Source organism: Agelaius phoeniceus, chromosome 17 (assembly GCF_051311805.1).
Source record: "Agelaius phoeniceus isolate bAgePho1 chromosome 17, bAgePho1.hap1, whole genome shotgun sequence".
Lineage (NCBI taxonomy): Eukaryota > Metazoa > Chordata > Aves > Passeriformes > Icteridae > Agelaius > Agelaius phoeniceus.
Genome location: NC_135281.1, coordinates 14,185,769 through 14,328,462, shown reverse-complemented (window position 1 = coordinate 14,328,462; position 142,694 = coordinate 14,185,769). Strand labels below are relative to the sequence as shown.

Sequence of the window (142,694 nt, the reverse complement as noted above, 5' to 3'; positions counted from 1 at the left end):
GAAGGTTACATGCCAATTATCCAGGGTTCAATCAGCCTGTTAGGATACAATAGCTGCAGTGTTCACACACTTGATGTGCCACATTCCTCACAGACATTATAAGCAGCTGGTCCAGATAAGACCACTGGGGCTTTAATATTTAGGAATCACTCCTGCACCCAACCTGGATTGCGATTTTTTCCCCTGTTACTGTGGTTCTTTTGTTACCTCTAATATCTGTGTGTGAATTATTTTTAGGTTCAGCTGTGTTGAAGTCCACTGACATTTTGGGAGGGAAAGCAGAGCGTTGGAAATGGCCGGAGCAAAGCTGGGACACAATGGGCTCAGGAGTTCCCCAGATTCCCCCAGAGCAGCAGCATTTTCGTGTCCTGAGGATGGATCACAACACAGCCCCATCACCCAGACCTGGAAAAGGCAGCCGGAAAGGGCTGGCCGTGCTGAATGCTTCATCTCATTGCATATTTTGCCTGCTTTGCTTAAAAAGAACCCCCAAAATAAAATTTAAAAACCAACAACAGGACAAAGCGGCCGCATTCATTCGGGCTGTTGCTGGTTCCGTATTTTTTATCTCATTTGGGAGAGAGAACTTCGGGAGAAGTATTCGGGTTTAGTTTAGCCAAAGGTAGGAAGCAGCGTGCAAAGAGCCAATTTAGAGTGGCACGATAGCGAAGGCACCGCGAGCTCGATTGGGGATTTCAGCACATGAAAACCAGACATTCATCTGTTCCCATGGAGATATTCCCGCTCCCAGTCAATCAGGGAGCTGCTCAGGTCAGACAATAGGCAGTGCTTCCTTTTCTCATCTTACAAACAGATACCCCCTCCCTCCTCCTCCTCCTATTTATGGGCGTTCGTGATAGCGTTTAAACACCTACAGACAGGCAACAATATTTCCAATGATCAACAAAAAATGTTGGCTGAGGTTTTTTGGTTTTTTTTTTTTTTTTTTTTTTTTTTTTGAAGCTTGCAGAAAAAATGAATTAAATAAAAACGAGGCTGTCCTGGGCTCTCGCACTCCACACGTACCCCGAACTTTTTTCACGCGATATTTACAATATTTAGATGGAGATAAAGTTGTTTTCAAAGGATGCTTGAGCATCCTTTGTTGCCAGGCCACTCTAAAAGTGCGTGGGATAATTACGTGCAACTTTTTAATTGCCAGAGCAGAGCTAACAGAAAAGCACCAACAGGACGATGCTGGGGAAGATGCAAAGTGGGATTTCTTACAGAGCCAGTAACTAAATCCTAAAAATAAAGCAGCACGTGGAAAGCAGTTGTACAGCACAGAACAGGAGATGGAAATGATGGTTTTTAACACTGCTCCTCTCAGGTGCTCGGAGCAGGCTGAGGGACCCCACGCCAGGGCTTGTGGGGAGGATATTTTAGAACCATATTTATGACAATTTAGAATCATTTCTGCCTCACTGGCCCGAAAATCTGTGTATTTAAGCATATTGTTATGTAACTGTGTTTGTAAAATTTGATCTTTTTATATGTGTAACTTAGGAAACTAAAGGTGCCTTTTCTACTCCCAAAAAATTCTTACAGTGATCAATGCTGCCTTTTCCTCTCCCCAAGTGTCTCTGTGTTGTTAAGCTCTGCAATGCCCCAGCACTTGAGGGGCAAACTCCTCCAGCCCATTAAATCAAACTGTTTATTAACACCCTCCTATCCCTCACTGACAGCTTCAGAACCCCCAGATCGTTTTTGGCAGAGCTGCTGAGATTTCTTCATTAATTTTGATTCATTCACCACAGTGATGATTAATCCTTCGGGGGTTTTATGTAAAATGGGTGATTTGGAAGAGGGGAGATTGCACCCAAACCACGGGAAAGGTGAGGGAAATTCCATTTTTATTTAATTATTAATCAGCACTTTCCTGCCCACAGCCTCCTCCAGGTGCCCCTGCCCAGGTGGCAAAAGGGCAGACCCCAAACAGGGATTGCAGTGGATTTATTCCAGAGCAGGAACCGGAGTCCTGCCTGCTGTTAAATTGGCAGAATAGAGGGATAAAAGTGGGGTTTTTATGTAAAACCGAGGTTCTAAAATTCTCCTCGGAAAATAAATTCCTTAAATAAGGGTTTGCACTGAAGCTTGTGCCTGAAAAGCAGGGTCAGAGCTTGGCATGTCCCTGTGTAAAAATCAAAGATCAGCCAGCAGCGCCCTGATTCCTGCCTGTGCCCATGCCCGGGTGATGGCAGGACCGGCCCTTACTCACTAAATAAACACTGATGCATTCGTGAACTCCCAGGTTAAAAAGGAACAAAGAAAGAGCCGAGGTGCTCCCAGCTCCTTCTCGAGTGCCACCTCTGCTGGGAGGGCACAGCATCCCGTCCCAGGCACCAGCAGCGCCCTGAAACTCTCCCTGCTGCTCCTCCCCTGCTTTCAGCCACCAAATGTCCCCTCCAGCAGGAGGAGGAACACAACGGGAGGAATCCCTAAACAGCAGGAATTCCTAAACAGGAGGAATTCCTAAACAGGAGGAGTTCCTAAATGGAATGGCAGCGGTGCCCAGCGCCGGCCAAGGCTGTGCCTGACAGAGGATGCGGGGAGATCCCAAAGCGGCATCGGGCACACCAAAACTCCATTCACACCGAAACACAAAGCATCTTTTCCCCACAAAACACCTTTTTTTTTCCCTCTGGAGAAAAGGATAGGAAGGAGATCTCGCAGTAGCAGAAGGAGATTTTGGTCCAGATGAAAACTCCAGAAGTTGAGAGGAGAATTGGCGCTCAGCTGGCTGAGTAAGAATAGAACAGGAAACTGCAAATGACACCAGCGGGGTGGATTGTACGATTAAGTAACTGCCCTCCTTTTTAATGAAGTCACTCAAGTACAGGCGAACAGCACAGCAAAGCAGGAAAGTCAATAGAGTTAAAGTCTCTCCGCTTTAAACAAGCCTGGCCAGTTTTACGGCTTCTCCGAAAATCGCATTTCCAGCCCCGCACGGGAGATTTCGTTCCTCTGAACGATTGGAACAAAGAAATGCGAGCTCAGAACGGGCTCGGTAAACAACCGGGGGGCTGTAAATGATCCCGTCTGGGATGGTTAATAAACAAACGAAATAAACGGAGTTTCTCTGCAAGAGGAGCCCGGCACTGAGCCCCCTGTGCGCCGCTCGGGCCGGGCCAGGGGCACCTATTCTAGTCAGGGATTTCTCACCTATTGAAAGCAGCATTTGCAAGTGACTTACCCTGTGAAACCCTCAGCTGCTGAGAGGGGCTGGCACCTGTCCTCAAACCGCTTTTATCTATTCACCGAGGCCTGACTGAATTAGCCGTTTTAAAGGCGAGTTTTGGCATACTGGGTTAACCCATTTGTCGCTTTGATTTTTTAAGATTTTCTAAACCTTCTGATGTTGGCATTCTCGTAGCAAACTTTCTCACACACTTTCTGTAAATAACTCATTGTTTTGCATTCTTTTACATAAGAAGATAAATTTGATGGACTGTTGGTTTGTCCAGTGCCATTGGAGAGGTGGCACTGTCACCCTCCAATCCACTGTCACTTTTAGAAAATATTGGAGTCAGAAAATAAACTTCCCTTTTTCTTCACCTTGAGAGCAGCAGCGTGTGCGCTCGTGTTGTTTCGTGGGTGTCACGAAATTGAAATATTGCTCCTTTAGTGGGTGTCACTATAGGGCCTTCCACTGTCCTGTAGTGACGCCCACTAAAGGAGCAACATCCCCACTCATCGCCCTCCCTGAGCCTCTGCTGTATTTTTAATTTTCTGCCTCTCTGCAAGAGCCGATGCTGTGCAAACCCTGGGTGCTCTGTGCAACACCCCGGACCCCTTTATTCAAAGGAATTCTCACTCACATATTCCTCCTGTGCCCTGATGCAAAGAAATAAAGAAATTAGATGGTGACTTTTGTCTGGGCAGCGTGGTGAGCAGATCCTGTCTGCAGCGAGAGGGACGGCGGGGAAAACTGATAAAAACATTATTTATGTATGTTCAAGGAGATGCCCTGATAAGGCCAACGGAAAAATACAGCTGTAGATTTTATTTAGCCTCTGATTCTAGTTCTTCCATGGAGGATTTCAAATACCCCAATGGTTTTACCGACAGCAGAAAGTCTTTAAGTTGTTCTGGCAAAGCAGGAGGAGCTGGCAGCCATAAAAAGGAAGTTGCATGTCATATTAAAAGTGAGCTAGAACTGTCTGGGGTATTAATAGGCAAACAGAACGAGGGAAAACAGCAAACAAAACATTACCCGGAAAAGAGAAAAAAGGAAAAGAGTTCTCAAAGCAAAAGCAGAACTTTTGAAGGGTTAGATCCTCAATTTGTGGCCGTGGCTAAGAAAAGGCAAAGCAAATCAGTGAAGTGATTGATCCTAGAAGCAAACTGAGCCTTGTTGGTGCTTGCAAAAGAGGGTGGAGGGAAGGCAGGCAAGAAAAAGCAGTAGGAAGAAACCCTTCCCTTCTCAGAAAATCTGTCGTCGGGTCTGAGGTGGAAATCATAAAAGAAACCCTGCTTCCACTTCAGGAAATAGAAACATGATTTCTTTCACTAAGATTAAGATCTGGACTCATTTCTGTAGGTACTGAGGCTTTACTGCCCTTAGCATAAGGGAAAAAAATAGAATTATTAGTGTGCTACAAGTTGAACTGCTGTAATTCTTAACATTCAACAGCAAAACTTCTGTTTGCTGGAAGGAAACAGGAGAGACACCAAGCTGGGCTTTACAGGTGCAGCACCTCAGATTATCAACGATGTCCTGATCTAAAGGCACAACTGCACAGAAGTGCAAATTCCCAGCCTGGGAATGGGCTCAGGGCACCCAGACCCCACCAGGAATGAGCCACGAGGGAGCCACAGCCAGCAGAACACATGGATCACTCTAAAATAAAATTGGCATTTTCGTTTTGCCCCTGCAGCAGCAGAAAAGCAGCAGCAGAAATGAGGGATTCAAACTGGGGGAAAACGGGGTGTGAACTGCAGAGGCCCCAAACCACACAGCAGGGGTTCACACGGGTTAATTCCTGATTTCACATCTCCTGATTTTTACTATTTCATACAGGAAATTCTGGGGAAATCCTGACTCCTGTGGCATCAGTAGCAAAACCCATTCATTTCAAGAGGACAGGGAGAAAATTCACACCAAAGACTGATCCCCACAGTTGCCAGGTTCCATCCTCAGGGCTGTATTTCCAGCATGATGAAATTTCAGCTGAATTCAGACATGTGTGATATTTATTCAAACCAGATGCATCAAATTCCTTACAAATGCTTACAGTAACTATTAATCAAGTATTCATACTGTACTCTGTAATCAAGTGCTCAGAGCTGCACAGTTCTTCATAGATCAAGAAACAGGCATTTTTTTTTCAAACTTCTTTCACCAGAAAGGGATCAAAGAAAATGATGGTAAATGAAATGGAGCTGCCATGAGCCACCCCACAGAATCAGCCTGGAAAACGCCTACTTGAAATAAAATAATAGTAATAAAATAATAGTGCTGATATCTTACACGGTTTGGGCAGTACAGAGGAATCCCAGAGGTGAATTAGAGATGGGTTTGGGTTAGAAGGGATTTTAAAATAATCCTGTTCCAGCCCTGCCATGGCAGGGACACCTCCCACTGTCCCAGGGGGCTCCAGCCTGGCCTTGGGCACTGCCAGGGACCCTGGGGCTGCTCTGGGCACCTGTGCCAGGGCCTGCCCGCCCTCCCAGGGAAGGATTTCTTCCTGAAATCCAACCTAAATTTCCCTTTTCCAGTTTGACAATGCTTGTGAGAATCCTAACACAGATTAAACAGCTCCTGGCCAAGAGGCACCGCAGTTTGCAAGGCTCTAAATATGAAACTGCTTATTGGGGTGTGCTTTCTTCAGGAGGCAGATAAGAAAACAGCTCCTACGAGACAAACACGTGTTCTTTCTACCCCACAGATCACAGCTCCATGCTGGAGGAAGCTGTGATGTTGAGGAGCTCAGCTGAGCAGTGTAAATACAGCCTGCAAGGCCAATCAGGGCTAACACATCCCTTACTCACACCCTGGCGCACTGCTTGTGCAATGCTGGACTTTACAAACAGTGCAGAGCATGACAGCAGGCACAGGCACAGGGGAGAGCCCTGCCAGGGGTGCAGACCATGGCAAACACCTGAGCTGGTTTGGAGGAACATCTCAACAAAATGGCCACAAACCCTGAGTTCATGTGTGCTGTGTATTTACCTGAGCACCTCTGCTCTGGAACAGCCAAAGCCCAGAGCATGCAGGAAATAAAAGGGTTTTTATAAACAGGATGTTATCAGAAGGAAATAAAAGAACTCATTTTGTAGCCATACAGACTGGTAGCTGCTCTTGATTTTCATGAATACACCCCGGGAAGGTTTCAACATCACCCCTCAACAGGATGCTCTGACACACTCCTGATTTACTTTCAGGCCAAACAGGTAGTAAGTCTATTATGGGGCTAATTAGTGAGCTTAATTGTCAAGCAAGCTGTTTACATAAGGACACTTCACCCCAAAGTATAATGAATAATAGTCAATGATATCCACCAATTCTTTAAAGTCAGATAAAAGCCAGAGAAACTGAGGATTCTGAAAAAACTCCTTATTTCCTCTCAGCCTTGGCCTTCTGTTTGGAAATGTGGAAAAACAAGTTTCTAAATGAATGTCTGTTACTGCAGCTGATTGCATGATTTTAGTGGTACACAAGGCCAGGAGCAGAAAGAGGAGGTGCCAGTGTGGGCTGGCTTTCATCACATGCATGAAAATAGTTCTTGGAATATAGCTTTGCATGAAGAAATTCAGATGTTTCAGATATGCCATTGATCATTTCATATCTGAATCCCAGTGCTTACACCAAGGGACTTCTTTATTCTAATTAATTTGTTGCCTCATTGTTGCTCCTAGTTTTTGTACTAAAAACAGAATAAAAAAGTATTTTTGTTCTGCTGACTTTTCTCTAGGTGACTCTTTGCCCTCTGGGAGATGATTTGGTGACTTCTATTCAGTGGATTTGTTCGGTTTTTTGTTTGTTTTTTTTTGTTTTTTTACTTTAAATTTTCACAGCTGAAACGGAGTGCCTGGGCTGGTGCAGCCTGACTCAGCTGCCAGGCATGCCAGTGCACCTTGGGTGTGACTGCTCTGCACTCAGTCTGGCAGAAAATATAAAATTACCCCAGAAGGGAGCGTGAAGGGCGCTCTGGGCAGAAGGAGCCATTGCCAAGGCTCTCATCCCTCATTTCCCAGCAGTGCCCCTCAGCCTGGCAGGACAACCCAGGGTGCTGTGAGCAGCCAGGCTCAGACAGAGGATTTTAATAAATTTCTAATAAATAACCACCAAGAGAAAGTGTGGCAATTTTGGGGTTTCCCAGCGAAGGGAGGAGTTGATGAATCTGACTTCATGCTCTTAGAAGGCCAATTTATGATTTTATGATCTATATTGTATTCAAGAATGCTATACTAAACTATACCAAAGAATACAGAAAGGGTACAGTCAGAAGGCTAAAAGATAATAAAAAATAAAATGAAAACCTGTGACTCCTTCCAGAGTGCCAGCACAGCCTGACCATGATTGGTCATTAAGTTAAAACAATTCACAGAAACCAATCAAACAATGACCAGTTGGTAAACAATTCCACAAAACCACATTCCAAAGCAGCAAAACACAGGAGAAGCAAATCAGATAATGTTTGTTTTCCTTTTTTTTTTTCCTCTGAGTTTTCACAGCTTCCCAGGAGAAGAAATCCCGGACAAAGAGATTTTTTACAGAAAATATGACAGTACCAGAAAGGAGCAGAGAGAGCAAACCCTGCTAAGGTAAAGAGGGGTAACCTGCAGGAGGCCAGGGCTGGAGCAGCAGCACCAGGTGCTGCCCACTCTGGGTTTTGGGGTCATTTTCAGCCCCTCCCAGCAATGTCCCACTGCCTGGGGTCCCCCTCACTCCCACCCAAAGGTGGGCCCAGCCTTCCCAGAACAGCCTGGGGGAGGCACTGACACCCTGCAGCTCTTGCTAAATCATTAGGGAAGCTGCTCTTCCTACGAGGATCACTCCTGGCTGTCAGAAGAGAATTTAAAAGTTCATTTAACGGCACAAAAAAGTGAACGGAGCAAAATCACTCTGAGGTGATTTTAACCTGCTTTGGAAGGCACACAACCCAAATGGCGTCACAACTTTTCACTGAATTTGTTGCTGAAATTGCTCCTGATTTCTGGGCTGTCGTTGCTTGGGCCCCTGAACATTTGGCAGCAGGAAGAAGTCTCCAGGATATAAATTTCCACTTGCAGCAGGGCCGTGTGTGCTCCCCACAGAGAGCCCAGCCCAGAGCTGGGAGCACGCTCTGCATTGTCATTAGACTGTCATCAGGCCTTGCACTGGGAGCTGAGTGGGGAGGCTGTGCCAATTATCCTTTTTTTATTATTTTATTTAATAAAAGCCAGGGAACCATGTGCTTGAGGTTAAGCACGTGTTTCAAGTGCTCAGGGAAACGGGACTGGCTCAGTGCACGTCTTTGGAGGGGCAGGGTTGATAAGACAGATTGCAGTGTTACCACAGACCTGACACAGAAATGGACGGAACACTTCAAAAACGTTTTTAAATCAAACCAGCTACAATACAATCTTTGTCTACACCAAAGACTCCTGGCTTTGTAACAAGCAAACTGGATTTTTATGACATAAATTTCCTCCAGAATGTTAACCATGCCTTTATACCATTTTTCTTTGCTGTTCTGAAAACAAATCGTAACATTTAATTTATATGGTTGTGGCATTCTTGGTATGGAGCAAGTGGTGACTTTAAACCACTCCAGTTGCATCAATATTGAGGAGTCATTGATGACTCCTCCCTTTGGAAAGCAGTCAGCTCAGGACAGTTGTGTAATAGAATTCAGGAAAGCAGAAAAATTGCCTGTGTAGGCAAATCCAAGTGGTTTCCATGCTGGCATATCACCCCAGAGTGCTGGCAAACAGCTTCCTGGGGAAAGGACTTGGCCCTTCCTCTGAGCATTCTGCACTGTCTAACTCAAAAGCTCCTGATCTGGGATGCATGGATTAATTGATATTAATCATTCCATCATTAGGAACATTATTAATTGGGAAGCTGCAGCCTGTCCAAGGTTATTTTCTCCCCTGCAGCCTGTGGGGCACATTCCTGAGGGACAGCACAATGGGGAGGATACCCAAAAAGGGGGAACAGGATCACAGGATCATGAAAGTTGGGAAAGACTCCAAGACCATGGAATCCAACCTTCAAAAGAGGTTCCCCCAAAGGAGCAGTCAAAGGAGAAGCCACTGGCCCAGCCCAGGCTGTGCTGTCTCCTGATTGTCCTTCCAAAGCAGGATGAGATCTCACAGCACATCCCCTGTATCAGCAGGGCATTTGGGGGGGAGTCTTCAAACTCCCTGCCCCAGCATCCCAAACTGCCCCCACCCGAGGAAAGAACCATGCTGGGAGTGGCCACAGGAGCTTTTAGGGGCCAGAAGAGAGGGAGAGGGGGAATAGCAGCCCCTGGCAAGGAACCCAGCAGCTCAGCCCCAGCCAGAGCAGCACATTTGTTCTCAGCCCGAGTCCTCCTCTCCTGCCAGCCCAAAGAGAAGCCAGTAACAAAACTGGAGGCTGTTAGGCAACTTAGCTGAATTGCTTTCCCTCCCCAGCCCTGTGCTGCTTCCTTGAGGGAACAGTTTCCTATCAGAGGGCTGTTGGTTTCCATCCATCACTGCCTCCCTCCCTCCCTCCCTCCTGCAGCCCCACAATGGCAAACACCTGTTCCTGTAGCAGCTGATGGGGACCCGAGGGCTGAGCCTCTGTAAACAGTCAGCAGCTGGAAATGGTGATGCAAATCGTACCTAAGTGACTGAAAGAGCTGACAGAGCCTGCCATGAATCCTCTGCTCTCGTGGCATTTCACTCCTCACAAGCCTGGCTTTGCTCAGGCTCGGGGCTGGAAGCACATTCTTCATCAGATCTAAGAATCTCTAACACCTTATTGCTGTGGTTAAACTGGAGAGTGATCCTCTGATAAGAATTACTGCAGCCTGGCTGCTGTCCCAGCCCTGCCAGGGGCTGGAAGGCAGATTTGGAGGTGCAGTGGTAGAGGATCAGTGGCGGGTGGAGCTGCCTGTTCTACCTGAGCACGGGGTCAAAAATATCTGTGGCAACACCAGGTACCAAAATCAGCTTGAGAACAGATCAGTGCAGGCAAAGGGCCTCCCCCAGCAGGGATTTGGCTCAGTGCTTGCTGTGCCAAAAGAGGGAACAGCTTCAAGTGAGCACACAGGGGCACATCCCTGCCTGGCACAGCAGGAGGAGGGAGCTGCTTTTCCAGGGAAATCCCTGGGCTTCTCTGGGACCTGCACCAGGGCTGCAACCCCAGCTGTGTGCCCCAGTCCCAGCTGTGTGTGTGCCCCAATCCCAGCTGTGTGCCACAGTTCCAGCTGTGTGCCCTAACCCCAGCTGTGTGCCACAGCCCCAGCTGTGTGTGCCACAGTTCCAGCTGTGTGCCACAGTTCCAGCTGTGTGCCCTAACCCCAGCTGTGTGCCACAGCCCCAGCTGTGTGTGCCCCAATCCCAGCTGTGTGCCACAGTTCCAGCTGTGTGTGTGTGCCCCAATCCCAGCTGTGTGTGTGCCCCAGTCCCAATCCCAGCTGTGTTTGTGCCCCAATCCCAGCTGTGTGTGTGCCCCAATCTCAATCCCAGCTGTGTGTGTGCCCCAACCCCAGCTGTGTGTGTGCCACAGTCCCAGCTGTGTGTGTGCCCCAATCCCAGCTGTGTGTGTGCCCCAATCCCAATCCCAGCTGTGTTTGTGCCCCAATCCCAGCTCTGTGTGTGCCCCAATCTCAACCCCAGCTGTGTGTGTGCCACAGTCCCAGCTGTGTGTGTGCCACAGTCCCAGGGAATTTGAAATTGCCCCTCTGGAGGGTGGGGACGGGGCATTTCCCTGGACTGACCCTGCCTGCAGCCCTGGCACAGGTTTGTCAGAGCTGCTGAGGCTCCCAGGAGTTTCCCTGGCAGTTCCTGAGGTGGCAGCACCTGGGTAGGGCAAGGCTCACCCGGAGGGATCCCTGCTCCAGGGGCTGGGAATGGGGCATCCCCTCCCTGCCCTCCTGGCACGGGGGCCAGCAGGGATCTGGGGGTGAACCCAGCTTTGTGCCAGGCTAAACCACAGCCCAGAGGCTCCCCTGTGCATTGGCAGTGCCACCCAGAAATGTCACACTGCACTAACAAATGTCCCTCCTGAAGTCCTGCCCCAGCCCTTGTAAACACCAAATGTGAATTAACTAAATTAATCTAAATCTGGAGATTGTGTGTCTGCATCATTCACTGCCCAGATCAAGTATTTATGAGCATGGATTTTATTATTGCATTATCTGTTTTTATAAAGCCTAATTTGAAGAAAGCAACCCATAAAATAGGAAATTACATTTTTAAGCACACTCCTTTAGCAAGGACTGTTAAAACCTGGAGAATTTTACCTTTTAACCAATGATCCATTATCTCTGACAAAACAAAGCCGTGTAAAACATAATTACTGGCACGGCATTTCTTGCCATCATTTTTACACTAAATATTGTTAATTTAAATACTGGTTAATTAATTTAACATCATAAAATTCATGCTCTAAATAACTGTGTTGTCTAACATCTTTAAGCTGCATGTCTTCTTCCTTTCTGGCTCCCTCTTGCTCCTACTCCAGCAGTGTCAAATTGCATTGAAGTCAATTAAGAACTGCTCATTTATTATACACACCTTGTTAAAGCAAGCAGCATAATTGAATGCTGAGCCTCCCTTTCCTTCATGTCCATGACTCAAAGTAACACGATAGGTAATAAGGATTTTTGAGATTAGGTGGTTTATAAATAGATGCAAGGAGGTTTTTTTAAAAGGCCCCATTGTCACAAGGCCCCGTTTCTTTGATTTGAACTATTGGAGTGTGCCTTAACCTGTGGGGCTGATGCTGCAGGGACAGGGGGATTAGGGACTTTTTTTTTTTCCCCTGAATTTCTCTAAGTGCAAGGGGGAGAACAGGGAGGGTGGCAGAGGCAAAAAGGCAGCTGGGGGATGAATGATGAGCAGAGCCCTTTGTGCCACCATTTGGTTTCTGCACGGGGCTGCTGTGAAATGGTGGCTGTGGCAGCAGGAAAATCTCCCAGCTGGGATCCCTCCTGCCTGGAGGGGTGGGGAAAGGACGGGGGAATGGAATCCCTACCACAGCTTTCGGATCATTGAGGTTTTTACTATCAGAATACAGAATTGAAAATAAACTTCTCTCTTTTCTCTCAGCCCACCTGTGCTGTGCCAACCCGGAGCACCAGGGATGAACCATGAAAAAGTCACAATTCCACCTCAATAATTCCATTGCTATTATTATTATTCAATAATAACATTTCAGGGATTCTGGAGCGGTACCTTGGGCCCAGGCAGCCAAATTCATGGAAACAATTTTGTTTTAGTGGGGAGCAAAGACGTGGCCCTGGTGGGATAGGGGGGGAGAGCTGCTCATGGGTGGGCATGAGGAATGATGAAATTTCTATTAAAATCTCCTGTTATCAAAATCCATTTCACAAGTGCCTTTTTCCAGAAAAGGGGAAGGAATTTAAAATACAAACTATATAAACAGGCAATTTCCCCCTGCCAGGGCCCATTTTCACTCTGCTCTTTCAGAGCACTTTCCTGGGATGCAGAAATCACCCGGTCCCTTTCCCCTGGCCAGGAGCACCCACCCCAGTCACACCAGGGGTTGCAGGGCTGAAATCTGCAGCATCAATCGCCCTGCGGCCACGGCAGCCCAGCCCCTCTGGAAACATCTCCTCCAAAGTTCCTCCCTCCCAGCTCCGCTCAGGGGGACTCCCTGAAACACAAACTTAAGGCAAAATGTCATTGCTCTGCTATTTAGGAGCTGAACACAAAGTCCCAACCAGAACTGGAAAGCCACAACTCACAAACTAGAGGAGTTTGTGATGCACTCACTACAGATTTGTTGTGCTGTTGCTGAGAGTAGAAATGTGCTCCAGAAGTTTTCAAATATTCATTCTCAGGTGTGGTAAAAATTAAATAATAAGTGGAATATAATAATAAATGGAATAAAATAATAAAATTTAAGAATTTAAATAATGAAATAAAAGAAATTAAATAATAAAAAATAAATTAAATAATGAAATAATAAATGAAATTAAATGAAACAAAACAAAACAAAATAAAGAAATAAAAAATAAAATAAATAAAATAAAATAAAATAAAATAAAATAAAATAAAATAAAATAAAATAAAATAAAATAAACCCCAACCCTCCTGAAGAGCGTTTGCCAGTTCCACATATCAGCTCTCTGGTAAAGTTAAATAAGTTGGATTTTTTCCAACCAATGTGAAGCAATTAGGCTCGATTGTGGTTTAATGATTCTCCAAATGCCTTTTTTTGTTCTGCCCATTTGTCCTGAGGGTTCTTCCTCTCACTTCAGACCCAGCCGAGGGCGGATGATAAAGTGCCCAGGTTTGATTGGGAGATTTGAATAAAAACTCCTTCCTAGCAGCTTCTCCTCCTCAAGGAAAGAATGGTATGGAACAAATAAATAAACAAACAAGCAGAGTTTAAGAAACTGCTTCTAATTTCCTTGAAGCCAGTAGAGCTGATTGTTGCTGTTTGGAAAAACAAATAAAATAATAAATAAATAAATAAATAAATAAATAAATAAATAAATAAATAAATAATAAAAATAAGTAAAAATAAAATGAAATAAAATTATTATTATTATTATTATTATTATTATTATTATTATTATTATTATTATTATTATTATTATTATTATTATTATTATTATTATTATTATTATTTCCCCTATGGCACTCATCCCAGCCAGCCCCTCCTGGGCAGCAGGACAGTGTTAAAGGTTTCCAGCGCTGCTGTTTGAATGTTTAAATGTTTCCCTGAAAATGTGAATTGCGGTGGCCAAAGCTCCCGCGCTCTGCCGAAGCAGCAGCCTGAGCACGGTGCATTCAGCAGATCCTGTAAGGTGATGACAGCTCACAAGGAGCTGATAAACGCCATTCCTCAGGAAGATAAATGTAAACCGAACCCCCAAACCTCTGGCAATTTATTCGCAAATCCAATTATTTTACTATAATATAAAAAAGCGTTTTAAATTTAAAAGTCAGGGGGATTTTTAAAGAGCAGCGATGACTTGGGCTGGGCTTTTATTTATAAGCGCTGAGAAAGGCGAGATGTAAAAGGCAAAAGTGAAACAAAAGGAGGTGGGGAGGAAGGCATTAATATTCCCTCCTTGTGCGGGGCCTGGCTCCTGCTGCGAGCGCTTCCCTGCTCGGGGCTGGAACGCTCAGACCCCAGAAAACCCCAATTTTTCCAGCGGAGCATTTAAAGATGTGCAGGACAGAGGGGGTTTCAGAGCCGCTCCAGGGCACCCACACAAACTCCTGCTCCCAAATTCCCGCATCTGGGCGTCCAGGGCTCCCACTTTGCTGGGATATTATTTTGTCACGAGTTTGGAAAGAACAAACGCTTCTTTTCAGGAATACTTTCCCTAGAGAAAAGGCCCACTCCATAAATAAAGTGATCTTGAGAACAGTGTTCTTAATTTTAAGAAGGATAACTGTGGTTTGGGATGTACAACTTTGGATCCGGGATATCAGGAATGGAACTGGGAATAATTGAGACATGCAAATAAAGGATCAGGATATCCAGGAGTGTGTCTCGAGCCACGGCAGCACATTTGATGAAACCAAAGAAATTCCAGCACAGATAAATCTGGCACTGGGAGCATCCATGCCAACTCTCCCACTGAAATGCTGGGAAGTTCCACTTGCATACACAATACACCACCCCAACATCCTCAAGTTTGTCCAGGGCTGTTTTTTACTATTTAAAAAAAAAAAAAATTAAATACTATTTTACTATTTTAAAAAAGTCCCCGGAGCTACAGCTGTCCGTCAGAGCCCGCTGGTGCCACCCCAGCACAGAACACTCCCACAGGCATGGAATCCCCCAGCATCCTTGCTCCTGCACTGCTGTCCCCAGCAGCTCTTTCTGAATCAAAATACACTTTTTATTGATCCCCTCTCATTTAAAACACACTTTTTACTGATTCCCTCTCATTAAAACACACTTTTTACTGATTCCCCACACGGGCAGTTGTACATAAGTGCCTCTATCTGCTCCCAGAAGCGCAGCAGCGCTCACGCAGCCACCACGTGAGGCTCAGGCAGTGCAAACTGTGGAAATTGATAAAGTCCATGGTGAGATGCCTTGCCCGGGCACAACCACATCTAAGGCAGAAGCGTCTCCCTGGGAGGAGCATGTGACACAGAGCCCTGGCTCCGCATACTTTGAAATTCCCTCACTCCAAAGTCTGCACTTGTCGGGCTCCCGAGGAGCCCCAAACAGGTGAGTGCTCCTGCCTTTGACTCATGCAGATTTCAGCCAGCGCTGTCTGAAACCTTTTAGACATTCAAAATTTCTTCTTTTTTTTTTTTTTCTTTAAATTCCTCCCCCCGTCCATCAGCATCCTAATGACTCATCCGGAGCGCTCGCACACAAAGCACACAAAGCCCCCGGAGCCACGACTTACAGTAAAAATGTTTGCAGCATGTGTCAACGACTGCAGAATGGGCGCATTATCATCTCTGAGGACAGTCTGGGCAGGATTTCTGACCGAGACATACTCGCTACCAGCTGAAGTATTTTGGGGTGTTTTCACTGGGAAAATTTGCAGCGTGTTATCATCCCCTGCATCTTCCCAGGGAAGGGGAATCTCGTCATTCCCACCGATGTTCAATTCGTTCAGCTGGCAGTTTTGTATGGCCGTAGCTCCGCTGAATCTCAGCGTTTTTATTCTACTGAACAGAATTCTACTGAATTCTGAAATCCAGTCTTTATTCTGAATTCTTTATTCTGTGGCCCCAGCAGTTCCCCTAAAGGTGCTGAGCTCTTTGCTCGGGAAGCATTGGTGTCCTGGGAGGCACCACTGCCCTGCAAACGCCACAGAAAATGAGATTTTTCTCAACCTCACGGCTTAATTCAGTGTCTCAGAGTGAGATAAAGACTTCCTGACTCTAATTACGAGCTCTGTGGAGCAGCGTATTTCTAATTATCTTTTATTTGGTGTGTTCCAAGTGCAGTTTTTATAGTCTGAATAGGGTGTTCTCCCAAATTCCAGATGAATATTTTGTCACACTCAGGGCACATTTTCCTAAAATCCACATTTCTGCTCAGATCTGCTCCTTTTCTCAATATCCACCCTATTTCTTTATGATAACACACAAATTCTCTGCAGTTTTAACCACCCTATTTTCTGACTAATTATTTCCCCCCTACACATATTAACACTTCAAACTAATGGGACTTCTAGCAAAAATTAACATTTATGCCCTGATTTAAATTTATATTTATATATAAAATTATATCTATTTTATTGCAATTTTGGTAAGAATAGCCACATGCCAGCTGTAAATTTTACATTTCTTTGCATAAAAACGTTATTTATGATTGCCCAAAAACTCCCACACATGAAAATGTTTCTTAGCCCAACTGTGCCTCCAGAGAATATTTATGGAAAAAGTTCATTTTCCGAGCTAGGAGGGATCCATGACTTTTGTTTCCTGCCAGTACTGTATGGAATACTGTGGCTGTTTAGATCTTGGGTGATGGAAAGGAGAGAAAAGGAGATATTTCCATATCAATGGCACACTCTCCTCAGGAGTCAGGCAACGGGAACAATATTTGCATCTACAGTTTGTTAACAGCACGGGCAAAACCGCCAGTGAAAATTCTTAAATTAGGGTTTAATGCGATGGTCCGTGTTCGCAAAGGAGAAACAAAAAGGCACCACAAACCCCATGTGCTCAGGAGTGGCTGGCTCTGTGTAAATATCACCGTAAATCACCAGAGCTGAACCCCTCCTGGCTGGGCACAGAGCAAACTCCTGGGATTAAAAACTTGTCCAGAGCTGTCCCTTGCAATCCTCCCGGGGTTCCAGAGGGAAACGGGGCGGATAAACGGGAGCAGATTGCTCGAAATGCGCTAAATTCGTTGTATTATTGAAGAAATTCCCATTCCATGGAGGGCCAGGAGTCCTGAATAAACCTCAGCTGATAAAATCTCCCTCATGCTGGCCCCTTCAGAGTCCGGGAGCCCGAGGATCTTGTAAAGAAAGATCCCATCTATGGCAGAGCTGTTTCCTAACCCACATCTGTTCGCGGCTCCTGAGAAGCTGTAATTCCTTTTCTTGCCCCATGGCTATTTCTGATACACATCTAACTTTTTCTCTTTGGCTTCCAGAACATCTTGTGATAATGAGTCCCGTGGAATATTTGTGTTGCACTACAAAACCAAATTCTTTTTATCCCTTTTACACACGCCACTCATCTCCTAGCCACCCTTATTTATGGAGTATTTCTTGCTGAAATGGGACTGAACCCAGTATTCCAGCTGACATCACAGCATCAGAATTTTATGTTTTATTTTCTAGCACAGCCCTTATGCTAATATTCAAAAGAAGAAACTGAAGTCTAACATTTTAAAGAATAAATTGAAATCCTGACTGCTGAGCACAGATCCCATTAAACTGCCCTCGATAATGGTAACATTTTTTCACACTTAAGAGCTCACTGGAAAAAAAAATAAAGAGACCTTTTCTGTGGAACCACATGTCAGTGGAATTGTTAACATACTTGCTATCACTAGTTATATTTAAAGATGTTGTGAGAAGGAAAACAAAATTCAGAGTTTTTCACAAAAGGGAACTGATTTCTGTAGGGCCTTTGTCTTCCAAATCATGATCCCCTCCTCAGGACCAAAAAGCAACAGCAGCTAAAGGAAATCCACTATTTCTAAAGTTATGGCCACAAATTCAGGAAAATAAATATAGAATTAAGGGACTGTGCAGTGCCAGTGGTTTCTGAAATCCTTTAATTGGGTGATTTTATGTAGTGCCAAGAGCACAGCTAAAATTTTAACTTTCAAAGCATGAGTTCAGGGCCCAGTTCTCAGAGTGATGAGCACACTTAGCTTCTACAAAAGCCACTGTGGACTATAGCACTTTATAAAAATCAGGCCCCATGTTGTTTATTTAATTTATTTTTAAAAGATTCTCTTTGCTTTAGTCCACTAACAACTAATTAAGCTGCCTCCAGATTAAGAGGCCGAGCCAAGAATTACAGGATATACCACATGCTTTCTCAAGGCAAATATTTACAGTTGTTTGTTGGGTTGATGTCTTTGACATCCATCTTCTACACATAGGCCATGAAAAAAAAAAAATGCAACATCACAAAAATCACCACATGACATGATGTGAAAGATTTGCTTTTTGAAAAGCAAGATGTATTCAACGCCAGCTTTGCAAATTGTTTTGCAGATGCTATTTCTATAATGCTGGCATGGCTCCTCTGAGTGAGGGGGGCCAGGGGGAGAGCAACATAAAAGGCTGAGATCAAAGATTCTCTTTTGGTAGGCAAAGGCTTCTGGCTTCTTTTTCCTAATAGGAAAAGTTTGTGATATCAGAGGAGACCGCCCATCAAGCGGGGTTGTGCAGCCCAGCTTTCCCAGTCCTTTATCCCTGCCCGCCTCTGCCTCGCTGCTGGGGCCTCGGTGGGATCTAACACAGGCAGAAAACCCTGCAGAAACACAGCCCGGCTGATTTGTTTGTCATTTCTGCATCACAAACCCGGCACCGGTCTGCTGGGAGGCTCCCAGGCCTCCTGATGCTCTCAGGAATCACAAATTCCTGCCCGAGGGTCGCCGAGGGAGGGAGGCAGCCCTGAGGGCCAAAGCCTCTGCCCGAGCCTTCCAAAATCCTGCTGGTGCCTGGATCCAGCAGAGCTCAGCAAGGAGGGGCTGTGGGGGAGAGTCAGGCACGTCTGGGGGTCACCGAGGGGGACCAGGTACAGAGAGACCTGCCCAGAGCATCCCTCTGTGCTGGGGCTGGGATATATCTCCTGTTTGGGATGAATCCACTTTGGGATGAACCTCCCATCTGGGATAAATCCACTTTGGGATGACTCTCCCATTGGGGATAAATCCAGACTGGGATGACTCTCCCATTTGGGATGAATCTCCCATTGGGGATAAATCCACTTTGGGATGAATCTCCCATTTGGGATAAATTCGCTTTGGGATGAATCTCCTATCTGGGATAATTCCAGTATGGGGTGAATCTCCCATTTAGGATGACTCTCCCATTTGGGATAAATCCTCTTTGGGATAACTCTCCTTTTGGGATAACTCTCCTTTTGGGATAACTCTCCCTTTTGGGATGAATCCAGTTTGGGATGATTCTCCCATTTGGGATAAATTCACTTTGGGATGAATCTCCCATTTGAGATATATCCAGTTTGGGATGACTCTCCCATTTGGGATGGCTGTCCCATTTGGGATAAATGCACTTTGGGATAACTCTCCTTTTGGGATAACTCTTCCTTTTGGGATGAATCCAGTTTGGGATGATTCTCCCATTTGGGATAAATGCACTTTGGGGTGACTCTCCCATTTGGGATGGCTGTCCCATTTGGGATGACTCTCCCATTTGGGATAAACGCACTTTGGGATGGCTCTCCCAGTTTCCCGGTGCTGCCTGGGGCAGGGCTGGGAGCTCTCCCAGCAGGATGCAGACCTGCAGCACGGCTGGGAGGGGCAGTTCCCAATCCCAGTCCCCTGGAGCTGCCCTCGCAGCCAGCCCAGCACATGGAACCTGCCACATCAGTGACTGTATTCAACAAAGGACACCAAGAAAACACAAGCTGACACTGCAGACCTGTTTAGGAGCTGGAAGAAGCATAGAGAAGATTTTTCTCTCGCTCAGCCCCAGGATTTTCATGTGAAGGTCTTTTAACTTCTTTATCTGAGCACTTATATTTTTATTACAGGAAATTAAAAGGCTGAATGATATGTGATTCAACTGTGGATCCCTGGACATGAAATGAAGCCATAATAAAACATTTTCATATGAAATCAAAACCAGAAACTTGACTCTCTCCTACTTCTGACCTCTGCTCTATGGCCATGGTAGGAACCAACAACTGCTCCTTGTAGCGTTGCATTAATAAGTCTTTAGATGGGTTAAATGTTACTTTAAATTGTATTCTTGGCCATGGGATCTCTAAGAACAGACCCCTGAAGGCCTCCCAGGGATCCCTGGACATGACAGGGCAGGACAGGGTTCTCCTTTAGCACCTCTATGCCTGGCTGAATTCAAACCCCAGGCTGTGAGTCCCACTCTGTTTATTGGCTTTGCCTTCTCCTACCACACTGAGATACAGATTTGGGTTTATCATTTAGAAGGATAAAGCCAAGAAATGAGGCTAGGCCAGAGAAGGTCGCTTCAAAGATGGTTTTTGCTTTGAAAATTGCTGTTTAGGAAGAACAAATGCAGCCACTCAGTGTCCTGCTGCTGCTGGCTGAGCTGGCAGAGAAAAACATGTGAGGGCTGGAAGCACCAGGCAAAGAAATCAAACTGATGCCCTAATCAAGTACAGCTCAAATCTGTGATGTCCAATAAGAGACAATCAGCACAGCTGGAGCTGTGCCAAACAACCCCACAATGCAAGTTTAGTTTTCCAGGGAGGGCCTCTCATATGAAACTACAAAAATGAGCAAACCCTGCAGTTACAGCTGCACCAGGGCAGGGGATCACCCCTCTGCTGCCAGCCCTGCCCTGTGCCAGCCCCTCCAGCCACAGAACCCCAGGGATCTGGGGCAGGGAGCTGCACCAGCCAAAGCCAAACCATTTTCTTTGACACTCAGGCTCCATGAAATGACCAATTGTCAGGGATGAGTCTGGGGGGAAGGAAAATGCAATGATTTCCTTCAGATCCCCCACGGCAGTTAAACAGGACACATCTCCTGCTCCCCACTCTTGTGGCATCCCTCATGCTGCCTTTCAGGGCACATTTCTGCTCTGAGCTGCTCCACACCCAGTACCAGGTCTTTAGGGCAGCCCTCTCCTCACTTTGTTATTAAAATGGAAATAACAGCAGTGTTGGACCAGCTTGATGCCACCTACAATGGTTCCCAGAGAGCCAGGAGAGCAGCACTGGCTGTGGCTGTGACACGGAGCTGTCAATGCAGGGGATGTGGTGACACCCGAGGGACAATGCCACCTCCCACAGAGCTCCCTGCCGAGGGCAGGGGACACTGCCAGCCCTGCCTGGGCAGCTCAGAGAGGCCACAACACCTGGGTGTCACACCTGGGTGACAAAGGTCCCTCCCTGTGCACGAGGGCTCGGCACTGGAGAGCGGTACCCAGACAAGGCAGAGCCAGCACTGGAGAAGTGGAACAGAGACAAGGAAAGCAAAAACAAAATAAAAACCCCTGAGGGTGCTCTGTCTGCTACTCAGATCTGAAGTGAACCTGATCTGGTTCTGCGTGGCCATCACAGTGTCTGCAGCACCCAGGTTTACAAGGTGAGAGGTGACAAGGACAGGGGGACAGGGGCTGCTCAGCACCTCCAGCAGGGTTTTGCAGGTTTGTGACCATGGATTTAAGCAGAAGACTGAAGGAGCTGATGTTCCAGCACCTCTGAACTGCTGCAGAGCCAGCTCCTCACCTGCCATCCTTGGCTTTCCATTCACATTGAGAAGGATGAGAAATACACAGGGGCAAAATGGTATCGGAGCAAGTGAGCCCAAGGAGGGAAAGAGGAAGTGAAAGGCTTAAAAAAATAAAAATCAGACACAGCACTGGTCTCTGCCAGTATTTGCTGAGACATTCACATGGAAATGGTGCAGTTTCAGTGGAGGCCACCCACATCTCCCCTGGGGTGAGACAGCAGCACCCAGAAATCCCTGGGAGCAGCACCTGGAAAAGGCTGGGGCATCACCAGCACACCTGGCCTGGGCTTAGGAACTCACGGCCCCAAGGAACCCTGAACTTGGCTGAACACAGTCTAAGGCATCCCAAATCTTCCACAAAAAGGACTTGGAGGGAAAATTCAGGTACCAAATGTTTGGGGAGTTCTTCTCAGTTCATCAGCAAAACATCTCCTCAGCCCAGCCCGGGTTATTTGGGTTACCCTGATCTTTTCTGAGCACCTCCAAATCAAACCTCAAGAGCTAAACAATGAGGATTATGACAATGGAAATAAGCAAGTAATTTTTCCTGAATTTTCACGGATACATGCAAAATACATGGACTTTTTATCAAAAAGATACATTCCTATAAATATTTATATTTATACCAAGGGGTCCTCTAATTTTAGTTACAAATGCAACTCCCAAACACAAACACTGATAGACTCAGCCCTAGTGAAATAACAGTGCCACAATAACCAAACGTTGAAGTCATGAAAGGATTTTCCCTAAGCAGCAAACAACAAATGGTGCTTTTTTGTTAAACATTAAAAAAAAAAATACATCATCGACTTACATGTTAATGGTGGGACATTCTGGCACCGTCCAAACTTTCCTCCCTCTTCGAGTGATGCAAGAAATTACAGGAAAAGTTTTCACACTTCTTCAGAGAGGATAAAATTCCTGTTGCTGTTCAAAAGAAAATCAAAACAAAAACACAGAAGAGGAACAATTAAAGGCAAAATGCTTTGTAGAAGAGCCTGTTTCTCAAAAGAGACACAAACTAAAGTTCAACAACCCTCCTTTTGCCACGTTTAAAAAAGGATTCTAATTATAAAATTGCAGCCTTTGCTGATCTTTTCAGGGTATTTTCAGTTATACTGTATAAATCTCCTGAACAAATCTCCTGCATTACCCAACATCTTTACTTAGGAAGCATTTCTGAGGTTACTTCTAGGAAAAAGAAACTAGGAAATCACAATATTTGCTGTTGTTTCAGTACTGGTTTGGTTTTTTTTTTTGTTTCCTCCTTCTCCTCATGTGGTCATCCTGAGATGACTGGAATGTACAGGAACACCCCAACACCCAGAAGAATAAAGTTCAAAAACAATTTTATTACAGAACTCGGGGGAAAAAAAAATGCAAGGCTGGTAATTTTTCCTAATTCCTCCTGCCACGAAATAGAAAATGCTTTCTGGTTCATTGAGCAAATTGGTGGGTCTGAATTCCAGAAATTCAGATATCCTCACAAAGGCAGCATTATGGCCAAACAGGTTCTGTGCTGGGAATTCTGGCCGGGTGCCACTTTGTTAATAAATACAAGTGTTGAATTCAGCTGCATTTAAAGATTGTGTTCTTTGCTCGAGCAAGTCTGAAAGTGCCAGAGTTGTAAAATTATCGTTGGGCTGGGAGCTTTGAAACTCAGAGACAGCAGAGCAGATAAAAAGGGTCAGATCCTGCAGGGAGAGGGAGATGGGCAGGGCCAGCAGTGACCAAACACTCTGCAAACACAGAGGCTGAACAAATCAATCGCTCAGATCACTACAAAACATATTTAATTCGGATTTTCATGGCTCTAGTTCGAATTTTAGTGATTGAAGACAAAGCAGCAAAGAGCAGGATTAGAGATCAGAGATGAAATTGCTCCTTTTTGGGTCTTCTGTGCTCTTCTTCATTAAAAAGAATTAATTTTTTTTTTCAATAAAATGGGTAATATTCCATTATCAACAACAACAACCAACTAGAATAACAACAAAAAATGGCCCAGCATTTGGGGGGTTTGGGGTTTGTTTTGTCACTTTTTGTTTTAGTTACAGTTGATTGATTGCTTAAAATAAATTATATCTTAATCACACAGGATAACATTTACATTTTATAGATACAAAGGCAAGAACAGAACAATTCCAGGCACATGGTTTATCTTCCTACTTGCTCCAGTTCATCACAAAAAAATAGGAATTACTGAAGATATCTTTGTTATTCTGAATTAACCAGTGAGCACAATTTTCAAGCAGTGGTTCATGACTAGAAAGTTCTGCTTTTTCCCGTGTTTACAGATTGAAACCTGGGGCACAGGGGGGCATCAGGGGCAGCCCAGACCCAGCAGCATTTCCCACCTTCCTGGGGAGCACGGGTGAGGATGGGCAGGGGCCCTGCAGGTGCCACCTGAGCACTGCACACCTGGACTGAGTGCAGGGACAGACATCCACCCGTGCCTGTGCCAGCACTCAGGGTTTGTCAAACTCTCCATGTGCAAAGCTGCTCACAGCTCAATTTTGGGTTCATTTCTTGTTTTCCTACAAGTGAGACCCCAGGACCTGTCTGCACTTAAGCAATTCCCCTTCGGTGTTCAGGTGAGTTGGTCCAGCTGCTTTATTCTCCTTTTCCTGAGCATTTGAGACTGAGCTGGTGTTAGCAAGAAAGAGAAACTTTGCCCTTTCTCTCCAGTTCTGGTTTTAGATTTAAAAGTTTGACATTTAGACCTGAGTGAAAGCCTTGTTTCGTGAGAAAAACAATGATTTGATTTGAAATTACTCAGCTAACGAGCCAGTTCTGAGTGACTGCAGGGACAGCTCTTCATAAAATCTTCTTGTTATTAGCAAGGAGAGTTTGTAATTAAAAAAAAAAAAATCCAACAAGAAACATCAGGACTGTGACCTCTGCCAGAGGTGTTGGGCACTTCTCTCTCTGAGCACTGAAGGAGTTGGGATGGTGAAAGGTGTCCCTGCAGGGGTGGGGTGGGGTGAGCTCCATCCCTTCCATCCCAAACCATTCTGGGGCCCATTTGGGGCCCATTTCCCTCCGTGCTCTGACCTCCCTCAGGCCTGGGGGGTGCTGAATGCAATCCTTACAACCTGCACTGCAAATGCAAACAGGCCCTGAGCGGGATATTTACACATTCCCTATTTTTCCATACCCTTGAAAGGGGAGATGCTGAGCATCTCCTAGAAGGATAAAGTGAAACCTCCAGTGTGGAGTGGGCCCAGAAATAAGGATCCTGCTTTAATTAATTAATTAATCAATTATAAAAATATAATTTATACACATTTATATAGAAATATAAATATACAATTAATTAATTATATAAAGTAAAATAAATGCATATAATATTATATATATAAATTTTATAATATTAAAAATTATATATAATATAAAATAATTATATATCATTTTATATTATATATAAAATAAACTAAATATAGATTTTATATATTTATATTATATAATATAATTATATTATATATAATTATATTATATTATAATTCTATATTATTATTATAATTATATTATGATTACATTATATATTATATATTATATATTATATATTATATATTATATATATTATTTTTATGTATTTTAATTTTATATAAAATAAAATTTATATATATTTTTGTATTTAGATTTATTTTTATTTTATATTTATTTTTATTTATGCACATATACACATTTATACATATATACATATGTATATGCACATAGACACATCCATATACACACATACATATGTATGCATATACTTTTTTTTAAAATTATTTTTATTTTTTTCCTCTCTAAAAGAGTTGCAAGGGTTTAATTGCAGCAGCCTGGTGAAGCTCTGCCATGCCCCCTTGCTGGGACACACAGAGCCAGAGGAGGAGGAGGAGGAGGAGGGAAAAGCAGGAAAACAACACTTGGCTAGGTGCTGCTCATGTGCGAGCTAATCCAGTCAAAATAATCCAAAACATCCCGTGAAAGGGATGAGTGACTGCACAATGGAACCTCACAAGACACTGACTCTCCTTGCAGACGCTGATTCTCCTTTCAGACACCACCCACGGCCCCGACTGAAGGTTTCCACTCTTTTCCCCCAACGCAGCATATTTAAATCACAGCTCCTGCAGCTCCATGAGATCCACACGTGCAGAAACTCAATAAAGTGCATCAAACACCCCTGTGCACATATTTCCACACTCCCCGAGCTGCAGCGTTTGCAGAAGTGCAGGCACGTGTTTCCCAAGCTGTTCTTTTACTTCTGTATTTGTACAGCTCAGAAATGAAGGAACAGGGGGCGGTGTTTATAATTTGGATTTAAATCCTCGGGAGATGTGTGTGTTACAGCATCTCATGGCACACACGTTGTACTAGCATTTTTGGCCATTAAAACCTCACTCTGCAGAGCTGCCTCACCGAAATGTTCTGTGCTCCTCGAGTGGGATCAGCCACAAATAATAACTGCTTTGATATTTAATCAATACAGAGAGAGCGCTGGATGTTAATGCCTGTCCACATCGGGGCTGTAATGGATCTATTCCCACATTAAAAATACATGGGGAAACTTCCTCGCTCTGAGCTACAACAAAAAGCTTTTAATTGCTTCACAGATGAGTTGACAGTGCACACCACACGTGTGGGCAGACAAAGCCCGGCTGCACCCACAGCTCTGTGCTCCTTTCTGCTCTCACAGACACCTGAAGTGCTCAGCTCTCGTTTTTCACCCCCAAATTCGCCTTCTGCTGCTCGGTCCTCGCAGAACTGAGCAGGGAATCACATATTCCAGACAGGCTGGGCAGAAGAATTTTGCTGCTGTTGTGCCTTTAGATAGAGCTTTTATGGTTAACCTTGAAAATATCTCTCACTTTCTCCCCAGTTCTTATCCTAAATAACATTTTCAGTCTGAGCACCGCTGTATTCAACTGCTGTAGTCAAAACAGAACCACAAAGATCTTAACACAGAGCCAAAAGAATGGCTGTTGTTCCTCCTCTTACCTCAGCATCCTAACCATAAAATGGCCTTAAACTAATCAGAGAGTGTTTATAGGGATGCAAAAATGTCCTGAGACAAAAAAACCCTTTTGAATTTAGAAGGTTTGGATCAAATTATTTCAATTCACTGTGAAAAAAAAAGAAGTTTTGCAATGATTACACAGACCTGCAGCTCTTCCCCAAAGAACTTCTCACATCAGAGCAATCTCCAGCTCAAGCTGCTGCATGACAATTTCTTATATTCTCTTTTTTGCTCTCTCCCTCCACCTGCTGAAGTTTTGCCCACTAAAGCCACACAAAAGGAAGGAAATTATTTAAGTTTTGAGAGTTTTACCAAATAGAATGTGAGATTAACCCGTCAAACATTCAACCCCTTGCCCAGCTGAGCACTGAGCTCAATTTCTGCTACTTTTTCTTCAGGAAGTGCAGATTTTAAGCTCTGGCAGATAATAATACCCAGACCCAGGGTTGTTTTTTTTACCCAGTGATACAAAGGAAGTGGTTTTGTTGCTAGCAGGTACCTTGCTTGGGATATTAAGATAATGAAAGTTCATCACTACAGACAAATTGTAACTGCAGCCCATCCAATCTGACCTCAGGCCCGAGTGACTGAATGAGAGAACTGCATTTGTAACAGCCCTAAACCTCCAATAAATCAACTTCACCTCCCCTGAGCTGTTAGAACTTCGATAGACACAGATTTAGAGCAGGAAACAAACAAAAAAATCTGTAAGAAAGAGGGGTTTCAATGGTGCTATCTGCATGCAAATCAAAGGCCAGTTCAAACTTTAATCTCATTTGGCTTTTCTTTCCTCCAGCATTGCTCCCTGATTTTAACAATCACACTCTGGAAAAGAATGCACGGGGAGGGATATCAGGAGGCAAATTCACTCCAAGAGCTACCAAAGATCACACATTGACCCCTAATTCTGCAAGACCAACGTTTCACCCCCAGAAATGCAGGTTTTAAACTGCTGTAGGGAAATACAGAAATATGAGCATGTGTTTTAATCATAGAAACTGAATAGCAGGGCTGAATAAACACCAATAAAGGCACTCCTAGCTCTTGCAGGCACATCTATAAATGCTCTTCTCTAGTGTTTTTGGAGTTATTTCCAGTGTTCAGCGGGGTGAAACACTCACCCTGCAGCACACCCGGGTCACCTTGCTAAAGACACTTTCCCTCCGAGCTGAAATAGTCACTTTTTCTGATTAAAACAGGTACAAAAAATAATTTATGTTGGTGGTTAGAGCTTAAATAGTCTGCAATACTTCAAAAGGCTGTTTACCTGTGATTTAAAACCAGTATCTTCTGATCAAAGAGATAAACTGTCTCCACGCTGTCTGCTGATCACTTTCCTAAGGCCTTTCCCCCTCGAGTTAACTTTTAGTTTTCCTGAAGTATGAAAGGATGCGAGTTTCAGATTTGTCCCTGTGCGTTTGCAGATGATTTTGCCTGGCTCTATCATCCTGCACGGGAGATAATGTTTCAGCAATTTTAGATTCAACAGCTGCTGCCAGGAACTGCAATTGGATAATTCGGGGCTGCTGCTGCTGCTTTGAAGTCGCCAAGTCCCAATAAACCCCACAGCTCTGAGTGCTGCATTTGGGATTATTGCCACTTAATTGGGAGATCTTTTGAAAATACTGAAAACACTGAGAGATGAGCTGGGATAGATTTCTGCTGGAATCAGCTGGAAATAGCAAAGCAAAACTTTGTTCTTAACGCCAGCGTGGGGCAGAAAGGGAGAGAGGAGAGTTTGACATCCTTTGGTGTTTGTTGCCACTGCTGGAGCAGAAAGGAGCTCAGGGCCTGGCAGGCACTTAGAGCAGAGGAATAACCTACATTTTCTGCAGGTTGTGGAGCTCTGATGTCCCCACTCACTCATCTGCTCAAGGGCCAGCAAAGAGACCCAAGCCCTCCCCTGCTGGACAAAGCCCAGCAGAGGGGACAAGAAACCCAGAGCTGGGAAGGATGCAGCGACAAATTTCCTCCTTGAGAGAAACCCTGATCGCTGAGAGCAGCCAAGAGTTTGTTAAACACAAAATGCTGAAGCTGAGCTACACCAACACTGAGAAATATTTACTTGAAAATATCGTCAGAGTGGAAAGTTAATTGAAATGCTGCAGCTTTGTTTGCTTCCCCCTTCAGCACAGCTGAAACAACAAAACCAGTCAGGCAACTTTTCTTTTCTTTTTTTTTTTTTGGTCAGGTATGTGCTGAATTACTGACAAAAAGCTTTGGGGTTCTCAGAGCTGCAACACCCCAGAGATTTCTCCAGCTCCAGAGCAACTTCATTAAATATCCTGGGTGCTCTTGGTGTGCCTCTGCTTTGTGGTCAGAGCCAGGAGTCAGTGTGAAAACACTGCTGGGACACCCTTCCCAACACGTTCAGGAATACAGAATAAATAGAAATATCTATAATTAATATAGAATAAATAGAAATCTATCTAATTAATATAGAATAAATAGAAATATCTATAATTAATATAGAATAAATAGAAATCTATCTAATTAATATAGAATAAATAGAAATATCTATAATTAATATAGAATAAATAGAAATATCTATAATTAATATAGAATAAATAGAAATACCTATAATTAATATAGAATAAATAGAAATATATAGAATTAATATAGAATAAATAGAAATATCTATAATTATACAAAGGAGAGTTGAAGGTTCTCAGTTGTGAGGGTGAAGGGCCTGGCTGTGTTTTTGCTGCACACCTCCCCCCTGCAGAAACGAGGAGCATGGAGATAAAAATTGTGTGCTTTTTGCTCCACTCCCTCCTCTGTTTGTCTTCTGGAGAAAACGAAATTTCTGAAATTCCATGGTGGGTTGTAACGTTCTGTAGAATGCTCGTGTTTAGTAACTTCGGGTTTTTTACATATTTAATTTCTTTTTTTTTAATGCTTTTTTTACAGAGTAGCTGTAATTACAGAAGTGGAACTCCATGAAGTGGTTTCACAGCTCTTCTGCATAAGGGTCAGTGCTAAATAAGTGCCACAGCCTTCATTTTACAGCAGGAAAGTTCAGCACGGACCCTGCAAGGCACCTGAACATTTATCTTGCCACTGCTGGAGGGGCCAGGAAAGCCTCCCTGGGCTCAGCCCATCCTCCTGAGCTCCCCTGGCTCTGGAAGCAGAACTGCAGGGCCACAGGTGGAGGAAGAGGTGTGAGGACGAAGGGACAATGCCTCAGAATATCCTGAACACCCAGGATACTCTTCCTGCTGGCTCTTCACTTTAATATCATTTAATTAATATCGTTTTACCTGTGTTACCTGAGCTGAACACAGCTGCAGCTGCCACATCCCACAATACTATTCCCTCATTCTGATGTAAATGCAGGTTAATTTCATAGTTAAAATCCTGATTATCTGGGCCCAAAGTAATCCAAACAGGACAGAGCCCAGAGATGAATGAAGAAACCTAAAGAAATGAACTGTTCCTGTTTCCAGTGGGTTGGGTGGCAGGGAAAGGGGGAATGGTCTCAGACTAAAAGAAAGGAGCTTAGGTGGGATTTGGGGAGAGAATTCCTGGCTGGGCTGGGATTCCCAGAGCAGCTGGGGCTGCCCTGGATCCCTGGCAGTGCCCGAGGCCAGGCTGGACACTGGGACAGGGGGAGGTGTCCCTGCCATGGCAGGGCTGGCACTGGCTGGGATCTGGGGTCCCTCCAACCCAAACCATTCCATAATTCCCAAAATCATCCAGCCGAGAGAACACCAACCCTGCTGAGAAAGGCAGATTCTAAAGAAGAATTTGATCTGAAAATCCCCCCACGCTAAAAGGGCTGAGGAACATCCCGTGTGCCACAGAGAGTTCTTGTTCAGAGAAATTTTCTGCAGGACTTTTCTAGGACCAGGTCTCTCACCCCTCCCTTTTCAGTGGAAATAAATGAAGCAAAGAGAAATGATTGTCCTGTGCGTTCCTGATAATAATAAAGATTCTCTTGTGTTTCACACACAAAACGTGGTGATGCATACCAGGATGTGGTGACACAAAGGTTAGTGTTAATAGTCAGAAAATACCTGTGAGCCATGGGGAAATAAAACGGACAGAAAAGACACAAAAAAAAAAAAAAAAATTTCCTGGAACTTTCATTAGAAATCCTCACCCACACAAAACCAGACAAACATTCCTGGTTTTTTGCCTATTTTTCAATAAGCCTTTTTTTTTTTTTTTCTCTCTGTAAGGAGTTTTTAAATGGCTGAAATAAGAACAATCAGCAGCAGCACCCAAGAGTGTCTCTGATTGCTGCTCCATGAGGTCCCAGGTAAGGTTTTCCCAGTGCAGCACAAAGGGCCCATTCAGGGCCCCACACTCAGCACAGACCCAGGCAGGAAACTTTGACCCCACAGCATGAAATCATAAATTGATATCATTTAGGGACAAATGTAGCATCTTATCCCACATTTATTGCCACCCAGTGCAATAAAATAAAGATAAATGGGAGGGATGAAAGGCTCCTGGTGGAGCTGATCATATCAACACCTGAGTGTTAGATAGAGTCCAAAGAAAGCAGAGTCCAAAGAAAGCTCAGGCCAGGGTGTGCAGGGACAGGGATGTGTCATCTCCCTTCCAGACAAAGCCCTTAATATATTAAAACAACTTAATATTAAAAAAGAGAAGCCTTTAATTCTCCTCCTGAGACTTCCTGTTAAGGCAGATCTACAACACTGAAAAATGAAACTACAAGATTCATGCTATTTTTGGGGCTGTTTTTCAAGAACTCACAGCTTCTGCTGGGACAGAGCAGAAACTCGAGAGCAGGTCTGTGGAGCTCTGAGTGCCCCAGGTTGTGCTCACAGGAGGCTGTGGTGCCTCAGAAAGTGGGGCAGGTGCCTTGGCATTTTGGAGAGCGGCTGTAGAAACCTCCTGGCATTTTGCTCTGCATCAATGTGTTTGTTCTCGGGCTCAAAGCGCTTCAGGATTTCTGAAATGGTGGAAATGGCAGATTTGTGATGCGTTTTTGGCCAGGGCAAACCTCTTTTTTTCCATCCACCCAGTGTGTCTGCGAGGCTCTGGGTAATGGGTGGGTGGAAAAACTCAGGGTAAGCACTGAACTGCAGACAGTCCATTTGAGTAGAAAAGCAAATCAAAAAGCACCATATCAGAGGGATAAACTGTGCAATGAAGGAAAAACTGTGCTCTAGCAACTGGGATTTTAATGTCACGAAGACATCAAGAACAGAGGATGAGGAGGGCACCTAATGATTTATTTTCCTAATTTCAGAATGCCTCTTGTACCTTCTTTTCCCCTGGTGAGAATCCATTATTAATATTTACAAGCAATTCTCCTGTAAGCAGGTAAAGGCTCATCATCAAATCAAATTACTGTGCTCCTGATGGCACTTCACGAGATGAGCACTTTATTAGGGAACAAAAGCTTCCAGAGAGATTATTTAATGAGAAGTACATCAGTTTCTTTAATACTTTAATGGTAATTGCTAGTGAGACAATTATTTTCCTTGCCCAATGATTCTTCCTCCCCTTGTGAGCTCTGTTGTACTCAATGCTTAGAGCATGATATAATTATTCAGAGTTCATTAACAGACAATATTTCTTGTCCTTTCATTAAACCAGATCTGTGTGTCTGTTTGAATAAGAGCACAGAAATCAGCAGCCATGCAGATTTACACAAAGTGTACATTATTGTTTGACTGGTAAGGAGAGAACACTGTGAGCCTGGCGCTGCTCAGTGAATTGGGGAAAGCTGACCCTGGTGCCTGAGCAAATCCCTGTCTCTCAGCACATCTGCTCCACTTCACTTTCCCACCAGCCAGGCAAGGACAATCATCCCCCACCCTCGCAGGGAGCTCTGAGAGCTCAGAGCTGAGCAATAATAAATCACCAATAGTCCTTTCAAACCCCTGCCAGGCAGCAGGAGCAGTGATAGGACACCATGGTAAGGCCAAAGGATGGGTGCCTCTGCAGTCCAGAGGCTTTCTGGTCCCAGGAGGGGAAGGGCTGTGGCAGTCACCACATTTTGGGGTGTCTTCTGCCAGTGGCACCACTTTCCATCATTTCTTTGAGACTCCTAATCCTCCTGTTACTACACATGAGCAAGGACTGCTTTGAGAAGCTGGAGGGCAGCAGCTCCTGCATGGTTTGGGTGGATGGAAGCACTGGGGGAATGTCTCACCCCTGCAGCCACACTCCTGCTGGGTGAGGCCAGCTTTGGGCAGGGCTAAGGAGAACCGTGCCCAGAAAAAGGGAAAGGGCAAATCAGGGAGGTGCTGCTGTGGGAAACAGAGCCAGCATCAGCTGCAGAGGGAGCTCAGCTGCACCCTGAAATACCAAACCAGCCTGGGCCCTCGCCTGAGCTCTGCAGGAACTTCATCCTGAGACTAAAGACTGTGTGCACCAATTCCTCTAAAACCTTATCATGCCACTTAAGACAAATTTACAGCTCTGGAGCCCTTTGAGCCTGTGTGCCCCACAGAGCCCCAGTCCCTTTTCAATTCAATCAGCCTGGTGAGAGAGCAGAGCTGGTGCTGGGCAGGAAAGCAGGGGAGCTTCTGCTGAGTGCCCCCTGTGGGAGCAGGATTTGCTGCAGGAAGGAGAGAAAACGAGGTCCCACCTCCCTGAGCAGCTGATCAGTGCCCAGAACACTCCCAGTTTCCCCTCTATGGTTTTGCATGCGAGGGGCTGATAAAATCTTTTCCTCCAGTTTCATGTTTGCCTGCTATTCTTGTGTAATGGCCAAACCTGTTTGGTTACAGATTCCTCTGTCTGGCCTGATTAATGTCCTCCTCTCTGGACCCCACGAGGGAATCTGGGAAGCTTTTGGTGCTTTTTAGGCCATTTGTTGCATTATCTGGGCTGTCATTCTCTATTTCAGCTCCGGATTGCTCAAAACCCAGTGGTCTGTGCATTGCTTAAGGTTTTGCTCAGCTTCTCTGTTCTCCAGAGCAGCTTTTCTTTGAATTGCCACTGAAACCAATTTCAGGAATAATCAGCTGTTACAGGAGTTTAATGGAGATATCCCAGTGTCTCTCTTCAGCCAAGGATTTCGAGCCCTGTGTGTGCAGGGAACCAAGAAAAGCGCAGCTGTTACCAACTCCAGATCATCTGGGCTTGTGAATTCCCTGTCGGCCTCATAGCGGGGAACAGGAAATCCCAAATGCTTGTTTGAGGAGGCAGCACCCAGTGCACAGCACAGAGCACAGCTCCAGTCCCAGGGGGAGGCAGCAGAGCCTCTGCTGGGGGACACAGCCACTCCCAGAGGGGTTGGACATTCATGGATTGCCCAGAAGCTGGAGAAAATCAGCTCAAAGCACAAAGTGAGTTACACCTGTCCTGGGGAGCCTGGAGAACCTGGGCACGCAGGCATGGAAAGGTGATTAAATAAAAGTCACTTTATGTGACATCCCCACAGAGACTGCTGCTGCAGCAACAAGACCTGGAGTTCCCCAAGTCACTTAAAGATAAATAATGCCAGGAAAAAGAGATTCTGCTTCCCAAGCCCTTGTGAAGTGTTCAAAAAAAGGCACATTTCACCTGAGAAGGACTCAGGATGAGTGTTGCTCACATCCAGCAGGTGTACAGCACTGCAGGGCTGCAATCACCACCTTCCTCCTGATCCTTATTCTGAGGCAGCTCATCATCCTCTCCATTACCAAAAAATACCAGAGGAAAAGCAACCAGTGCTTTTGGCTACAATGTACTGTTTTGAATGGCTAATAGAGAAATGGGGGTGGAAAATGAAAAGTGTATTTATTGCTGATTCTCACTATGAGATTTGACAGATAGCATTTGCCTCCAACCTTTCAAGCCAGAAGTGGAACAGATGTTCATGAAAAGCCAGTTAATTTCCTGCCATTTGTGAACTGATTAGAAACTGAAACATTAGCACACTGACACTTCTTTATTTTTAATCTTGCTCGTGTTTTGAAAGGAAAAGAACCACCAGGAGCTAAGGTCTGGCTCTCAGATAGGAATAGCTGCACATTTTTATTTCCTCTTTTAGCCCCAAACCTCGCTGCTAAGGAAATGGGGAAAAGCCAACCTGAGGCTGCACAGGCAGTGACACCCAGGGCTGCCAAGTGTGTCCTGGCAGGGAATGAGGAAGAGGAGGCTGAGCTTCCACACACCCCCAGCTCTTGTTACAGCTGCTAAGCCCAAGTACAAAGGCTCTACAACTGGTTTCCAACAGCTAGTAAACAGGCTGATACGCTGGTACAGGGCATTGTCAAAAAGGAGGAGTTGTGCCCTGCAGGGAGGAGCCAGGAATGAGGAACCCTCCTGGCCTAAGCTTCCAGCAGTGCTCAAACTGAGCCTCTGCTCTCTCTTGGAGAGCTCCCAGAACTGAAATTCAGGCCCAAACACAAATGTGGTAAAAGCAGGATTGATTCTATTCAGAACTGAGCGATGGCTCCAGATCTCCCTCAGGGAAACATTCATGGAGCACTGCTGGTGCCAGTGGGAGAATTTGGGTGTGCATTATCAGTTATTCATACACTCCCTGCCCCACGAGAGGGGATTTCCCTCTCTTGGGTCAGGTGGGGCACGTTACTCAAAAGTGGAGCTGGGCAGAGAGTTTCTGACAAAGCCAGGTTTTGTTGGGCACTCACAATTGGCCAAGCCTGGGATGTGTTATTTAAAACATCCTGGGTTTGACGAGGCTGGGGCAGGTCCAGCCAGGGCTGGGGCAGCTGCTGGGCCACTGCAGCTCCTGCATTTCCCTGCTGTCCTTGTCAATATTCCTGGAGGGCTGTGGAGCTGCTCTGCAGCCAAACTCAAAAACTTCATCTTCCCCAAAGCAAGCTGGAAGCGAGCAAGCAAACAGAAAAAAGGAAAAGGAAACCTTGAGAATTGCAAACCCTGCTTTTCAAGGCAGCTGCACTCAGGAGTAATTACAACCAAGTGAAACAAGAGCTCTGTGTTTAAAACCAGGACTTAAGAAGAGAATCAGGAGAGATTCTGCCCCAGGTCAGCACGCTGGTCAATACAAAATATATTTTTCCTAAGCTTCACTTACAACCACAACTGGAACAGCACGTGATTACAAGTGTGGAACATAAACTCTGCTTATCAACAGCCCAAATGTGCTCAGATAGGGGATGCAGGAGCACAAATGAACCCCCCAAATGTGCTCAGATAGGGGATGCAGGAGCACAAATGATCACCCCAAATGTGCTCAGAGGATGCAGGAGCACAAATGAGCCCCCTAAATGTGCTCAGAGGATGCAGGAGCACAAATGAGCCCCCCAAATGTGCTCAGACAGGGGATGCAGGAGCACAAATGAGCACCCCAAATGTGCTCAGACAGGGGATGCAGGAGCACAAATGAGCACCCCAAATGTGCTCAGACAGGGGATGCAGGAGCACAAATGATCACCCCAAATGTGCTCAGACAGAGGATGCAGGAGCACAAATGATCACCCCAAACGTGCTCAGGGGATGCAAGAGCACAAATGAGCCCCCACAAATGTGCTCAGACAGGGGATGCAGGAGCACAAATGAGCACCCCAAATGTGCTCAGAGGATGCAGAAGCACAAATGAGCACCCCAAATGTGCTCAGACAGGGGATGTAGGGAGCACAAATGAGCACCCCAAATGTGCTCAGACAGAGGATGCAGAGCAGCCAGGGTTGGGCCCAGCCCAAGTGTGTGTGCTCATGTGTCCTCACATGTGTGTGCACCAAGGAAGGGGACAAAAACCCCAGAGCCACCGAGCTGGCACCTGGGGACGGCAATGGAAGAGCTTGAAAAAGCAAAGTTTTGTTCCCTGCCAGAACCATTCCTCCATCCTTGCCCCGGGGTGCCCCAGGAAAGGCTGGGGGTGTTTTGGTGCCGAGTTTCACGTTTTAGTGACAGGTGGCTGGGTTAATCCCCAGCACAGCGCACAAAGGCAGGCTGGCTCTGCCCCTGCAATCAGCACACGCCCAGCTTAAAGGTTATGAAAGCTCGGTGATGTTACACAAACCAGCTCTGCTCCATCCCAAACCTGGGGCCACACCTTGCTGGGAATCGATGCTGCAGTCGGCAGGACAAGGCTCGTTCGATTAGAGTCAATTCCAATTAAAGGAACTGGCTCGCTAAGGGCAGAGCTGCCGCTGCCCCCTGGAATCCAGCCCTTCTTGCTGAAACCGTACAGTTCCCCTTTAAATTCCTTTCCTTACTCCACTTTCAAGTTGTCTTTACTTTTTAATTCCTTTCTTCTTCCCACTTGTGCCCCCACCACCCTCCGCTTCCTCGCTGTCCTGGGGGAGGGGAAGGGAGGGATAAATAAACGCTTTGTTCCTCTCCCTTCCCCCAGCCCGGGAAGTTTGCCTCCGCATCCCCTGGAAAGCAGCATTTCCCCAAGCGCTGGGGAGACCTGCCGGCTGTAATCGACAATTGGGTGCTGCAAAAAGAGCGGCAAGGGGCGAAAGAAAGGCAGATTTAGGAGTTTTTTGGGGTTTTTGTGTTGCTGGATATGTGATGGGGAGCGGGACCCGCATCCCTCCCAGCGACCCCAAGCCCTGCGGGGGGACAGGAGCAGCAGCTCCAGCTCCATCTCCATCTCCATCTCCATCTCCAGCTCCATCTCCAGCTCCATCTCCATCTCCCTCTCTTGGAGGCCTCCAAGCCTCTCCCCGAGGCAGGAATTTCCTATTCCCGGCTATTTCTGGAGCCATCAGCTGCTAAACAATTCCCAGTGACAGGAAACCCCATCACTGCCCCCGACACTTGGTGTGTTTGTTCTACGTGGAGGAAATGCAGGGCAGCCCAAAAACCATCCCAACATCAGGTAAAATTCCGGGAAATTTGGGAAAAAAAACCCTCAATTTAATTTGAGGTCCTTGTGTGTGTTTTCACCTCCGGGTTTCACCTGCAGCATTTTCTGCCCCCTCCTCTGCCAAAGCCAGGCTGTTCTTTGGAAGGGGCAATTTATTGTCCCACGTTAATCATAGCTGTGCTCAAATTAAATCACCATCAGAGAGCCAGGGAAAAAAAATTAACACTGTCTAATTTTAGAACAGTTCAGGAGCTCTGAAGTGGCAGGGAGAGGATTGTTTGTTTTGTGGTTTCTTAACAAACAAAATCACACACAAAAACCCTCCAGGATTAATTTGCACAATCTTTAGACAGAATTTAAACCCCCATTCTTAACACTTTCAATTTAAAATACTTCTAATATTTCTATATTACTCAATTTGATTTTTAAAAGTCCCCCTTCCCCCCCTTTGTGACCATTTGTTTATAGAGCTCTATTGCTAGTTCAGGGAATAGAAAGTAAATTAAATAAATTAATCTATTAAAAGCAAAAGGAAGACAACAAGATAAAGGTTGAATGAGTGTGATTTGACCAAATTATGACTAAGGGAGGATATGACAACAACCTAAAATATTTGATGTGTGTCAGCCTTATAGACTGGCACAAAATGAAATGAGGCTGGGAAACAGCACAGCCTCAAAGGTTCCCTAAATCCCTCCAGGAGGAGATGAGGGAGATGCTGACACTTCCCTCTGCTCTCAAAGTGCAACCAAGTCACTCCAGAGAGGGAGGGAATAAAGGAAACAGCACCCAACACATCACAGAGGTCTCATCCCAGCTCAGCTTTGATCCTGAGGTGCAGGAATGACCCAGAGCTCTGGGAAATCCACTGCAGCTCTGCTCCTGCACACTCTGACCTCTGAGCAAAACTTCTCCCTCCAAAAGGGCACTTATTCCAGCAGAATTATTAAATAAATCTTTTCTAGGAGTTGATTTTTACAGATAAATAACGTCACAGGTTCAGAGCACAGAAGAATCCTGAAATCCCAGGGGACCAAGGGGACCATATTCCTAATTTATCTCATTTAAAATTTAAAAACAAAGCTTTAAAATTGGTCCTACAGTCTATTTAAAAATGCTACTGAAAACCAGGGTATTGAATGAACGTGAACTGAGGCATGTACTGATTGACACCAAGTCTGTGTTTATGTCACAAAATCAAAGTTTGCTGGCACTGTTTTGTTATATTTATGTTGCATAAATCCAGCCTAGTCAGATATATTTATTTTAGGCACTGCAGCTTTAAGGGGTTGTATTTTGTTCTAACTGAAATACAACAAAATTCAGTTTGTTCTCCCCCCCCTTCCAGATACACCTAAACCACAACAATAAAACTGCAGTTCTGCAGAAAGCTTGACTTTGGATTAAGATACTGAATTGCTGGATCTACTCCAAATGTTAAAAAAGTCTCACATACCCAGACTTGAAAACTCTATTTTTCTTTTTAGAATTGATAGCACTGCAGTCTAAACTACAAAAAAAAAAAAAAAAAATTCGACAAAACCAAATACCATGGGGGCTTTATTGCTAAAATTCTCTCTAATGTAACCTTGTCAAACCTTTGTGTGTTTGTCCTGAGCAGAACTCTGGTTGCAGTGGTGTGGTTTCACAAAGCATTCACCACCTCCAGGAGCCCTGCAGAGACTCAGCTCCTGCTTTCCTGGGGTGAATGACCCAGGCTGGGGGTGCCAGGAGCAGCCCCTGCCTGTCCTTACTCACTGCTGATGGGTTCAGAGGGCTGGGATGGGCATTTGGGATTATTCTCATCACTGATGGGTTCAGAGGGCTGGGATGGGCATTTGGGATTATTCTCATCACTGATGGGCTCAGAGGGCTGGGATGGGCATTTGGGATTATTCTCCTCACTGATGGGTTCAGAGCAGGGCTGGGATGGGCATTTGGGATTATTCTCATCACTGATGGGTCCAGAGCAGGGCTGGGATGGGCATTTGGGATTATTCTCCTCACTGATGGGTTCAGAGGGCTGGGATGGGTGTTTGGGATTATTCTCATCACTGATGGGTTCAGAGCAGGGCTGGGATGGGCATTTGGGATTATTCTCATCACTGACATCTGTTCCCCATGCTGGGTTTTGCTTTGTGTCTCCCCCACCCCCTGAATTTCCAGAGGCTCCTGAGAGTGGGCAATGACCTGTTAGATGTCAGACACTGCTTGAACATTGGCTTTTTGCTAAACATCCTTTGTAAAATGTCTTTTATGAGCTGGCACTGAGTTATCTTAGTGCCCTTCCTTTGGAGTGTGATCTCTGCTCTTTCCCTTTGATTTGAGGTGATGGGAAATGCTGTGGCTGAGCTCAGGAATAGCAGGGTTCTGTGAGCTCCAGGGGATGAATTTCTCCCTCAACCATCACCCATTTGTGGTACTTTTGTCCCATTTTAGCTCAGTTATGGATGGACAGCCACGGCAGGGCCCCAGCAGCCCAAGAGTGAAAGGTGCCAGGTTGGGATGAGATGCTCTGGGGCTGGGCACCAGCAGCTGGAACTGCCCCACCTGGAATCCTGCACCCAAGCTCTGCTGGAACCTTTGCTGGGAGGGTGGGCAGGGCTGGGATGGGATTCCCAGAGCAGCTGGGGCTGTTCTGGATCCCTGGCACTGCCCAGTTCCAGCCTGGGATGGTGGGAGGTGTCCCTGCCAGGGATGGGTGGGATGAGGAGATCCTCAGTGTCCCTGCCAGGGATGGGTGGATGAGGAGACCCTCAGTGTCCCTGCCAGGGATGAGGAGATCCTCAATGTCCCTGCCAGGGATGGGTGGCATGAGGAGACCCTCAATGTCCCTGCCAGGGATGAGGAGATCCTCAATGTCCCTGCCAGGGATAAGGAGATCCTCAATGTCCCTGGCAGGGATGGGTGGCATGAGGAGACCCTCAATGTCCCTGCCAGGGATGGGTGGATGAGGAGATCCTCAATGTCCCTCCCATGGATGGGTGGATGAGGAGACCCTCAATGTCCCTGCCAGGGATGGGGGGGATGAGGAGACCCTCAATGTCCCTGCCAGGGATGGGTGGATGAGGAGATCCTCAATGTCCCTGCCATGGATAAGGAGATCCTCAACGTCCCTGCCAGGATGGGTGAGATCCTCAATGTCCCTGCCAGGGATGGGTGAGATCCTCAATGTCCCTCCCAACCCAGCCCATTCCATGGTTCCACTCTGGTGTGTGAATTCACACAGAACACCCCCAAATGTGCGTGGGGCTGCTTTCCATGGGCTCCTCTCAGTGCTTCTGCTCAAGGAGACAAAAGAAACCGGCCCATGGTACATGAAATAAAGGTGATAAATCAAATAAACCACGGCTCTGATGGGGCTTCAAAGCAAAGGTGTATAACTACAAATATATAGGTATATAAATATAAAAATATATTAATATAATTATTTTTATTTTAAATATTATAAATATATATTTTAATATTTTTATATATATTTATATATAAATATAGGTGCATAAATACAAAAGACCAAAGGTATAGAAATACTTTGTGTTAATACAAAGAAGGAGGATTTGTGCATTGCTGTTCTCCAGCACACTGAGGAAATGCAGCTCCAGCAGGAGCTCCTAAAGTCAAACTGGTTTTGGGTGGAAGGGAGGCAGGGAAAGTGCTCCTGGGTCAGTTCTCAGAAGCTGGGGTTTATTTCCATAATAGATCAGATAATATGCAAGACCTGCAAATCTCTTATTTCTGTCATCAAACAGGAAACAGAAATAACAGACTGTGACTTGTGGCCAGCCATGTGACAAAGAACTGAACAATGTGAGGCTGCTCCTGGAGCATCTACAGGAAAAATCACAGGACAGGCCTTGATTGCACCGATATCTGACAAACCATTGTGAATAAAATGATTTGAATCAGGTGATTTTAAATGCAAAAAGGGTTAAATTCAATTATTCACGGTCAATTCTAAGTGCTTTATCTTGTCTTACTCCACAAAATACTATTTTTCATCTAAAAAACCCAGTGCCTAAGTTAAACTTGTTTAAGTATTAAATGCTTGAGTGAGAAACACTGAGTGAGATTTTAAGAGAAGAAGAACAAAGTTTTGAGCCTGTTGCACCTCAGATTTGGGTCACTTATTTTACTCAGCCCAGTCTGCTCATTCCAAACCCAAACCTGACCCCCAACAGCATTAAAAATGTCACTTCCCTACTCCAATACTGTGAAGTTTGGGGTGGGTTTTTTTTGTTTATTTGTTTTCTTTTTATTTTGAGGGTTTTGTTTGTTTGTTTCTATATGTTTTGATTTTTATTTTCTGTTTGTTTGTTTTTCCCTTTTTGAGCACACCAATCTCCAAACATCCCCTGTGTGGAACCAAAGTCAGCAATTCCTCTCTCTGTAACTCCCTCTGACACAGAAAACATCAGCAGCCTCTGGCCCAGACAGGCAGGAACTCACAGATTATCAATCCCTGCACCCAGGCTGGGCAGAGACCCCCAAATATTCAGGGTCAGGCTCCAGAATTGGGGTTTGTGCCTCAATGCTGTTGTCTCCTGATGGGCTGTGGAGAAGGAAGTGCTGCTCTTGCTTCACAGAATAAATCACCCTGCACAACATGGATTGTTTGGCTCCAGCAAACCCCGGCAAACTGGGGCTGAAATTCTCCTTCTGTTTCTCTCTCTCTGCCCCCAGAGTTTCATCTGGTGCCTAAAAGAAGTGATTTCTCAGAGCTCTTTCCAAGAACGGGTATTTTTTAAAAAGAAAAATGTGTGTGTACCCCAGATTAACAACTCAAGGCTCCCAGTTATCCCAAATTAATAACTCAAGGTTCCCAGTTATCCCAGTGTACCCCACATTAACAACTCAAGGCTCCCAGTTGCCCCAAATTAATAACTCAAGGATTCCAGTTATCCCAGTGTACCCCACATTAACAACTCAAGGCTCCCAGTGTACCCCACATTAATAACTCAAGGATCCCAGTTATCCCAGTGTACACCTCATTAACAGTCCAAGGATCCCAGTTATCCCAGTGCACCCCACATTAATAACTCAAGGATCCCAATGTACCCCAAATTGATAACTCAAGGCTCCCAGTTATCCCAGTTTACCCCTCATTAATGACTCAAGGCTCACAGTTATCCCAGTGTAGGCCATATTTATAGCTCAAGGCTGCCAGTGTACTCCAAATTAATAATTCCAGGCTCCCAGTTACCCCAGTGTACCCCTCATTAATAACTCAAGGCTCCCAGTTATCCCAGTGTACCCCACATTAACAGTTCAAGGATCCCAGTTATCCCAGTGCACCCCACATTAATAACTCAAGGATCCCAATGTACCCCAAATTAATAACTCAAGGATCCCAGTGTACCCCACATTAATAACTCAAGGATCCTAGTGTACCCCACATTAATAACTCAACGATCCCAATGTACCCCACATTAATAAGTCAAGGATCCCAGTGTACCCCACATTAATGACTCAAGGATCCCAGTGTACCCCAAATCAATAACTCAAGGATCCCAGTTACCCCATTGTTCTCAAAATGAACAACTCAAGGCCGCCAGTTGCCCCAGTTTATCCCACACATAACTCAAGGCTCCCAGTGCACCCACATTTACAACTCAGCTGATGCTGGCAGCTGCACCCCTGCTTTCCTCAGGCAGCTAATTGCAGCAGTTTCTCATTAATTAAGGCCAGGAGCAGGCAGCTCTGTCTCTCCCAGAGTATCCATGCAGTTCCCTGAGTGCTGCCTGAGCTCAAAGCACACACCTGAGCGGACACGTGGAACTGAACCCATTTATGGCCTGTGCATCACATGAAATCATGAATAGCTGTCTCTGCCCCACCCTGTGCCACTGCCAGGCCCCAGCCCGTTCCCATTCTGCCCAGAGCATCCCCAGGGGTGGCTGGCAGTGCTGGGGAGGCTCACACCGGGATCTCAGGGCTCGGGCTTTGGCAGTGCTGGGGAGGCTCACGCCGGGATCTCAGGGCTCGGGCTTTGGCAGTGCTGGGGAGGCTCACGCCGGGATCTCAGGGCTCGGGCAGAGCGCGAGGGTTCTCAGGGTGCTGCTTCCTGAGCGGCTTCTGCTGAGGGCGAGCTGCAGCTTCCCCTGCGAGCCCCGTGCTCAGGCTCCAGGTGAGCTCCGTTTCCTCTCAGCACAGCTCTGCCCCTTCCTCAGCAGCATTGCTCTAATTTCATTCTGACTCTGAAGGGGACACGAAGGGAAGAACAATGCCACATTCACAGCAGCACAAAAAGTGACTTCCGTGTTGTGGCACCACCAAATCTCTCCTGACCTTTTTGTTTCTTCTGCATTTGAAAGACAAAGGGAGAATGGAGCAGGGAATATATATCTGTTCATATACATCAGGCACTTATTTATCCTCTCTCTTTTTAATTTAAAGGCATTTCTGTGGTGCTTGCCTAGCATTCCCATCAAACCGTGCAGTTACACTTTTCGTTTTAGTTGCATTATTTTTTTTCTGCCCTAAGCACACCAGTTTTTGCAAGGATCAGTTCTCATTTCCCCTTTATCATCACCCCTTTCCCGGCACTCCTTGGCTTTGGTTTGCCCCACATCAGCTTTTAACCAGTGGGGTCCCAACAAAGGCACCAAAGGAACCCCAGTGAGGCCCCAGCAGTGCCAGGCAGGAGCTCTCTGGGGCAGGAATTGGGATGGGAGCAGGCAGGGGCATTGCTTTATTCTGGATAAATTGCTTTATTCTGGATAAATTGCTTTATTCTGCATGAGGGAGGGGAGGGCAGCAGGAACCTGAGCAGAGATCACCAGACACAACCTCCATCCTGAACTGCAAATCCAGAAAACATCCAAATACCCCAAAAGGGCAACAGAGATGAGCAGGGAGTTCAGGGGGATCTGAGCCTGGCTGGGATCAGCCTTGTTTTGCTGAGGCTGCAGGAGTTTATTGACCCAGAGCTGGGCAGAAACTGCTCCAAAAACATCTCAGGAGCTGCTCATTGTCCTCCCCCAGAGGAGAAAAATCCTCCTCAGGAGCAGAGAGCTGGGATCAGCACAGGGGAACCCTCAGTGCCACCCCAGCTCCTGCCTGCGCTCCAGATGGGATCTGGGATCCCAAACCGGGATTATGGACTGGTTTGGGATCCCAAACTGGGATTATGGGCTGGTTTGGGATCCCAAACTGGGATTATGGGCTGGTTTGGGATCCCAAACTGGGATTATGGGCTGGTTTGGGATCCCAAACTGGGATTATGGGCTGGTTTGGGATCCCAAACTGGGATTATGGGCTCGTTTGGGATCTGGGATCCTAAACCGGGATTATGGGTTTTTTGGGAGCCAGGATCCTAAACTGGGATCACACAGGTTGGGATTATGGGCTGGTTTGGGGTTTGGAATCCAGGATCCTAAACTGGGATTATGGGCTGGTTTGGGGTTTCTCAGGGAAAAATAAAACAAACAAAAAACCTGTAAATGCTACTGCTGAATAGTTATAGAGCCTGAACTGTGCAAGAAATTAAATCCAAGTGCCCTCTACTGGCACTGGAGAGGGAGATGGGGCTGAGCAGGGGAAGGGAGGAGGGAAGTGATGGGAGGCAGCACTCAAAGGAAACTCGGGCAGGAACCAGGGGATGGCTGAAAACCCAGCAGGGCTGGGAGGGGCTGGGCTGCTGCTGCCAGGCTCGGGACATGGCAAAGAACATATTAAAGAAGATATTAAAGAACATTTTTCTGTGTGAGAGCAGGGCCAGGCAGGGTGAGGAAATTGCTTCTGGTTCAGGGGCAGGGAAGGGAGATAACAAAACTCTTTTTGATGTAAGGTCTGTGTTAGGACAGAAGAGAACTCTATTTCTTTACATTAAAAAAAAATCACATTTTCAGTTTCTCATTGGAAATATTAGTGGTGGAGGTAAGGAAGAAGAAAGCTTTTTGATTATTTAGCACCTCATGTCGTTAATTTAAAGCTGAGTTGTGTAACAATGACATTAGCACAAGAATCTGGTCCTGGAAGGAATTATATCATCTGTGCTTATGGGAACTTCATCCCCGGGGTCCCAGGAATGCTGGGTGGTGACACACACTGGCAGAACACTCCATGGAAAATCTGCTTCAGGCAGACATTTCTGCACAGAGGAACTCATTTCTGCCCTGTTAGAAAAGCAGCATCTATGGTTTTATTGCTGCCATTGAGCTTGCAGGATGGGGAAGTTCTGTGTCAAACAGGGTTGCAGGGCTCTGAGATTTGACTGAGCTCAGGAATCCACAGGATGCTCTCAACTGCCTTCATAAAACTTAAACCAAACTAACATCACTATAGAGTGACTGCAGTGCCAACAGCAGGGCTGTGGTAAGAAAAAAATTAAAAATTAAATTAAAAAAAAATTTAAAATAAATAAATAAATAAATAAATAAAGCAGCAAACTTTGTCAAACTGGTGGTTAAAAATCTCTCTAATTCTAAGGGAATAATTTCCAAACTGTGCAATAACAGCAGTGATGCTTTTGAGAGTTTCTGCCCAGAATCATCATACCCCAGGTAATTCAGGGAGCAGCTGCACTATTTATCAGCATTGGCAGCACTGTTCTGCTCTGCACTCTGGGGTTCTGCTGAATCCAGTTCAGGAATTCTCAGGTACACCCATTTAACGACAGTAAAAGCAAGGCACTTTTTGACATCTCAATTATCCTGCCACACATCGAAACCTGCCTGAAAGGGTGACAAGACTGTGTGAGCCCAGGCTCGTGCATTAGACTTTTTCATGAAAAAAAAAACCAACAAAAAACCGTATTTTGCATTTGTTAGATTGGGATTTGTGAGAGTCACACAGAATTCCAGGTAAATCTTTTGTATTTTTTAGACTGGAAATTGTGAGAATCACACAGGATTCCAGGTAAATCCTTTGCATTGTTTGGGGTTTGTTACAAAATCCCAATCTAACAAGTCCTTTGTTACATTGGGATTTGTGAGAGTCACACAGAATTCCAGGTAAATATTTTGTATTTTTTTTTGATTGGGATTTGTGAGAGTCACACAGAATTCCAGGTAAATATTTTGCATTTGTCAGATTGGGATTTGTGAGAGTCACACAGAATTCCAGGTAAATCCTTTGCATTTGTCAGACTGGGATTTGTGAGATTCACACAGAATTCCAGCTCAGGGCTGCTCCTGGTGATGCAGGTTAGATGTGCAGCAAGGAAAAACAGAGAAAAAGCAAAAAAGAAGAGCCTGTCATGCCTGAGTGTGGCCATCTCTGACCTGAGGGCAGCCTCTGGTACCAAACCTTGTGCAGAAAGAGTTCAGGTGTAATAAACACTGGGCAAAGGGAAATTAAACAGTGCATGGAGCTCTCTTACTGTGGGTGCTCTGCATCTCTGCCTTGAATGTAAAAAAACCCCAAAGACACCCAAGGAGTGTAAACAAATGTAGGAAGAATAAAGCATTCTCCTCCTGGAGGTGCCTGATTTGAAGTCAACACGGCATTAACTTGCAAAAACTGATGGTTAATTTTAATTTTTTTTTCTACAGACAGCAAAAATCTAAATTCAGCAAAATTAACAGCAAAATCTAAATTCAGTCTAACAGCTGGAATAAAAATCTCACTTTAAATATCTGAGATGGCTGTTGGTGATAACAACTAGGCTGCCACATGAGTTTTAACGATCTCAGATTGCAAGCTGAGATCTTTCAGGAGTACTTTGTGTTCTCCTGCTGGCAGGGCAGAGATCAACTGAATGTGTCAAGAAATCAGATATAAAGAAGCACTCAGATAAATGTGGTTGATATGTGGAGTCCAACAGTAAATTGAAAATAGACAATGCTCCACAAAAACAGTGATTTGTCCCCAGACTTCCAAATCAATTTCCAAACTAACATCATATTTTTGGCCTTTTATAGGAGCTAACAGTACAATCTTATGAAGAATCAATTAGGAGTAAATTCAAGATAAAAGGGAAGTTGCAAACAAGCTGACAATGCCAATTTGGGGTGACCTCCACAACATCTCCCTGCCAAGGAATCAGCATTTATAAAATCTTCAGTTCTTGGAGAAATTACAAGCAGAACCCCCAAATGTGAGTCTGCAGAATCAGCAGTTGCTTAGGGAATTCTTGGCAGCCGCGTGCCCGTAAGAACAAAGCTACATCTGTGGACAACAAGCCTGAGGAACACGTTCTGCAAACCCCCAAATTCTATTTCCAGCCTCCAATGCAGACATTTACAAGCAATTCTGCCAGGAACCAGCAGTAATTTTAGTGCAATGTTTGTTTCCAAGTTCCTGAAAGCACCTACTCTGTGTAAAGGACTGGGAATAGCAACACCATCTTTACCCTGTCTACAGCAATCACATTTTTGCTCCCCTTGAAGCTCAAAAACGAGGCACAGACTGGATGGAAAGTGAGGAGATTTTTTCTGAGTTCTTCCCCTTTCAGCATATGGTTTAGTTTCAGTTTTTTCCAAGCTAGAACAATGTGCTGCACAAGAGACAAGATGATGAATGCTTCATTTTGGGCTCAGTTAAAACAAACAACTTTCCCTAAAAGCACATGCTTTGTTTCAGAGTGACATTTGGTAAAAGCCTCGTGTCCATATTATGTTACATCACTGCAGGTCAGCTCTGTGACTGACACACAGGGCCAGGAAAAAGGAGATTTCCCTTAACCCTCACCTTGCCACAGCCCCAGAGTGCTCTGAAGGCAGAATTCAGGTTCCTTTTACACCATTTCTCAATCTCCCTGCACTAATCAAGGCAGTTACAAACTTAAGAGATGCTGAGAAATTTTTTGTTGTTGTTGAGAATGAATACAACAGACATGATTTCCCACCAAGATTAACCCAAGGAAGAGTATTTCACAATTTCCTTCACCAAGAAAGCTTTTCTGATGAATTCAGGTTCCTTTTGCACCATTTCTTAATCTCCCTGCACTAATCAAGGCAGTTACAAACTTAAGTGATGCTGAGAATTTTATTTGTTGAGAATTAATAAAACAGAAAAAATCCCCCACCAAAGTTAACCCAAGGAAGAGCATTTCGCAATTTCCTTCACCAAGAAAGCTTTTCTGATGCACCAAAATCCATCATTTTTTCACATCAAAACTCTCAATACCAGCCCTGTTTGGTTCTCTCAGAGGTTTTAGTGTCACATCCCCTCCTTCCCAGCACGTTTTACAGGGAAAGGCAACTTTAAAAACTTGTTCTTTCTGTGATAAATGCTGCCCTGTACTTCCAGCCACCACTAAACTCACATTTTAGCATTGCCATTCACCTTTAAATAGGTATTTGAGGAGGTCAGAGTTATTTATGCTCTCAGGGTTGAATGAGGTGGCCAAGGCCACATTTTGGCTTCCAGCAAAAAGGTGGGAGGGCAGAGGGATGTGCTGGGCTGCAGGTGGGCAGCACCTCCCAGGCAGTGGGGCTTGGTGGGGACAGAGCCAGGGAGCTGCACAGCACTGCCAGGGGAGCCACCCCACAAACCAGGGGGGAACCACCCCATAACATCCAGGGGAATCAGCCCAAAACACAGGAGAACCACCCCACAAACCACGGGGAAACCACCCCATAACATCCAGGGGAATCAGCCCAAAACACAGGAGAGCCACCCCACAAACCATGGGGGAACCACTACACAAAATCCAGGGGAATCAGCCCAAAACACAGGAGAGCCACCCCACAAACCACGGGGAAACCACCCCATAAAATCCAGGGGAATCAGCCCAAACACAGGAGAGCCACCCCACAAACCAGGGGAACCACCCCATAAAATCCAGGGGAATCAGCCCAAAACGCAGGAGAACCACCCCACAAACCACGGGGAAACCACCCCATAACATCCAGGGGAATCAGCCCAAAACACAGGAGAGCCACCCCACAAACCAGGGGAACCACCCCATAACATCCAGGGGAATCAGCCCAAACCATGGGAGAACCACCCCACAAACCAGGGGAACCACCCCATAACATCCAGGGGAATCAGCCCCAAACACAGGAGAGCCACCCCATAAAATCCAGGGGAATCAGCCCAAAACACGGGAGAACCACCCCACAAACAACGGGAGAACCACCCCATAAAATCCAGGGGAATCAGCCCAAAACACAGGAGAACCACCCCATAAAATCCAGGGGAATCAGCCCAAAACACAGGAGAACCACCCCATAACATCCAGGGGAATCAGCCCAAAACATGGGAGAGCCACCCCACAAACCACAAGGGAACCACCCCATAAAATCCAGGGGAAACCACCCCATAAACCACAGGGAATCAGTCCAGGAGAATCACCCCACAAACTCCAGGGGGAAACCACCCCAAACTATGGGGGAACCACCCCACAAAATCCAGGAAAATCAGCCCAAACCATGGGGGAACCACCCCAAACAATCCATGGGAATCACCCCACAAACCATGGAGGAATCAGCCCAGGGGAATCACCCAAACAACCATGGAGGAACCACCCCAAATCACAGGACAACAACCCCACAAACCCCAGAGGAACCAGCCCAAACCGCAGGAGAACCACTCCACAAAAAGACTGGAATGGAACCATAAAACCTTATCAAGCACTGCTGTCTCCTTGGGAAGCCACAAAAAGACTGGAAAGGCACCAAACCCCACAAACCCACCCCAAACTGGCTGGGCACAGCTCTTACCTGCTCCTGGGAACAGCCAGGCCTTCCTCCTGCAGCTCTTCCTCCCTGGCCCATCCCTTTAGGGGATTAAACCTTCTCATCACCTCCCAAATGAACCCAACTGGGCTGACCCCACTGCAGGCTTAACCCTTTCAGTGCCCCGCGGCACCTGCAGACCCCCTCAGCAAAATCTGATTTTTACTTGGCAGTTTTACTGTGCTAGGACTGCGTGGAGGCAACAAAGTGGGAGAAGAGAGCAAAAAAAAATTATTTTTGACTGTAGTCACAGTGGCAATAAAAGCCTTTGCATGGATTTAGTCTCGCTGCAGTGAAATTTGTGTGGCTGTGTCTCTGGCAGGGCTGGAAGTACCAAAATCCTTCTGGTGTGGCCCAATTCTGGGTTCTTGGGGTAAAAAGAATTTTTTCTATAATGTTTAAGACTGGTTCTGCTCCGTGGCTGGGGTTGTGAATGTTGATAGAGCATTTTGTGGCAATAAACAGGGAGCAATAAAGTTATCTAGCCCTGATTACTGAATTTGATGAGGGGTTCCTGAACAAGGCATTTGATAATAATGTGGCTTTTCAGTATGTGAAGCAGTAGTTAAAAAAAAAAAATTAAAAATTTTTAAAAACAGGGAAAAAAGATTGCTTCAGCTCAATTTTACAAGCAAATTTTTCACAAGCAATTCTTTTCCTTCACTCATGGCAGCCACTGCCAGGGCTCAAAAGCTGCAGAGAGAAAAGCTTCCTGTGATGATGGAGTCCCAACATTCTGGGCTACTTCAGATTCATTTACCAAAGTAATAAAATTTCAGCCTGTACCAGCTCAGAATCCATTTCTCCAATGGACTTGAAACTGCTGACAGCAAAAAAAAAAAAAAGTGAAACCTCTGCAGCTTAATCCCCACTTCCCTTCTGTTCTCCAAACAACTCCAATGAAGTCATCACAAACATCCCTGGAACTGGTGCACAAAGATGAGTCTGCAAAATTCTAACTGTGGTGTAGATGCCATCGGTGAGGGTCTGTCCTTATCACCCCTGTGAGCAGAATGAAGGATTGTGAGCAGAATGAAGGATTGTGATCAGAATGAAGGTCTGTGATCAGAATGGACTGTGATCAGAATGAAGGATTGTGATCAGAATGAAGGATTGTGATCAGAATGAAGGATTGTGATCAGAATGAAGGTCTGTGATCAGAATGGACTGTGATCAGAATGAAAGATTGTGATCAGAATGAAGGATTGTGATCAGAATGAAGGATTGTGATCAGAATGAAGGATTGTGATCAGAATGGACTGTGATCAGAATAAAGGGTTGTGATCAGAATGAAGGATTTTGATCAGAATAAAGCACTGTGATCAGAATGAAGGATTGTGGTCAGAATAAAGGACTATGACCAGAATAAAGGACTATGACCAGATTAAAGGTCTGTGATCAGAATGAAGGCCCTTGCTGTGTGCAAAGGCAGGTGAAGGGGCACAGCTGGCTCTGCATCACCTGCTCACTCACTCTGGGATGTGATAAAGGAGGAATTTGGACTCTGTCCCTTTCCGGTGTAAAGTCCAGTCTCTGGTGCTTCCTGTGCAGGAGGTTCTTTCCTCTGCCCTGCAGCAGGTGACAGATTTAATAGGAAATGATGAAGTCAAAGCAAAGAGTGCTGATAAGAGGTTTATTCTTCTTCGAGGCTTTTGATAATTTGTTTCCAGAAAATGACACTTCTTTAAGGAATTCGTAAGCATCTTCAGCCTCATCAGGGCTGCTGCAGAATTTCCTGTTTTTGTGTTCTCAGAACTGCTGAGCTGCTGAAATTGCCAGTAAAGCCCAGGGTGTGTTATCCAGAAGAGGTGGAGTCTGTAACAAATCCAGATTTCTCACTGATATTCTCAGATTGTGAGACTGCACAGAATCCAGAGCCATTCCACCTGCAGCTGCCATGGGCTCAGTCCCACAGCCAGACCCCTCTGTGTTTATCTATCTCCTGTCACACCATCCTTCCATGCAGAAAACCATGGCTTTTGTGGCATGAGTTCCTTTAAAGCCAGCTGTGAACATTTATGTCCCAAAAGGTGTCCATGTGCTCTTACACCATGTTGTGGGTGCAGAGCTGTGAAACACAAACCCTGAATCAGGGCCTGGCTCAGTGGGAGCAGACTCAGCTCCTAAAGTGAAGGACCTTAAACCTCCAAGGGCAAGGTCCTGGTGAGATTCCCTGCTCTGAGGGTGGATGGGTCTGGCCTGGTCAGCAGGGAGGAGTTGGTGCTTTCTAGGTACCCTCAGCCCTCCTGGGAATGCAGGGTGGGAGCTGAGCTCAGCTCCTGGGATGGGCACCAAGAACCCCACTGGGAACTGCTCCTCCTGAGGGGCAAATAAACCTCTGTGTGCTGTAAGCCAGCGTTTCTTGCACAAAAATCTGCACTTTTGATCCATTCCCTTTTATATTCATCAGATGCTTAAAACCCTTCCAAAAATACCCCATGAAACACACCCTGAGACCCTTGATCAGTGTGATCTGCTCCAGTTGTACTCCACAGCACCAAACCAGAGCCTGTTTGTTGACAATGGGCTCCAAATGCAATGTACTGCCTCGGCTGCTCTTTTCCTTTGTCCTGGGCTGCAGCCCTTCCAAAGCTTTGATTTCCAAATGACTCCCTAAGCTTTCCTGGACATGAAAGCTGCATTTAATGTTCCTTATATCCGTGTGGAATGCGGAAACTCCCCGAGCTGGGGATGCTTCTCCTAAGACCTTTCTTCCTCTCCTTCCACGTGTGGCTGCGGTATGGGCAGGATGAGGGGCTCTGCAAAGCTGCTGCTGGCAGGAGGGATCACACAGAACCAGGGGAGGAATCAAAACCAGGGGAGGAATCCAACAGAACCAGAGGAGAAATCCAACAGAACCACAGGAGGAATCAAACAGAACTAGGGGATGAATCCAACAGAACGAGGGGAGAAATCCAACAGAACCAGGGGAGAAATCAAACAGAACCACAGGAGGAATCAAACAGAACCAGGGGAGAAATCCAATAGAACCAGAGGAGAAATCAAACAGAACCAGGGGAGGAATCCAACAGAACCAGGGGAGAAATCAAACAGAACCAGAGGAGAAATCCAATAGAACCAGGGGAGGAATCAAAACCAGGGGAGGAATCCAACAGAACCAGAGGACTGATATCCCTTTGTATCATCAAAGTGCCAGGGAGGGAGCAGGAAGTGCCTTTGCAGCTACAGAGCCCTTGGTCTGTGCTCTTTGTGCACAGAACCAGCTGCAAGCTTGGACTGGGCACCCCAAACCTGCAGGTTTGCAGAACCCAGAGCCAAAACCCCACTGAACTGCAGGGCCTTTGCACCTCTGTGCTCTCTGATTAGTTAGAAACATAATTGTGCATGTACAGAATTCCCCCCTGCGTTCCAGGTGTAATCTTCACTCAAATAAAGAGAGAAAGCAACTGTTCCCTCCACAGGCAAGGTTTGTCTGTGCTGGTTTATGCCTTAATGTCACATCAATCATCAGACCACGGGGATGTAAATAACAAACTTGGTTTGGAAATTCAAACAGCAACTGATTTTTTGTTTCAATTGATAAGTATTAGTTTATTTAAAGATAAGGATGTCAAAATATACAGTATTGCATCATTAAGATCAGTGTGGATTAAAATGTCAGGCCCCTGGTTCCCTGTACAGGCTAGGACTGAAGGAACAGAAATCTTAATTTTCTGTAAAATTTATTAACTACAGTTATTACAGGAGTCTTGTGAAGCAGAGAGCTGCCTGGGCAGCTTTGATTTTGGTTTTTATTAGGATTAATTACAAGTATGGATATAAACAAACATCGGGATGAACACTTAAGTTTTCTATGATCTAAGGAACATTAATTCCGGGCTGGCAGGCACAGCCCGGCGTTAGGGGACGTGGCTGCCCTCTTGTGTCCTATTAGAACCTTAAATAGCTTTTAATTTGTTATCCCACCCCGCCGGCCGAGACGGGAGCTGCCCCAATCCCGCCGAGCCTTTGCATTTTAGCGTTTTAATTTACATTAATAACCAGCAGCAAGCAGGACTCGATCGCCACGGGCTCTGCCAGGCTGAAGGGCTCAGCTCCAGTTCCAGCTCTGTCCAAACGCCCCCAGAAGTGACTCGGCTGTTGTTACACCAAAGCAGGACATTTCTGCAGGCATTTGTGTTTTCCCAGCTGCTTTCAAGCTCTCTGAAGCGGAGGATTCTCCCGTGCCCGTGCCTCGCTGCCCTCCTCTGTCACCTGCCTGCTTTTCCTGCCATTTACTGAATTCTCTGCCACCCTCCTACCTGCCTTACCCTGCCCTCTGCACGCCTCAAACCATCCACAGCACCTTACCTTAAACACATTTCACGGGGTTCTGTAGAGCTGCTTTCTACAGGTGAGGAACAAACCCTGCCAGTGACAACCTGCAATGGTACCCAGTGTGTGTTTGCTTCAGCCCTGGGTGTTTGTGACAGCCGTGGGAGGGAAAAGGAGTCATTCCTGCTGCCAGAAAGGAAAGGAGTCATTCCTGGAGCTCCCAGAGGCTGCTGAGCCTCCCTCCAGCAGCCAGGGCTGGGCACTACTTGGATTTCCCAGCAGGGAGGATGGACACGGGATCTGTCTGCACTTCTGCATCCGACATCCTTTTGGAGCCCTGTGGAGACAAGGGAGACACCTTTAGAAACATTTCCAAGTGTTTCTGAATGGTCAAGTCTGGAATTGTGTCCTGGACTTTTGGTGCCAGATGTTTCCCACTGATTTAATCTCCCTGCTTTTCTTCATTTAATATGCACAAATACACGAGCACTATCTGCATCATGAGAACCACACAAAGTTCCTGCCTAAATGTGGGGGTTATTTTAATAGAATTGTCTCAATTGGCATGGAAACAATTGTTGTCAGGAGCTGGGCTCACACACCAGAGCCAGGCTGCTGTGTGTCTGTAGTATTGGAGTTTTGGCATAATTTCTCTAACATTTCCTTGCCCTGAACGCTTCACTGCAGCCCTGCTAAGAGTCCTTCAGGCATGATGAATGGTGTATTATAGCCAGAGCCCTGCTCTGCTCTGGGTTAAAGGAACATTAAATACTTTTATGCATGACAGGTATTCGACAATGTTCAAGTGATAAAGCTTTTTTTACACTGCAAACATAATTCTGGGTTTGGAACCACTCCAAGACACTAATCCAGCTTAGATGAAGGAAATGTATAGCTCTAACTATACCAACCACATTTTTCACTAACTGATAAAAACTTGGATCTGGTTTAAGGTGCTTGACCTAATTTTGCCGGCCTTGAAGCTGCCAAAACTTGAGCAAAAAGGACCCACAAAGAGTGTTTGAGGTCACTGTTACCACTGTGGGGTGTCAGTGCTGTCTGAAACCCAAATCATGCCTTGCTGAGCAGAAAATCCAGCGTGACAAAGCTATAGGTGCCTCTGTGCTTTCCCTAGGATAGGAACCAGGCAGAATAATGTGTGAATTGTTCCTTCCAGGAAACCTGAGTCTCCACTTCAGGAGGATTCCGCGTTATGCATGGGGAGTGAAAGGTCTCAACTTCCTTATCCCCTTCAGGGAAGTAAAACCAGCAAGGTTTTTACACTGATAAGGCTCCACCTCGCTGATCTTCTTTCAATGTTTCACCTTGGGGGATCTAAGTATGAAAAAGAGCAGCCAAAAATCACAATGGACTGAAAAATGCCATCGAAAGCTGATTGTGACCTCGTGCAGCTGAGCTGGCTGCAGTGGCTTCGCTTCTGCTTCCCCTGGTGTTGAGTTTGGAGGATGCTCTAGAGCAGAATGAAAGGGTTTGGCCATTTACAGGTAGCAGCAAATCCATCATTTATCCACCAACCAATACTACATGAGCTCCTCGTTCCAAATTTTCCCAAAACCCCTAAAAACCTCCCCGTCGGGTGAAGATTTCCCACATCACAGGAGCAATGGGGTCTGCCAGCTCCAGCTCCTGTCTGAGCATGAGGAAGTCACTTCTGAACTGATCAGGGAATGCAATGATACCATTTGCCTTTCTTCCTATAAAAGGGTGGAAGGAGGAGGATTCCCCTTGTCGAAAATCCCCATTTTGCCTCATTTAGCACCCATTTTGCAGAGGTCACTCACTTGCTCACTGCAGTCTCCTACTGCACCCATTTTCAAGGTGGTTGCTGATTAAAGCAGGAAGATCAGACTGGCTGATGATTCCTGCTGAACTGGAATTTCCAAGCCCTTCTTTCTTGTGAAAGAAAGAACTTTGTTCTGCCTTTTTTAAGGGACAAATTCCAGCTCTGCCCTGGGATTCAGGAGCTCAGGTACCACCAGCCCATGGCTTTGTCACAGCGAGCCTGGAACATTTGGGCAGAGCATTTTAAAGGGCACACACAGCAAAATCGTGGTGCTGGAGTATTTCCCCCCCCCCCAGATTTTGCTCAGGAGAAGCCTGGGTTAGTGCAGCACATACTCTGATCAGAAAAAATCCGAATACTTTCCACGTGCTGAGCACTCCCAGCTCCTGACAACTGGACTGTGAGTTATTCCAGCTCAGGAAACAATGTTCTTAATCTTTTTTTCCCCTTTTCTTTTCCTTTCTAATCTAATCTTTCAAAGACTCCCTAAATACATTTGCTACAGCTTATAAATTAATCTCTTTTACCATAGGAACAACCTTATCTGTGCTCAAACCCTGCAGCCAGGCACTGATGCTGTTTGCTTACATCAATGGCTCCAGTTGTAGCCAAAATTTCAGCATTTGTAGCCAAAATTCCGGCATTCCTAGTGCAGCTGGGAGCAGGGGCTGGAGCTGCAGTGTTTAATCTCCATTCCTGCACTGTGCCATCCTCCTGCTCTGTGCATTCCCAGGGGACTCAGATCCTGGAGAGGGTGGGGTTAAAATCCAGAACAGGAGCTGCTGGATCCCCTCTTCAACATCTCCTGCTCCCATTTTACCAACAAAAAGCTGAATTTCTCTGCTGAGTTGTTCCCAGACAATCGAGCTGTTATCTTGAAATGGCAATGCTGGTGTTGGTTGATGTGTGTGATCTAATATTTTAGATCAATGATTACACCTTCTGATCACCTAGGAGATAAGATTATTTTTTTTAGATTGCAGAATGAGCAATCTAAATTCTTAGCTCTTGGTAGTCCTGAGCATACTCTAAGAGAGGTAATAATAATAATAATCCATAATAATATCCCATGAGAGTTTTCCCATACGCAGACCTCATTGTTATGTGGTTTGCTGCCACTTTGAAGCATAATAAACTGACCAGATCAACTTTAATATTGTCAAAAATTTCTATTTTTTTAGAGTTAATGGGAGAGGGAAGCTGCAGGAGCACTCTCTATAACTGCAGCAGAAGATAAGGGACTGCACAACCAAACTGAGGCAAACTGAAAAAATAAATCCTACAGAACATCTCTACCTCCTCGACACTGATTCTGTTTTATTCCTCAAATGGTCTTTTTACCTCTCACAATCTCCTCCCTTGATCTTAAAGCTTTTCTTGTCCTTTCAGTCTGAGCCACCTTTCCTGCCTCTCTCTGTGTCTTTCATGAATTTTGAAGGTGTTTCCTCACTCCTCCAGATCTCCCTTTCTGGAAGAATTCTAAATGTGTGTCTCTCGTTGAACTCCACAAAGGAGTTTTGATTTTGACCACCTCCCTTGATTTTGAACTTGCAGGGGTTTTGTTTTGCAGGGATTTTCCTTGGCAGGGATGTCCCAGCTGCACTCGCCCAGGGGTAGACAGGTTCCTCTGCTACACCAGCCCCACCTCCACTTTCCCTGTAGTTTGTAGGAACATTGAATCATCCCCACAGCCAGGCACGAACCCCAAATCCAGCGCTGTGCCAACAGTGCCAAAAATCATATCTGGGCCAACAATTCCAGCTCCCAAAGGGCAAACCACCCCTGCCTCAACCAGGACCCCCAGGGCAAAGCACCAAACCATCCCTGCCTCAACCAGGAACCCAAAGGGCAAAGCACCAAACCACCCCTGCCTCAACCAGGACCCCCAGGGCAAAGCACCAAACCATCCCTGCCTCAACCAGGACCCCAAAGCACCAAACCATCCCTGCCTCAACAGCACCCAAAGGGCAAAGCACCAAACCATCCCTGCCTCAACCAGGAACCCAAAGGGCAAAGCACCAAACCACCCCTGCCTCAACCAGGACCCCAAAGCACCAAACCGTCCCTGCCTCAACTGCACCCAAAGGGCAAAGCACCAAACCATCCCTGCCTCAACAGCACCCCCAGGGCAAAGCACCAAACCATCCCTGCCTCAACCAGGAACCCCAGGGCAAAGCACCAAACCATCCCTGCCTCAACCAGGACCCCAAAGGGCAAAGCACCAAACCATCCCTGCCTCAACAGCACCCCCAGGGCAAAGCACCAAACCATCCCTGCCTCAACCAGGACACCAAAGGGCAAAGCACCAAACCATCCCTGCCTCAACCAGGAACCCAAAGGGCAAAGCACCAAACCACCCCTGCCTCAACAGCACCCAAAGGGCAAAGCACCAAACCACCCCTGCCTCAACCAGGACCCCAAAGGGCAAAGCACCAAACCACCCCTGCCTCAACAGCACCCAAAGGGCAAAGCACCAAACCACCCCTGCCTCAACTGCACCCCCAGGGCAAAGCACCAAGCCATCCCTGCCTCAGCCAGGACCCAAAGGGCAAAGCACCAAACCATCCCTGCCTCAGCCAGGACCCCAAGCCCTGAATTTTCCTCCCTTTCCCAAAACCCTGCTGTTCTTTGGCCCAAGTCCTGCTGGTGAAATTGAAGCACCAATCCCACGTGGATCAGAGTGCCTAAACCACCCAGAAAACAGTAAAAAAAAGGAAATGAACATACAAGGCCTTTAAAAAACCCTCCCAGGGACTGCCTCTTCTCTGCCTTCTTGTAGGAGGGCTCCTTGGCGTCGCCGCCGTTGTGGATGGAGTCAGGCTCAGCTGCTGGCTGCTCCCGGGGCTCTGGCTGCTCCCTGCCCTTCTGCTTGCCCAGCTCCAGCGTGGACTTCTTGTCTTTGGAGCCCTCTTTGCTCCTTGGGCCCCCAGGGTCACTCTCAGACGGGGCAAGAGGCTTCTCCGTGGCGTTTAAAGTCTGCAGTGGTTTCAAACAGGGGTTATTTTTAGTGGGGAGCAGAAAGAGTTCAGGAGGAGATCCGTAAATATGTTAGGGAAAAAAAATAATTTAAACAATGGAAGGCCACCTGGCAGGAGGAGTCCTGGTGCCCAGCAGGTTTGCATTTCCAGAGGCTGGGATGAACTCCTGCAGTGTTGGCTCAGGGTAGGCTCCTGGGGAGCTGATGGAATTCCATGAGCAAAGACTGAGGGATCAAACCATCCCTGCCTGGACCAACTTCATGGATGTGTCTGCTGGGGCTGCTCAAGGAGGCAGGGAACGTCACTGAGAGTCACTGCCCACTGAAATACCCCCAGAGTTTGCGCCCCAAAAAGTGCAAGGAAACGATCTGAGAGAGGAGAGAATCATGAGACCCCATAAAGCAAAGGATTAAAACAAATTCCCTGTGAATGAGCAACACTCCAACCAAAAATTAACAACACAGGGGTTGGCTGTGGAAAGCCAGAATATCATAGAAAATTTCATGTACAAGTGCAAAAGAAGAGACAGGAAATCTTCCAAAAAACACCACAATCACAAAGCACCTGTCTAAAGTAAAGGGGAAGATTCTGGAGCTCACAGAAGATCAGGACATATTTGAAGTTCACACAAGAAAAATCATATCTGGCAAACAAAGGATCAGACCACGAAATCGTCACTGTTTGGAAAGCAGTAAATGAGGGTGGTTTTGCCAGGAAATCTGTTTGCAAATAGGATTTTTTTTTTCAATGTAAAAAAGAACCCCAAACCCATATGGCTTTATTTATTGCCATCATTAAAACAGCACAAATTTGCCATGTTGAAAAGCTGGAAATCTCACATCTGCCCTCAGGCCATGGCCCAAGCTTAATGCTGTGTATTTTTCCAGCTTCGGGAATTTTACCATTAGTCTTGAAATATTTGGTGTTCTTCTGAAGGCCTGGGGTTATGTGCTCACACGCCAGGCTTAGCTTTCATTCAAAACAAAAACATTTTTAGATATCATGATTTCAGAGAAAACCCTGAAAGCAGAAACCTTAGAGAAACAGAATGCAAACGCACCTCTTGTATTTAAAAATAAAAAACGTTCAAGCCAGTCTAATTTTGGGGAAACAAGAATGAGAGGGGACAACAATCCTGCTGCTTTGCCTTCTTCACTCAATTCAGCTTTTCTCACTACCCAATCTTTAAAAAGTTCCATGTTTAAATCACAGAACCCATTTAATACATTCAGGCTTGACCAGGAGACTCAACTCCTCCACTAAACATTTGGGATGATTTCTTTTTCCAGAGATTGATGTACGTGGGTAAATATTTCCTCACACCTGGATTGCTTTGCTCTTAAGACTTTAAAAATCCAGTCTTTGTGCAGGAGAACGTGAAGATCAGCAGATTTATAAATGTTTCAAGCAGGTTCAGTGGGGTCAGAGGTGAGCAGAGCCCACAGCCCACCTGTGTCACCTCACCTGGGAAGTGGCACTGCAGTGCCCAGGGGTGCAGGAGCTCTCCCAGCACAAGGATGGACACAGGGCAAACTGAAAGCTGCCTCTGGCTCAGTTAACTCTGGGAGCTCTGAGCAGTTGCTTCCCAAGAGCCTCCTGACCTCAGCTCACCTCTGAAACGATTCTCAGGTGCAATTGCAAACGTTCACCTTCGCTGCAGCCACAAGCGCAGCCCTGGGGCTGAGCCCAGACACAGCTGAGTTCAGAGGGGCCAGAGGAGCCTGGAAGCCTCAGAAACACTCTGTGGAATCTGTGGCTTTGCTCTGTGGGTGTAAAAGTAGAGCTTTCCTCCCCACACGTGCCTGAGAGAGCTCTGCAGCCAAAGCAGAGCCGTCCCCATGGCTGGGAGCAGGTGGGGCCTTTGATGTCAGGCAGACTAAACACTTCTTAAAAATATTCATAATACATTTTCCAGGCAAAAAAATACCCAACTCAAACCCTATCAGATAATCTCTTTGAGGTGTTTCATATTAACCTTGAAAGGCAGGAAATTGGCAGATTTGATATTGATGGGAGCAGCTCAGGAAATGTGGTGTGAGGCCAATGAATAATGAAAGATGTTAATGCTCCTTATTCCAAAGGGGAGCTGCTCCTGGCAGTTTGCTTTGCCTCCCTCAACATTAGCAGTGCCACTGAAATAAGAAAAGAAAAATGGACACATTTCCCCCCTTATCTTACAGGAGGCCTTGGGCCAAGGCTGATTTTTAAGCCCAGGATTTCTGTGGTTTTGGAGCAGTGCAGAAATTTCTGGAGGGTGCAGAGTGGCAGGGAAGGGAAGGGGAGAAGAATCACAGCATTCCAGAGACGCTGCAGCATAATTTAAGGAAATCCTTTCAAAGAAATCCCCAAAAAAGGAAGAAGTCAGCAGCAGATCCAGTTTTCCTTGGGCTCCTCTGAGGAATAAAACTGTTCTACTTTACACCAGGGCAAGGGAGAGAAGGAGGAAGAACAATAAACTGATTTACAAAAATGGAAGGAAGCTGGCTGCTCATTAAAATAATAAAATAGATCCAGGGCTGAAACTTTTGGTGTCTTACTCAGATCACTTCACAAAGCTCTTGTATGAAATAAGGATTAAGTGTCACAAGACAAGGCCCTTCTATATTTAGGATGCTTTTAGAGACATAATTCATGAAAATTAACCTTGGTGTTATCAGACATTGTGAAAATAGGAAGAGAGAGATATTATTTTACAGCTATTTAAAAAAGGAAATTCTGAAATGACGGTTTTGAATGCAACTTTAGTTTTCCTCTTAAAGGAAACTGTCTATAGACAGAAGCTTGTTTTAGTTCTCATTACTGAGAGGTGAATTCTTCGGAATATCTTCACTTGGAGCAGATGAGGCTTTGACTCTCAAATTAATAGAATTTGTATTTCTAATGAAAATATGATTTTTATGAAGCATTTGGAAGCCATGAAGAATAGAGTGAAAATACCACACCCAAAGGTCGGGTTTAGATTTTATGAACACAGAACGAAAGAAACAAAAACAGAACAAGAAACAAATCTTTTCATGGCTTTTGTTACATTGCAGTGAACAGTTTTCATTCTCATTTTCAGTTCTCTTTTGTACAGTTTCCACCAAAATGATTCTTTCCTCAGAAGACAAGTAAATCAACAAAGTAAAAATAATTCTGTGTGTATTTAGTTCCACTGCCTGAGCCAAGGTTCTTCCAGAAAGTCAAAAAGCAGCAAGAGAGAGGAAGAAGACTGAACACAAACCCACTGATTATTTTAAGAAAAGGAACACACCCGGAAAAAGCTTTCTTTTAAAAAAAAATATGATGTTGACTCTTTAAAATCTTGTTTAATATTATGAACAGATAAAAGAAACAGAGAAGTCATGTGTAAATATACGAAGCTCGGTGAGTGTAGCACTTTCCTTTCAGTGACTTTTACATTTCAAGAGGCAGAGCTGTGTGGAAGGAAGTGACAAGAGCCCATCACCAGGGGATGAAGAAGCCCAGGCCAAAAATACAAAATCCACTTACGTGGTGTCTGGGGCCGGGGCCATCTCCCTCTTCCCAACGGGGGCTCCCTCCACCATCACCCTTGCCTGACTAAAACAACAAAGGTCCTGTTTGAGGCCCTCATTCAGGATGGAAACTCCCAGGAATGAAGGCTTGAAGGCACCTCAGCAACTCCACTTTGGAAATGTCCCCATCTCCAGGGTGGCTTTTGCTGGCCCTGCTCTGTGGGATTGTCTCCTGCCAGTCAGGTTTCCCACCAAGGCCTGAGCAGGGATCATTTCAGCCACTAAACAAGAACCTGCTGTCAGCCCTGCTGCTGGAATTTTCTAGGAAAGAGCTTTTCTTTGCTTTCCAGAGCCAAATCTGTCATACAAGTCCTAGTGGGACTTGCCCTCTATTTATCCACCCTACTAAGTGCATGTGCTGTGAATAATTAAAGCCCACTCAGCTTTAGAGGGATGTTTCCATATTTTGTCATCAGCATCCATTTAATCCTGATTTTTGCTTTCCAGTTTATTCCTGCAGCCCTTAAACCTCTAAATAATAATCCTCCTTGCTTCCCACACTTCCCAGCCAGGACAATCCAAGCAGAGCCTGAGGCTGCAGCACTGGAAGGTCACTCAGAGCAAACCTTGACCTGAAATATCTTTTAAGGTAAAAACCCATTTCCATCTAGATTTAAAAGTGAGAAACCCCCGTTTGACCAAACTGAGTAAGTAGGACAAGCTTTGTGAGAATTAGGTTAAGCTTAAGTTACAATTAGTGCTACAAAAGGGAAAACAGCAATGAGCATTTGTGTTTAAAAATGTGATGGAGGTGTTCTCCTGGGTGCCACAGAATGCACAGAGCTCAGCAGCAAAGCGTCAAATAAACTGCAGGATTTCAGAGTGCCCAAGTTTAAATGTCATTTTTCATTGCAGAAGTTCAATGAAAACAATGAAAGGATGTGACTTTGGTTCTAAATTTATCTGGGGCGGAATTGCGGTTTGCTGCAGCTCTGCGCTTGTAACGCGGAGCGCAGCAGCACCAGCCTGGTCCCACAGATGGGCTCGCTGCAACCTGACTTTCCTACAAAACCACAGAAATCAATGCATGGCAGCAGCAGGAGAGAAAATGAAACCACTCCACGACCATTCATGGCTTTTGTGGGAAAACCCTGTCCCTGGAAGGTGCCACTGCCGAGCCTGGCACAGGTTTGTGCTCAGGGAGCTTTATCTGTGCAGGAGCTGCAGGGGAGGAAGCACAGTGAGGTGTGTGCTGGGGACAAACCCCGTCCAGGCTGCACGAGGATGGGCTGTGATAAGATCTGCTCTGCATTTGTGTTTTAGCAAGTCCTCAAATGCCTTTAGGAACAAAAACAAACCTGCTCTAGCAGCAATCAGTGTTACCTTTTCCCCTATAAACACCCCAAACCCAGATAAAAATAGCCCTGCTTTAGCCAACCTCTCTAATCCACCTCGTATTTTTATTGCTATTATTATTTTTAACCAAAAACAGAGTAAAGACCTTGAGGTCTAGACAAAGCTCCCTCTTGCTGCCAGTGAGACGAGGACGAAACAATGCCAAGGATTTCTCTCCAGAGCACTGCTGACCTCTTGTCCTTGCCTCTGGTCACTTGGGCTTGCTGTTGGCCAAGGCTGCCCACAAAGGTTTCTGCAGTGAGCAGGGTGGGTTGGGATGTTTTTAAATGAGGAGGGTGGGGACAGCCAATACACTGCTACATTTTCATCAGTAGTTGTGACAACATAATTATTCTCAATTCTAAATGCTATTTATTGCCTAAGTTTGATTATGTGGGGAAGCAGGGCAGCACAGGGACTGCAGATGATTTGGGAACAATTTTAATTTTCCTCTGGGAAGCAGGAGTAGATTCTACTTTCTGCCTTTCCTCTCTCCCACCTGATGGACCTTTGCAGGAGTGACAGCCTCCTTTCCTTTCACGTGCCACTTCACCTAACCTACATTAACTGTCAAAAAAATCGTGCCACTAAAAATACAGCTCCCCAAAGCCAGTGCAGGAGCACCAGGACACGGCACAGGAACACTGAGAGCGGGAGATGGGTTTGGAGGCGGGGTTGGAGGAGGGCTCCTCCAGGAGCTTCCCACCGGGGGATGCTGCGGTTTCTGAAGAGGAGCATCCCCGGTGTCGCCACCCCTGGAGCTCCCTGGGCCACCTCGGCGGGGAAAGGGCACCCGAGCCCTCAGGACGTTCCGGGAGGAGCCGCGAGAGGGAGATGCAGGACGGGGAATGCGCGGGGGGATGCGGGGAGAAGTCCCAGCCGTGCATCCCTGAGCGTCCCTCATGTCTGAGCATCCCTGAGCGTCCCTGAGGATCCCTGAGCATCCCTGAGCGTCCCTCATCCCTGAGCATCCTTCATCCCTGAGCATCCCTGAGCATCCCTGAGCGTCCCTCATCCCTGAGCATCCTTCATCCCTGAGCATCCCTGAGCATCCCTGAGCGTCCCTCATCCCTGAGCATCCCTGAGCATCCCTGAGCATCCCTGAGCATCCCTGAGCATCCCCCATCCCTGAGCATCCCCCAACCCTGAACATCCCTCATCTCTGAGCATCCCTGAGCGTCCCTGAGCATCCCCCATCCCTGAGCATCCCCCAACCCTGAACATCCCTCATCTCTGAGCATCCCTGAGCATCCCTGAGTGTCCCTCATCCCTGAGCATCCTTCATCCCTGAGAATCCCTGAGAATCCCTGAGCATCCCTGAGCATCCCCCACCCCTGAGCATCCCTCATCCCTGAGCATCCCTGAGCATCCCTGAGCATCCCTGAGCATACCTGAGCATCCCCCATCCCTGAGCATCCCTGAGCATCCCTAAGCCTCCCCCATCCCTGAGCATCCCTGCACCCTCCCAGACAAAGGCAAAGTGTTTTCCCAGCCTGTCCCCAGCTCTCTGAGCTCCAGAAGGACAAAGCTGCTCTTACCAGCTTAAAGAACTTCCTCAGGTTTGCCTTGGGTGTTTTGCTCTCCGCCCCTCTCGGTTTCACCTCGGTGCTTTCTGTGCCCTTGCTCTCGTCCCTGTCGGGAGCCACGGCCTCCAGAGCCACCTCTGCCTTCTCATTGCTCACGGCCTCTGCTTCTTCCGAGGAGTTCTGGGGTTGGGAATCAAGTGGAAGAAACATTCTGACTCAATCCGTGAGGAGTTGGTTCATTTCTTAAAATTTTACAATCAAACAGAGCATAAAAGCATCCTCAGTTTCCCTGTTGTCTTTATGTTGCTTCAGGAATTAGATTAATCCCAAATGGAAGGAAGTAAATAAGTGTTAAAATCCCACCAGTTTATATAAACAAAATAAATAACCTTCCTTGAGTTGCTGGTTCCCAATCACAAGAACCCAGCTTTGATTACAATGTAAGAAGAATGAAAATGAAATCACACACAGCAATGCTGTCCTGAGGAGATGAGGCTCAAGTAAATCCAGTAAATATGAGAAAAATCACACTCAGGAATTTGCACACAAGAGCAGAACTAAGATTGTTTGCAACACACTGTGGGCACTATTAACTGCTGAAACCTGGCCTTGGACACTGCCAGGGATGGGGCAGCCACAGCTCCTCTGGGAATCTGTCAGGACCTCTCCTCTCTCCCAGGGAACAATTCCTTCCCAATATCCCATCTAAACCTCCTCTGTGCCAGTTTGGAGCCGTTCCCCCTGTCCTGTCGCTCGTTTATTCTTATTTGTCACCACATTCTTTTACTTGGACTCTGCCACATTTATTGTGAACAATTATATTTCCTGTTCCCCTTTCCAGCAGTTTTTTCTGTGTGCTGTTGTCATCTCCCTTTCTGAGCAAATAAAACCCCAGTTTATTTAGTCCTTCATGCAGAAGCTATCCATATATTTACTCAGTATTCAATCACACTTTTTAGTTCTGGCATATTTTTAAGTTGCAGGGAATTCCACATTCAAGAAGGGGATTCACCATGGATTTCTACCACAGCAGGAAAGATTTTGCTTTGTTCCTGACTCCTCTTTTGTGGAAGAAACAACATTTTGGGGGTGGAGCAACAGGGAGAAGAATGATAAGGGAATAAATATTCCTTATCCCCTGCTGCCCGAGATGGCTGCAGCACATCCCACTTCCCCGTGGAATTGTACATTTAATTTATATTTATGAACAGCTCGGAGATAATCAATCTATAATAATTTTACTCTGGATCTCTGCCTATGCACACATCCATAGCATCAATTCCCCATCTATTTGCTGGGAGGAAATGATTCAGAGCAGAGTGGAAGCAGTGGCTCAGTAAGGCAGAGCTCAGCTCCTGGGGTCTCTCAACTCCAAGGGGGCAGGTTGGGGTCACTCTGCTGCACCCAAAGCAGTTTTGTCTCTGCAGCTCTGGCTCTGCGGTGGAATTGGTGGCACAACCAACAAAAGCACCCTGGGACCAAATGCCAACCTCCAAAAAGCACTGCCCAGTTAAATTAGGGTTAGGCAGCTATTCAGGGATTGAGCTGTTTCAAGTATCAGGGATTTGTGCACATTTCTTCAGGAAATTTTTCTGCAGGACAAGGGGGAATGGGTTCACACTGAAAGAAGGGAAATTTAGGTTGGATACACAGAGGAAATTCCTCCCTGTGAGGGTGCTGAGCCCTGGCACAGGTGCTCAGAGCAGCTGGGGCTGCCCCTGGACCCCTGGCAGTGCCCAAGGCCAGGCTGGAGCCCCCTGGGACAGGGGGAGGTGTCCCTGGCATGCCAGGGGGGCTCTGCGTGGGCCACTTTAAGGTCCCTCCAACCCAAACCATTCTAGGATTCCATGTTCTGCTTCACCCAGTAATTAACCAGTTGGCTGTTTGTACATCAGCAAAAAGAGCAGGATTTTCCTGCAGTTGCATGGCAAGAGTTGCTTAAAATTCAAGTTTTTAAAGCAAACACATCTGCTTTTAAAGACAGGTCCCAGAGCAGTGTAAATAATGCTGCCTTGATCACCTTCCACCCTGGCCTGGCCTGCTTTGATCAGATAAATGTGAAGCATCATGTTTCTCTGCCCTGATCAGATATCTACAAGGCCTTGGAAGCAGCTTTCCAACACAAATATTGGAAATTGCCCACTGTAATTCCCTATTCGTATTCCTTCTGAAAAAAAAAGAAGAAAAGAAAAAAAGAGAAATGCTGGCCCAGCAAATATTTGAGTAACAGTTCTGAAAATTCTCGTGAAGACTGATCAGGAAATGGGGCAAATACAAAGTGGCTCCCAGCTGAGAAGCTGAATAAGGAATTTTTCATTTTCCCTTTCCATATTTATTCATCTGCAGGCAGAGCAGCAGCATTAACTGCCACGTGTTGACAGGCACTTCATTAGCTGCACTTTGAAGTGAAAGCTCATCAGAAGATGGATATTTAAGAGAGTGCCTGGAAAGAGAAGCTGGAGCTGAATCCTGCATCTATTGAGTGTTGTGGTTGCTGTTTGTGACTTCAAAAGCAAAGTGACTCCTGCCTCTGAATTCTCCACCTATCTGAGCTTGGATTCTCTGTCCTAGCAAAAGGACAGTGCATTAAATGTGCCAGAAAAAGATAAATTCACTCCAGGACACCCCACAGAGTCTTCAAACCAAGCTGAGTTTGAGGCCAACCTGTTGTCTTTTGGTTTTTTGTACATCTCTCCTCTTTCTTTTTTTTTTAATCCTTGATACTTCATTAAGAAATGTCTGAATTCAGACAGAATTTATTGCTGTTTCACACAGCAGCCTGCCAGAGGGCCTCTTCTTTCCCTTCTTTCATCCTGATGTTCAGCACACATCCTGCTTCCCAGCTCTGTTTTCAAATAAGCCAGACTACTCAGAGGAGGAGATTTCTATAGCAATAACAACTACAGAAAAACCTCCCTCTGCCTCTTCTTCCCAACTTTCCTCTCATTCCAAGCACCTGATTCCCTCAGTTCCCCTGGAAATTCAGTCCCAAGTGGCAAATGTTTGAAGCTTTGATTATTTTCAAGCATGTTTACTCTGTAAATATCTAAGCACCTTTGTTTTTTTTTTTTTTTTTAACATAAATAAAATATCCAAACTGCATCTCCAGTGGGAAAACTCAGCTAAAGAAGCTGCAGGAGCAGCAGCCACTCAAGGGCATCTGGGTGTTTGGAAGCAGCAAATTTCTGAGATTTGAGCTTGAGCAGAAGCCCAGAAAAACAGTTATTTAACATCCAGTGACTCAGTAAAGTTTCATACAGCCCTTCTATGAAATGAAATTAAGAATGAATAAACTTCAGCTTATAAACCATAAGGATTGTGGAAACAGGAACTGTGTTTTTAGAGTTAGCCCTAAATTTAGTTAAAATCATTATTTAACCTGAGGAACAATGTGTCTTCCTAAGCAATTGAGACCCCAAATTAAAGCCTGATCTGCTCTGTCACAGATAATTTTCTGCTGGGTAAGAACAGACCCCCCCTGATCCCAGCTTTTCAGATATTTATAGCAAAGAAATGAAACGAGGTTTTTGAGCTTTATCTCTATTAATAATGAATTTTAGTAAAGAACTTTGTGATCTTTGGGGGATATTCAACAGAAGCATTCAATTGAGAGAGGATAACATTCCTGATTCCATAAAACAAGAGAACTATCACAGACATCTTTTATGGAAAATCCTTTCCTTAGGATTTTTCCTCCTGAGAAGCTGAGAGTCCTCAGGAACAAAATGTGAACATTGATTATCTGCTGCTGTGGAATACAACAGGTGCATCTGGGATTTGGCTCATGTGGTTGTTTCTAATTAATGGCCAATCACAGCCCAGCTGGCTCGGACAGAGAGCCGAGCCACAAGCCTTTGTTATCATTCTTTGCTATTCTATTCTTAGCCAGCCTTCTGATGAAACCTTTTCTTCCATTCTTTTAGTGTAGTTTTAATGTAGTATATATAATAAAATAATAAATCAGCCTTCTGAAACATGGAGTCAGAGCCTCGTCTCCTCCCTCACCCAAGAACCCCTGTGAACACGGTCCCAGAGAACTGCCAGGGTAAATTCACTGCTGTTGAACCCGTGGTGGGTTTGGCAGCAATGACCTGCAGCCCCAGCCCCAGTACCTTTTTCCAGAAGAGCTTGCTGAGGGGCAGAGGGGTGGCTGAGCCCTTGTCCTTGCTGCCCTCCCGGGGCTGCTCTGTGCTCACGCCCTGCGGAGGCGCCGCGGCCTCCGGCGCTTTCGGGTTCTGCTTGGGCAGTGCCTCTTGGCAGGGAGGGACGTTTCTGTCTGCTTTTACACAGCTCACAGGAGGCTGCTCAGGGCTCTGGGAACCAAAGGACATGGAGATTGTGAGTGACAAACCCAGCACTCTCAGCCATCATCACCTGGGCAGGTGAGCACCGCCTCTCCCCATTCTCCCCTGCCCTTCCATCCCTGCTTGACACAGCAAAGCCAGAACACAGATAAAGAAATTAAAACACTTAGAGACTGAACATGCCAGTGAGAATTCCCCTTTTCCTGCACTGCACGGATAATTCAACCCCTCCTACTCACTTTGGTGTTGGTTGTCTGCTGGGTTTCTTTTGCAGCCTGCAGGGAAACAAAACACAAAGATGAGTCTGTCTGAGGCAACGGCAGCACTGCAGTTCCACAGGCCAGCAATTGTCTGTGTCACCAATTATTTTATTTTTAGTGAATGTGTGTGCAAGTCCTGGCTCCTGCAGCCATGGAAACTGATCCCTGGAAGAGTGGAGGCTGCTGGAGGGAATGCCAGGTCCCATCCTTGTACCTGCACCAGCCTGGTGCTGCATTCTTTGTGCTTGTAGTTCTCAACTTGTTCTTTAAGAATATGTATATTTATACATGTATTCCCCATATTCACATTCCCATTCAGCTCAGGTAAATCACTACAGAGGATTTAAAGGTATTAACAGATTTTTCTGTGTCTGCAGCTTCCAGTGCTCAGGGACACAGAGCTGGGTGTTTTCCGTGGGAATCTCGCAGCGCCACCAGGGATGTGCTCCCGTCACCTTCCAGCAGGAGGCTCGGATGCCCGGGGTCCAAAACAGCACAGAAAATGCTGGAAAGCCAGGGCACGGAAAAGCCCTGAACTGGAACTCGGGCAGGAGCAAAGAGCAGCTCTGCAGGGCTGGAGGCTGCTTCCACCCAGCCTCTCATGGTTTTGGGCATGAGGTGGCATTTCCTTTAGCACAGCCATTCCGCGATGGGGCTGCTGATTTCATCGGGATACACAAAGCCAGGAGGAGAGAGTTGCATTCCTCCTTGGGACATTGGCTGCATCTCTTACCCCTCACACGGAAGAATGACTTGAGCTGTACAAAAACCCATCCAGCCACAGCCTGGGGCCAGGCTCCGGCAGCCTGGGCAGGCTTTGGGAAGTTCTCCACAGAACAGGTGAGGTATTTTGCAGGGCAGGTGAGATATTTTGCAGGGCAGGTGAGGTATTTTGCAGGAGCCAGGAAGTTTTTTTTGTGGTCAGCTCTGACAAACAACATCCAGAAGAGGAGGTGAGAACAAGGGTGAGGATGCCACGGGCTGGCTTCAGCATTAGTGCTGCGAGTGAGGGATTCACCCTTCTCTTCCGAGGGAAACTTCCATAAATCAGCACAGTTATATGCAAAATTAGCATGGAATGAAGGGCAAACATGCATGGATGGGAAGAGCATCACAAGCTGCTTTAGAGTTAGGATTTTGTAACACAGGAGCCTGAAAAACAATGTTTCTGTTAACTCACAAACTCTTTCAACTTCCATTAAATATTCCAGGCAATTTCCTCACTACAATTTATTGCAAGATTATTGATTGGAATCGAATCTTTAAAAATGCCAGTCAGGTTTGGTTTTTACCAGGAAACCTTAACTCGTTATGAACAAGTAATTAACATTTTAATTTTATTAAGAAACGAAGTTGAGATATCAATTTTAAGGTTTTGGGAAGAACTGCACACTTGAATTCACTTGGAATACAATTATTCCTTCAGTAATATGCAGATGACTTTTTTTTCCCTCAAAAACGAGAGAGTGGAAAGAACATTTTTGGTTTTAAAATGTATTAAAGATTGGCCTATGCCCTTGGTTATAAAGCCCCCTACTCACCAGAAATTCCACGTGGGTGTCTGGAGGGAGAATTAAATACTAATTATGCTCCTCCCCCACTGGAAGGGTCCCTGCTTTTGCATTCTCTGGGCTAAAAAGCTGCAATGCTCTGCTTCCCTGCCATGATCATCTTGAGAGAGTTCAGAAATCTTCAAACACAGAGCTTGAGACCAAAAGTTTTTGGTAATTTCTGGTTTTTAACATAAAAGCTTATGTCCTCTGAAACATCCATTTGCTTGACTGTGCATTTTAAGCTCTTTAAAGTACCCATCAAACTCAGATTTTTTTTTCTACTTCAAATCAGAACTAAAATAAATTAATTTTCTTGGTTGCAGGGAGAAATCCCTATTTCCGCAGGAAATTCCATGTTCCAGCTCCTCTGTGATGTATCAGATGCCCCAAAATGCCAATTTGAGCCAAGTTCTGGTGTACATTAATGACATAAAACCTGACCTGTGGCTGGGCTGAGCTCCCAAACCTCTGTGGTTGGAGGCTTTGGTCACCTCTGCACAGCTCATTGTTTGATTTTGGTTTTTAGTGGCCAGGGGGGTTTAGTCGGTGTTAGTAACTGGCAGGAATTTATTGCTCCAGGGATTGCTCCAGAACCCCGAGGTCACAGAGGGCCCAACGAGAGGAAGGTGCAGCTCAGGATGGTTCCCATGCCCCAGCACAGAAATGCTCCCCCAGGGACCTGCAGAGCTCTGCACATCTGCCCAGATGTTGGGAAAGAGCTCCTCTCTGTGTGCCAGCAGCCAGCTGTGATTTCCCAGGGTTCTGCTGCTCCTGGAGCTCCATACCCACCTTGTGCCTAAAGAGTTTGCTAAAGGTGCCATGGCCCAGCTTGGGGCTCTCTGCCTTCTTTTTCTTGGCTCCTTTGGAGGGGGATTCTGCTGCTGCCTTCGGGCCAGGCTGTCCCCCAGGGCCCTTCTCCGCCTTGGAGCCCTTGTGCACAACAGCAGGTGCAGGTGAGTGTTTACTGCAGACATTTGCTTTATCAAAGACATTATTCCATCATCACACACGTGGGATTAAAGGAAAATATTCCCTCTTAGCTCTGGATAAATTGTGGGTTTTTTCCCTGAGCTGATTTCTCAGCTCTCCTCAGAGTTTCTTTGACATGAGTAGCAAAATAAAAGCCAAGGCAATCCATCTGATTCCAAACTAAACCACAACTTTCCCTCTAAAATCTCCACTAAACTGAAACCTAAACCCCAGAAACATCTGCCTTTCCAAGTCATGAAGAAGCAATTTAGGATTTATAATTTTAAGACATATATAATCTTCGGATTATATATGTTTTAAAATTACATTTTTGGCAAATATATAAATCTTTGGAGGAACATTCAGTCTTTTTATTGCAGCATAATAGGGACTTTAAAATGGTTTATATAATGCATTATTTAGGAAAAGGGCAGTGTGAATATTCATGATATACACTGCCTCAGATATTTCAAGCTTGCATTAATGTCCTTGAAATTAATTAATTAATTTTTTGAGGTCTCAGGCTTTAAAGCAGGAAGATGCCTTTGGTTACCTGGCATGGAGGAGGATGAAGGATTATTCCTTACTAATTCTCACAGCAAAAATGACCCTTTTTCCTGCAAAATTCTTATAATTCCTGAACAGAGAGTGTCACAGGATCAGCTCAGTGTCTGCAACAGGAGGGTGAGGTCAGTGATTGGGGCAGACCTTGTCCAAAGAACCTCCTGGTTTATAGAACTGCCCGAGCAGGTGTGGCCGGGCTCTGAACCAGGGTGAGCACAGAGGAAGGGACAGGAACTGAGGGACAGGAACTGAGGGACAGGCACTGAGGGACAGGCACTGAGGGACAGGAACCGAGGGACAGGCACCGAGGGACAGGCACCGAGGGACAGGCACTGAGGGACAGGAACTGAGGGACAGGCACTGAGGGACAAGAACTGAGGGACAGGAACCAAGGGACAGGCACTGAGGGACAGGCACTGAGGGACAGGAACCAAGGGACAGGCACTGAGGGACAGGAACTGAGGGACAGGCACTGAGGGACAGGCACTGAGGTGATGCCTCAGGTTTGGCTTTTCTATTTTCCACATTCCGTGCTCCTCTAGTGTGTGGGTCTGGGTTCACATGAGGGGATGGTGAGCTCTGTGCAGGGAGCTCTGTGCAGGTGAGCTCTCCTCCCTCAGAGCAGGGACACAAAACAATTCCTTCTCAAATGACCCAAATCTCAGCCCAAGAGCACAAACCCCGTGGGCTGGAGAGAGAAAAACAAGCAGGGTGGGACTGCAGGGGCTAAAGCTGGAATGGGACAATGAACTGCAAGATGCAAATGGAGCAGAACTGATCCCAGGGACAGAGCCCGTGCCCGGCCGTGCATTTTGGGGCCATTTTGGTTCATCTTGGGTGCAGCCCTGGCTGGGCTCTGGTGCTGCCCAAGGTGGATCCATGGAGGAGATGCTTGGAATGAATCCCTGCTTTATTCTGTAGCTCCATCCAGTCTCTGCTGCAGCTCAGCCTGCACAGGGCATCAGAGGGATGGCCACAGCGAGGGTGTGCCCGGCTGCTGGCAGCACACGTGGCCCAGCAGCTGATCAGAGCTGCAGCCAGCACTGATAAGAGCCTGACCCTACAGAAACAGAAAGTTTTCCCCCCAGAGGGTGCTGAGACACTGCCCAGGCTCCCCAGAGATTGTTCCCTGCTCCAAACCTTCCAGAGCTCCAGGAGCACCTGGACAATGCTCTGGGTGGGATTGTTGGGGGACTGTGCAGGGCCAGGGCTGGATGAACCTTTGGATCATTTCCAGCTCCAGGATATTCCATGATTCTATCATTTGAAGGCACAGCAGCCACCCAACAGCCCCGTGGCACTCGGGAAAACTTCACTTAACAAAGCTTTAACTTTAACACACTTCAGTTATTTTTTGGGGGGGAAAAAAAAGGAACATTATTTCCTATCAGCCAAAAAATCTGCAGCCTTTCTACCTGGGAGCTGATAAATTCACCTCCTCAACACATTTCCCCTTTATTGAAGTACAAATGCCATATCAGATAAAGGAATTCCCAATAAAAGAGAACTCCCACTTAATCTCCTGGAAGGAGTTTGCACATCCTGCAAGTCACCCGGGTTTGTTTGCCCTGCCAGGTGTGCCAGCAAACCAAACCCACCCAGAATATCCCTGTCCAAACGGCAGCAGCACCAGCAGTCACCTGGCACAGCTGACACAGGCAGGGAAGGAAATGGGGGTGTTTCCATCCCAATCACATTGTTCACCACCTCTGGGAAGAGCTGCAAGTCTCCCTGAGCCAGGGCAATTCAATAACTGCATTTTCTGCATTGCTTGCAGAAGCTTCACCCTATCTGATGATTTCCCGAGTTATTCAGAATTATTGAGAATAATTTTCAGAGTTACTCAGAATTAAATCCCCCACATACTCACCAAGCTTGCTGCAAAGACTGAACACTGAATAGGACAAAAGAATTAAAAAATAGGAGAGGACCCAAAAATGTTGTGATTTTGGCTAATAGCTGCATGGAGAAAACCAGTTCCATTTTTAGGATTTTATTCCTTGTTTCTTAAAAAAATTTTTCAAGTCACAAGGAAAACTGTTCTATGAGCAAACAGAATCTTTTATGGACTCAAGTTTTCACTGAAATTTTAAATCAAAGACAAGGCAGAGAAACAACCAAAAGCATCACCAATCATCACCAGGCTTGCAGAAAACACAACAGATTTTGATTGTAACAGATGATATTAAGAATGGCACTGTTCAGTCTCTTCCTTTTCAATTTATCCAGGGGAAAAATATTTTAAATTACTTCAAATGATGACATCAGTTGGGAAAAAAACCCAACAAAATGAAGAGGAAATCCCTTTGTGAAAAACACCTAATGACCAGTGAACAAGGAACTGCCTACCTTATCTTCAGAATCACTTTTGGCTTCAGCTTTGCTTGGGGAGACCTTAAAAGAATTTGAGAAAAAACAGTCACTCAACCCAGCCTTTCAAAGGGTCAAAAAGATAAGTTTAAAACCAGCAGGTTTTATTTGCACAAAGGGAAAATACAAATATTGCTTGCCTCAAGTGGGAAAATTGATAATGCAAATATTCCTTGAGAACACATAATGGCTATGATGAAAAATGCCTGGATCGAATATTTACTATTCAAGCTTCTAATCAATTAATAAAAATGAACTTTTAGAGGTGGTACAAGAGGAATATCAAGCAGAAAGTCCTTGAGACAGTTCAAGATCTGTATAATCTGTGTAGAAGTGGAATTTTGCAGAGCAGGTGGCACTCACTTGATCATTTCAGTGTCCCCCTCCTCATCCCCCCCAGGACAGAGAACATTTTACATTTATTGGTACATTTTTACATTATTTATACAAATTTTCCAGTCCCACAGGGGATTTTTGGAAGGAACTGAACCCCAAAGAGATGGAAAGGAAAGGCAGAACTTACCAGTGTTTTGAGGAAGCTCATGACTGAGCCCTGTCCTGCAGCTGCCTGGGGACTGTGCTGCTCTGCCTGTGCCCTCCCAGGTGCTGCAGCCAGGCCTTGCTCACCTGCAGAGTCCTGCCCAAGCTGCTCTTGGCTGCACTCATCTATCTCCTAAAAAATAAAAGGGGGCACAGATTGCTGGGTGCCAGCTTGCCTGATTCCCCCGTGGAATGCAAAAGTGCCTTTTGTGACTGGCTGGGAGTCACAACAGCAATTCCAACCATTCCTGGCCAGCCCACGGGCAGAACAATCCAGCATTTATCCCTCTCCTTGCCCTCTCTGCTCAGCCACTCAGCACTGCTGCTGCCTGGGGAACGCTGCTCTCGGCCACAACAAGCACAGGGCGAGCCCCAAACTCCACTTTTGTCCTTTCGAGGCTGAACTTGTGAAAAATGGGAGCAAATGCTGCGATTTTGGGCCCTGCCAGCTCCGTGTCTGAGTGCACCTTACAAAGATGGCTTCTGATTCTCTATTTTGGCATGCCAGGAATCATTTTTATCTATTAAACATCAATGTGGCACATATTAAAAGAAGGAAAAAGGCAACAAATCAACGTAATTCCTCTTAGCCAGCTGGAGCTGCCTCTTCTCTTCATGGAATTGCACATGGAATTACACTTCCCAGAGCTCCAAAACGTTTTCCAGTGCTCAAGCACTCACAAGTAGGGAATATTTAGGTACTTGTTTTCTGTTTAGACACCTGGACAAAGGTCTGCTTCTAAAAAACCATGTCTTGAACCAGTTTTGGACAGTTTGGCACCTCTCACACTGAATTTACCTTCCATTTTGGCCACCTTTGCCTCGAACCTGCACAGGAAAACTCAACAGAAGTGTTGTGCAGGAGAGAGTGACATCAAAGAATGCCTAAGTGACATCAAAGGAATTTTTCCCTAAACAGCTCATTACAGCTTAGTGCTTTTTTTAGTGGGAAAAATTAGAATAAAAGCATTCTAAAGAACCTTTCCCTATGCTGGGTGATTAAAACACCACAATAATTGTACAATATGGATTTCTTTATGTCACCAGTGGAAGGAACAGACTTGAAATGCTTTAAGATTTCAGAGGGATCGGGACAGCCAGGTGTGGGGTGGGCAGTGCCAGCAGAATACAGGGAGTTAAAGCATCCATTGAAATGCCAGAAGGGACTTCAGTGTCATTCCCCACCCACCCAGCTCTGCAAGCTGGCCCAGGAGCAGCAGAGCAGGGCTGGAATGCCCAGCAGGCCACTGAAGGGTCTCACACAGCAGCACCCTGTGCAGCTGCCAGCCCCAGAACAATCTGTCCCATGCAGGACACGCGTGGCCACGCCAGCCCGGGGTGGCACTCACAGAGCTCTGGAGCCATGGAAATGCTGGCTCTGCTCCAGGGCTTCAAGGGACCACTGAGGCAGGAGGAGGAGGAGGAGGAGGAGGCTGATGTGCTGCTGAACAAAACCAGCTTCACAGCACAAGTGCTTGGTGCCATCACACTCCTCAGAGCTGGATGCCACCAAGAAAAAGGAACAGATTTAATGAGGTTTTGGAATTAGAGACAAGCCCAGTGCATCCCTTGGGGTGCATTTCGGGAGGGAGCTGCCCACAGCTGTTTCCAGCATCCCTGGCTGGTCCAGGACATCTCCCTGACAAAGTCACACTGAAGAGAAAGCCACTGCAGATCCTGAGCATTGGGGCCATCCCAAAATCCCTAAACTGCACTCACAGCTCCGATGTGCCCCATTTGATGTGCCCATTTCAACTCCCTGTATTCTGCTGGCACTGCCCACCACGCCCTCGGCTGTCCCGACCCCTCTGAAATCTTAAACCATTTAAAGTCTGTTCCTTCCACTGGTGACAAAAAGAAATCCATATGTACAATTATTGTGCTATTTTAATCACCCAGTGCGGGGAAAGGTTCTTTAGAACGCTTTTATTCTATTTTTTCTCACTAAAAATGTCCCAGCCCAAGCCGAGGCTGCCCTTGGCTCACTCCAGCCTGGCCTTGGAGAGGGGCTGTGCTCCCTCCTGTGCTCCCATGGGAATGTTCCTGCAGGAAGAGCCCGGGCTGGGGCCATCGGCACAGAAATCAGGCACGGAGAACACACAGCCCTGCAGGATCACGTTTGCAGAGCCACAAAATCACCACAAAAGCCTCTGTGGCAGCTCCCTGCTCAAAGCCCTGGGGGTAAATCATGAAAGAAACCCCAGGAATAACAGAAGATCAGTATTAGGAGTTAATAGATGCTATGTAAATGTTCAATTCATGCCTTTGAGAAGCTAAATTTGGGGGTAATAAACACCTTAAATATACTGTAGTTTCAGTTCAGTCATCAGGAAAAAAAAACCCCAAACATATCAAAAGAATGTATTCCTGCCAGCACTTTTGTTTGCATGAATCATGGCTCAGTGAAACATTTCAGGCATATAATTTATCTTTTCTTTGGCTTACATAGTAAATGCTTCATGAATTCATGAATTCTGCCCTTGTTTTAATTATGCTGCGCTCTGAATGTAGTTTTGTAGACCACAAAAATAAAGAGTGGCTCAGCAAACACAGAATGTTTGTGCAGCTCTTAAGCTACAACTGTGGAGCCTCTCTCTTACTCACCAGCAACGCTGTTTGTTTTGTCTTGGCACTCAGTGCAGGGAAACTTTGCTTTTAGCATTTACAGATACTACAAGTCATAATCCACAAAGGAAAAAAAAAGACAGAGAGAGAGAGAAAAGAGGAGCTGTTGGCAGCGATATCTTGATTTTTAGTATGATTATTTGGTAACAGTTTGTAGTTTCTACAGTTACAGTGATTAAATTAGGCTTGGTCATTCTCCCATCCAGCAGGAGAATTGGAACTTCAGAGGGAACAGAAGGCAACTGTGCTGCAAGGCAGAGCCACAGCCTTTGTTTTAGGGATGGAGTTAAATTTGGCAACACATTGCAGTGTTTAGCTGATGTGTTTTCCCCAAAAAAGGTGCTTAACTCCTCTCTGCCCCCACCATATATTCCTTCTCATACCTGAAAGAACCAAAGACAAAATTATAGCCCAAAAATTCAAGTTTAGAATTCCTCTCCCTGTGATCCAGTTCTGTCATTTACTTACACAGTGAACACCAATTTTCTGATTCCTCAAAGATATCCATGCTGCAGCTTTAAGCACACACCCAGGAGGCGTAGAGGCATTTTTGATAACCAGACCTGTGCTCAGGAATGTTCCAGAAAGCTGCTGGGATCCTGCAGACACTCCCAGCCAGCCCCAGCAGCACCCAGGGCTCAGCTGTGCCTGGGATTTCCAGGTTATTCCCACCAGGGACCTCCAGGATGGAGATGGGCACAAGGGGACTGGGGCAGAACTGCCCCTCAGTAGGAATTAATGAGAAATCCAGGTGTTATTGATGAAATAAAGCTTGATCTGGATGAGCTTCCCTGCTTGAACTGGGAGAATGATTTCGATTCCCTTCAGTCCCTGATCATGCACTGCCTCACCTAAGCTTTCAACCTGTTTGCTCCCAGCAATGCTTAACTCTGAATTTTAGTTAAAACTGCTCCAAAGTGTTCTTTCCTTGGACTTTCACAGCATTCCTTCAGCAGCACCACCTGTGACCTTCCCTGCTCTGTAAATGACAGCAGTGCCACTGCAGTGACAGCAAAATAGGAAATGAGAATTTGGCTTTTGGTGGGAAAAGAGACAATGCCTGCAAGCCATGGTGAGGATTTGTTGAGTGTGACAGTCAAAAATATCCAGGAATTTGGGGTGTTGAGAAGCTCCATTCTAAGAGGCTGGACACAGAAGTGCCAGTGTGCCCTGAACAGAGGATTCATTGCAGATTATCCACCCTGCTCTGCTTAGGTGCTGAATGTCTTTATGGGTTCTTTAAATGTGCATCCTGAGCTGTCTGAAACACCAGAGATGGGAGCACTCCTGAGGGGCAGGGGTGGAAAATGTGACTGCTCCTTCTTAAAAATGAACCCTCAGGAAAATATTACAATGTGTAAATTTATACAAGAAATGTGCTCTTCAAATCTGAGAAGGGCTAAGAGAAGACAAAGATTAAAAATAAAAGAATTTTGGGACAACTTGCAATGCTGGCAGTGTAAGCAGTGAGTATCTCATGAGTTAAGTTCAGGCTTACAAATAAGATGGTAGTGAGTAGTGCATCAGTGATCATCATCTTATTTATAAGCCTGAATTGGCCAATAAAAGCAATTATTAAAGTGGTATTTACACATTGGTTTTCCCTCCTGTTCCTGACATTAGACAGGGTTTCAATTTGATCACCAATTCCTGCATTCCACCTCTCCAGCAGAACTCAGAGTTACACCATTATTCCCTTTCAGATGATGGGCTTCTTCTGTAGTTAATTACCTGAAAATTATACCTTTTGTACATACTATACATCAGATCTGGCAGGAAGTGCAAAATCTAAACTCGCATTAACTTCCAGCTCCTTTGACCAGAGTGCTCTTTCCGTTAAGATCCATAGTTTCTTATATCACATTCTCATCCTGTAAAATCATTTCTAATGAACCACTTTTCCTTGACTAAAACATTACAATAAGCTGGAGTACAAAAAGCATTGCTGCATAATATTCCTTATTTTGCTGAATAGGGTATCCTAGCTGGAGAAGTAGGGCTATTTTAAAAATGGCACAAAACACACCAAAGAACTTTTAGAAACCCATCCAGAGTCAAACCCCAAGAAACTGGTTTAGTTTCAGGTATTTTTGCTTTCATTTGCAGCTGGCAGCTGTTCCTCCTGGCAGTTGGAGCTGTGCTGCCCAAACCTTTTGGGGAATTATAAATTGAATTAAGCTGGAGGTCAGGATTTAGTCATGAGACAGAGCTTCACTCCTTGGCCACAGGTTCATCTTCCACGCCTCCGTCCTGGGGCGTTACCTGCGGTCATTTTCAGGGCAACACCGACTCGTCCCCATCCTACATGGAGTTATCCCACCCTGCCAACATTCCCAGGAGGTTTAATCAGTGAAAATGAAATTAAAGGCTATTTACGAAGCACTTGCCTTGCGCAGCGGTTCCCCGTGGGGCGCGCCGGCCGCGATGCTCCCGTTGGGGACGTCCAGCCCCTGCCTGCCCTGCTCAGGGTCACCCGCCGTCCTCGCCGTGCCCTTCTCCAGCCTGAAGATCCTGTCCAGGAGCGTCACTTGCCTGCCCTTCGGGGCGGCCACATCGCGCCCCTCAGGCGTCCCCGCGAGCTCCACGTCCTGCAGCGGGGCCTGCGCCGGGTTTTTATGGCTTCCCTGCTGAGGGGCTGCCCCAGGCCCCTCCGTGCCCTCGCCCAGGCCTTTGTTGGCACCCAGGGCGGCCTGTGCAGGGGCCGGAGCTGCCGCCGGCTCCCGGGCAGGCGCTGGCACGGCCCAGGGGAAGGGCAGCAGGGAGCGGGGCCTGGCAGCTGGCGGGGCCCTGCTGGCAGCGCTCCCGCCGCTCTGCCCGCCCGCCCGGGCACCGGCACCCGGCTCTGCTGCAGCAACGGCCGCGTTATCCTGGGCTGCAGCTGCCCTGGGATCCGCTGCAACACAGGAGAGACAGGGAATTATCCACGGGCACGGGCAGCCACGGGCACCCGGGCTGGGGTGAGCTGGGCCTGAGGGGGCGAGAGTACACTGGGGACCCCAGTGCTGTTGCTCAGCCCCAGAGCTGATTTCTGCCAGCCCTCACTGAAATCAGTGCACATTTTACCCTCTGCTCATCCCCAGAGTTGATATTTGCTCCCCCGCCACCCCTGACCCTGAAATCAGCGCACATTTTACCCTCTGCTCATCCCCAGAGCTGATTTTTGCTCCCCTGCCACCCCTCACTGAAATCACAGAGTGCACATTTTACCCTCTGTTTATCCACCAGAGCTGATTTCTGCCACCCCTCACTGAAATCAGTGTGAATTTTACCCTCTGCTCATCCCCAGAGTTGATATTTGCTCCCCTGCCACCCCTGCACCCTGAAATCAGTGCACACTTTACCCTCTGCTCATCCCCAGAGCTGATTTTTGCCACCCCTGATATCAGTGTGAATTTTATCCTCTGCTCATCCCCAGAGCTGATTTTTGCCACCCCTCACAGATATGAGTGCACATTTTACCCTGTACTCATTCCCAGGGCAGATTTCTGCCACCCCTCACTGAAATCAGTGTGAATTTCATCCTCTGCTCATCCCCAGAGCTGATTTTTGCTCCCCTGCCACCCCTCACTGAAATCACACACTGAGTGCACATTTTACCCTCTGTTTATCCCCCAGATCTGATTTTTGCCACCCATCACTGACATCAGTGTGAATTTTATCCTCTGCTCATCCCCAGAGCTGATTTCTGCTCCCCTGCCACCCCTCACTGAAATAAGTGCAAATTTTACCCTTTGTTCATCCCCAGATCTGATTTCTGCCACTCCTCACTGAAATCAGTGTGAATTTACCCCCTGCACAACCCCCTTGCAGTGTCAAAGTCAGATACTACCCCTGTTTGGCACTAATCAGCCCAGCAGACAGCAAATTAAAATCAGTGATATTCAAAAAAACCCCAAAACTAGTAAAACTTGGGACAGTTATATATCAATGTATCACCTGCTCCTCTGTCAAAGCTAAAGACACAAAAGGAAAGGGAAGCACCAGGACTGATCCCATTTCCTGGCTGGCCAAACTCCCAGCAGGGAGTTCTGTGCAGTCACAAGTGATTTCATTCATTTTTCCTCACCCTGCTCCTGTTCTCCTCAGTGCAGCTCCTACCTGTGCCTGTCCTTTGCCTGTGGGTTACTTCGAGCCTGATTTGAATGCTGATAAATCACATCCCAGCCAGGTTTCTTAGCCTCACATTTCTCTTTACATTTCACATTTCTTCTCTCACAAACTGTGGCTCAGAATCACATTTCCTCCCCCAAAACACACACAAATCATTCCATGCGTACACATGTGGCCATCACACCTTAGATGCAAAACCCCTTTTGATTTAGAAGTCTATTTTATGATTTTATAAAACAATGGAGCTTTGATAACACAGGTGAGGTGAAAATCCCTGGTATGGGATCCACAGGCAGGAAAAGGCAGCTCCTGCTTTACCCAAGACAAAAGAAACAAGACACAAAAGAAAAATAATCTTGCTTGGATCTTTTTTGTGGCTGGAAGCACAGATGATGTGGTGTGAAACCCCAATATAAAAAAGGGTCTTGTTGAGATGTAAATCTTACAGCTCCCCCTGAGCTCCAGCTTCTCTTCCCTCCTTGGGCTGGAATATGGATCTGATTTCCCTGTCAGTCATCACCACATTTCAAGGATGAATTTAGATGTATTTAATTATAACTGTGGAAAACTGACAGGCTCCAACTGACTTGCTGAATTAGAACAGGAAAATTGTCAGTTTCAATGTAAAATTGAAATTATTTCAAATTATAATTGTAATAGTCTAGTCAATATTATGCCTTCCACATTTTCCTTTAAGAGAAAGAAAACCCCAGATACCAAAAAAACCTGACTGAAGCACATCTTCCACACAGCACAGATCTTCAGTGTGAAATTCTTTGGGATTAGGAAAACAGAACAATTTTAGATCCCAACTTTCCCAGCAAAATTCCCCCAAGCTTCCCACCTGGCCAGGGATTCTGGATAATCCCACAGAGCATCAGCAGGTCCTGGGCTGCTGTGTCTGTGCCCATCAGACCCTGTCCTGCCTGGCAGCACCCAGGGCCCATCCCTGGAGCTCCCAGGAGCAGAGCAGAGCCCAGGCCCAGCCTGGAGGTTCCTTTTCCCACAGCTTTGATCCCATGGCTGGGTGTCCCCATGGGGCCCTGCCCCACAGCCCAGGCTGCTCCTGGCGAGCAGCAGTGGGGATTTCCATGAACCCCAGGATCGTGGAATGTCCCCATGGGTGGGTGTCCCCATGGGGCCCTGCCCCACAGCCCAGGCTGCTCCTGGCGAGCAGCAGTGGGGATTTCCATGAACCCCAGGATCCTGGAATGTCCCCATGGCTGGGTGTCCCCATGGGGCCCTGCCCCACAGCCCAGGCTCTCCTGGTGAGCAGCAGTGGGGATTTCCATGAACCCCAGGATCCTGGAACGCTCTGGGTTGGGAGGGACCCTGGGGACCCTCTCACCCCACCCTGCCATGGCAGGGACACCTCCCCCTGTCCCAGGTGCTCCCAGCCCTGTCCAGCCTGGCCTTGGGCACTGCCAGGATCCAGGGGCAGCCCCAGCTGCTCTGGCAATTCCTGTGCCAGGGGCTCCATCACAGGGAGGGATTTTTCCCTAATACCCAACCCAAACCTGTTCTGTGCCAGTGTGAAGCCATTCCCTGGGTGCTGTCCCTCCATCCCTTGGAAATCCTCTCTCTCCACCTTTGCTCTTGGCTCCTCCAGGCTGCACTGAGCTCACCCCAGAGCTTCTCCTGTGCAGGTGAACAATCCCAGCTCTGCTCCATCCCTCTGCCCATCCTGGAGCCCCCTCTGGACCCTCTCCAGCAGCTCCTGCCCGTGCTGGGGGTGCAGTGGGGCAGTGCTGGAATGTGCCAGCATCACCTGAAGGGACTTCCCCCAAACACCTGCCAGCAGCAGGGGCACAGGTGACACCTCAGGGCCGTGGTGACAGCAGCCACAGCTGCCCTTGGATCATCCTTAACGAGCCTTTTGCCCCCTCTTTGTGTTTTGGGCAGAGTGGCCAGAGCTCCCCAGCACAGCCTGTTCTGGCAGGCAAAGAGGTTTCCACTTTCTGGGCATACATGAATTTATTTTTTCCCCTGCATTCTTCTTGTGCTGTTCCTGTGAGGAAGCAGCTCCACTGGCAGAAGCCCTTGGGCAGCAATATCCTCCTGTGATATTTCATGAGCACCAGTTTCAATTTCAGTGTCCTGACAGGCACAGCAAAAGTGCAAATTACAGCTACTCCAGCACCTATTGAGATACTCAGCTGGGGCCACTAAGGACCAGCTGTAGTTTCCTGAGCCTCCTGTAGTAAAGTTTGAAAAAGGACTTCTAATTATAGTTGGAAACTTGGGAAGGAAGCAAAAATCAAAAACCCTTCCCCAGCTAAAGAAAGGAGAAACAATATCCATAGGAAAATAATTGTAAGAGATGCTGAACTTCTGCTTTATGTAACAGATAACAAATGAACCACAGGAAAACTGGCTTGGGCTCAAAAATAGGGACAGAAGCTCAGCACTAGGAAAACCAGCTAAACAAGTAGCAGCTCAGGAACCCATGGATCTCCTTTTATCTCAAATTCTCGTGGAAGGAATGGAAGCCCTGGCAAATGTCACTGCCATGGGCTCTGCTGTGTGTGTGCTGTGTCAGGAGAGCTCCAGCTGCTCCAAGGAAATTCTGTTCAGCCAGGGGCAGGGCAGATCCCAGCGCTGGGCTGCGCTGAACAGGCACAGCAAGCCGAGGGAGAAAAGCCTTGAAATTCCAGTATTTGGGTGAAAAGTGTGTGTTATTTTTGTTTTTAAAGACACACAAGTGGCATTTTTTCTTCCAGATTTATTCCTCAACCCAGAGGCAGAATTGCAAAGATAAGCAAACCTCCCCAAATTCTAGGCCAGGTCTTTGAGCAGATCAAAGCTGCTCGCTGTGACTGAGATTAAAAGCTGCTCTGAGATGAAAATCAATACACAATTTACAGACTGCATTTCAGACTACTCCTGCTCCAGCATTTCCCTTCCAACTCTTTCAACAAAAGGCAGCCACACTCCAGAAGATTTGTCTCTCTTTCCCCTTCCCTTCATCAGGGTGTGTTAAAAAGGAAATTTTGTGGCTATACAAAGTCCCTCTTCTGTAAAAACACATTTTTTCCCCCTGGAATTTGGCAAATTAGACCAACATTTTTTCCTTGACTTAGTAAAAACTAGAGAAGCTCAATGGTTAATGCAATATCACAGAATCATGGATTGGTTTGGGTTGGAAGGGACCTTAAAACTCATCTCATTCCTCTCTTTTGACTACAAGCCAGCCACAAACAAATATTTTGCTTAGCCATGGAATTAGAGCCTTTTTTCTACACAGCACTTTTTTCTCCCCTGCTGTTCAGATAATCCTGAAGAAAATATTTTAATGGCCATGAAGAAACCATTAAGGGCTACAAGGCAACATTTGGCACCAGGAATTCCAGCAGAGCAGGGCAGCACAGGGTACAACAGCCCTGAATGAATTCCTGCAGCAAATACAAATAAAAAATAAAACAAAAAAAAAAAAGTCTCATCCTTCCTTAAAAAAAGAAGGAACACACTAATATCTTTTTGCCATCTTACTCCACTATTCCATGCAAATAATTTTTTTTGCTCCAAGAATCATCTTGTTTCACTAATTTAACTTGCATTGTTATTTTCCTGCAGATTTCCAGAAATTAATGGAAATAGGGGCAGAGGAGTCAGCAGCAAGAACAGGAACGATTATTCTCTAAAAACATCCCTGAAATATTTCACATTTCAGGATTTCTGCTGGGCTCTGGCTGCTGGCAGGATCTGCTGAATGGGATTTATCCTCTGGGACAAAGGAGCTGCATCTCCACTCAACCTTTCCCCTTTGTAATCTTTTTAACTCCTTTGTAATTCCTTTTAGGAGCAGGTTGCTCCAATCTGCATGGAATTACCAGCCAAGCCCTCGGGAATTGTTGCTGTTTTGTCCTCCTGCTGCATTTCTGCTCTGTGTAGTGCAAATCGGAGACAGAAACCTCCAATTCCAACCTTGCCCCTTCACCTGTTGCTCACCAAGTGCTTTTATTACTGAAAGTACAACAAGATTCCCTTTTTTTTCCTCCAAATTCCTCACTCCATGCCTCAAAAATGCTATTTATTACAGTATTTCATTTTAGAAATGTCACCAACTATGTTTTTGTAGTAATAGCTTCTATCACTTGTATTTCTCCAAAACCTGGACTACATTGCACAAACATGGAGATTTCAATGGTATCTCAATGATTTAAGCTGCTTTTCAAACAGGAAAAAAGTTTAAACACGAGAAATATCAACACAGGAACGTCTAATTTTTCAACTTGCTACTTAAACTGATTTAGCAGTTACATTAATTAGATAATCCATTTAAGTAAAGCAGTCCCATATGCTTCATTTTACGTATGAGGAATAAAATGTACGTGTATTTTCTAGGTCTTCAGGCAGTGAAAATCATCTGGCTTCTATTTCCTCCTCAGAACTCTGCTGGTTTACACCAGAAAAAAACCACACAGAGAGGCTTTGCTGGTAGGCAACTGCTTAAAGTGACTTATGGTGGGATGGCACTGGGAAATTTGGGCCGTGGAGCAGAGGTTCTGAGCTGTTATCAGATCCAGCTGCATATCCCCCACCAGCCTTTGATTATTTTTACCAAAATTTAGATTTTTCAAGTGCCTGTGACAGACTGAGAGGGTCAACAACAAATCATAAAGTATTTTTCTCAGCACAGAATTATCAAGCATTTTCTTTGCTGATAAGATTGAAGAGGAATCGTTGGGTTTTATTTATCCTGAAAAGAAAAGGAGCAGCAGTGCCCACGAGCGTGGCTGGGCCTCAGAGCTGTGCATGGGGTGGAGCTGCTGCTCAGAAAGGCTCCAAAGGCAGCACGAGGTGGAAGGAGAAATTAATGAGGTGTGAAAAGCAAGAAGAGCCACGTGCCTGTGGATGAGAGCAGCTGCCCTTGAATATGAGGAGATAACTTCTCAAAACCACTTGGAAACCACTTTGTAACGCTCGGGCCGTGCAGTTCACAGCTGGATTGTGAGGTGGAAGTGGGGCTGGGGTCCGGCTGCACACCTGGGCACACTCACCTGCAGAGCCATCCCCTCTGACCCCGCCAAACTGGGCTGGAATGGGGTTATTTAATCCCATTCCATATCCACAGTTTATCCATAGAAGGGACAGAGTTTATTTAATTAGTGGGCAGGGGAAGAAATAACTGAGATTTATTCTAAATTCTCTAGAATTCAAGTTCAGGAGCTCCATTTTATTACATTTTGTTAAACAGCGAGATTTTGTTATGAAGCTCTTGCTGGAGATTTCCTCTCTTTAGGAAGGGCTGCAACCTCCAGAATGAGAGCAAGGATGGTTTCTGTACATTAAACACTCACTAAGGCCCAGCTCAGGAGCAGAAGGGGCCAAATGTAATTCTGATTCAATAACTTCACTGCAGCTTTAATGCCTGCCCCTCTCTGGTGCTTTCCCCAGCCAATCACTATTGAAAAATTAAAAACAAGACAGAAAAATTCCCTATATATATTTAATTGTTAATAAATAACTGCTCAGTATATATCAAGTCAAAGCAATGCCCCTGCTCAAGAACACAGGGCCGGAAAAGAGAGAATAAGATGGAAACGTTCAGCTGGATAAGGATTCTATCATGAATAAGGCATTTCTACAATTTCAGTTGTTGGAAATTGCTGCAGAGAAGATCAGAAATATGGGTTCATATTTAAAAATGCAGAGGTGGTTTCTAAGACTTTATCATCCTGTGGATCAGAACACACAGCCAGGGCATGGATTTTTATCCCTTTCCAACACATGGACTGTTCTCTTCCTGTAAAACATCTCCTGGTGTCCCCCAGAAACCCCAAACCTCTCCAAGAGTCCAGGATCCCCCTACACTGCCGCATTCTGTCCTTTCCACGAGCCAACATTTGGGCTCCTTGCAGCACCAATTCCCCCAGGGCTGGCTGGAGACACGAACTGCACCAGGAATTCCCCCAGAGCCTGGGCAAGGGGGAATTGTCCCACACCCGGCAGGGACCAGCACCAGAGCACCCCTGCCTGGTGATGCTCCACACAAAGCCCTCCCCTGTAAATCCACTTTTTGGGGCCAGGGCACAACCAAACCCCCAGAACTGTTAACCAGCATCCAGAGAACTTTGGAAAGAATTCCTTATTTTTCTTTTTGCTGTGTTTAAACTTTGCAGTTTCTGCAGAGCCACATTTCCAAGTCAGAGCTGGACCACGGGTCCATCCCCAATTCAAAGCCATCATTTATTGTTCCTTCAGCCCCAGCCTCCCCCAGGGCATTTCCAACCCCTTTCCCAGCCCGTACCTTCACCATTCACTGCCGGGGGAGGGCTCTGAACAAACACCACGGATCCATTCGCAGTACCCTCGGGAGACTCGGAGAGAGGCTGGAGTAACAAAGAACAGAGTTTTTAGGACATCAAAGGGGTGAAAATCGCACTGGCAGCAGCCAGGGGAGGTGGGATGGGGTGGCTCACCTGGTAACTCTTCACCGTGCAGGTGTTGCCATCCTCAGCTTCCTCTGGCACGTTCAGGTTGTTCCCCATCGCTGCTGCGGGGCACAGGAGAGACAAACCCCAAATCACCCTTCTCTGCCATTAATATGAATTCACTGCCAGTTCTAGTTAGGAGAGAGCCAATGGGGGCAGGTGATAAAATCCCTAAAACCCCACCCAGGGCACCTGCCCCATCCTCAGCCTGCCCCAAGCCCATTGTGCTCAGGGCTCACAGCTGCTCCCAAAAATGGCACGAGCCAACGAACTTTTCTGGTTTGAAAAAGATTTCAAACAAGGTTTGTTTGAAAAGATTTGAAAAAGATTTCTTGTTTGAAAAAGATTTCAAACACGATTTCTGATCCTCAGCCCCTGTAGCCTCCTGTTGGTGCAGATTTCCTCACTCCAGGTGAGGTGTCTGGAGCTGATGCAGAGCAGGGGCCACAGGCTCTGAGCTCTGGCAGATTCTGCTCCAGGGGAGCTCGGCCATTTCCTAAAATCCAGTTTATAATTCTCACTGAAATAAAACACACACAGCAGCCATGTGGAATTTCAAAACATTTTCACTCACAGGAACTCCCTCAAGGAAAGATGAACAGGAGGGGCTTTCTGCTAAACATGGGAAAACTTGGCTACACAATCCCAAATGTGATCCCAGAACACCAAACTCTGTTCTCTGCTGTGCACATGGAGAGTTTGGAGCTGTGGCTGCCCCTGGGTGCCTGGCAGTGCCCAAGGCCAGGCTGGAGCAGCCTGGGACACTGGAAGGTGTCCCTGTCCTGGCAGGGATGGGACAGGATGAGCTTTAAGGTCCCTTCCACCCCAAACCCCTGTGTGATTTAGAAACATCCATGTGTGCTGCTTCTGCCCTATTTTAAGGAAAAATGACAGGTCACTGCCACCTATAGACAGCTGTGAGCAGCAGCAGTGGTGATCCAAGCACAAAATGACTCCAAGTGGCAGCTGATGTCACAGCTGTGCCCTTGTGCCAGCTCCTGCAGCTGAGTGTCCCCGTGTGGCTCCAGAGTGACAAACAGCAGCTCCAGCCCTGGCATTCCCATGGAATGGGTTTTTTTTCTGTTTTTCCCAGAGTGCTCAGGCCGCTGTTGATGTGCTCAGATCCGTTTTTCTCTCATTTGATACACCGTGGCTTAGAGCTGGAGTTATTCAATGTGAAGGCAAATAAAGGCAAATAAAGGAGCCCTCACGATGTGTTTGTGGGGTGGATAATCGGGGAATTGCAGCAGAATTTGGTTGGAAGGGCCCTTGGAGATCACCCAGCCCCTGGCCAGGCAGGGCCACCTGGGGCAGTGACACAGGAGCTCAGCCTGGGGAGGCTCCAGACAGGGAGATGCACCTTGCATCTTCATGCAGAGGGATGAAAAGAGATCCTCCTGCCTGCAGCTGTGCCAGGGCTTTGCAGAAAGGACTTCCTCACCTTGGGAGGGAAAATGTCACAGCTTTGATGGGAGGAGATGAATTTGGAGGGCTGAGAGGGGAAAAGAGATGATTCTGATCATTCTTCAAAATGAGAGGAAAGCCCCTAAAAGTCAGCAGGAGCTGCAGTAATTCCTGTCCTGAGGCTCCCTTTCTAGGTGCAGATTTTTACCCAGTTCCAAGGGTATTCTCCTTGTGGGGGCTCCCTCAGGCCAGCTGGAATCCAGCCTGACTGGTTGCAAAAGGAACATGAACTACCAGCTTCTACAGCTCTGAAACAATCCCTTTCCCAAATTATGCCTCACTGCTTCCATTGTAATGCAGAAAATAATTCAAAAGGAAAATAAATGCATTTTTAATTGGTTTTAATGTTAGGTGCACCATAGTGTGCCAAGTTCAAGGCTTGGGAAAATCCTCCTTTTTCACTCTCTCTCACAAATCACTAGTTTGGTCCTGGCAGAATGGTAAAAGCTTTGAAAAAACGAGAGAATATTATATCAAAATCTATGATCTGCTGTGTGCTGCTAAAGGCAGCCAAGCCTCACCTCCCTGAGGTATTGACCAGCCTGGAATATTGCAATGGGAATATTGACATGGGAATATCACCCATGTCTGTAAATGCCAAAAGCCCACAATTAACTCCCCCCTAAAACTTAGCAAATGTTGCATTTAAACATCACAGAAAACAATCAATTTCCCTGCCCTTGGAACCCAGCTGAGCTTGAGGACGTGGCCACGTCCAGGTGGAAAAGCAGAATTTCCAGCTCTGATTGACGCGGAGCAAAGAAAGGGCTGATAACAGCACAGAGTTCAGAAATCCTGCTTACCTTGGGAGCAGCTCTGCCTGGTCCTGCAGGGAGGGACAGGGGAGCAGGGCAGGTGGCTCTGAGCCCTGGCAGAGCCGGGCAGGAGCAGTGGGCACACAGGGACAGCAGGAGCTGGGACAGCTGGGATGAGTCACCACAGCAAACAAGGAACACCCCGGAGCACCTGGGAGCCAGCCTGGCAGGGGCTGGGCAGGCAGGACATGCTGCCTCACTGCCCTTCAGGCTCTTGGGACTGTTTTGAACAATTCTTTCAGCCACTCCACGCTGGAGCCGAGTGGGAACAGCAAAACAGCTCAAACATTCACACCCTGGGCTCTCAGGGAGGGGACAATGGCACCAGGTGAGCAAGCAGTGCCAGTGTGGCTGGGGAAAGCTCTGCCACACAGCTGTGCTCCCATCGTGCAGCAAAGGCCAGGGCACTGCTGGTGCTTTAAAACACAAATACAGAAAATGAGACTTGCAGGAGCTCCCGAGATCCTTGGGCAGGAGAGCACAGGCAGGAATGCTGGAGCAGAGCAGCAAAAAGCAAATGCAAAAAATGCTTTTGTGAGAGGAAAACCTGGGAAAAGCCAAACCAGCAGAGCAGAGCTGCAGAGAGGGAAGGAGGGAGATGGAGAATAGAAAGGATCTGAGGGAGTTACCTGGGGCAGAGGGGCTGGGACAGCCTGTGGGAGCTGGTGCAGGTGATGGGTGCGCTGCTCAGCCAGCCCCGAGTGCTGTGCCACTGTCCCTGCTCTGCCCCAGAGAGCAGGGAGTGCTCACAAACAAACACTGCCTGCAAACACAGCCGGGTGGAGCGGCCCCGTGCCCCTCCCCAGGTGTTTTCCCAGCTCTCTGGCTGCCCAAACCTGCTCCAAGGCACCTGTGGATCCCTGGGGCAGCCCCTCACCACCTGCCGTGGGAATGGTGACATTGTGCTGGACACCCACAAACCCCTTCCCAATGTGGGCTTTTCCCAAATGCAGAAAAATCCCAAAGTTCTTTTAGTGGCACGACTGTTTGCTGTTGTCAGTGTGGCTCCTAATGCCCCTTCCAGAGTGTGCAGCCTGACTAAGTGCTGCTATTTTAAAGCCATTGTCACCATTTGCTGCTCCCTCAGGTGAGTCACAGAGCCCACACTCACACTGGGGGTGTCTGCAGCAGGGAGAGTTTTTTGTGCTCAGTTTCCACAGCACCTCAGTCAATAAAAGCTGCCTTTGCAAAGGTTTCCACAGGCGAGCAAAATAGCAAGAAAAACATTCCCAGTTCTATGGTTTGAAAGGAACACCATTGACTTGCTTGCATGGTCCAGCTGGCACTTTTATTTCAGAGTTGCTTTATGGATTTGGGTATAATTCTGTTATTAATCGTGACAAAGAGAGGAAAATGGATTTGTCAGGAGGGTTGTGCTGGCTGGGGAGGGTTCAGATGTTTCAGGGGTGATGAGGAACCTGCAGGGGTGGAACCAGAGCAGGAATCTGCATCCAGCACCTCAGCAGGGAGGGGATATCCTGATTCCCCTTTCCTTCCAGCACTGGGTCAAGCATCTTTCTCATTTACTCCTTGGTGCAAATCCCTGTCTGCTACAAGCTCAGGTGACATCCCACCAGGGCAGTCTCAAAGTTCCATCCACAGACAGGATCTGGTTTAGGAACCATCCCTGGAACAGAACTTATCCCTGGGCTGAGGCAAGAATCCCAGCCTGGCTGTGAAACCACTCACCCATACAATAATGCTGGAATAATTGTCTTTTTATTTTAATTTTTTTTTTGTCTTTCTCCCTGGTTAAATATTATTTGAAGTGGTTTTGAAATGCAAGATGTAAATATTTAATGCTGGAAATGCTTCATTTCTGTAAGAGAAGCTCATTACATTCGCTATACGTTTGCACCATGTTTTGCCTTCCACGGATCTATTTGCTCCTAAAATGTCTTCAAATTCAGCCTTAAAACCTTAATATTCACCATGAAGGAAGTAATTTGGATTATCAAGTCCTTCACCTGTGAATATGAGAATTGCAGCACTCCTTTTCCTCAAAAAAAGGCTTTTCCCTGAACTGACCCATCACAGTGAGCTTTATCCTGATTAATTTTTCCCAGTTGTGTGGACAATGAGCCATCCATTCTTTGAGGTGTCTTTCAACTCCTTAATATTCTTTCCCAGTAATTTCAAAGCCATCCCATGTTTCAATCAAGGACAGACCAGAGGGGCACACAGTGAGTTTTGTTTTGCCAAACTGGGAATTATTTAGCTGGGTGGCAGCCACAGAAAATCTTCTGCAAAGCACAGGAAGCTGTGCTGCTTTCATGATTTTCCATCCCTCAAAAATGCTATTTTTTCTTTCTAAAAATCTCCAATGAAGCTGTCACCAAATAAATCTTCCTCCCCTGCAGGAAATGCTCAGCTCGTGCATCTGACAGCTGCATAAAACTTCCTGTTCATCAATGGCACAGAGCTCCCAGCAATTATCAATGATTAACCAGCTTCTTTATGGCTGTCCAGAGCCTGAGCCAAGAGCATTCAAATATTGACAGTGGAGGAGCAGATGACTCCTGCTCTGTGTGTGCCCCTGCCACACGTGCTCTGGAGATGCTGCTGGCTGGGCTGGGGCTGAGGGTTTCCATCTGGCTGCTGCTGCCAAGGTTTATCCAGCAGCAAAACCTGCAGGAGAGCAGCTGAGCAAAAAGCAAAATGAAGCATAGCTCCAGTGGAATCCTGACATTTGGAACAAAATGTAAATGAGGTTTTGATTCGGCTTTGATGTTTCTCTCAGAAGAGGATGGATGGAGTGAATCAGGGATTCTTTCAGATGGCAGAGCCCAACATTTGCATGGATTGATGGATCCTGGATCCCGGGCAGGGAGAGCATAGATCCAGCCCCTGGGCCTCTGAGATCCACAGGGTTTGATTCTTCACCTGGAGCCTGCATTCCTGCATTCTGAGTGACCCTCTGAGGGTTCTGCTGCCAGTTCATCCTTCTTAGAGAAGGTTCCCAAGAACCTGAGGCAGTGCAGTGACTGATGCTGTCACACAGCTGGGCCTTCCACACCTGACAGACCCCAAAAGAAGGTGCTGGCCCTCCAAAATTCCTGATATCCATGACAAAATCCATAATCCTGGGGACAGGCACAAGCTGGAAGCTGGTGCAGAGGTGAAGTGATGCCCATCACCACGAACATCCTCCTCTCTGGGGGAGCAGGTGCTGCTTTGAACTGCAGAAGGAAAGCACAGCTGAGCTCCTTGTGTCCCTGCACACCTGAAAAGCCTGGCTGGGAGCTCCAGGGAAAACTGGTTCTGCTGAAGTTCTGCTGGAGTTCTAGGCCGGATTGGGCCTGGCTCCTGTACAGCTGGTGGCTCCTGGAGGTTGCCCCAGTGATGTTTTCAGCCCGTGGGGTTTCCCTGCTGTCTCTCACAGAGCTCCCATTGATGGCTGGGTCTGTTTTGTGCTCTGAGTGGGCAGTGAAAAGCAGACAATGATTGCTCCAGCGCAGGAGCTCTGGGAAGCAGCACCACCCCTGATTAATGCCCTGCTCCCTGTGCCTCTCAGCAGGCCCTGGCTGAGGCTGCAGCCCCTCCTGCCTCTGCAGCAGCTGCCCCAAGGCCAGAGGAGCCCCTGCAGGTCCCCACTCTGGCTCACACCCTCCAGCTGGAGCTCAATGGGAAACATTCCCTCATTCTGCTTCCCAGAGATGCCTGGGCAGTGTTTTCAATGATTTTCCAGCCTGGAGCTCCTGCAGACTGTGAGTCACAGTGTTGGTGTAGGAAGGGAGCTGCTGATCTGATTGTCTCTTCTTCCTTCCCCCATCACAGAAACCCCCCAGGTTCCTGCTGCCACTGTTCTGGGTTCAAAGAGGGAGCATTACAGACTCTACTCCAGCTATTTCTCCACGTGGGAGCCTCTAGAACAGATAAAAGGTTCCTGTGTCAGGACTGAGACAGAGAGTTATTGTAGCTGTGGTGCCTCAGTGGGTGGAACAGGCATTTGAGCCACAATTACTCTCCTGTAGGAGCACTTTAGGTCTCTATCAAATATGCAGTGATGATAACAACACTATGTCAAATATTCACTTCCTTCTGCACAGCCTGGGTCACCACTGTCCCCAGCAGGCTCTGCTTTGAGCCCCCAGCTCTGCTTTCCTGTCACTGCTTCCCCTTCCAAGCCTGAAATATGGACAATTTGAGGAGCTGCAGCTACTAAAAAGAAAAAGAAGTTTAAAAAGTCTTCTTGTAAATTCTGTATTTAATTTTTTTCCTCAAGTGAGGAAGTAGCAGGCACCTGAGCAGGGACCTGCAGCAGGGGCAGAGAAGTGATGGATTTTGGGGCAGTTTGGCCCATGTGAGTCAGGTCTGGGATGTTCTCCTGTGCTGAGGAGGGGCCAGGCCCGAGGCTGAGCCTGCTCTGGTGGGATGGGCAGGGCTGGGAAGAGCAGAGTGCCCACAGCCAGGTGTGTCCTGGCCAATTCCTGCTGCCAGCTGGGCACAGCTGAGGTGTTCACTCCTGCCCTCCTGTCAGGTGCTGCTGGGAAACCTTTGTTTCCCACCCTGGTGCCTTTGGGCTGAGGAAAAAGTCAAAATTTTCTTCTGTTTTCTTCGGACTGCTCCCAAGAAAAGGCATCAATGGCCTTGGGCACCTTGTGCTGGTGCTTCCTGCTCACTGGGATCACCTGGGAGAGCTCTCCCTGAATTCCAGCTGTGAATTCCTGCAGCTGCCCTGGAGCTCGGGGTTAAAGCTCCTCTGCAGCACAGGAGAACCTCCTCAGGTCACTGCAGGATTAGGGCAGCTGCAGCCAATTTTTCTCCCTGGAAAAATATGATTTGCTAAATTTCTGCCAAGAGAAAACACAAGGATGGGTATCCCTGATCCAATCCACTGAAGGGCTTTAAAGCTATGGGAGGAAATACTAACCTTAGTGAGGGAGGAGAACTTGATATCATCTTATTGCTGCCACTGGGATATCAGGCATGAGCTGTGCCAGCCCCGGGGCTTCCCTTTTCCCCTTTCCCCTTTCCCCTTTTCCCTTCTCCCTTTCCCCTTTCCCCTTTTCCCTTTCCATTTTCCCTTTCCCCTTTCCCCTTTCCCCTTTCCCCTTCTCCCTTTCCCCTTCTCCCTTTCCCCTTTTCCCTTTCCCCTTTTCCCTTTCCTCTTTTCCCTTTCCTCTTTCCCCTTTCCCCTTTCCCCTTTCCCTTTTCCCCTTCTCCCTTTCCCCTTCTCCCTTTCCCCTTTTCCCTTTCCCCTTTTCCCTTTCCCTTTTCCCTTTTCCTTTTCCCCTTTCCCCTTTCCCCTTTCCCTTTCCTCTTTTCCCTTTCCCCTTTCCCCTTTCCCCTTTCCCCTTCCCCTTTCCTTTTCCCTTTTCCCTTTTCCCTTTCCACTTTTCCCTTTCCCCTTTCCCCTTTCCCCTTTCCCTTTCCCCCTTTTCCCTTTCCCCTTTCCCCTTTCCCCTTTCCCTTCCCCTTCCTGAACTCCTCTGAGCTCCATGACCCTGCTGGATTACTCGGCACTGCTGAGAGCCCAAGCTTTATTCCGGGGGAATTCCAGGGCTCCCTGAGCAGCCCCGTGCTCCAGCACAGCTCCCTGGGAGCAGTGACACTGCAGCAGCGACGCTCCTGAGCAGGACCTCACCTGTGCCCGTGGCCAAGGCCGGGCAGTTACACTTCCCACAGAACCCTTCATTTCCCCCTTCATTTTACCCATTGTAAAAATCAATTAGAGCTTGAAATCGGACCACATTCTCAGCATCAGCTGGCAGAGATGGCCAGGACGGAAATTCAGGGATGCTCAGGGAAGTTTCGGGATGCTCAGGGAAGCACACGGATGTTCCTGGAAGCTCAGGGATACCCATGGAAGTTCCGGGATGCTCAGGGAAGTTTCGGGATGCTCAGGGATGTTCCGGGAAGCTCAGGGATACCCATGGAAGTCCCGTCAGCAGGTGGCAGCGTTAAACCGCTGGAGATGCTCAGTGCGCTCAGCTGAGCCCGGCGTTTCACCCCAAACCTCTTTCCCTTTCCTTTTCCTTTTCCTTTCCTTTCCTTTCCTTTCCTTTCCTTTCCTTTCCTTTCCTTTCCTTTCCTTTCCTTTCCTTTCCTTTCCTTTCCTTTCCTTTCCTTTCCTTTCCTTTCCTTTCCTTTCCTTTCCTTTCCTTTTCCTTTTCCTTTTCCTTTTCCTTTCCTTCCTTTCCTTTCCTTCCCTTCCTTCCCTTCTTATAGCCAGCAAAATTTCCATTATTGCAGCAAGCAGCAGTTTTGCCCATGATTTGTTCTTTCCTTCTAACCCACGCTGGGGTTCCTGGGGGATGTGAGAGTGATCCTGAGCACCAGGGATCCCAGCTCATCCTGCTTTGGCAGTTTGTCTTTCCAAGTGGGTTTGGTCTGGCTCAGAGCTATCCCTGTGTTTATTTTTGTGCAATTGCTCTGCATCCTGTTGATGAATTTGGGATTAGAGAGAGCTCCAGGGAAGTCTGGTTAAACCCAGCAGATTTCTCTGAAAGTGGGATTTGCATCATTTCCCCGGCAGAAACCTCCTCCCAGCCCACACCAAAGGCCAACTGCAATATCACATTTGGGGTTATTGGAAGCACAGGTCTGGGCTGTCCAGAATCCCTCTGGGACTCCATACCTTGCCATAGGATCCTGACCCACTTGGCCACTGCTACAGGGGAGTTTGAAGCTGATTTTACCTCACCTGTCCCCAGATCCCAGGCTCAGCAGGGGCTGAGGTTCTGGGCATTATTTACACAACTCCTGGCATCTGTGTCCTGCAACTTCCAGGGCTGGAAAACTCTGCCTGCCTTGCCTTTTCCTCCCTGGGAGAAGGTGCCACCAGATAATCAACCTCAGTTCTGAGTTTCTGACCCGATTTCTTCCTGGGAGAAGGTGCCACCAGATAATCAACCTCAGTTCTAAATTTCTGACCCATTTTCTTCCTGGGAGAAGGTGCCACCAGATAATCAACCTCAGTTCTAAATTTCTGACCCGTTTTCTTCCTGGGAGAAGGTGCCACAAGATAATGAACCTCAGTTCTGGGTTTCTGACCCTTTTCCTCACTGGTAGAGGGTGCCACCAGATAATCAACCTCAGTTTTAAGTCTCTGAGCATTTGGAACTCAAAATGAGGTGCTCTCAAGCAGCTTTGTGCCTTCCAACCCTTTGCAGGTACTTCCAGCCATTTCTTCCTCCTGCAAAGGAATTTTCTGTCTGTTCTCTTCTGCCTTCAGCCAAGGACAATCCTGGCTGATGAACTGCACCTGTCTGTGCACGTTTGTGCAGCTCAAGCTGGAAGTGAGATTTCTACTCTTTAGTTGCCTACTCTGGAAAATTATAATCCTTCCAAGCCCTCTGGGTTTCCTCCATGCTGCTACAACACCAACTCTTGTCCTTGTGCTGCTAAAACAGACAAATAAAATGGACAGACTGTGGTGACTGAGGGGAGAGTTTGGCTGCACAGGAGCTGTTCTTGTCATGACAGACTCATGGGCAGGTTTGTTTTTAGCTTCTTGAGTAAAATCCCAAGTCCCAGCTGTGAAAATAACAAGTGGGTGTCAACAGGTCAAGGACATACTCATACATCCTTTAAAAAATTAGGTTATCATGGTGATTGTCTTTTAAATAAAAAAATACAACCGAGAGAAGTTGATTTGAGCATTGATATTTGGGTAATTAACTTAAACATTTCTTTAACAATCAGATTTCTCTCTCTAGCATTAATGAACCAGCTGTTATTATTGACTCCTACTCCAGCTTCATCCCTTTGTTCCCATCCTGAACAAAAAACCCAATTTAGGCATGAGAAACCTTCTGGAGATGCCTCTTGTGCAGGCAAGAGGTGAAGGAGGGGTAAATGCCAGCACATGACTCCAGCCACACAACTGCCACTGTTTGCTCTGAACCAGGCTCATTCTAAAGTTATCTTTCTTTTTTTTTTTTTTTTTTTTTCTCTCTCAGATCAAGTTTTTGTGTTGTTAAATTTGTTCCCTGGGGTCAGGGAGTCCGTGCTGCTGTTTTCAGGTGTGGTTAATGATTTAAGGTGACTCATATGTCAGGGCTCACTCACTCAGGCCTCACAACAAACCCAGCAGTGACTCAGGAAGGGTTTTTATCACCGTGCTGAGATGATGTGTACTCACGGAATTCTAAAAGAAAGAGGAATAGCAGATATTTCAGCAGGGCTTTCTTGGTGTTCCCACTATCTGTGTGTGAGGGGATTGATAGCCCTTATCAGGGACAGCCCACATGTCCCAGAGAGCAGCAGGTGCTGCAGGGCTGGGTTTACAGAGGACACCGTGGTTAATGTTTTTGCAGCTGGCATGTGACTGCAGAGGGGACACCTGAGGGACAGGGCAGGGGAGCTCTGCACGTGTGGCACTGCTGGGGTGGCCGGGTGCAAGAGGCAGAACCATTCCAGGTCCCATCTGAGCACATCCAAACCCTGGGCGAGGGAGCCCACCCATTTTAGTCAGCTCTGGAAACCACCTTTAATGTGCTCAGAGATTAATGGGAGTGCTGTGCAGAACCACAGAGCTGGCAGGGACACTGGAGCTCATCCATCCCTCCCTGCAGCCACGGCAGGGACGCCTTGCACTGCCCAGGCTGCTGCAGCCTGGCCTGGGACACCTCCAGGGATCCACCCAGGGGCAGCCACAGCTGCTCTGGGAATGCCATCCCAGCCCCTCTCAGTGTCACAGAGAGGAATTCATCCCAGAGTGTGAGCAGGGATCACAGGGGGAATGATTTCCCTGTGTCACTGTCCCCTGTGTCACTGTCCAGGAGGGAATGCCATCCCAGCCCCTCTCAGTCTCACAGAGAGGATTTCATCCCAGAGTGTGAGCAGGGATCACAGAGGGAACGATTTCCCTGTGTCACTGTCCCCTGTGTCACTGCTCTGGGAATGCCATCCCAGCCCCTCTCAGTGTCACAGAGAGGAATTCATCCCAGTGTGTGAGCAGGGATCACAGAGGGATCGATTTTCCTGTGTCACTGTCTCCTGCTAGAGGCAGACGCAGCACCAGCAGAAGCTGATTTTTTTAAGGTCAGAAATAAAGAGTGAGCTCGAAATGTTGAGTCAGAGAAGAAATCCCATAGGGAAATTGTGGGTGCATTCCATAAAATGAGACTTCTTCAGCAAGGATTAGTAACAGCTGAAGTATTCTGTTACATAAATGTCACTTTTTGCAATGCTGCTGAGACATAGGGACTATTACTTTTCCCCCAGGAAAAAACTGGTTGGGAATTCTCAAAGCATCTTGGTTGTATTTGTGTATCCTGCGAATTCCACATGCAAACACTTCCGAAGGGCAGTCCTGGCACTTCCCTGCCCCGGATCTGAGGAGTTATAAATAACTGCAGGAAGCACTACCTGTCCCTCTAGTCTGGGTAATGTTTAATGGGGGTCAGTGTGCAATGAACTCCTCAGGTAACGGAGTCCAGTGGACAATTATTGCCTGACACTTCAGTTTTCTATTTGGGTAATTTGACCTTTTAATTGACCACTTAACCTGAAAGTTTACACAGTTTGAGGCCACTCTCAGAGGAGAAAAACACCCCACTATTATATAGATCCTTCTCCAAATATCCAATTAAAGAAAACCATGGGAAATGGAGTTTTCCTGTGGCTGCTGGCTGCTGTTGGAGCTCACAGGAGGAGAGCAGGGGCGTTTGAAGCGCAGGGATTTTCTGGCAGGGCAGAGTGGGTCAGGCACTGGCAGGGCTGGGATGGGCTGCCCTCGTTGGCCTCTCCCTTATCCCAGAGGGATTCCTGCTGCAGGTTTGCTCTGCTGCTCGGGGTCAGCTGGGTTTGCTGGGCACACACAGCAGGGCTGTAATCGGTGTTTTCCCAGAGCTGGAGGGTTTTTGGAAGGGCAGTTTATTCACTCAGCAAATCCTTCAGGAGTGGGAGAAGGCTGGAGGAGGCACAGCCAGGACCGGGCTGCTGCTGCTGCTGCTGCTGCTGCTGCAGGGTCCAGCCTGGCTCCCCGGGCATCCCCAACCTGCTCCTGCTCCCAAGGCTCTCCAGGGGCTGCCTGAGGGCATTCCTGGGGGCTGAGACTGCCCCCAAAAATGCCTCAGGTTTGGCCTTTCTGTTTTTCAGGTTCTGTTCTGCTTTAGTGAGCAATTCTGAGCTTCACATTCAGTGTTGCTGAGCTCTGTGCACAGAGCAGGGAGACAAAACAATTCCTGCTCCAGCTGGGCACCAAGGACAAATGATCCAAATCTCAGCCCAGGAGCACAAACCCCGTGGGCTGGAGAGAGAAAAACAAGCAGGGTGGGACTGCAGGGGCTAAAGCTGGAATGGGACAATGAACTGCAAGGTGCAAATGGAGCAGAACTGATCCCAGGGACAGAGCCCGTGCCCGGCCGTGCATTTTGGGGCCATTTTGGTTCATCTTGGGTGCAGCCCTGGCTGGGCTCTGGTGCTGCCCAGGGTGGATCCATGGAGGAGATGCTTGGAATGAATCCCTGCTTTATTCTTTAGCTCTGCCCAGCCTCTGCTCTAGCTCAGCCTGCACAAGGCAATTCTGCTGAAAATGGTGTTTAGAGAAGCCACACCATGATAAAATAGAAATCTATTTATACTGCCTTGTGAACTTCCTGCAGCTCTGGTGGATCACCCAGCTGCTAAAATGGGTTATAACTCTGCCAAGGAAGTAGCTCAGAGATTCAGAGACCTCAGATTCCAGTGGGGTTTTTTTTTCCACCTTTAATAGTGTCCAATAAAAGATAAAAGGTGGGAACTGTTTTCTTGCAGATCAGCAGTTGCTGAAAGCCAGGGCAGTGCTCTTACTCATGGGCAAGCCTGATAATCCCACAAACTCACTCATCCATCCTCCAAGAGGAATTTATTCCAGCCCAGATCACTCAGTTCATTGCTGGTAAGAAGGAGGAACAACCTTTTGCAATATGTTCCTCCCAGCCAATCCTCCTTTGCTACTGGCTTTTTCCTACCAGGTTGCCCAAGAATATTGAAGAAAATTCAGGGAGACTTTTTCACACCACTGACTACCCAATGTTTTTGCTGGCAGCAACAAACCCAGGCTTGAAAGAAAGTTTGTGCAATGTGGAGATGGGATGGGTGGGTGGGGGAATAACCGAAAATGCAAAAGCAGACTTGGGGTTTAGGGTGTGGGATTTAGGGTGCTTCTGCCTTGGGTGAGCCAGGGAGGGAGAGTAAAAGAGAAAGAAACTCAACACAGAAGCAGTTCCAGCTGAAAATTCTGAGTGAAATTATAGAGAAATGGGTTTGGGAGGTAATTTCTCTAATCATGTTCATGCAAAGGGACAACAGTGGCTACAAAGATTTTTACATCTCTGCATATTTTCAGTGCAAACAAAGTGGTCTTGACTCAAGCCCTGTTGGACAAAATGTCCACAATTTTCCTTCTTGACAGTTCTGGCTGAAAAAAACATCAATTAGCACCCAACATTAATGACAGCTTCTCTGCTAGAGCAAACTCCTTGAGGTAAAGGCTCATGGAGCTTTAATGATCTCTCTGGGAAATGGAAATGGTCATTTCCAGCACAGCCAGCCATTGTTCTACCATTTTGAACCATTTTCTAACCATCACTGCCAAACCAGGAAATATTGTGCTCTGAGCTGGTGGAAATCTTGCTCTGAGTGTGCCTGTGACAAAGAATATTTAACTTGTGAGAGCAGGGAAAAGCAACCAGTCATTCTGTTTTATTATTTGTCTCAATCACGGTCAGTCTGGAAAATATGAAAACAAAGAACACTTTATTTCTCAAGTTATCATAAATGTGGATTAGCCCTTCGAACCTTACAGGAAAGCTGGGGGTGCTGTGGGATCAAACAGAGGGGAAAACCACATGAGCTTAGAGAAATGCTGGCATTTCTCACCAGTGAACATGATGTGCAGTGGGATGATCAAAGCTGCTGCATTAGTTCAAATATTATCCTTGGAACAGAGCCACGACCACTCCATTCTGCTTCTTACTTAACCTCTCAAGGAAAGGTCCCATTGCTCATGGGGTGTCTCACCCTGCTCTGCTGTTCCTGCTCTTTTCCTGCTCTGCTGTTCCTGCTCTGCTGTTCCTGCTCTTTTCCTGCTCTTTTCCTGCTCTTTTCCTGCTCTGCTGTTCCTGCTCTGCTGTTCCTGCTCATTTCCTGCTCTGCTGTTCCTGCTCTTTTCCTGCTCTTTTCCTGCTCTTTTCCTGCTCTGCTGTTCCTGCTCTGCTGTTCCTGCTCTGCTGTTCCTGCTGCATCCCGAGGTCCCACAGCTGCAATGTGCTGCTTGCCCCCACTCTGACACTGACTCCCTCTTGCTGCATTTTTGGGTCACATCCTGACCCTCATTATCTTTACAAAGTATCTCAAAATTACCTGGATCTTTTATTTCATCTGGCACCATCATTCTGCCCTGCTTTTCAGACTCAGAGCAGTTCCTAACAAGGTAATATTTGGGAATTGTGGGGAAATAATTGGGAATTCTAGGGAAATAACTGGGAATTCTGCATCCCAGCTGAGCCTGCATCCCTGTCCCGGGGGCTGCCCTGAGCACAGCCCTGTGCTGCCCCTCCCTCCATCCCCTGGAGCCTGCAGGGAGGAATCTGGGGCAGTTTGGCCACAGTTCAGCCCAGAATGGTTTGGGTTGAAGGAACCTTAAAGCTGATCCCATCCCACCCCTGCCATGGCAGGGACACCTCCCACTGCCCCAGGTGCTCCCAGCCCTGTCCAGCCTGGCCTTGGGCACTGCCAGGGATGCAGGGGCAGCCACAGCTGCTCTGGGAATTCCCGTGCCAGGGCCTGCCCACCCTCCCAATATCCCAATATCCATCCCCATATCCCACCTAACCCTCCTCTCTGTCCTTTGAAGCCATTCCCCGTGTCCTGTCCCTCCATCCCTATAAATTCTCTCTCCCTTTTCCCTGCAGCTCCTCCAGGCCACAATGAGGTCACCCCAAGGCTTCTCCAGGATGAACAATCCCAATTTTCCCAAGCTCCCCTCAGAGCTGGGGGTTCCCAGTGTCACAGCTCTGACACCCAGGCTGGGGACATTTCCCTCCTGCCCCATCCTGGCGGGTCCTGGGCTGGATTTTGCGGTGCCTGGTTGAAAATGTCTCTGGTTTCCCCCTCAGCCCTTGCCCTGGCACTGGTTGCTCATTAAACCCCCTGCTATTAATAGCAGAGCACAGGGTGGGAGTGCAGGTTCAGCCAGTGCATTCTCCTACTGAGGCATGCCAAAAATAGACTCACAAGAGTCCAACCCTGAGGAAACTTTAACTGTCCTTAGTAAAAAAACCCACATACTATACTAACGAACTGATCCCTGACACTCGCCTCCAAATTCCTCACAAGCTGTGGCATAAATGCGTTAAAAACCCCATCAGCTGTCTATATTTAATAATTTGTTATATTTACATTATATTTACAATACATTTTTTATATTTACAATATCTCTTTTGGCTGTATATCCAAATTAACACATATCTTTTCCTGCTTTTCAGCTGGTAAAGTGAAACAAGGCTTCCTCACAAGCTGTGGAATAAATGTGCTAAAAACCCCATCATCTGTCTATATTTATTAATTTTTTATATTTACAATATATTTTTTATATTTACAATATCTCTTTTGGCTGTATATCCAAATTAACACATATCTTTTCCTGCTTTTCAGCTGATAAAGTGAAATGAGGCTTCCTCACAAGCTGTGGAATAAATGTGTTAAAAACCCCATCATCTGTCTATATTTAATAATTTGTTATATTTACATTATATTTACAATTTTTTTTTATATTTACAATATCTCTTTTGGCTGTATATCCAAATTAACACATATCTTTTCCTGCTTTTCAGCTGGTAAAGTGAAATGAGGCTTCCTCAAAAGCTGTAGAATAAATGTATTAAAAACCCCATCATCTGTTTATATTAATTTTTTATATTTACATTATATTTACAATATTTTTTTTTGTATTTGCATTCTATTTACAATATATTTTTATATTTACAATACCTCTTTTGGCTGTATTTCCAAATTAATACATACATTTTCTTTTCCTGCTTTTCAGCTAATAGAGTGAAATGAGTCTCCAGGATGTTTCAATGAATGTCTCCAGGATGTTTCAATGTTTCATGACCTGGTGATGGACACGAGCTGCAGGTGTTCTCTGCTCCTGTCCAAGCAGCCCAGGGCTGAGGGAATTGGGTGGGTGGGGAGTGCAGGAGGGAAGGGGGCGGATTCTGCCAGGCTGAGAGGAGCCCTGGGCGTGAGAATCGATGGATCCTCAGCTCCCAACCAGTGGTACCAGGTAAATCTGGAAAGGGCAGCACGAAATGAGAGCAGAGAACTCTGAGAGGAAGCAGAGGAAGAGTCCATTCACTTCTGATAATGACAGAATTAACTTTGAGGTACGTGCTGTTACCTGAGCTTTTAAAACTTTCACTATCAATGCCATATTTATGATTTCTGTGCAAGTTGAGGAGATGGTGAAGTCCTGCACAGGCTGCTGGAAGTGGCTCAGGAGCAGGTTACCCCAGGACCAAACCTGCCTAGTTAGTCTGGCTCTCATGCCAGATAAGCAGAGCTCTATCCCTGGACTAACAGCTGAAAATAAATCATTTTCTCTGTCTGCACAGACAAGAGCAGCAAGGTAGGAATGGCTGCATATTTCTGAAAATTTCAGTGCTATCCACGCACCAAAAAGGTTCAGCTTTTGGCAGAAGTGAAGTTTTCCAGCTCAGACCAGGATTGTCCAAGGTTTTCACACCATTTTGAGGTGCTGGCTGGGCCTGCTGGTGCTGTGCCTGGAGGTGTTTGGGAGGAGCTGCTTTCTAAAAATCCAAACATGCCATGAGACTGAGGTGGTTTCATGAAATGCCCTTTCAAAATGAAAATGAAGAGTTGTTGACACAATCATGTTGAAAACTATGGGTTGGGAGCTTCACTGGAAGAAAAATCTTTGTCCTGGAGGAATTCTTGTAGCAGCCCTGCTAATCTTAAAAACAAACTCCAAGTTCTCCAGAAGATCCCTTCCCATAAGATTTGCATCCAGCTGATGCAAATTTCTCTCCCAAACTTTTGCTAAAAAACCACCTTTGCTTCAATCAGGTTTTCAAACACAGGAGAACTTTAAATTTCAGGACTGCCTTAGAAAAACAGCAAACCTGGTTCCCGTTGTCCTTCACCACAGCCAGTGTGGGGTACATGGCTCCACAGCACAGCCCTGACACTCTGTGACCCCCAAAAATGTTATTTCCACACCTCTGTTTGCCCAGGGGCTCTGATTTCCCCAGAAATTCCAGGGTTTTCCCCTGGATACCATTGACTTCTATAAATGGCACACTCCTCTCTTTCCACGCCACAGATCCTTTTTAAATAAATGTTTTCCAGTCTCTGGAATAAATGTTTAATAATACGCTTTCCACTGCTCTGGGTGCCAAGCACAGCCCCAGAGAGGCTCAGGGCAAGCAGCAGCTTCCCCAGGGGATGTTAAATATGCAAGAATCCCTCAGTGCCCTGTGCTGGTGAGGGCACCTGCCAGAGCCCTGCTGCTGCATCCGAGCACAGATCAAACACTTGGCACCAGCCCCGTGCCTCCCTGCCCAGCTCCTCCTGCAGGCAGCACAAGGAGCTATTTTTAAACCTTTCTCCCATTCATCTGGCTCCACACACACACACAAATAAAGCTTCCCCCAGTGCAGTGGTTATCTGTTGCCTCACAGCTGACTCTGGCTCTTTAGGCAATGAGTTTCCCTTTCAGTTCTGCCTTTGGGCAAGAGGAGCTTTGCAGGGGTTATGAATCAACTGCATTTGGAGCTACTGTCCTGTCTGGAACATGTCTTGGGGCACACCTTCCCTTGTCTTCCTTGCCAGGCTTCCCTCAGAGCCTGGCCCTGTGCTGGGAAGTTGTTTTGCCACTGTTCAGCAACAAAAATACCTTTTGCAATTAGTTTTTTTCCTCCCTCCAGCCAGAAGGGAAGTTCCTGAGAAGTTCTCATGTATCCAAAGTGAAATTTTAGCATTTAGAACAAAAAGCTAAAGTCCTGCTGGTTTTGGGTGGCTTAATTTCACTTTAATATTTAAGAACCTGAGGGATTGCATCCCAAAATAAATGATTCAGCACCTGAAGTTCTCTTAAGAGAGACCTTTGGGATCTTCCTGGTTCCTTTGGCTGCACATGGGGTTGGTCTTGCCCTTCCCAGCCCCAAGGTCTCATCCCCAGACACAAATTGGTGCCACATTGCTGCTGTTGACTGCAGCAGTTCTGCAGCCAAGAGGTGAGTCAGAGCAGCCCTGTGACCCTGCTAAAACCAAGCCTGCACAAAAAGGTTTTTGTCAGGATCAAAGTCCCAGGATCCCTGTCACGAAAGGGGGTGAAGGACAAGGGCTCATAATCAGTCTGTGAACCACAAAGTTCCTTTTGTGGAGGGGCTCCTTCCCTGTGGAGGTGCAATCTGCACAGGGCTTTTATTGCAGGTGAGCAAACCACACCTGAAAAATTCCCCCAGCTCCCCTGTGCTCTGGGGTGGGTGTGAGCAGCTCCCAGCAGGGACCAGTTCTCTCCATTTCAGGAGAATTTCACTCCAGTGACTCCCATTAACTGCTGCCCCTGGTGCCTAAGTGAAAGCATCATCTGTAAATAGATTTATAAATAGATTAATAAATAAAACATCCTTACAGGCTTGAATTCTTCTTGCAACTCTATGGCTCTTTCTGTCCCCTAAAATCCTTTTCAGTCTGCACATAAATAGGTATTTAACAGACAGGTGGGATGCACCACTCATTCTGGAACTAATAAATCTAATAAAATGATATTTTACCACCTTGCAAATGTTTCCCTCAGCCTGCACTTCTTATCACCCCTTCCAGGAACAGCTCTGAAGTCCTGCACAGGCTCTGAGGTGAGCTCTGAAATATCAAATTTTTGTAGGAAAACCAAATGCCTGATCTTTTATGGAGCCAGCTTCCCTTCATATGTCTTGAATCACAGAACCACAGGTTAATTTAGATTGGAAAAGATCTCCAAGGGTCCAACCTCTGCCCAATCTCCACCTTGTCACCTAAACCAGAGCACAGTGGAAGCTCCCAGGAAGAGTGTCCAGGGTGTCCAACTACTTGAGAACTTTATATCATTGCCTGCACATAAAATATCTCCTGGTTTTTCTCTGTGTTTATTTTATTTTAGTGGAGCGTGCTTTGAAGCTTTTCACTCGTGTTGAAATCCTGAATGTCACAAGGAGCATTAAAGCTTTTCCTTCCTGTTCTTTCAACCACAGCCAGAGGGAAGGCAGGAACCTTCCAGAGCACCAAAAGCTGGACAGAGCAGGTGGGGATGACCCCAGTTATCCTGTTTTTCTGCCCGGAATCTTGCTCCCAAACTCTTCCTTGTTCTCCTTGTGCTCCCATGGACAATGACCGAAGTTTGGGCCCCAGCTGGGTTTCCCGCTGTGTTTTTCCCATGGTGCAGACACGCAGCCCTGCAGTGTGAGGGGTGGCTCTGGTGTCTGCAGGCAGGTCTGGGGTGTCCCAGGCAGGCCCCCAGGCAGGGCTGGCCTTTGCCCATGGCTGAGCTGGCTCCTGGCTGACCCTGAGCAGGCATCCGGGCCCTTTGCCCTGGAGAAGAACGGGACAGAGCCTGCGGCACCTGCGGGGCTGCCCGAGGCTCAGATACCAAGAGGGGATTTCTGAGGCAGCTTGCAAGGCTGGGTAAGCGAGCCCCCTTCTGCCTGAGGCTTCTCAAACATTTCCTTCCGTTATTTCCATTAAATCTGGAGAGCCTTTTCCCTTCTTCACCTTGAGCCAGCCCCGTGCTGCTGGGATTCCACCTGCCTGCAGGCCTGGAACATTCCCTGCTCCTCTATCTCCTGTTTTTCCTGTGGAGCACAGTTCACCACAGCATGAATCAGATGAGACTCTGATTTCCATTCCTGAGCTGATAGTGGAGGGTAAAGTGCCACGGACGTGCAGATTCCAATTTGGGGTAATTTTTGTACTCCTGGCTCCCCTTTATTGCCCTGCTGCCATCCCTGGCTGCAGTGCCCTCCCTTCCCTTCTCCCTTCCCTTCCCACTGCCTGGAGTTCACCCAGCCCTTGGAAAATTAGAGGCAAACAGTTTGAACTTGTTGAGAGGAACATGCCCAAGGAAGCAGAGGATCATTTTCCCTGATTATTAAGTGCATTCCATTCCACACTTGTTTTGACATTGTCCCTCGGAGAAAAATATTTTGTTTTATGGAGAGGCCTCATTGTTGCTTTTCCTGTCAGGGATTATTGCTCCATAAGTGTTCAGCTCCATCCAAACCCTACAATGCAAAGTTCTGTAAAATTCCTCCTGGACCCAAGTCCTACAGCTGAGGTTTGACTTGTTGGGTTGTTCCAAAGCCTCAAACATCACAGAACTGAGATAAAAAACTGTGGGCAGGAGTTGAAATTCGATGTAGTCTGTCCTCTGACATTCCCATAGCAAAGAATGGGAATATGGGAGATAAAATGGGAATATAGGAGATAAAAATCCATCCAGGGATTGGATGAGGCATTAATGTAGTTCTAGGTGAACACACAAACAGGAAATAAAAGCTCTGGTTTTCACTCTCTTCAACTCTGATACTCAAAAATAGCCAAGAATAAATAGAAGTGAATAAGCACAATGCTCAATTTCATAATAAAATATTCACACTTTTCTCCAAGCCTTGCCTGTAAGGAGACATTAAAACAAATTTGAATGCAGGCACCCACACCTTGAGCTATCAACGCTCAGGTTCTCAGGGGAATTCACTCATTCACACAAGGGATCAATGAGCTGCTTCAATCCCAATAAACCTCTTGTTTCAATTATCTGAAGCCAAAACCACCTTTTTCTGCTAAAGCTACAACTCTTCCATGAATTTTCAAGAGATGTACCACAAAGGACTGAAAATTGTCCAACTCCCTCCTGTTCTGAGAGGTGATAATGCATTAAAAACCCACCCACTCACAGGCAGTGCCAATGAACTAAAAAGGAATTTCACATCGGTAAAATGAGGCATGGGATGAATTTCCTGAACATTTGTCCTGAAATGAACTTCAGCTGGGAGCAACTCACAGAATTAAAGTTTTAGATTTTGGGTTATTTTGCACCATGAGTTGAAGTATTGACAGAGATGTGAATTCTGCCTCTGGTTGTTGAGCACAAAGGTCCTTCTCAGGCTGGAAGGGACAAACCTGAGCAAAACGGGCAAAATGGGAGCAGGGAAAGGTCTCTAAATCCCTGTGCAGGGACTGACTCAGAGCTGTGGCACATCAGCTCGGCAGGAACCGAGCACAGAGCAGAAATTCCAGGTTGCCAGGCCTGAAGACTGAAATTCTTATCCATGAAAAAGCATGGATCAGTGGCTCCAGCTTTGCCTTTCCAACTCCAACACGCCCAAAGCCTGAACAGAATTCCCTTCCTTTTGGACAGGTAAACCTCACTCCCTTCCCTGTAGGGACAGGCAATGTGGAGGTGAATTAATTCCATTAAAGCTGTGATCCTGCTGCCTTCCCCTGAAGAGGAAACGATGCCAGGGAGGTGGCATTGAAATGGAAATTCTGAATGAGGGCCTTGTTCCAAAGCAGCAAAGGACTGCTCTGATTTTTCCTGCTGGGCTAAAGGGTTCCCAGATATTTATATTTATAGTTATATTTATATTGATATTTATTAATCCCAGGGCATCTGCTGGGGTCCTGCTCCGGAAACAGAGGGAGAGGAAAGCTCTGAGTTGGTGCCTGAAGTGGAAGCCTGGCTTGGTCACTCATTGTCTGTGCAGTTTGATAATTACCTATTTCCCAAGTCAATGGCTTTGGACATTTACTCGGAGGTAGGAGATTAATGAAGTTCTCTGCAAACTTCAGGAACCTGAAAACCCCCAAAGATTCCGGAACTGCCTTTTCCAGGTCAGCGGCTGCTGGTGACCCAGCAGAGGGCACAGATTCACAGATTTGTGCCTGAGCTGGTGCAGAGCCCACCCAAACCTCCCTGGATCTCTGGGTCCACTGCGTTGAAATAGCGAAAATCCCGAGCAGTTCGGTAAATATCCACCCGTGATTTCCTGCCCAGGAGCAATCAGGGTTTCGAAACTGCTGCTAACGAGGCTGTCAAGGTCAGTTCAGCGAGATAACAGCGCTGCTCTCCGAGGGTTAAACCATCACAAGGGTTGTGAGCAGCGGAGATGCCTGGAACCCAACAAACTCTTTCTCAGCACTTCTTCCATCCTGGCACAGCTCCCCTGGCTCTCATGCAGTAATGTTAATTTAGGGTGCTGTAAGAAGAGGCTTGGTGGGGTTTTTTTGTCCCGGGATTTTGGGCAGATCCCCCCATGGACCTGCACCTCAGCACGAGCTCTCTGGGGATGGATTTCCCATCCTCACCCTGCCAGGAATGCTGCTGAGGGATGGCATTTTAAAAAATATACATCATTTCTACTGATTCTGCAAAAATTCCAGCTATTTTCACCTTTACCCAGAACTTTCCATGGATTTTATCTTGTCCCAGTCCCTTCCCTGGGACCTCCATGCCAGGGCAGAAGCGTGTTCAGACTGTGCCAAGGGGGCAGAAGCCTCTTTTGCAAAGCTGCAAAGATTTTAAAATAAATAATGAAACAGTAATTCTAGAGAAAAAATAGAGCTCTTTATTTTCTTACAAAACTGCCTGGAAATATTCAGATAATGCACAAATTGTTTTATACATTGTTATGGGGGTACATTTACATGTCTGAGCATAACAGAGGAGAACGAATGAAAAACGAGGACAGATCAACGAGTACTAAGAACTTGCAGCATTTCAACATGTAAAAAAATAAATTCAGGGTTGTATATAGAGATAAAGCTGAGGTTGAAACTGCAAAAGTGTAAAAGCAGCGACCATAACAGCCAGAATCCAGTACTGCATGGAGGGCAGTGACAATTTTAACCTTTGGGTATTGCAGTCTCCATGAGGAATAGACCCCCTGGAAATGGTTAGGGTCCTCATTTCCTGTGGAACTGTCCTTGGAACCATAATTTTCTGTTCTTCATCTCATGCAACTGTCCTGTCAGGACCATCATTGTTCTGCAGAGGCAGAACCCATAGGATTCCAGTGGTTCCATTTCTTTTCGTGCAACGAAAGACCACAAAGCTTTTACAGTAAAAGTGGGATAAAATGGGTAGTGCAGGAGCTGGAGGGATGGAAATCCATGGGGAGGAGCAGAGGGTGTGTCAGAGACCAGCCTGCAGCTGCTCAAAGCAAAGCAATAAATCCTGCCAGATGCATTTGTCCCTGTTTCCCTCCTGCCCAGGATGCCAAGGAAATGTATTTCTTCCATTATCCCAATTTCCCAGCCCTGTTTTAGCCTTTTCCAGACTCCCAGCTCCCTTCTCTGGCAATTTGAGAAGGACTGGGGCAGTTCCCTCTCCCACCCCGAGCTCCCAGGGCCAGTCCAGCCCTGGCTGGTCCCAAACTGGAGGCAGCTCTCCCCAAACTGGGCTGTTCAGCACCCCCAGGGCTCCTGGTCCTGCACTAAATCCCTGGATTTCCACAGCTCCATGACAGCACTTGGCATTTTCCTCTCCTTTTAGGCACATTTTCCCCAATAAAACAGTCTGGAGCTTTTCCTGGTGCTGCTCCTGGCTCAAGGGATGTGGTGCAGCTCCTCCCTGGAGCCTCCAGAGTTTTGGCTCCCACAGCTGATGTCTCTCTCTCAAGAGCAGGCAGCAGCAGGGCTGTCCTTTATTTCTTGCAACCTGCATTGAGCAAAAAAAAAAAAAAAAAGAATCTTTATAGAGATTATGTCCAAGCAAACAGCACTGAACAAACAAACTCCAGTTAAAGGAGTGAATATTCAGATTATACTGGGGGATATTTTTTTCCTGGGATGTTGGCTGGCAAAAAAATATCTTCACCAGCATTGAAATGTCCTGAATTTCTGTTGGAGGATTTCATTCTGGATCAGAGACTTGTTTTCTCAATTTAGGTTGTAAGTTATTTTGTTAGCTTGTTTGTATAAACTTGTGAGAAAGAAAATCCTACATTCAAAATATCTAAGTTGCAACACATCATAACTATTTACAAATAGATTTCTCTTTGTCCTTCTGCCTCAAATAAAGTTTTTTGTTATCTAAACTCTGCAGTGAGCAGTTCCTTCACTAAGGCATCTTCTATTTAATCTGCAAATTAATGCTCAAGATCAAGTGGTCTTCTATAGGAAATATCTTTGGGACTGCATGTGGAGTTCTAACAAACCCTGGCTGTTATTTTCTGCAGCAGTGGGTATGTGTTGATTTCCCCCTTTTTGAGCTGCATCCTGCACAGAAAACGTGGCTAGAAAATTGACTCCAGAGCCACGAGCTGTGTGAAACACGGGACATTTCCTGATAAAACACCGACCTGGGACAGCATTAATTAGCTAAAATTAATTACAGGATGGCTCTGGCCCTGTGAGAATGAAGAGCAGACAGGTATCAGCTGTTTACCCTCCCATTGGCACAGAAATGCCAGCCCAGGTGCCAGCAGAGCCTGCAGTGTGCAGGAGCACAGGAGCACAGGTGAGTGTTTTATCCCCAAGCAGCACCCAGGTGTGTGTTTGTGCCCAAGCAGAGCACAGGTGTGTGTTTATCCCCAAGCAGAGCACAGGTGAGTGTTTTGTGTGCACAAGCAGAGCACAGGTGTGTATTTTTGTGCACAAGCAGCACCCAGGTGAGTGTTTTATGCCCAAGCAGCACCCAGGTGTGTGTTTGTGCCCAAGCGGACCCCAGGTGTGTGTTTTATCCCCAAGCAGCACCCAGGTGAGTGTTTGTGTGCCCAAGCAGAGCACAGGTGAGTGTGTTTATGCCTAGGAAGACCCCAGGTGAGTGTTTTATCCCCAAGCAGCACCCAGGTGTGTGTTTTATGCCCAAGCAGCACCCAGGTGTGTGTTTTATCCCCAAGCAGCACCCAGGTGAGTGTTTATCCAGACCTGCTCGTGGCTGGAGGGCGATGGGCAGGGCCCTGCCAGGGACGAGGATCCCCGAGTGCAGCGTCTCCAGCGGCGCCAGGTCCGTGGGCAGCACGCGGTACCTGCGGATCAGCTGCAGGGACACAGCGCCAGCTGTCAGTGCAGCAGCCCAGCCAGGGACCATAACCTGCTCTGGCTGCATCATTCAGGGGGCTGAGCAATTGCCTCATTCAGCTATGCTATATTAAACTCTACTACTATACCAAAACTGTGCTATAGCACACCAAAGACAAACCCATGACCCTTTCAGACAGTCACGGCACAGCTTTGACCCAATCAACCCAACCATCACCAGGGTCCAGTGAAGAAATCACTCTCATAAACTGTTGAGAGTTTTTTGCAGATTGAGGGGTTCTTGCAGGACAATGGCCATGTTCAGCCAATGCACAATCCAGCCTGCTTGGACTAATGGACAATGGACATGCTCCCAAACAATGAATAATGGACAAGTTCAGAAATGGGGTCGGTATATTCTTTAAAAAGATACAAGAAGAAGAGGCATCAGGACTCAGCAGGTTTGTCAGTGAGCTTGGGAAAGTAAGAAAAAAGAGAAGTCATGGGTGGGCCAGACGAGCACAGCAATACACATGAAAAATCAGGTGATCCCACCAGCATTCTAATTTAGACACATGAACAGCTGGGATTAACCAATCGTGTATTAGCTAGAGACACATGGACAGAAGAGATTTATTATAACTATAATCTTTTTAGGGATCATAAATTTGGCTTCACTGGATCATATTGGTTATGGTGTGACGCCCCTGAACCTCCGCACCCCACAATAAACAATCCCCATAACACATTCCACATGTGCCAAACAACAGCAGCACAAACAGAGATAAGAATTGTTTTCTCTTCTCTGAGCTTTCTCACTGCCTTCCCCGGGAAAACTCCTCGGGAAGGCTGTGCCTGCTGTGCCCACAATCAGCGTGCTGGCTGTGCCTGTGCTCAGCTGGAGGCCAAACCCCCCAGTTCCCTTTTTGGGGTGCTTACCCAGCAGAGGGCCAGGTGCAGCTGCAGCTCGGCCAGGCGGCGCCCCACGCACATCCTCCTGCCCATGCCGAAGGGCACGTGGGAGAAGGGGTGGATGGAGCCCCTGTGCAGCCAGCGCTCGGGCCTGAACTCTGCCCAGCCCCTGAAATAATCCTCACTGCAGCCCAGGGCGTGGCTGTTGATCATCAGCACCGTCTGCAGCAAGGCAGGACACAGAACAGGTCACAGAGCCACCCCCAGCTCCCCAGGATGGAGAATCGTGGCACGTGCCATGGATACATATCATAGTATTGGCTTTTGGCAGATATTAAAGTGGATTCTATAAAGTGACTTTGTTATAAAGATACAGTTTTTATTTCTGTTGTTAATTAAGCTTAGACATAGCAGTGAAATAGCTATGCTTGGTTAAAATACCTACTTAAATAAAATAACATCCAATGAACATATGAAGAAGACCCTGCTACAGAACAACTATCAACTCTCACAGCTGAAAACAGCATAGACCAAAGCCCAGAAACTAAAAGTAATAAAAGTAATGAAAATAGGCTAAAACCCACAAGCAAAGAATCTGCATGCTCTAAAAGAGTAAAACCAAACAAGAGCCATACCAAACAGTTCTTAAAATATGTAAAACTAGTTTAAAGAAAAAGTTTATTGTGCATGATTGCTTATGAATATGCAACAAACTAATGTAATAGAAATAGTAGATAAAAAGTGTTTCTAAAACAAATGTACTCTTAGCTAAGTACCAAGATACACCCAACCATAATAACCTTTACTTTATAGTCCTTGTCTCCTATTGTCCTTTAATAAACTTTTAAAATTTTCACAAGGAAGTGAATGTGTTTTTCACAGCACAGCAGCTTCCTCAGGAGAGGCCATGGAATTCCCAAAAAATCAATTGGAATGTAGAAAAGGTTGTGGTTTCCTCAGAGAATCATGAGAAAATTTGAAAATAAAGAGTTGGAATGGCTCATCAAAATTATTTCAGGCAAATATTTCTGTCTAAGTCCAGCTGCAGTGCAGGCAGGTGTGGGTTTGTGTTTATGGGAATCCTTGGGGTGAATCCCTCATTCCTTGTCCTGGTACTTTGGCAAAGCCAGTTTGAAACTGAAATATGAGCAACTTCTGTGGTTTAAAGGGCAATTAATAAATTAAAAACCATCCCAATAAACTGAATTAATTGCCTTACCCCTTTGGGCAGCATGTAATTTCCCAGAACCATTTCTGTGTCGATGGTGCGGGTGGTGAAAGGCACTGATGGGGTTAATCTGCAGGGAAAGAGGAGAACTGGTTAAATTTCTATCAAATTCCCGTCTTTCATCTCTCATATTCTCCCTCAAATAGCAAGATGAACAAAATTCCACATGCTGGAAAATTCCTTCTCCCTTGTACAAAGAAGCTGGTGAAACACTTGGGGATTGTTTTGAAGGATTCGGGGATTTTACCTCATGGATTCTTTCAGACAGGCTTTTAGGTAGGGCATGTTCCTCAGGCTCTCAGCACTCGGGCTCTGCTGAGGAGCCAAAACCCTCTGGATTTCCTGGAAAAGCTTCTGCTGGACGTGTGGATTGCGGGAGAGGTTGTACAGAGCCCACAGCAAACTGTTGGCTGTCTGGAACAAAGCAGAAAGGAAGGTGAAGCTCTCCTTTTGTAGGAGAACTTGCCCAAAATTCAAAGCAACATTTCTGGCTGGGCACAGCTTTATGGAATTTTGACAGCCTGAGGGATTACAAGCAGTCCCAGTTGTCCTGCAGAATTAAAAATCTGGGAATTTCAGGTCAAAATCCAGGGATTTCAGGTCAAAATCCATCTGCACTTGGGCCCTGAGGCCACTTCAGGATTAACTCACTTCCAGGTGTGCTGGTGCTCAGGTTGTGGAAGGAAGGGGAGAACTGGGGGTAATTTGAACCCTTGGAAAATCAATTTTACCATCTCCACCCCAACAATCTGCAGCTAAGGAAGGAATTGGGGTAATTTGAACCCTTGGAAGATCAGCGTCACCATCTCCACCTGAGTGATCTGCAGTTAAGGAGGGAATTCAAAGCCTTGGAAAATCCCAGCAATCTGCAGCTAAGGAGGGAACTCGGGGGAATTTGAGCCCTAATGTGAGGGAACTGGGGGAACTTGGGCCCTAAGGAGGGAGCTGGGAGGATTTAAACCCTGGGCACATCCCTGGTACCATCTCCACGCTGGTGATCTGCAGCTAAAGAGGGAATTGGGGGGGTTAAGCCCTAAGGAGGAAATTGGGAGAATTTAAATCCTAAGAAGGGAACTGGAGGGGAATTTGAACCCCAAGGAGAGAACTGGGTTAGGGTTAGGTATTTGAACCCCAAGGAGGGAATTGGAGGGAATTTGAGCTCTGGGCACATCCCAGGTACCGTCTTGACGCCGGCGATCTGCAGCTAAGGAGGGAATTGGGGGAATTTGAACCCCAAGGAGGGAACTGGGGGTAATTAAACCCTGGTCACATCCCAGCTACTGTCTCCATGCTGGGGATCTGCAGCTAAGGAGGGAATTGGGGCAATTTGAACCCCAGGGAGATTTAAACCCTGGTCACATCGTGGTTACCGTCTCGACGCTGGCGATTTGCAGCTAAGGAGGGAATCGGGGGAATTTGAACCCCAGGGAGGGAATTTGAGCCCTAAGGAGGGAATTGGGTGGATTTGAACGCTGGGCATATCATGGGTACCGTCTCCATGCTGGGGATCTGCAGCTAAGGAGGGAATTAGGGGAATTTGAACCCTAAGGAGGGATCTGAGCCCTGTTCCCATCATGGGTACCGTCTCGACGCCGGCGATCTGCAGCTAAGGAGGGAGCTGGGGGGATGTAAGCCCTAGGGAGGGAATTGAGGGGATGTAAGCCCTAAGGAGGGAACTGGGGGGATGTAAACCCTAAGGAGGGAACTGGGGGGATGTAAACCCTAGGGAGGGAATTGAGGGGATGTAAACCCTAAGGAGGGAATTGAGGGGATGTAAGCCCTAGGGAGGGAGCTGGGGAGATGTAAGCCCTAGGGAGGGAGCTGGGGGGATGTAAGCCCTAAGGAGGGAATTGAGGGGATGTAAGCCCTAAGGAGGGAATTGAGGGGATGTAAGCCCTAAGGAGGGAGCTGGGGGGATGTAAGCCCTAGGGAGGGAGCTGGGGGGATGTAAACCCTAAGGAGGGAACTGGGGGGATGTAAGCCCTAGGGAGGGAGCTGGGGGGATGTAAGCCCTAGGCAGGGATCTGAGCCCTGTTCCCATGGCGGGTACCGTCTCGACGCCGGCGATCTGCAGCTCGGCGATGGCAGCGTACAGCTCCTTCCTGGACAGCTGTCCCCCCGAGTAGATGTCACACAGGAAATCCCCCTGCGGGTCGGCAGAGTGCCTCTGCAGCCGGCTGTCGATGGAGTGCTTGGCTGAGGGGGGCAGAACGAGGGGAAATCACTCACAGCCCCACAGAAACACCTGCAAAGCCACAGAGGTGCCAAGCTGTGCTCTGTTTGCGGGCAGTGGGTGAATAGTGAGGGTATTTGGAGGGATTCAAGAATGGTGGTGTCGCTTTGCAAACAAACTCAGTCCCAAAAGTCACTTTTCAACAGAGGAGGAGCTCTTAGGAATTCTGCCCTCTTAAATGAGAGGAGGAAATATTCAGCAAACAGAAACACGAGTGTGTAACATTTATTACCTGGGGTTTTCAAAGGGGATCAAGGTGTTAAAAAATCAAAGGGATTTAGCACCCAGCACCCCCGAGGGGAAATGTAAACCTTGGATTTACCAGGGGAAGGCACAAAGAGATGCCAAATTTTGACATGCTGGGTTGTTGGTTTTTTTTAAATAAAAAGAAACAGGTTTTGCTCATGAGTATCCCAGCTGTTAAAAACAGTTCCTGTGAAGAGTTATTCACTTGAAGTGAAGGTGTCAAACTGGTTTTTCTGAGCAAAACTGGTTTAAAGTGTCTTTCCTAAAGCCCATAAACTAAGAAGCAATAAAATGAGTGTGTGGCTGGCAGGATAAAAAGCCTTGGGACTCAAATACCCAAGGGAAATATCTCAGTGTTACAACCTTCCAAAAGCTTTCTCAGCCTCTAGTTATGCCTCTCACTGTTTAAATCAATGAAATTTTAAAAGATTTGAAATACAAACTCAACTTCACATCTGGATTTCGAGTAATTTTTAAACTTGGAAGGCCAACTCATTTTAAATAGTCAAAAAAAGCCAAACTGCACCTTATTATTTAAATTACTTCTGGGTTTAAGATTTACAGCTATGCTACAGGTTGTTCAGAAAAGCTATAATTTCTTTTTTTTTTTTTTTTAGCAAACTGGTTTTTGCTGCATGCATAATTCTTGTTTCTCAAGAAAATGAGTCTTTCAGGGAAGTCCCTTTTCATTTATACCCTTGCCTTTATAGAGATTACACACTTTTAATTTCCTTTTAGGACAGATTAAGGTGGTGCCATGACACTGCTGGCTCCCAGAATCCTGGGATTTCCCTGGGAATGGGGTATTGCCCCACAGCCTGGGTGTTAGTCACTAAAAACTGCTCCCACATGGGAATAAATCCCTGTTTAGGTGCAGCAAATGTGCTTTAATCCGTGCTGAAGGCGGGGATTAACAGCAGCAAGCATGAAAAAATCAATTCCGGCAAGGAGAGGACAGAGATAGAGGGAAAGGAGATAAATTGGGGTTAAATAATGACCTGTTTTGAATATATCATCCCATGCTTTGGTGTGAGCTTGCCAGACTTTGGTGTTGAGCCCCTTGTGCAGCTCCACAGGGGTCACCATCATCATCCCAAACGTGGCCATCATCTGTGGGGGAAAATCTCTCTTTAATCTCTTTTCATCCCTCTCCCTGCAGCCCCTGAACAACACCAGGCTGGGAAGCACAGGGAGATTTTCAGGAAGGCAAAATTCTGCTGGATTTTCCATCCTGGACAGAGAGGATGGGTCTCAGTCTACTGAGGGCATATCCAGGTAAAAATCAGGGGCAGCCGGGAGCCTCCTCAGTAAGGAACGCAACCGATTGGTTTTGGGCACCTGTTGGGAGTGGCTCAGGGCATTTCTGGCAGTGCCTCCCTCTCCCTTGACAGCAGAGGAGCCAAAATCCCAGCAGGGCTGGCTGCCTGTGTGTGCTGGCTGAGGGGAGGCAGGTGGGACCCCAGAGCCCAAGGCACAGCAGCTCTGACCCCAAACCCCAGAGCAGGGCCCAGTCCCACCCTGCAGGGTCACCAGCCAAGCTGACAATTCTCCTTCAGGCCTGCCCTGGTGGCCACTCAGCATCTGCCCTGTCACACTGATGCTGCACACAGGTAAAAGTGTTATTAAAAAAAAAAAATCTTATAAAACGTGGATTAGCTTCGCTCCCTCAGCTGACAGCAGCTTACAAGTTCCCACGTGAGAACAGCTTGAGAGAGTTCATGAACACAACAATTAACTATTCCTGGGGGAGAAAAACAAGTGCACTGTGATAACCAGGGATCTGTCTCATGAGAATCAGTGAAAAAAATATATGAACAATTCAAGAATCGAGAGATTTGATGGACAAGTAAAACACCTTTTACTAACCAGTAGGGTAATTGGCAAGAAAGCCATTAACCAATTAACGTTGCACATGAGGTCCGTGAAATCTGTATAAAAATGGAATAAAAAGGGGCTTTTCCTGCATGGAGAAACTGAGTCCTGTCTGCTTTGTTACAACAGACTGAGGCATTGCATAAAGGAAGCAGAAGTTCAGGATTAGTTGGGCACCTGTTGGGAACAGAAGCCTGAGCTGCTTTTTCCAGCTGTCTCCTTTAAATTGCTGCCTCTCATTAACAGCAGGGGTCAAACCCAGCACAGCCCCAGGAGAGACCCTTCCATACCGTTTTTACAGCCTTGATGAAGTTCAGACTTTCTTCCTCTACGTCCTGCTGCAGGAGGCCAAACCTCTTTCCATACAGCACCAGACAGATACCTGTTGTTAGGCAATATTATAATTAAATTAATAAACAAAGGGCCGTGTGGGATGCATCATTTATCATCAAGGAATGGCTTGGGTGAGCCTTCTGAAGGTGTTCCTGGTACAGACCTGGCAGAGCAGCACTTGTAAACACCTCCTGCTTGTCTGCCCTGGCCCCAGTGAGGGTTTCCAGCTCGGGGCCCTGGCATTTCTGCACATGGGGAGTGCCACTGATCCCCTCACCAGCAGCAGAACTGACATTTTGGCTCAGATTTGGTGGCTTTACTGAGGAAAAGTGAGTGGCAGGAGAGCAGGGCTTGAGGAGGCATCTCCCACAGCATTCCCCCCTCCTTCCCACAGCAAGCACTGGCAGCATTCCCACTCTGCACCTTTACCATTTGTCTTTTTTCCCCGTTTCTTTTCAAACTGTCACTTCCTATTTCTCCTTTTCCAAAAGCAGCCATCACCACTGACAGTGAAAACAAAAATCCACGCTGAGGAGCCCAGCCCAGAGGGTGCTGAGAGGAGGCAGCCAAGGGCAGCTGGGTCTGGCAGGGCTGGTTCAACCACTACCCCCAACCATTCCCTTTTTTTGGGAGCCACTGAGCCACTTTGTGCCCTGTGTCATCCCTGGCACATTCCTCAGGGAGCTCTGAAAGGATGAGGCTCTGCCTTGGTAACTCATCCCAGCCCTTCTCAATCCCAGTGTAAACATTGGAAATGGGATTTTCCAGCCTTTGCCTGCAGCCAGCACTCTGTTATTGGAATATTTCATTGATCCTGCTGATAGTTAACAAATATCAGGTGGGCAAAAAAGGCTGTGTGTTATCTGATCCCACTCTAGATAAATGAACCACAACCCCCCCAATTTTTGATTTATAAATCATTGGAATGTTTGAATTTTTGTAAACCATGTGGGTAGCTAGGCAGAAAATTACATTTGTGCTGATGAATTTTGCACTGACAGTCCCTGGCTGTTCTGCAACTCTCTTTGCATGATATTATAGCTGAGAGCTTGGAAATAATCAGCCAACACATTCATCCCTGATCATATTTTAACAGCAATGCCCTGACAGGTGCACCACACTCAGGCAAAACCCAACTCACTTTCAAAAGACCATTTATTGAATTCTGAATAGACGTCTTCCATCTGGCCATTGTGATCACAAATCTCATCTATTCTGTACATAAAGTCCTCCAGGACCTAAATGGTGGAGAGAAGAGAGAGAAAAGAAGGGAATAAAATGACATCAAGGAATAAAAATCCGGTGTAACTCAGCATTTCAGCAGCCTTTTGAGCAGATAACAATCTTGCATGAGAGGAATCCTTTTGTTCCCTGTTCTTTGAACAAGATTCAGCTTCCCCCTGTGTGAACAAGTGTTTGGCTTTGACAAGCTCTGGTGCTTCCATGAACTGCGCTGCCCCGGCAGGGATGCAATCCTCACCCCGGGACAGCTGGGCTTTCACAACTCCGGATTAAGGTGTTTGTCACAGATGCTCCTCAACCTCCCCAGGAGCACGGAGGTTAAGGACAGAGGTGTTCCCTGAGGGGAGGAGCAGAAGAATGAAGGGGTAAAGGCAAAAATTACTGCATGCAGGAAAAGCAGGGAAAAGCTGTTTGCAGGAGCCTGGATCCTTATGGAATAATCCTGTTTTTCTGCGGGGACACTCTCAGCTCCAGGTTTCTGTGTGCTCTCAGACCCTGGCACTGAGTTTGTACTCATTATTCCCTGAATGTTCTGGGTCTGAACTCGTGGTTTATCACCGTGGAGTAAATAAAGCTGCCCAGATAAACCGGACCTGCTTCAGCTCCCCAGGCTCGCAGGGGAGCAGAGAGAGCAAGGGTTTCTCAGGGCACGGTACCTCATTGATGGCCGTGTCCAGTTTCGCCACCTCCCGGGGCTTCATCAGTTTCTTCTGAAAGGCACTTCTGACCCTCTGCCAGTCCTTTCCCTCCCTGCATCGGAACAACCACGGCGGGGTTGGACAGCGAAAAGCTCCGAGAAGAATGAAAACAGAAAACCCCCAAACCCACACTGCTGATGCTCCACCGCACCGACGGCACCGCCGGGGATGCTCGGGGTCGGAACGAGCCCCGGCCACGCTCGGGGCGCACTCCGGGACCCCCGGGACCCCCGCTCCGAGCATCCCCCGGGCACCGGCACCCCCGCAGCCCTCCGGGCACGCCCGGGATGCTGCGGGCAGCACTCACAGGATGAGCAGCCCGTAGGCTTCGTCGCGATAGTCGCGATAGGCTTTCCAGGGCTTGATCTCGAGGCGCTGGGGGCAGGCGCTCTCGCGGCGGTACAGAGCCTCCAGCAGGCAGGGCGCCGCGATGTGCACCGAGTCGAAGGCGCCCAGCTTCATGCGGAAAATCTTCCCGAAGCGCCGGTGGTACTGAGCCTGGGGAGAGCCAGAAACCCGCCCTGAGTGCGGGGCGCTGCCTGCGCGGCATCCCCAAACCATCCCCATCCCATCCCCAAACCATCCCCATCCCATCCCATCCCATCCCCATCCCATCCTCATCCCCATCTTCCTGCCGTCCCCGCCGCCTCACCAGGGTCTCGTGCTGCCTCTTGAGCCCCCCCTTCCAGAGCACGTCGGGCAGGCTGCCCATCAGCGGCCAGCTGGGCGGCCCGGGCAGCGTCTCCGCCGGCCGCAGCGCGCTCAGCGAGGACGCGGCGCGGCCGCAGGTGCGGGCACGGAGCCGCCGGCGGGCCAGGAGGAGGAGGAGGATGCTGCAGCCGCCCATGGCCCCGGTGCCGGCCCCCGGGCGCGCATAGGTGCATTTATAGCAGCCCGAGGTGCTGGACTTTCATCCGCGCCAATGGGAGCCATGGGTGGGGTGAGGTGGGGCGGCTGCCCCGGCCCTGCCCGCAGAGCCCGCGGGGCAGGCGGGTCATGAAAGGGTTCAGGGAGGCAGGGAAGGCACCGCGCCAGCGCCTCCGCCCGCTGGGAGCCGGGGATGCGCGGGTCGGGCCCGCCGGGATCCGGGGATGAGGGGATGGGACCGGCCGGGAGCCGGGGATGAGTGAATGGGATCGGCTGGGATCCGGGGATGAGTGAATGGGACCGGCCGGGAGCCGGGGATGAGGGGATGGGATCGGCTGGGATCCGGGGATGAGGGGATGGGATCGGCCGGGATCCGGGGATGAGGGGATGGGACCGGCCGGGATCCGGGGATGAGGGGATGGGATCGGCTGGGATCCGGGGATGAGGGGATGGGACCCGCCGGGATCCGGGGATGCTCAGATCGGACCCGCCGGGATCCGGGGATGCTCAGATGGGACCCGCCGGGATCCGGGGATGCTCAGATCGGACCCGCCGGGATCCGGGGATGCGCGGGTCGGTCCCCGGGAGGAGGGGACACAGCGCAGGCAGCGCCTCCGCTCCTTGCCTGGCGTTCGTGCGAGCGGTCTCGTAGCCCTCTCTCTCTCTCTTTATTTTGTTTTTGTTTTTCTTTCTTTTTTTTTTTTTTAATTTGTATTTTTGTCCGAGCACCCGCGTGAGCACAAAGGGCTGTGGTGTTCATCCTGCAGAGCGCAGAGTAGCTCAGTTTTCCCGCAGCATTTGCACTTTAAAGAGGCGAAATAAGAAAGTGCAGGGAGCTGAGGAGCGAGAAGTTGTGGGGTGTGAACTGCCCTTACCCTCTCTGGCTGAGTAACCAGAAAAGGTCATGTGGGCATCGTCGGGGAAGGCAAAATTCCCTTCTCTGTGAGTGTTGTTAGCCATTGAATCCTGACAAAAATCAGTGCATCCCAGTCTTTTAATCAGAAACTGCACAGAAAAGCTCGAAAAGTTTGAGGCTGAAGCAGCAAGAACAGGTAAAGGAGGAAAAAGGGAAAGAGAAGAGAAGAGAAGAGAAGAGAAGAGAAGAGAAGAGAAGAGAAGAGAAGAGAAGAGAAGAGAAGAGAAGAGAAGAGAAGAGAAGAGAAGAGAAGAGAAGAGAAGAGAAGAGAAGAGAAGAGAAGAGAAGAGAAGAGAAGAGAAGAGAAGAGAAGAGTGTTGGAGCTAGACAGAGCTACCTGTAATCCAGAGGATTTCCAGGAAAGACAGCTTGGCTACAATGGGGATTTGATTTTCTTGCACCCCATGCTACCTTTCCCTTCTTTCCCAATGCCTTTTGTGAGTCAGCTCTAATCCCCTTCATGTGAGGGTTTGGCAGAAGCAGAGTGTGCAGACACCCTGGGTGTGTTGGACAGAGCATGATCAGAAGATGGATTTGACACATAAATAAACATGTCTCAAAGTCAAATTAATAACAATGCAAAGACCAAGGCAGCAGAGAGAAAACGTACTAAAGAAAAGGAAATACACTGCAGAAATTTTCTGGGAGCTCTGTACATCCTTCCCAAGTGATTTTCTGCAATGGGATCATCCTCTGTGGGCCACAAGGTCAGAGCACTTCCCAGGCAGGCTTTAAAGTTAAAGTTGGTTCAAAGGTTTGTAATTTTTTTGGGGGGGACACACCACAATGCACAATCACATTCTGTGATGTGTTTGCTTTGCAGCAGTGCCCCTGAAACACATCTCCCTGTCCTTGTAGGCAGCTCAGGCTCCATTCAGTGATGAGCTCTGAGAAACCAGGCAAGAGGAGACAATTTGTGCACTCTGCCTATTTAAGGAATGAGAATGAACTCATTTGAAGGGTCACAGCTTCGTGCCTGTGAAACGATGTCTTTGAAGAGTCTGGAACAGGCAAGTCAAGACTAAACTGGGCACAGGTCAATTTTTCCGTGTTCTTCACAGCTACGGGGAGGAAACCACCCTGTTAATGTGAAATCCTCTCTCTCTGAAGCTGTTTTTGAATGACAGAATGGAAAGGGTTGTGTTTCACTCCTGTGGCTGAGATGCAAGTCCCTGGCAGGGAAGTTGCTGTGCTGGGAGCTGGGACAGAAAATCATTCCTCAGTTCCTGCTCAAGTGCAAGTCCAAGGGTGTTTGCAGCCCCCCCTTCTTACCTCATTTTTAAGAGATCTCAAACCCAAGCTCTAATTTTCAGTTGTGACCTTTAGGACATATCAAGGGTTATATTGATGTTTTAGCAGCAAGTTTTAGCAGCAATTTTCAGGTTCTGTGTTGCTTTAGTGAGCAGTTCTGAGCTTCACATCAGGGCATGCTGAGCTCTGTGCACAGAGCAGGGAGACAAAACAATTCCTGCTCCAGCTGGGCACCAAGGACAAATGACCCAAATCTCAGCCCCAGAGCACAAACCCCGTGGGCTGGAGAGAGAAAAACAAGCAGGGTGGGACTGCAGGGGCTAAAGCTGGAATGGGACAATGAACTGCAAGGTGCAAATGGAGCAGAACTGATCCCAGGGACAGAGCCCGTGCCCGGCCGTGCATTTTGGGGCCATTTTGGTTCATCTTGGGTGCAGCCCTGGCTGGGCTCTGGTGCTGCCCAAGGTGGATCCATGGAGGAGATGCTTTGAATGAATCCCTGCTTTATTCTGGAGCTCCATCCAGTCTCTGCTCCAGCTCAGCCTGCACAGGGCATCAGTTCCAAGAGAAGAGCTGGACCAGTTCAGTGCTCTTGAGCTGAATTTTGGGTTTATAGCTCCACTGAGGCACCTGAACTGTGAAGGTGTCACCCCCATCCCACAGGTGTCCACCCACAAGACTTCCCAATATTTTCCAGCAAATGACAGCTGGGAGGGGGAAATGAAAATCCCTCCTCACTTCTCTGCTATGGCAAGGAGGATTTTTGGGTCCAAGTCCAGGAAATAGCAGGAGATCAAAGCTAAAGAGCTGATTTTTCTGTGCTTCTCTTTTGCTCCTGATTTGATTTCTGCTCTCTTGGATGTCAGGAGAGAATATTCCTTGAAAAACCATGTGCCAGTGGGATGCTTCTGAGGGAGATCTGCTGAGCAGGTACACATGGCTGGCTCAGATTTTTTCACCACTAAATATTTAATTAGTCCAAGTTTTAGAGGTGTTTTCTGAGCTGCTTCAATTTCTGGTCATTTTTTTGGGAAATAATTGTAACATATTTGAATAAAGGTTGGAAATCCCATCAAACTCAGAGCTCCTGCCCTGGATTTAAGGGGCTGAGATGTGCTTGGGAAGCTCATTAAAAACAACTCCTGAACTCCCAGATCAAAACCTTGGAGCTCATGGAAAGTGACCTGAGTGATTTTCACGTAGCTCACTTCAAACACATCAAATATCACCAAAATAACTCCTCAGTGGGAAACAGCTTTATGCTGGGAGTGGATTTTCCCTCTTAATGCCTGTAACTGCAGGAGGTTTCCTCTGTGACATATTACACAATTCCTGCCTCCTGGCCTCTGCTCTTTCTCCTGGTTGGGAAAAGCTTTTTGCCAATTTGGACTTAAAATTTTTTGTGAAATCACTGAGTTTTCTAAATTAATACAAAGTGCTGAAGTGCCACAGGAGGAGTTTAACAGGGAGAGTGTCACAGGAGGGTATTTCACAATGTGGGGAAGGCAAATGGATTGCAACTTGCAAGCTCTGGTTGTTATTGCGGGGTTTGTTTGTGTTTGTTTATACACTTTTAATTCCCTGTTAATTCTTTTAATTCTCTTTCCAGCTGAGGATCTTTGAGTTTTGTAAATAGTGATGGGAAAGTACAGTAATTCCCATTCTCCAGAAGAGAAACAGAAATGGCTTTGAAAGCTGAGATCTCCAAGTTATCCATGTTCGCTGTGAAACGAAAGCAAAAGGAACCTTTATTCTATTTTCACTCAAATACTGGTTTTTAGCACCAAACTCCTCTTCTTATCTCAGCTTCTGGATGATTGCTCCTCTCCAAGATGACAGTAGCAGTGGATGGAAACTCAGATTCCTGCAGCTGGCCATGCCCTGTGTGGAGATGTCCACCTCAGCCATCAACATTGCCACACTCCACCACTGAGGGAGCCTCTAAATCAGCGCTTCGAGAAAATGAAGAGGTCTCTTGACTTAAATCAAGCAAAGATTGCTTAAAAAAAATAAAAGCTGGACCATCTTTTGGTGAAGAAACATTTATCAGCTGCTTTAGATGAGCAAGCAATGCTTCATGCACTGCATCCTCTGGAGAGGAGCTTAGGGGGAAAATCAGGGAGAAAATGGTGAGAGCAGAGCAAGAAATCGAGGTCCAGGACAAGATGCTCTGACAGCCAGCTTGGAGTTACTCAGGACTTGGCAGGTTTTGAATTTTTTTTTCTGGAAATTTGAGTCACTCTCTGGGATGTTACAGTGTCTTGTCTATTTTAGCAATATTGCCCTGCCTGAGCAGGGAGGGGAGGTGAGGGGTTTGTGCAAGAGTTACCATCCCAGGCTGAATATTTCTCTTTGAACAGGAGGCTGGAAGCTTTTGTATTTATTTATTTTTAAAAGCAGCAGCATTTAGGGATCCCTGGAAGTGTCCCAGGCCAGGTTGGAAGGGTTAGTGGAAGTTGTCCCTGAACCTAATGAAATTTAATATCTGATGTTGGAGAGGTGTGGATGTAGACGAGGCTGGAATTGTGAATGGTGGAATGGTGAGGTTGCTTTGGACTAACACGAGGTATTTTGAAAGAATGAGGGTAGAGAGGTGAGAAAGTCTGCCTTCCTTCCCTCAGCTTACAAAATAATGAAAAAATCCTCACTGGGGGATTTGCCATATAAATAAATAGGAGCTGTCTCATTCAGGTCGTTTCTGGAAAAGATGAACACCCTTAGAAAAGGATTTTTTTTCCTTCAACCTCCATTCCCCCTGCAATGCTGGTACAAGAAGGGCAGACACAAGGACTGCACTCCACAATAAATCCCAAATATTGGGAATGTCATAGCACTGCCACCTCCTTTACCATACTGGCAGAAATGAACCAGGACAAATTTGTGTGGCTTTTGCTCAGTGTGATCCCCTTCATCCAGGCTAAACCTGGAAAAACACCGCTTCATCCACATTTCCAGGGACCTGGAATTCACAAACCATGTTGGTGTGTGGGGGTCCCACAATCACCAGGGCCTGAGGAAGGTCTGTGGGGCTTCAGGGAAAGGGGGAGAAGAGTTTGGGAACTCCAAAGGTCTGTGGGGCTCCAGGGAAAGGGGAGAAGAGTTTGGGAAGCCCAAAGGTCTGTGGGGCTCCAGGGAAAGGGGAGAAGAGTTTGGGAAGCCCAAAGGTCTGTGGAGATTCAGGGAAAGGGGAGAAGAGTTTGGGAAGCCCAAAGGTCTGTGGGGCTCCAGGGAAAGGGGCTCAAGGAGAAGAGTTTGGGAAGCCCAAAGGTCTCCCTGAAGCAGAAGAGCATGGCAATGCTCTTCCCTGCTGAGCTGGGCTGCAGAAGGCTCCAGCAAGGAAGGAGAAAATGGCAAAGAGCCCCAGAGGAGCCGTGAGATGAGGGCAGGGCGTGGAAGGGATCCCAGCAAGGGGAAGCCAAACAGCAGCCCTGGGAGCAGAGCAAGAAGGAGCAAGTCCTTTATGCAAGTGGGAGAGGAGCGAGGGCGCTGGGTTCAGCGGGTTCCTCTCACTCCACGCCGGCTGCCTGCACTCCTGAGCTGTTTTCACTTTTATTTACATAAGGGAGCTCTGCAGTGAGTTACTCTTGGCAAGGCTCACCCCACAGAGCTTGCCCGAGCATGTGGGGGAAAAAAGGATTGCTTTTCAAAGCCTTGGAGTCATCGAATTCTTGTGAAATCCACTCCTTTTCTCTTGAGGGAAATTGCCCTGGCTCTGGCTACTGTGCAGTTAATGCAGCCAGGGAAATAACCACGGCTCAGGCTGTGCCCTTTCCTAGCAGGGTCCTTTGGGAAGAGCAGGAGGATGGCCAGGGGGATGAGAGTTTCTTTTCTGAGGAAAAGAGAGGTTTAGAGCTGGGATTATATTTTTATAGCATTTAATAATAATGTGGTTCTCTGGGGAGAAATTTGGTGATGTACTTCTTCCCTCAGTGGGAAACAAGGCACTGTGCTGATGATAATGCACCAAAATAAAATATAACATCAGCCTGAGGGCTACCTGAAATATCTTTTATTATTCTGTCTTTCCTACTGGTTTAGAACAGGAGTTTTGAAATGAGCAGCTATTTGGAGCTGGAAAAAAACCCCTAAAACCCAAAAATCATTTTATTTCAGGCAATATTATAGAAATAAGTATCCCATCCCATCTCTTTATCCCATCCCAATCCATTATCCCATCCCATCCTGTTATCCCATCCCAATATCCCAATATCCCAATATCCCAATATCCCAATATCCCAATATCTTATCACAATATCACAATATCCGAATATCCCAATACCCCAATATCCCATATCCCAATATCTAGCCCATTATCCCAATATCCCATGGATCCCATCCCATTATCCCCATATCCCGATATCCCATTATTATCCCAATAAATATCCCGATATCCATTATCCCCATATCCCGATATCCCATTATTATCCCGATAAATATCCCGATATCCATTATCCCCATATCCCGATATCCCATTATTATCCCGATAAATATCCCGATATCCCATTATTATCCCGATATCCATTATCCCGCCCCATGGATCGGATCCCGTCTCATGGCGCCCCCTGGCGGACCAGCGCCCCGAAGCCGCCTCCCGCCCCTCCCACCGGGCCGTACCAAGCGCCGCGGGGGCGCCTCCATATTCATTCCGTGCCCCGAGGCCGCTCGGGGCATCCCGCCGTGCTACAAATAGAAATAATCCCCGATTTTCACAGAGCCTCTGCCGCTTCCTGGAGATTTCCCTCCTCTTTCTTCTTTTTCCCGTGCCCGTGCCCCTCCTCTGCGCGCAGGGCGGATGGTTCGGTCCCCCATGGATGCTTCAGCGCCAACATGGCCGCCACCATGAAGAAGGCGGTGAGCGGGGAGCGGGCCCGGGGCGATTCGGTCCTTTGGAACAGCGTTTGGTCCCTTCCCGCCGGGGTTCCATCCCTCCCGAGGAGCTTTCAGCTCCTCCGCGGCTCCCCGGGCCGCTGTGTCCCGGAGCCCCCCGCAGCCCCAGACGCGGCCGGGTCCAGCCCTGCCCGGAACGGCGCGGCCGCCGCTCGGGAGCTGAGGGCGCTGGGATCGGGCCGTGGGATCGGGCTGTGGGGTCGGGCCGTAGGGTCGGGCCGTGGGATCGGGCTGTGAGATCGTGCTGTGGGGTCGGGCCCTGGGATCGGGCTGTGGGGTCGGGCCCTGGCACAGCGCTTGTCCCCCGGGGTCGGTGGCCTTGCGGAGCCTCTGCTGGTGCGGCTCATTGAAAGCAAGGGTAAGGTCAGGGTGGATGTGAGGAGAAATTTATTCTCTGGGAGGGTGGTTAGTTATGGAGTCGTCGTCATCGTGACTTGGGTTGGAAAGGAGCTTAAAATTCCTCTTGTTCCATCATCCCACCCCTGCCATGGCAGGGACACCTTCCTCTGTCCCGGTCTGCTCCAAGCCCTGTCCAGGCCTTGGGCACTGCCAGGGATCCAGGGGCAGCCGCAGCTGCTCTGGGCACCTCTCACCACCCTGCCAGGGCACAATTCCTGCCCAGTATCTCATCCAACCCTCCTCTCTGTCACTTTGAAGCCATTCTGCTTTGCATGTCACTAACTGCTCCTGTTCATGGTGTCTCTGCAGAGAAAACTCAGAGCAGGGTGTCCAGTTCAGCCATCAGTGTCCAGGAAACATTTCCTTTAGGATGCCGTGGCTGGCCAGTGTTTTAATTGGATGTACCCAGCTAAATGTGGGTATTTCTGGCGTCCTTGAAGAGGCACTTTGAGCAGCCAGGTGCATAAGCAGAATGTGGTGGCTGTCAGGTTGTTTTCCTTCTCTTTGTAGGAGTATCCTTGCAGGGAGACTCAAGTTAATGTAAGAACTGAAATCATCATTTTGACCTCTCCTCCTTGCAGGCTGCAGAAGATGTCAATGTCACCTTTGAAGATCAACAGAAAATTAACAAGTTTGCAAGAAACACCAGCAGGATCACAGAGCTGAAAGAAGAAATAGAAGTGAAAAAGGTATATTTGCTTCAGATCTCATGAACTTTTCATTGGGTTTTCAGCTGGAACATAGAAAATTAGCAGCAGTGAGTTACTGTGAGTTTTAAGTAATGCTTGGGATCTGATATGAGGTTTCTGATACTTTGGAAATAGATAATGGTAAAATATCAGATTAATTAATAAATATCATTAATATCAGATATTAGTGACATTTAAATCTGGTGTATTGCCCTTGCCTGGATAGATAATTTTTCTGTTAATGACAGATAATGAGTGCTGACTAATGAGGGCTGGATTGAGTTGCTGAATTCCAGCTCTGAAAGTGATCTCTTGGATGCCCTGGGGGTGGGTGGGATTTGTTCCCCAACCCCAGCCTCTGTGGGTTCCTTACCCAGCTGTGGCAGTGTGTCCATTGAAAGGCTTTTCACAGGGAGCCTCTCTCTGTGTCCTGGCAAACAGAAGCAGCTGCAGAACCTGGAGGATGCCTGTGATGACATCATGCTGCTGGATGATGCTGACTCCCACCTGATTCCCTACCAGATTGGGGATGTCTTCATCAGTCACTCCCTGGAGGAGACTCAGGAGATGCTGGAGGAGGCCAAGGTTTGTCGGAGCTGCTGGGCTGGGGTGGGATCTGTGCATCCTCTGGAGCTGTCACAGGCTGAAACTGCTGTTGGATTTAGGATTTCAGTCACCCCAAAGGCACTCCAGCAATAAACCCTGCAGCCAGACCTGGGATGAGCTGGAAAAGAGGCACCTCTTGGTTGGTTCTGTGTGCTGACAAACCTGGCTTAGTTTGTTGTGCACAACTGATTTTTGTTTATTTTTCTTTTTCAGAGGAGTTTGCAGGAGGAAATCGAAGCGCTGGAATCCCGAGTGGAGTCCATCCAGAGCGTGTTGTCTGACCTCAAAGTGCAGCTCTATGCAAAGTTTGGAAATAACATAAACCTGGAGGCTGAGGACAGTTAAAGCTTTTCTAAACACAACACCCAACCTTCCCTTAGGTTATTAAATGTTTTGATAACATTGCTGCAATTATATTTGAGAACAGAAAATCCATCCCTTTCTTTTCGTTGGTTTGTTGGTTTTTTTTTTACTTCTGTAAAGTTCTGTATATTTAATAAGAACTTTCTTATTTTGGTTATTGCAGTTATTTATTTATTCAGGAAAACACTGACTTCACCTTGCTGGTAAAGCATCAAGATTGGAATATCTGCATTGGTTATTAAGGCAATAAAGCCAGGCATGTATTGGGAGTTTCCTGGGTGTTGTTTTCCACTCATGAAAAGGTTCAGAACAAATGGAAGGAGGCAATGTGGGAGTGGCTGTTGGATAAAAGCTGTGTGACACAGGGGACATGATGACTGAGTGATGCTGTTCAGGTGTTTTTAACAGCCCTCCTGGAGCTCCTAAATTCGTCCTCTGTGTTTCACCCTCAGCTCAGGTGTCAGGAATTTGCCAGAGGACAAACAAGGGCTCTTTAAAGCTCACTTTGGTAGTGAGGAAAAGCTTTTGGAGCCCCCATATTCACTCATTTACTGCTTTGTATTTGGGAATCCCAAAAACTGCTGCAAGTCACAATTCTGAGTCTTAATTTCTAATTTTCCTGAGCAGTTCCTAAATCCATATTTGTGTGGCAAATTGATGTCATAGTTGTTCATAGGTTTTATTGCAGTGCCAGCATCAATCCCTAATCTGTGCCCCCATCACTAGGAGGAGCTGAATGTAATTTTTAAATGTCTTAATTGGCTTAATTTTTCTTTATAGCCAAAGAAAACACAAAAGAGGGGTGGGTGGTGGTGGTGGTGTTCACAGGGGTCCTAGGATGAGGGCAGAGATGAGAATCGACTCCATGTTTCAGAAGGCTGATCTATTATTTTATGATATATATTATATTATATTAAAAGAAAATGATACATTAAAACTACACTAAAGAAAGAAGATTTCATCAGCAAGCTAGCAAAGAAAGGAAAGGAATGATAATAAAATCTTATGACTGACCAGAGAGTCTGAGCCAGCTGGGCTGTGATTGGCCATTAATTAGAAACAACCACATGAGGCCAATCCCAGATGCACCTGTTGCATCCCACAGCAGCAGATAACCATTGCTTATATTTCATTTCTTAGGCCTCTCAGGCTTCTCAGGAGAAAAATCCTGGCAAAAAGATTTTTCATAAAATACGTCCATGCCAGGCGTGGGTGTTTGTTCAGGTGACACTGCTGGAGTTTGACCCAGCACGAGGAGCACCAGCAGATGGCACCACAGGCCTGGGAACGGCCGTTCTGGGCCAGCCCGTGCCAGGCTGGCAGTGCCGCTGCTGCTGGCAGGGAGGGAGGGAGGGAGCTTTGACTGGATGGTGGCAGCTCCAGAGTCACTGCTGTGCAGGGATTTCACAGCTCTGCAGGGATTTCAAATCATCGCCGCTTCCAGCCAGGCCTCAGCGTGGATGTGGCTTTGTTGTGGGGAAATAAAAAAGGGTTTGGACTGGTTTGGGTTGGAGGGACCTTCAAGATGATTTTAGGATGATTTTATTTCCAACCCTCCTGCCGTGGCAGGGTGGGGAGAACTTGCTGCTCTTTGATCCTGAAATTGGGATTGGCCATAAGCACAGTGCTGGTGTTTAGGGAAGATTGATTGCTCAGTGCCACAGATCTGATTTTCCCCTTATTTTCTCTCCCTTTAGGGTTTTATGGGTGTGATACATTTTTCCTGTTGGCTTAGTCCTTGCTACAGAAATGGGAGGGCTTTTTTTGCACCTGGGATGTCCAATTTCCTCGTGTGCTCTGGCCAATTGTGTTTGCAAGTCGTTACATCTCCGTGTTTTTCAGCTCAGCCTCTGAATTTTTGTATTTTGCAGAGCTCCTGTGCCAAGCTATCATTTGGTATTTTTATATGTGTAAAGCAGAACATGCAGGAAACACTTTTTTTTATTCTGGAGTTGTCATTGTAGAAGTGACTTTGCAGATGGTGCATCAGCTGCTTGGAAGTATTTGACAGCATCCTGCTTTTGCTTTTTAATAACCTTTCTGTCATGAGGATCTGCAATTGTTTCTGAGTTGGCACTTACTCTGTTCAGCTCCCCATGTTCTGAGGACTTTTTATTTTTGGTAGATTGGAATCTTTTATCTCTAATAATGTTTCCTTTAGCTGAACAAGAGAGCTGCGATAGGAGCCCATGAACCAAGCCCTGGTGCTCTGTTCACCCCTGACCACCTCATGAATCATTCAGGTGCACTTGGCAGGATAAATGTGGAAATGTCCTGGTCAGAATGCCAAGAGTTTATTGCCCTTCTCTGTGTTGGCAAGGGAGGGACATGTGCAGGCACCTGGGGGATGGAATGTGTCACAAAGTGCTGTTCTTTCATCTCAGGGCTTCTGGAGCGCTGGGCTGAGGATCCCTTACTCATGGAATCACCTTTTCAGCTTTATTTTCATCTGAAAATATCATTTCAATGCAGGTTTTGTTTTGCAAGTCGCAGAGTCACCCATGGCTGGTTTTTCACTTGGCTGCAGCAGTTAAAGCAGTAAAATACAGGTGAAATTCAGCTCATTTTGGTGCCTGCTGTCAAGGAGCTCCCAGATTTTTAGAGCTTGGTAAAACCTCTGTCAAACACCATGGGATCAATTCCTGCACTTCAGGGGTTTGCAAGGCTGGTTTGTGATTCTGTACCTCTGATACAAAAATGTTTCCCACAGGATGATCTCCAGTGGAACGTTTATTAATCCCCATTTTTTAGAGCAGATCTGGGCTCCCTTTACACTCCACCATGCAAATGTGGTGGATAATTATTCAGTAATTACAGGAAATGGTGTGTATCTGAAGCACTGATAATTTTGTGGTAATAAAATCACATCCAAGGGCAAAAAGAGACTGAATTCTGAATATTGAAGCCACATTTCTGTAGGAACAACAGAACTGAGCAGTTTGGTTTGCATGAGTCAGTGGTTCAGATAATTTCTCTAATGTTATTCTAATAGCCTGATTCATGAGAGAGAAAAAAAATATGAATATATATAGGCATAATAAGGCCTGACAGAAATTATTTACAACCAACTTTGTCTTTATTTAGATTGTGTGAGTCACACAGAAAACCAAATTACTTTCTAATTAAACTCTGGCTGCTGGTGGGGCTGCACAGAACACCAAACACAGGCCAGGGAGGATTCCCCCAGCAGGAGATGGACAGGTTTGCATTAAGGGGACTTTCATCCAGCTGATAAAAGGTGGAATAAAAAATTATAAACATGATTATAAACATGAGGAGAACATCAAGATGTGCTCAGTGCTGGACTCCAGGCCAGGCCAGGACTGCTCCCAGCCATTCCTTAAGGAAAAATTCCTGTTGGATTTCTCAGCACAGCAAAGGGAGGAAAAGCCTCGTTCAGTGGAGTTTTAGAGTCTGCCAAGTTTTGCCCTTCAAGCACAGTCTGGAATTCCATCAAATCATCAAATTTGGGTGCTTTTCCTGCCTTTTCTGTACAAACAGGGCTGTGCACACCAGACTTACAACACACAGCTTTGGGGGTTTTAAATTCTGTTAGAGTTTAAATTTCTGCTGTTTCTTGGGTATCTGGGATTTGTCTGAATTTAACCAAGCTCCTGTGTAAGGCCTGGCCTCTGACCAACAACCTGCAGTACACAAAATATATTTATTTATAAGATAAAACTGGCTGCCTTTGGGTACAGTCAACTCAGAGTAAAATCATTAATCCCAGCACACATGGCCAAGGACTGCTGGTAACTCCAACACTGCTTTTTATTAACACTTGGGGGGAAAATAATAAAACACTCAGTTCCATTGCTGCTGTGAAAGCACTTTCCCCTCCAGTTTGTAATGCTGCTGTTAAAAGTTCAGCCAGAGGAGCTTTGGTTTGCTTCCAAAAATGTCTCCCAGCACCAATGTTGGACATATCAGGGATCAAACAGCCTCTGGGAAAGGTTTAAACCTAAAGCTTGTCACTGTTTGTAGGGGTCTGTTTGGTGTTCAGGTCTTTGCTGTGTGTGTGCTCCCTAAACCAAATCCTGTGCTCATTTCAGCTCCTGAGGAGTCGTGGGTCAGCTGGAGATGTCCAGGATGGCATTTCTAAGAGTTGACTTTTACTTTGCAGAAAATGCTGCTGCAACACGTGTGCAGCGAAATCTAAATATTTAAAATTACTATTTTGAAACCTAAATATTAAAAATCCGTATTTTTATCCAAAGGAACAAAATTGACTTCATTGTAGAAGAATTTTGGTCCCAATGACACATTTCATTGCAGTCACGATACTTGGATTCAGACAAGTAGGAAAATCAACTGCAGAATTTATTTTACTCCTCAATTTATTTGTTAATTTGACAGATCTACAGTTGAAGATATATTTCTTATATATATATATACTTTACCATTTCAGTTTGATGTCAGTGTTACATCTCTTTTCCAAATCCCTAATTTCTTATATTTATACTTTACTTATAATATATATATATATGGAAATGCAAATTTGCATTTATTTATTATATATATATAAATAAATAAATATATTTATTTATTTTTATATATATAAAATAAGTAAATGCAAATTTGCATTTCCATCTACCAACTGGAAGCCCCAAAAATGACACACAAGGTGTGGGAGCTTGGGCCATGTTTTTGTCTGGGTTTTTCTCTCACACCAGGGCTGTGTGAGCAGGAATGCACACGGAGCCCTGGCTACCTGAGTTATCTCCAGCTCTGAGCCCCCATTGATTGAGGAAATGTCAATAGAGGGAGAGAAAAGGGCTGGGCTGGATGAGGCTCTGGATGCAGCTCTGAGCAGTTTACACACCCAGATCCAACCTGCTCCACCCATAATCCAAGCCAAGCTAACAGTTAAAGCTATAAAATATTGGTAAATGAAGAAAAACCACCACAGGCTCCTCTGGGCAACCTCCTCACCCTGGGAGGGAGGAATTTCTTCCCAGTCTCCCTCTAAACCTCCTCTCTGTCGGGCTGTTCCATTGATTTTTGCTGATAAGTGCCCCACCAAAACAAGAACATAGACACAAAAACCCCACAAAGCTGCTGCTGAGCTCGATCTGAGAGGCTTGGGCTGGTGATAAACCCGGGGTAGGAAACCTTTATCCCTGTCATTTTGTCATCTGAACTCCCAGCAAATGTTAGCCAGGGAAATCTCTGCTCTTTGGAAATGCATTATTGGAGGCTGTTCTCTTGGACAAAGAGCTGTCAAATACCATTAGCACAGCCTGCCCATCTTTCCTGGGGTTTTTTTAAGATATAAAGCTTGGAGCAATATGGGATCAGTCTGCAGATTAAATTAAAGGTTGCAAAGTAGATGCTTTATGTGATTTATCAAGAAGGCACAGATTTGCTCCTGATAATTCATAGGGCTCAGGAGAGATTTCATCTGCCCATCATTGGAAAGGAAGGAGTTTTCCTTTCAATCACTGTGAGGCCCATCGGGATTCCAGGGATCTGCAGCCACGGGGATCACTCCAGCCCTTCCCTGGGCTGCTCTGTGTGTGTGCAGGGCAGGGCAAGTCCAGATTTCCAAATCTGATGGCATTTGGTGACCTGGAAGAGGGAAATGTCAGCAGGGCAGGGGCAGGAAAATCCCCCAGGGAAAGGAGGGAGAAGCACAGCCTCAGGCAGGGTGGTGTCAGCAGGGCTGGGCATTCCCACCAGGAATTTCTGCCGGGAATGCCGTGGTTGGGCTGAGCAAAGCAAAGCTCTGGGAGCCCCCAGGACAGGGGTTCCAGGGTTCCGGGGTTCCAGGGTTCCAGGGTCCCAGGAAAGGCAGGGATGCTGTTCCCACCCGGGCTTGGGGGATGCAGTACAGCAGCCTTGGTTCAGAGGTGCTCATCTCTGCAATGCCAGATTGCAGAGAAAAGGTCAAACCCACCTTCATTTATCACTCCAGTTTTCCCCTGCAGGATCAATTTGGGTTTGGTGGCAGTTAAACCACAGGAGGAATTGATTTTCTGGGGGTAGAGTGCAGAATTTAGCTGGATACCAAAGCAAACCCATTCCCAGTGTCAGACACGGGGTTGGATTGTGTCCTTCATCCTCTTTTTGGGCAGCCTCCAGACCAGCTTCATCCCTTTGGGTTATTTAGAAAAAGCTTTTAAAGTTTTGCTGAACAAATTGCTTTCCAGTAAGAAAAAGACAACTTTTTCTGAAGAAGTGAGATGTATTTTTACCCAGTTCTAACAAAGTGATTGGAGCTGGCAGCTCGTTTATGAAGTCAGAGTTTCATTTTTCAGAAGTTACACGGCCACCAAAAGACTGGAGGAGGAAGTGTCAGTAACAAACCTGTAGTGAGACTCATTCTATTGTCTGTGGACTGTTTTCAAATCTGATTTTGACTTTTCTCAAAATAATTATGCTGCAGGAGATCAGGCACTGAGACAGGAACTGCAGTTCTGACATCTCAGCATCAACATCCCAGCTCCCACTTTCAGTTCATTATTTCACCAACTGTGTCACCTTTATTTCCTCGGCGACTGAAGTGATTTAGCAACTTCTTTGAGACTCTTGAAATGCTGGCTTCAGAGAACCTGTGGATGGGATGGATTTTCTGTGTGCAGTCAAGTATTGTAATTATCAAGTGAAAAATCTGTCTTTTCCTTCAAACGCAGAACATTTCTTGTGTGGGGTGAGGATTTGCTATGCAGAGCTTTAAAAGAACTCAGCCAGCAACAAAAAGATCTGAGTCCAGAGCTCAATTTTTTTTCATTTTTAGTGCTTGAGTTTAATTGATGGCAGTGTGCCCTCTAGATTGTAGGTAAACAGATAAATTTGTAGATAATTAGTTCCAGTAAGCACAGAGCATCCAGCAGCACAAAGCTGATATATCCAGGGATCTCAATCCACCACTGGCTGAAAAACACATTTAACATTTTCTGCAAACCAGAAAATGACTTCTTTTCCCTCCCTCTGCTGTTAGATTTGCTCTGCTGCCTTTGCCCCCTGCATTTTCCCACCCAGCCTCCCCGAGCCACGCTGCAATGCTGATGATTAAACGTGCAATTAAGGCTCAAGCACTGTTAGCACAAGGGATTTGGAAATGAGGCTGTAACACCGGCAGCAAACTGGAATGGCAGCAGTGCTGGAGCAGCACTGGGACTTTGCTCTGGGTGCCTCTGCCATGCAAATTCCAAAACAAATGGGGAGGCAGCACCAGGACCCCTGGACTGGATTTATCCTCAGTAATTTCTGGAATTATGTGCGTGCTGGCAACACACAAATGGCACAGTGCAAATGGTATTTTTATTTTAATTTGTTTATCCACTTGTCATCCCAGCCCTTTTCTTATTTTTTCCCCCCCAGTGCAGCGGTGTAAATCTGACTCATGCAGAGAAAGCCACAAAGATGCACTGGCCTGTCTGGATTCCCAGCAATATTATTATGAGAAATGCATTAATTTGTCTGTATGGAAAGGATTTAAAGGTTGTTGCATTCATTTGTTACCAGGGCCTGAGCACTTAATCACAGAGACTGCAGCAAGAAAATGATCTCTTCTTCTCAACTCCATTAGCAGCACTTCTACAGAGGCCTGAAAAATAAAAATATTGGAGGATGTTAATGGAAATCACACCTGTAGCTGATGTATTGGTGCCAGGAAATGCGATTAAGTGCCCTGTTAATGAACTCCTTTACTCTGGGACTTGTAAAAGTGGAGTCATTTTTAGAGGTAGCTGAACTGCCTGGAAAAGGGCACTGCTCAGATCTGGGGGTGTGGGGGCTTCACCTGGAGAATTTTACCTGCTTCTGATTTTAAATACTTCAACTGCACACCTGATTTCCAAGAGCCCAGCAGAGATGGAAAGCTGGAAAATCACTTACAGGACCTAGTTCAGTGCCTGTTTATTTCCTTTGGTTGAAATAGCTGAACTACTGTCAGGAGAATTAAAAAATATCCTATCACTCCCCATATAAAAATACCTAGATGATGGTTAACAGTTAGAAATGAGATTGATACCATCAGGATTCCTCTTTACTGCTCCTCCTGTGGCCCAAGCAGGCTGCAGAGCTGGGGACAAACGCCCCTGGCACTCATCCTTGTGTGTGACTCATTATTGGGCACAAATCATTCCAGGTTTTCCCCAGGTTTTTCTGTCCCTGTGTTTCAGAGTGCTGCAGCCTTGGTGAAGAGACACAGGGGTTTTTTTCTGTATCAGAACAGAAAAAAGGGCACCTTTTGGTTCAGGAAATTAGAGCCACCAGCACTGTGAGCTGTACCTTTCAGAGCAGCAATTTGTTGGCTATTTAACAGGGCAATATTAATTCCTGTTAGCTTTCATTTTCAGTTTTTGGAGCTGCTTTCACTGACAGAACCACTCTAATAATTGCAGTTGTAAAAAATTACCAGCCCGGCTCTGAGCACTCTCACAGCCACAGGGACATGAACTCGCCTCTGGTTGCTCTCATTTGCATTCCGAGCCGTTAATGAGCTAATGATGGTGCAGGTTTAATGAGCAGAGCATCACTGAAGAGACAGGGCGGTGGATCAGAGTTCCTGAAGTGCTGAGTGAAGCTTTAATTCCCCCTGTCCCCAGGTCATTGCTGCACACCCACCTTGCTCAGCCATCTCTGTCCTCGCTGGCACTGATGAATTTGGGCTCTTTGGGTTGGGGAAATGCTCAGATCCTCTCCATTCAGTGCCTGGGTCAGAGCCCACTCTGCCTTCACCCCTCCTGCTGCTGCACATCGCCTTTAATTACAATTCTCCAGCCTGGCTTTCCATTAACTTTGCTGCAGCTGGACAGGACATCTTTGTAGGGCTTTGAAAAAAAAAAAATTAAGCAAAAAAAAAAAATCAAATTTTTCATAAAAGACTTACAGTTTCTAGAGGCTGATCCTGGTTGTGTTGTCCTTGAACCCAGAGATGCCTCAGTTCCCAAAATCACGTGTAAACCAATATCTCATAATCCCAACCCCTGGTAATTTTGGAGTGGATTTTTGGCAACTGTAATACACTTCTAAAATAAATAGAATTTTACACTTCTAAAAGAAATAGAATTTATTTCAGCTGCTGTGAAAAGGGTGGCTTAAAATGTACGTGGGGTAATTTTTTCTGAGAGGTTCCAAACCTGTTTAATCCATTTTCCTCTGCACTTTACATGTGTAATTGCACTTGCCTGCAAAGAGCATTTGAGTGAATGCACAGATCAAAGGAGCTGACAGCTCACATAATAAATCCTGTTTGCTCCTAATAGAGCTACAGGGCTGAGCATTTGCATGCACAAATCTGGGGAATTTTAAATATCTGAAGTTACACAGCAATCAAGTGGTATCAATCTCATTTCTAACAGTTAATCATCATCTTAAGTATTTTTATATGGGATATTTTTAAATTATCCTGACAGTATTTCAGCTATTTCCACCAAATGGAGTAAACAGGCACTGAACCAGGTCCTGTAAGTGATTTTCCAGCTTTCTATCTCTGCCGGGCTCTTGAAAATCAGGTGTGCAACTGAAGTATTTAAAATCAGAAGCAGGTAAAATTCTCCAGGTTACAGCCCTGAAGGGTAAAGGACCAGTGTCAGTCTGCAAATTCCCTCTGCCTTGCACAGGACAATGGCACTGATTTAAAGCACTGAGTAATGCCCTGAACAGTTTCCAGAGGGGTTGGGGTTGATGCTCAGCACTGAACATGAAGCACAGGTGATGCTGAGGATTGCTCTGCCCCATATTCTGCCCTTCTATTTC

General features: G+C 46.8%; 3 protein-coding genes across 5 annotated transcripts; 1 reads left to right on the top strand and 2 right to left on the bottom strand.

The window, feature by feature from the left end:
- Positions 1-53,356: 53,356 nt before the first annotated feature.
- Positions 53,357-89,084, bottom strand: BCAS1 (brain enriched myelin associated protein 1). 3 transcript variants are annotated; one of them, XM_077187297.1, is made up of 12 exons: positions 89,007-89,084; positions 88,835-88,916; positions 80,862-81,367; positions 75,833-75,982; positions 75,289-75,333; positions 72,196-72,336; positions 69,833-69,868; positions 69,402-69,602; positions 65,302-65,469; positions 62,385-62,453; positions 58,642-58,890; positions 53,357-54,447 (listed from the first exon to the last, which is right to left on the bottom strand). In XM_077187297.1, the coding sequence occupies exons 1-12, from the start codon at positions 89,073-89,075 to the stop codon at positions 54,373-54,375; spliced, it is 1,791 nt and encodes a 596-aa protein (XP_077043412.1). In that variant the 5' UTR covers positions 89,076-89,084; the 3' UTR covers positions 53,357-54,372. The 3 variants fall into 3 exon arrangements, with proteins under 3 accessions (XP_077043412.1, XP_054500678.2, XP_077043414.1); XM_054644703.2 differs by lacking the exon at positions 62,385-62,453; XM_077187299.1 differs by lacking the exon at positions 75,833-75,982.
- Positions 89,085-111,835: 22,751 nt separating this feature from the next.
- On the bottom strand, positions 111,836-124,163 carry CYP24A1 (cytochrome P450 family 24 subfamily A member 1). Its single transcript, XM_054644704.2, has 12 exons — positions 123,664-124,163; positions 123,319-123,509; positions 122,970-123,063; positions 122,213-122,309; positions 121,029-121,120; positions 119,865-119,976; positions 118,438-118,583; positions 116,635-116,801; positions 116,379-116,457; positions 115,187-115,381; positions 114,155-114,266; positions 111,836-112,943 (listed from the first exon to the last, which is right to left on the bottom strand). The coding sequence occupies exons 1-12, from the start codon at positions 123,856-123,858 to the stop codon at positions 112,930-112,932; spliced, it is 1,494 nt and encodes a 497-aa protein (XP_054500679.1). The 5' UTR covers positions 123,859-124,163; the 3' UTR covers positions 111,836-112,929.
- Positions 124,164-130,746: 6,583 nt separating this feature from the next.
- On the top strand, positions 130,747-133,258 carry PFDN4 (prefoldin subunit 4). Its single transcript, XM_054644507.2, has 4 exons — positions 130,747-130,896; positions 131,913-132,020; positions 132,462-132,605; positions 132,840-133,258. The coding sequence occupies exons 1-4, from the start codon at positions 130,873-130,875 to the stop codon at positions 132,969-132,971; spliced, it is 408 nt and encodes a 135-aa protein (XP_054500482.1). The 5' UTR covers positions 130,747-130,872; the 3' UTR covers positions 132,972-133,258.
- Positions 133,259-142,694: the final 9,436 nt, after the last annotated feature.

Bases quoted from the DNA above. Each gene is read 5' to 3' on its own strand.
- BCAS1 (XM_077187297.1), bottom strand. From the start codon at position 89,075: ATGGGGAACAACCTGAACGTGCCAGAGGAAGCTGAGGATGGCAACACC. The intron at 75,983-80,861 runs GCAAGTGCTTCG...TTTATTTTTTAG, and splicing joins ACGGGGAACCGCTGCGCAAG to GAGATAGATGAGTGCAGCCA. The intron at 69,869-72,195 runs GTGGGTATGGAG...GTTTCCCTGCAG, and splicing joins GCAAACTCTTTAGGCACAAG to GCTGCAAAAGAAACCCAGCA.
- CYP24A1 (XM_054644704.2), bottom strand. From the start codon at position 123,858: ATGGGCGGCTGCAGCATCCTCCTCCTCCTCCTGGCCCGCCGGCGGCTC. The intron at 121,121-122,212 runs GTGAGTTGGGTT...GCCTAACAACAG, and splicing joins CAATAAATGGTCTTTTGAAA to GTATCTGTCTGGTGCTGTAT. The intron at 116,802-118,437 runs GTACCCGCCATG...GCTTTGTTCCAG, and splicing joins AGATCGCCGGCGTCGAGACG to ACAGCCAACAGTTTGCTGTG.
- PFDN4 (XM_054644507.2), top strand. From the start codon at position 130,873: ATGGCCGCCACCATGAAGAAGGCG. The intron at 132,021-132,461 runs GTATATTTGCTT...CCTGGCAAACAG, and splicing joins AAGAAATAGAAGTGAAAAAG to AAGCAGCTGCAGAACCTGGA. The intron at 132,606-132,839 runs GTTTGTCGGAGC...TTTCTTTTTCAG, and splicing joins AGATGCTGGAGGAGGCCAAG to AGGAGTTTGCAGGAGGAAAT.